Here is a 144,179-nt window from a genome sequence, read left to right as displayed (position 1 = left end):
TTACCTCACTTGTACAGCCAGACACCTGACCCTTCATCGCAAATACTCAACGACTGAATACTCTAAAGGTAACAGTGATCCCTTATAGAACAGAACAGTCAAGAAAACAATCAAAGTTCATTAAAATAGATGTGATGTAAACTTAATTAAAGGGCATCACTCCTTCTGCAATTTCAAATCTAAGTATTTCCCTGATTCTGATTCATTTAAGGGAAACGGCATAATTACCGCTCTATATTTCTACCTAAACGAAAATAACATATAATACTGGTGGTATAATAAAATGTTCATATGAATTTTAATTACAAAATTTTATTTCTAAATTCAAAATTTATAAGTGAAATTCACAATCTCAGGGAAATTGTTATTACTTGAAAACAAGTTTAATTAATTCTTGAATTATTTCTTTAAAAAACTTAAATCAAAATTTATCAAGAAAATTAATTAAATTATAAAGCAATAATTAAATTTGAAATGAAATTTTTATTAAATACAAATTAATTTACAAGTGTTAGATTCAAACAGTTACACAATAAAATAATATTCCAAACTAATAAAACACAATAAAGAAAATGCATAATATGAAAACAATTAAAGCATTGACAGTACAAACATTAAGCATATAAAATGGACATGTCCAAAGAGCAAAGCAAAAGAAAAATGCATAAAAAATGATATTTCTATCCAAACACTGTAAAATAAAACCTCGAAGTGTACTTCAAAACATTTGCAAAATACCTTTATACGCAGTTGCAACTTCTCACTTAAAAAGAAAGGCCTGTTACAATCTTCAACATCTTCAACACTTTCGTGGGCGCCTTCACAAAACTGATAATAATAACACTATGCTCAGATTCCACAAACAACACATACATTAAGACAATTACTGAGTGACCAGCTCGTATATAAATGTGAGTTACATTACGTTAATGAAACAGTCTCGCGAACGAGCGAGCGAGAGAGATTTGAAGAGAGAGAGAGAGAGAGAGAGAATTTCTTCCTGACGCACGCAGCCAGGGATCGGAATCGAATGAATGCCCTTCCTCTCACTGGGTATCTTATGGCATACATATATTTGTAAAAAAGGCATACCAGGGTGAATGGGGCCCCTTAGTTGTGCAATATGTTCAAGACGTAAACATTGTTTGATCATCTCCATGTACAGCTAACCACATACGAGTCGACAAGCCCTCCTTCGATAAATTGAAAGGGTTTAGAGGTAATTTATTAGTCGCCTTCTATAGGGACCTCGTTCTCTGTTGCGTCGCGAACATGATTGATCAAATGATTAGAAAACAAACAATCTAACTCCGTGGTTTGAAGTACTGAATGACGGAGTTGTCCTCACGGCCAGAACAAACCTCCCCTCTCTCTCTCTCTCTCTTTGCTTTGAAAGTACGCATATGTTACATTTCATCAATGAATTATACATTATTTAAACATATTATCTTTAAATATGGGAATCTGAACATAAAAACTTACATTCTACAACATCATACACAGCTTATGGGAGGAATTATCTGTACTACAAAAGCCATCATATATATATATATATATATATATATATATATATATATATATATATTATGTATATATATATATATTATATATATATATATAGATTATATATATATATAGAGCTAGATAAACAAATAAATATAATATAAGGATGTATGCATTTTTGTATGTGTAAACATCTTGATTTGTGTGATTATGTGTTACATTCACTACATTAAAAGATAAAGCGTCATTGAGATTTTAATCACAACTGAGCAATCAGATGTGAAAGTAGCAGACAATAAGATAACTTCTACAAAAAACCAACCGAGCATTTTTACGGAGCAGCTAGTAGAAAAATTTATATAATATTCATTATTTTATCCATCAATTGATGAATAATCAAATTTTCATTTATCTGAGAGAGAGAGAGAGAGAGAGAGAGAGAGAGAGAGAGAGAGAGAGAGAGAGCCCGCCTTTGTAATTATCGATTGAAACTTGTCGTTGCTATTTTTCGAAACACAAACTGTTTCAATTGAGTAGGTAATTGTCTAAGAAACGACTCAACAAATCAAGAGTAAAGAAAATCAGCTTCAGTTTTATTTCTAATGAAACCAATATCTGTTTGTAACATACGATTAAATACCAAAATAAAAGGAATATCTGTGTTTTGTCAACTTGCTCTCTCTATGTAACAGAGCAACTGGAACAAGGTATACAGAGACTACACCGAAGGTTCATTTTCAGTCTATTTCATTCAGTTGAATTATTCTGGGTGCTTTAGTTTCATGTATTGGATAACTTTATCCACTGAAGTCATAATTTTCCTATTGGTTGTATAAATAGTTTTTTGAGAAAGTTTTGCTGTGTTTATATTGTCTTGCCTCGCAGTTCCACTTTTCAAAAAATGTATTCATCCACCTTATCGTTTGTTTTGTCTGATGAAAATGTAAACTTATAAAAAACAAAGTTACTGAAGAACATAAAATATGAGCGTTCAGTGTTGTAAGTCGATTTCAGAACAAAGAGCCGTAAGGAGGAAAATGTTTTAGAGAACTTACAATAATTAAATTCATAAAGTGAGAAATATGTTTAAGAAGAAGAAAACGAAAGAAAAGGTCAAAATGATTTCGCGAAGAAAGAAAACCTGAAAGACGACTTTTCTAATCGAGGACACTGGCCTTCATACTCCTCCTTTATCGCAAGGTGTCATTGCTGCTGTTGCCTTCATGAACTGGAGGAGAATCTCCTCTCCTGCAGCCGAGACATACCGCACTGGCCACAAAATCCCAGATTCACCGAGTGGAAACTGGATATTCTCGGATCTCTCTGGTTAAATCATGTTTTTCTATCTCGAAAATGACTCTGTGTGGTTTACTTAGACTCCTCCTGCGCTCCTTCCTTTGAGAAATGAGTCTAACTGCTTCCTAACAGGGTCAGATCTCTCTTCCTCCCAACTGCAGTTTTAGACACGACAAACAGGCGCATTAAGTTGTGAGTTGGATGAGCGCTTTGGTTACCTCACCAACTCGACAACATTTTCATGCCACGGTGGCTGAAGTGAGTCTTCTAGGGGGGCGTATCACGAAAGCGCGGATTCAGAGTTATATATAACCATGTTCAAAAAGCATGACAAAATATGCCATTATAAGAGCGGCGTTTGTTTCGTCTTCACCAAATTTAATTGGGAAAATATTCTTTCAACGCTGGCTGAACAGTGGGAATACAAGGAGGCCACACATGAATTCAGACAAACTAAACTTGGTCTGATCATTTCTATCTAATATATTCCTTGAATGATGCCAAATTTCAGGTGCTTTCTAAGAAAGCATGGGATGCACTGTCTCCTTTGCCAAAAATTGGGCCCTCCATTCTTCCTGTAAGTCATCAAGCTTATGCTCAGAAGCTAAAGAAGGAACGTTCAGGGGCAAGTTTAATGATGGACATCAGCTGTCTTTCAGTGCTCGTTGGTTCCTTTTGGCTCCATGTTGTGCAATATAGCAATGACACTGTCTTCTTATCAAGGAAACTTCTCGCATGTCTGAAAAGAAAGTCGCGAAAAGAACACTAAGCAGTCTGGCCGAAACCTGCTTTCATTTTTCCGTAGATTGTCCGTCTCAGGACTTTCTGTACATAATTTTCAAGAATTCGGAGATTTTCACATCTGCATTTCAACCTTTGAGTTAATTTTTCATGGTATTGACAGATTTTTCAAGCGTTGGTAACACTGGTAGTGAGGAAGGGGCAACAGACGGTAAAGTCTGGCTAATGCGCTTATGATACAAATTTCAGCCGCTCTTTTGATGTAAAATAAAAAGTTGCTTTCGTGAAAAAGGCAACGCGCTTATGACATGGGGATCCACACGCAGTTCTAGGACAGGCCCTAAACAGAAGAAAGTCCTGATAAATCTAAATACTCAGTTTGCAGAAGAGCTCGGCATAATAAAACAGTGTAAACTTTTAGAACGAATTCATTTTCTATCTGTTGACAGATCTTCGGAATAGTTAGCTGCAATGGGACTCGATCCCGTCTTCAGGTTCAGAACTTAGGAAGTTGAATAGTATAGGAAATATTGCAAAATTTATGCTTAAATACTGTCAATAGGTATAAAGTCTTAGTATTGTACTTCCTGAAAGTTTTCATGTACCAGTGACCCCAAAAACTGTCTTAAATTTAAATTTAAAAAATAGCTTGTATTTTGTGTGTGTGTGTGTGTGTGTCACTGAAGATGAAACTATATCATTATCACTGTTACCAACATTTCAGCCATGGTGCGAACTTGCACAGTATTGCTAACAGTATCTAAACACACTCCGTAGGCGGGTAGGGCCGTCAGTAACCTCATACGGTGCACTGTAGGCTTGCTGTAAGCATTACTTAAGGTTCTTTGCAGCGTGCCTTCGGCCCCTAGCTGCAGCCACTTTCGTCCCTTTACTGTACCTCCTTTCATATTCTCTTTCTTCTTTTTACATTCCACCCTCTTCTAACACTTGATTCATAGTGCAACTGCGAAGTTTTCCTCCTGTTACACCTTTCAAACCTTTTGCTGCCAATTTCCATTTCAGTGCTAAATGACCTATAGGTTCCAATACTTTGGCCTTTGGCCTAAATTCTATATTCAACTCAACTCAAGCATCTAAACACAACAAATATTAGCGACAGTGGATGAGTGAATTATATAATTTATTATCTCTTTCACTATCTGTTATCAAGAGGTTTCAAAAGCTGCTGACAGATTTCAGTCAAATTTCCTGGCGATGGCGTAAAAGATTAGATATTTTTGATAGATCAACGAATGGACAGAGGATTTAGTTTTTCCGACGGTGGACGAGATAATTACTCAGAGGACTCAGTATTTTCGTTTTACGGACTTTCTATTTATTCCACTCTTCACAAATCTCTCCTTTCGCTACCGTCTCCTTGTTTCCCTTAAGCAAGTTCTGATGCAAAGGCTGGTACGATTGGAAACCAAATGAGTTCATTTAACACAGGCCAGAGAAAACAAGAAAGCAAATTAAACGGAAAGAAGAACGAGCTTCAACCACTAAAAATGGAAAGTCAGAGGCGGGAAGAGGCAATGGCTCCATCAAGCGGTTGCGGGCTGCACACAAAATAGCCACGTTTTATTTATTTATTTTTTCCTCTCAGAAGATTTATGTATTTATTTATTTGTGTAAAGATACTCCTTTAATATCAACAGCCAAACAAGGCTAAAACACTAGGCTAATTTATTTTTGAGCCTTCCAGCGGGCTGCATTTTTGCACAAAAATATACATCATTCTGGCCGTTGTATCATTTACAAATTTAAGCCTTAATGTATCCCATGTAACGGAAAAGATTAATGTTAAATTTGTTATGTAGTTCTTGAAACGTTTCTACTTTGGGATGAGCGTTTTTTCTTTTTAATTCGACCATAGTCCAAGAATTCTAAATGAAAGTAAACAGGCAGAAGGCCTAAGTTAGTTTCGTCTCTATAGGTTAGTTAGCGACTGCCGTGTCGATCAACATTTATTTTTCTTCTTTTATAAACAGTACTGTGATAAGGTACACTTATAAAAGACAAATTAATCAAAATATTATGAAAAAGACTTTGACTCTTTGAGTTACTGAAGTAGGAACGACAATCGACAAAATTTACCGTTTATTCGAGCTAGTCCTTAAAGATGATAGTGTCAATGGTTTCGTTTTCTTTATTTTGCAACGTAAAGTGTTCATAGAAAATGCTTTTTTCGAAGCAATTTACAGACTGTAATTTGGGAAAAACTTTTGCAATCGTAAACACGTTCGTGGTAAATATCTGTAATAGTGTGGCACAGTGTCGTTATTCCAAAAGACAATAACTTAATAATACTTAAGAAAAAGGCACGAAACGGATAATAAGGAAGAAAGGAGAAAAAGGGAATACGATAATGATTTTTCTTAGCGAAGGGATTTTGTTACTCCAAACATTAGGCTTTTAGCCATTAGACATCTGGTTTTCATCTCCCCCAAAAAGCCTCTGTCCGTACCAGCGATTAGTGACCAACAAGAGATTAGCCGATGAGGGATATCGCCCAGGCATATTCGAGAAATTGGAACTACTCTCATTAGCGCCTAATGACTAATCGGCGTTCCTTTCGTGAACAGGTCAGAGAGAGCCATCTGGCATACGTTAAAAAGGAATTTCTATGACCCGTTGTTAGAAAGAGGGAAGTACCAAATTTTCTTAAAAGCCCTTCCCCCCACCCCCAAAGGTAAAGGCTCTAGTATCGACGAATTCAAAAAAGCCATGAGTGTTGGTCATAAGACAGCCCAAAAGGGGTATCAACGAATGACCTATGAGGTTACCAAGGGATACGCCCCTAAGAAGCCAGGACATGAAGAAGGAGGCGTATACAAATTCAAAGCCTACGAATTACTGTAGAAGACCTGACAGGAAGGCGGTCTCGTATGAAGTTAATAGCCACTAAGACACAAAAAGTCTTTCAGAAAATGCCACACCCCCAGTCAGAATCCAAAAATCCAAAGGCGGGGCTAAGGAGATTTCAACTGAACAAAAAGGCGAGACAGAGAGAGAGCAGGCAGAGAAAAGGAGAGCAGAGAAAAAAGGGGAACAGAGAAGTCAAGAGAGAGAACAACCGGGGGGAGCCTGAGGGGAGAACTGCAGTGGCATGGCCGTGAAACAGAGAAAGACAGAAGAATCCCCAGAAGAAGACCAGTGAACAGTTTGCAAAAGTGTGGTGTGCGAATCAATCAAAGACAGTGAAAGTGACAATCAATACTCAGTAAATTTCCCTCGTGCCTATAGATTCGTAATTGCAACAAGTGCCAATTAAGTTTTATCAGTCCAAGAGCCCAGTAACTCAGAAGGTGGAAAAACACTTTGTAAGAACCCTAACGAATGAAACTTAATGCAAAGAAACATATCAATTAATTTCTCATCCAAAATTAGAACCCTCATAAACGAATTCCAGATTAAGAACATTGAGCAAGACAAGAATAATTTATATAAGCCTAATTCCCCAAAGTACAGCCTCCACGGCGCACGTTACCTTAGATCTGTGCAAAGAAAGTAAGTACCGTCACAGATAAATTGGTGGCAGAGCGGTGGGATACGATGAGATAAAGATTGATATAGGGACAAGATAAGATGTCCAGCGGTAAGGATAGGAAGAGACAAAAGAGACAGCAAAGAAATGGTGATTAGCGACGTGATACGAAGACACGAATGACAGTTAAAAACAGCGGCCGCGAAACGGAATCAAAAGTTTAGTGTCGGCATAAGAGATTTCAATCCATTCACGCCACTCGAAAAAGAAAGTTCTCCCCAAAGACAGTTATCAGTGCTTCCCCAAATACAAGGACAGTTAGCGAGTCGTAACAATAAAAGCGCTCCAAAAAAAAGCCACCCACACTCCACGAAGAAAAACTCCACTCCGAAGAACAAGAACAGTCGTTCCACTAGAAGAACAAGATGTCGAAAGCGTGAAGAAAAATATCAAGAGGAAAGAAAACGATCCCGAAAACGCATCCGTCAACGCAATCCTGCTCTGAGGGGAAGGAAGAGAGAGAGAGAGGTCCCCTTTCCCGAAGAGAGAGAGAGAGAGGGGGAACCAACACATCATTCAACACGCTGGTAGGCGAACGCAAGCGGTCAGACGCAAACCCAGATGTCGAAGACGACGAAAGAAGTTAAGTCTAAATAAATGTCCCACACTTACATAACATTAAACTTTATTAAGAGTAAATTACGCGATTAACATTTCAGTTAGACAATTCCTGGTATTTCAAGATTAAAAGATTTTCACACTGAACCTTTTTTTTTTGGCAACGAAACTCTATATTTCTTCATTTTACTAATTATAACTAATCAGCTACTAAGACCTTTTCCCGAACATTTGTATTTACTAACCAATAACTTTAAATTTTAATTTGAATTTTTTGATTGTGTCATTTATGTTATTTTTGTGATTTTGGTTGTTTTTGTGATTTTATGTACTTTGATTTGTGATTTCTTGTACTTTGATTTTTTTTGTGTTAGTATTTGCTTTTTACTCTTATTCGTTACGTCGAATGAATGTTTACTTGTTTTTATTTTGTTTGTTTTAGGATAACAAGGGTAATTCCACGGGAGGTCTCGTTAGCGTACACTTTACGGTCAGTTTCAGTATCGTTTTACCAGTACTGTTAAGAGGGTTTTTGTTGTTGTTTAAGAATCGCTTATCGGTAATGTAAGACTTTGAGAATATTTCTGGGGAAAATTCTTTTATTTTTTTTGGTGATCGAATACTTAAGAAAAAACAATTTATTGTCATTATCATTATTTTCTTTTTGGGATATTACTGTCATAACTTTGATACTTTCAATGATACTCAGTACTTAAGAAAATTTCCATTAACGAGTCGATGGTCAAAGGAGAGACCGACTCCTTATCAGAGCGTAAGAACGCCTGTGCTCACGAGAAGTCAAACAAGGAAATTAACCATGCCGGAAGGTACAGAGTCCGCGAATTCGAACACAGCAGTAATGGGAACACATAAGGGACATGTGATTAATCACATAGCTAAATTTTGTGGAAGAAAGGATGGTCAGTTAGCTTGTAACTTGGAGAACTGGATAGAGCAAGTGGAGACACGCCTAGATAGCATAACGGGGACAGATAGAGAAAAGCTTATTGAAGCCAAGAGTTATCTTGATTTGGAAGCCGGAGGAGACTTAGAACGCTACGTCCACTCCGAGACTTACCGAGATCTTAAGAATTGGGAAGAATTGAAACGGTTATTTTAGAAAGGTTATTCCACAGTTGGTGAAAGAGATCCAGTTACTAGCTTGGCAAGGATCGTGCGTCAATTTAAGTTAGACGAAAGACGTTATCAAGAGTTTAGCTCTCAGTTGTATAACAATATGAATGAATGGGGTAACTTCCTGGAATCCACAGGTTGGATAAGAGGTTAGAAGGAGGCAAGCAAAAATGCTAATGAGTCATGTTAAAAAAATATTTAGACTAGCAATAATGATCGGAAGCCTGCCAACGGAAGTCATTGCAAGGATGACCCGTAAGTGGGAGACATCCGATGATGTAGCAGAGATTGAAGAGGAGGAAACAAAAATCCTAGGTAGAAGACCTGAAGGGAATCCTATATACAGACCTTTAGTCGCTATAGGACAAAAGGAAAGAGGTCCAAATAGATCTAGGACACCATCTAGAAATCAGAATAAGATGCCATGTAAATCTTCTCAAGGAGGATTTTCGACAATCACGTGTTATAACTGTCAGAAGAGAGGACATTATGCCAGTGACTGCCGAGGGATAGCCTTCTGTCCTTTTCATAAGAGAACAGGACATAGTGCTCGAGAATGCAGAAATAAATTTGTTTCAGCTCCTAGAGGTAGATCTCAGTCGAGAGGCAGAAGTAGAAACAATAGTCAATCTCCCCCAGTTAGAGGAAATAGGGATTCCGTCCCAAATAGATATGCTAATCAAACAGCAAGTATAGGGTATCAACCAGCTCAGTCAATGTCGGACGACGCAATGGGAAATTTTCTGCTTACTGGTACAATGGATCTTCCTCTATAACAGAGAGAACGTCCGGAATGTCAAGGCTAAGTCAAGCTACACAGGTTAGCAAGGTTGATGTAGGAAATGAATATAATTATAGACCATTATTTCCCGCACATGTCGGTCTAGAGAAACCTATTATTACATTCTTTGATACAGGTAGTCCTAAGAATATAATGTCAGAAAAGGTGTATCGGTTGTATTTTTCTCACTTAAGTTTGAACCCAGCAGTAGATTGTAGAATCACAGACGTCCAGGGTAATGATATCCACGTAATTGGACAGTTAGATTTTCCATTTAGGCTAGGAAGAATTGCTCTAAGAGAAAATGTTCTGGTAGCCAGAGATATACAATTAGCTTTTGCCCATTTGCTGATAGGTTATCCAACTATGGCTAGACAAGGGATAAGCATTGATGCCCCTAGAGAACAACTAGTGATTAAAAAAACGGTCGTGAGATTCTAGAATACCAATATGCAAGCTAATTAAAAGAACTCAGACTCAACAGAATCCACGATATAAAAGGTATTTTAAAGAAGGATAAGACAGAGGGAAGATATCCAGAATGCATCACGAGTTCACAACAGATCATTAACCTCTTAGAATCAAATCAATGCACTTATTTAAAGTTAGAAAGGGAATTAAGACTTAAACCAGGAGAAGGTACGTGGGTAGAATGTACAGTAAACCCAATTTTTGAAGGGAAGGAAATTCTCACGCTTACTGAAAAGTCGCAAGTAAACGGAATACATTATTCTTCTAGTTTACATGAAGTTAGACAGAGCAAAATAGCTTTACAGATTACCAATAACAGAGGAGGAAAGGTTAAATTAACACCAGGTACAGAGATAGGCCTAGCAGAAGTATACTCAATACCTATCCGAGTTGTAGAAAGGGAAACGGTAGCCGCGATCCGTAAAGGAAATGAAAATTACGCTCAGGACATAAAACTGAGAAGAGCTAAGATAGGATTTCATTTAAAGGACATTAAGGAAAACCATGTTAGAGAAGAATTCATAGACTTACTGTGCGAATATAATGATATAGCGCTCTAGACGGCGACATCTTGGGAAATACACGCGAAATAACGCACAAGATAGACATTCCATCAAACACAAAAAGCCAATTTCTACCAGCCTACAGAGTAGCACATTCCCAGAAGGAGATCATTGAAAGAGAAGTACAAAGAATGAATAGGCAAGGAATAATAGAACCGTCTAAATCCCCATGGTCCTTTCCACTTTTGCTAGTTCCTAAAAGGGACAAAACTTATAGAATAGTTGTGGATTTCAGAAAATTGAACCAAATTACTGAAAATGATCCTTATCCAATGCCGTCAATGCGAGATCTTATCGCCACTATAGGGTCCAAGAGATACTTCACCACAATAGATTTATTGCAGGGATTCTTGCAAATCCCTCTAGACGAAGAAAGTAAACCTTTGACTGCTTTTCCCACTAGTAACGGCAGATACCAGTATGTAAGAATGCCCTTTGGTCTAAAGTCAAGCCCGGTAACTTTTGTAAGATTAATGGATAAAATTTTGGGCGATTTACTAGGCAAGGACGTACACTGTTACATAGATGATTTGGTAATAGCAACAGATACCATAGAGGAACATATAGACTTAGTCAGAGAAGTCCTAAAGAGATTAAGAAAAGCCAACCTGAAGCTTAAATTAAAGAAGTGTAATTTCCTTAAAAGGAAAATAGACTACCTTGGTCACACACTAAGCGAAAAGGGCGTAGAAGTAAACGACTTAAAGATTAAGTCAATCAAGGAATATCCTACACCTCAGTGCAAGAAGGACATAAAGTCATTCTTAGGTTTAGCAGGTTTTTACCGCAAGTTCATAGGGAACTTTGCAGTCATATCAGCTCCACTAACTGAACTTTTAAAGGAACACGTATCATTTACATGGACAGACGAGCAGCAAGAAGCATTCGATGAATTGAAAGAAAGATTAACACACCCGCCAGTACTTAGCTTCCCAGACTTTGGCAAAGAATTCTTTTTAGCCACGGACGCAAGCCACATTGGTATAGGAGCATGTTTAATGCAAAGACAAGATAATAAGTATAATGCGATAGCTTATTACAGTAGGAAATTAAAGCCCTCAGAAGTGAACTACTCAGTAACAGACCTCGAGTCTCTAGCTATTATAGACGCTTTAAAGCATTTCAGATATATCATTTTTGGTTACAAGATAACCGTGTTCACGGATCATTCAGCTGCAGTAGAAATGCTAAAGAACCCTAATTTTTCTGGACGAAGAGCCCGTTGGTTCATGACAGCCCAAGATTATGATATAGAGGTGAAATATGTCCCTGGGGAAGACGAATAAGGTATCAGATGCATTATCAAGATATGTGTCACAAAAGGTGATAGTATAAATATGATAAGTCAAAAGAGAGGAAAAAGAATGAAACAATGTGCAATGACGTAAATGTATTCACCATGCATTATACAGAGGAGTTTCCCCGGCAAAAATTTTTCATAAAGGAACAAGAAAGAGATGAAGATATAAGGGAAACTGTTCAAATACGTTAGAAACGAAAGAAAACACAGCCAACAAGAATTAACCGAACTAGGTAGGAAGGTTGGATGTCCCACAGATGCATTAACGGACATAGATGGCGTATTAATTTGGATGTGTCACGAATATGACCCATTTGGTCAATTTCTAGGTGTACTGCACAAAAGATTAGTACCTAAGAGTCTAAGAAACAAGGTCATTGAGCTAATGCACGACGATGAACATGAGAGCTCACCCAGGAAGGGATGAGACAATTAGATTAATCCAAAGAACTTTCCATTGGAAGGGAATTCACAAAGATGTTAGTAATTATGTGAAGAGCTGCAATACATGTAACAGCTACAAGGGAAGAACAGACAAGGAAGTACCACTAGGGAAATATCCTATCCCACAGACTCCTTTCGAAAGAGTATCTATTGATCTTATCACAAATCTTCATACCACGAGTAAAGGGAATAAGAATATACTAGTAGTATCGACGCGCTCACGAGATATACAGAGTTGGTACCACTAACTAGTAAAAGTGCCAGGATTGTGCAACCGCACTCTTCGATAAGATATTTTGCAGATATTCTGCCCCACAGCTCATTATTTCTGATAATGGGACCGAGTTCAACAACTCGTTAGTTCAGAAATTTGTAACGCCTTTAAAGTAGAAAAGGGTAGCGATACAGCCGTATCACCCAGCTAGCAATGGCTTGGTAGAAAGGAATAACAAGAAGGTTTTAGACGTATTACGTCACACAGTAGGACAGGATCCTGACTGGGACGTCAATTTACCATTAGTCCAATTATCATTAAATGCAAGGCATCATACGAGTATTCGAGCAACTCCCATAAAAGCTTTGATGGGATATGAACCCAGATTACCTTATGCATGGCTGAATCAGCCAATACAGCCTAATTACTCTGAAGATATCATGAAGATAAGAATCGGAAACTTTAAAGTAATCCACAAGCAATTGCACAAGAATCTAGAAGAAGCCCAGCAGAATATGATAGAGAAGCATCAAGAAGGATTAAGGCCTGTAGACTACAAGAAAGGGGATGAAGTCTATATTAAGAAGGAAGTAAGAAGTGGTATTAATTATAAGTTAGCCACAAATTCACAGGACCATACAAAGGTCGTAGACGTACAAGAAACTAAGATAAAGGTTTAAGAAAATGAATAACCAAATGCCTTCCACATATGCTGAACGAATCATTACTGAAGAAGAACGAATTTTGGATAAACAAGGACAAGGTCAAGAGAACCAAAGAAGTTGAAGAATCCAAAATGACAGAGACGTCAGAAGAAATTCCAGAAGAAGGAATTAGATATAACCTAAGAAATAGAAGAGTCACTTTTCAGTGAAACAGAAGAACAAACCCATTAATTCATCCCATTATTCCCATGTATTTATTTGATTTCTTTATTGCTAAGTTTACCTTCATCGGTCGACTTAGGAATAATCTTTTATTGTTACAATTCTTACTTTAATTAGTCGGTTTGTAGCAAGAATTTTTGAGTTACGTGCACTAACTTCAAATTAATTTTGACTTGAAGGGAAATATTTGGGTATGTAAGAAACGGTTCAAAGCGTAGTATAAGAATTTCAAGACGTGTATTAAGGTTAATCGTTCCATAAGAACATTCTTAGAAGTAAAAGAATAAATAAGACGGGTTAAGATAGACATTAAGCGATTTTAAGATAAGGGAATTCGTTTCAGAAATTATTAAGATTTTGAAGGGGTAATTAATACACTTACTTTGTTCAATCCATATATTTGATTGATGAAAACTTACTAATAGATATTAATCGATGAAGACTCACTAACAAGAAGTTAATTGATGAAGACTCATTAACAAGATAGTAGTTGTTGAAAACTTACTAACAAGATATTGATTGGTGAAAACTTACTAATTGTTGTCACAGTAGAAGAAACCTACAAGTATTAACCACTAACCGGTTCCTTTAACCGAGTTGCCAATTTTGTTTTAGTATCAAGCAGTAAAGTTATATAATTTAATGTACAAGGATTACTCAGAATTACAATAAGAATGCCCAATGAAATTTTCCATAAACACAATACACAATCTCAGTAGGAAGTCAAGGACACCCTTGTTATTGCATACAAATACACAAGGATATTTTCTCCCAGGACTTGTCTCCAAGCAGCAGGTCGCAGCGAACAAGAAGCCATCTAGTGTCGTCAACGAAGAACGAAATTTATTTTCCCATAAAAGAAAGACGATATCCACCTAGATAGAGTAGGACGGAGGACTGAACCAATCATGTACTGTAAACTTGGATAGTTACCATTATTTTTTGCTTCTACCATGCATTTATATAACTATTGTGACTCAAGGGCTTATGTATGTTTAACTTTCAGTTTTTCTTGTTTTTGGTGATTTATTTTGTTTGCATTCAGTTCCATGTTTCTTAATGTGGTTTACTCATATTTGAATTCAGTTTGATGATTCTTTCAATATTACTTAATCAAGTATTTGTTCATATTCATATTCAGTTTTTTATGTTTCTCTGAATGTTACTTACTCAAGAATTTACTCATGTTTACATTCAATTTTGATTGTTGCCCTATTAACGTTACTTAATCAAGGATTTGCTCATGTTTAACTTTCACCTTTTGTCATTGTTTTTGAGTTTAAAGTTTCAATATGATTTCCAAGAAGCATAAGTTAGGAGTCCTCTTGTAGGTATAATATTTGCTTCAGCTTAGTTAACGCTGTCGGAGTCAACGAGGTAGCGGGCCGAGACTGTAATAGTGTGGCACAGTGTCGTTATTCCAAAAGACAATAACTTAATAATACTTAAGAAAAAGGCACGAAACGGATAATAAGGAAGAAAGGAGAAAAAGGGAATACGATAATGATTTTTCTTAGCGAAGGGATTTTGTTACTCCAAACATTAGGCTTTTAGCCATTAGACATCTGGTTTTCATCTCCCCCAAAAAGCCTCTGTCCGTACCAGCGATTAGTGACCAACAAGAGATTATAGCCGATGAGGGATATCGCCCAGGCATATTCGAGAAATTGGAAACTACTCTCATTAGCGCCTATGACTAATCGGCGTTCCTTTCGTGAACAGGTCAGAGAGAGCCATCTGGCATACGTTAAAAGGAATTCTATGACCCGTTGTTAGAAAGAGGGAAGTACCAAATTCTTAAAAGCTCCACCCTCCCAAAGGTAGGCCTCTAGTATCGACGAATCAAAAGCCATGAGTGTTGGTCATAAGACAGCCCAAAAGGGGTATCAACGAATGACCTATGAGGTTACCAAGGGATACGCCCCTAAGAAGCCAGGACATGAAGAAGGAGGCGTATACAAATTCAAAGCCTACGAATTACTGTAGAAGACCTGACAGGAAGGCGGTCTCGTATGAAGTTAATAGCCACTAAGACACAAAAAGTCTTTCAGAAAATGCCACACCCAGTCAGAATCCAAAAATCCAAAGGCGGGGCTAAGGAGATTTCAACTGAACAAAAAGGCGAGACAGAGAGAGAGCAGGCAGAGAAAAGGAGAGCAGAGAAAAAAGGGGAACAGAGAAGTCAAGAGAGAGAACAACCGGGGAGCCTGAGGGGAGAACTGCAGTGGCATGGCCGTGAAACAGAGAAAGACAGAAGAATCCCCAGAAGAAGAACAGGTGCAAAAGTGTGGTGTGCGAATCAATCAAAGACAGTGAAAGTGACAATCAATACTCAGTAAATTTCCCTCGTGCCTATAGATTCGTAATTGCAACAAGTGCCAATTAAGTTTTATCAGTCCAAGAGCCCAGTAACTCAGAAGGTGGAAAAACACTTTGTAAGAACCCCTAACGAAGAATAAACTTAATGCAAAGAAACATATCAATTAATTTCTCATCCAAAATTAGAACCCTCATAAACGAATTCCAGATTAAGAACATTGAGCAAGACAAGAATAATTTATATAAGCCTAATTCCCCAAAGTACAGCCTCCACGGCGCACGTTACCTTAGATCTGTGCAAAGAAAGTAAGTACCGTCACATATCTATAAACTACCATCATCCTAAAATTGATGGAATATAGTTGGAGATTTTTTTTATATGCTTATTAAGAATCTCATCTTCATTAGTGTCAGAAACGCTTGGTTAGTCCATTACATCCCGACTACAATTAAAGATAATGAGGCATCATTTGGAAACATTTTAATAAAATGGAAAAACGGAGATGTATGAAAAACAAGGGTATATAGTAACCTTATATAATGTGGGATGCAGGTGCTTGCATGAATTGGGGCTGAAGAGTTGTATCCCCTATGTTTAAATATGGGGAATGGAAGATTGCACTAAGTTGACATAACTTTGGTGACTACAGTTTATATCAAATTAGTACGAAAAAATTGTGTAACAGTAGGCAGATGCAACACTAATTTTGTACTTTTATTATTACGGTACTGCACACCTATATGCAATGTATGTACTACGTAAGTAATGAAAATGAATAATTTAGCATCATACTCTTCAGACAAATGTACTTAGTATCTGAAAAATATATTGCATAATTATTCCCATTTGAAAGATATGTTTTTCTATAAGGGTTAACATTCAACTAAAACTCCAATTCTTCATCTGTTCAGCAGTTGCAAAAATTTCGTATATTCAAATTCGACAGATATAATCCATTTCCACAGAGCAGGAATGATACTAAAATCCTTTTTTACATTCCTTCCCTATCTCAATGAATATCCTGTTTCCAGGCTTTTGCAGAGATCCAGCGGATTTGTAATGTAGTTCTTAAAACGTTTCTACTTCGATTTTTTTGGTTTTACTTCCATTGCAGATGAAAATTACAACAACATATTTGTATTTAAATGAAAAGTTTTATAAAATTCGACCATAACCTAGGAATTTGAAAATGAAGTGACCTGGTAGAAGCCCTATATAATTAGGTAAATGAGGTTTCATCTTTTAGGTTAGTTAGCCCTGCCGTGTCAATCAATATTTATTTATCTAGCTTTATAATCAGTATTTTCATAATAAGGTGCAATTATATAAGTCAAATTTACCAAAGTATTATGACACATTCCTTGAGTAATTTTGGCTAACTGAAGTAGTAATGATGATCTACAATTGCTTTGTATTCGAGCTAGTCTTAAAAGATCATACGATAAGGCTTACTGATATCGTTTTCTTTATTCTATAGTATAACTATCCATAGAAAATGAATACGTATAAGTGAATAGTAAACTATGTTCATTTTAAAGCAAGAAACCTTTCCAATCGTAAACACGTTCTTGTATAAATATCTACAAAAGGACCATAATTCTAAAATTGATGAAATACTACACTTTGAAATATTTTTTAATGCTTCTTAAAATCTCATTTTCATTGCTGTCAAAAACGCTTGGTCAACCCATTATATCCCCAACTACTAGATCTACAGAAAATGAGGCCGCATGGGGGGGATGGGGGCTACCGTGAATAAATTTTAATTAAATGGAAAGACGGAAATGAGTGAAAAACAAGGATGTATAGCAACCTTGCGTTATTTAGGATGCAGGTCCATACATGAACTGGGCTGAAAAGTGTTGTGTTTCCTTATGGTTAAATATGGGGAAGAGGGAATTGTATATACTAATTTGACTTAGCTTTTAGTGACGAAAGCTTATATAATATAAAATTCGTTTGAATCACAAAAAAGTACATGGAAAACCATGTACCACCCGTTTCAGCATCAGAATTTTCATTGCAAACTACAAAACAGCCCACTTAATTCACGACAGTAGATACGTTGTTTCTTAACTTGGGCCACAAAGATGGGCATCTTTTCATACACATTACGAAGGTATGACTAGGCGACAAATTTTGAAAGAAACTGCATCGAGAGAAGTTTGATATGGAAATAAAAGTGTAAATGGTTTGCTGGTACTAAGAGAGTTTACGATTGAACTGATAAACTGGTGAAAATGTTTGTCGAAAAGTGCTTTGCTGTAAAACTGTAGATTGGAGAATAGCTGGTTTGGTTTTAATACTATAACCTTTAAACAGGTGTGTATAATGTCCAAATTTCTGATCAATATTTTTATGTACTGAAACTATAGGTAGATACAATAATTATTTTGAACTTTTATTATTACGGTAATGCATACCCATATGCAATGCACGTACGTTAGTAATGCAAGGAGAATAACTAAGCGTTGTATTGTTCAGATAAATGTACTTTTAAATTTGAATTACAAAGAGAGAGAGAGAGAGAGAGAGAGAGAGAGAGAGAGAGAGAGAGAGAGAGAGAGAGAGAGAGAGAGAGAGAGAGAGAGAGAGAGAGAGAGAGAGAGAGCATTTCTCCTATTCCTCTCTGAATTATATATTATATATATATATATTTCCAAGAGGTCTGACATACTACAATTAAAACTCCAAGTCTTCATCGGGGCAGCAGCTGATCGAATTCCTTATATTAAAATCCGTTCCTACCTCAATGAGTATCCTTTTATTTCCAGGCTTTTGCAGAGATCCTGCTGCCTTTTTCCTCTCTAACTGATTCCCTCTCCACTCATTTTACTCACATCTACAATATTTCGTCCAGAGGATTTTCATTCTTTCATTCGTACCCCTTCATTTTTCTGTGTTCCGTTCACAGTCATAAAACTAATCTCTTTAAAGTTGACCTACTCTTATCTTGTGAATGAGTTTCCTGGCTGTCATTTGTCAGAATTGTCAATCACAAACATTTTTCATGAAATTCTGTTGACAACAAAAACAACTTTGATCACTTCTCAGTTCATACAAACATCAATCGCTGATTGGAACTTTAAACACACCTGTTTGAAACCCATGTTTACACCAAAACAGTCAATCTCAGTCTAGAACTTTATAGCAAAATACTTTGTTTACAAATAAAACACCCTCAGCACTTATAGGTTTGTATCAGTTTACTAGTACTCTCGCCAGGTCCTCGCAAACCACTTAAAGGTGTTTTATTATAGTAAGCTTCTAACCAAACTGTTTAATCCCAGACACGTGATCTATATACCCACTTCCTTCTCCCATCGATCCTTCTGTCATCTGAATCAATTTGACCGTGAAATTCTCAGACACACAGTACCAAATAAACTAAACTTTGTCATATCTAATATTTCTCCCTGACTGACGAGCTTCATTTACTGACTTAAACTAAGAGATCAGTGACCAGTACTCCTCCTATCCACACCTCTGCAACTTTCCCACCCTCAAGAGAGGGCCCCTTTCACTCTGCCACCGAAACAATGTGGCCACAAAGTAGCATCTCACTTTCAGTCTAATCAAATTGTGCGTCCTTCTTCTAAACATCTTCATTTGCATCCTGATATATATATATTATATATAATATATATATATATATATATATATATATATATATAGATATATAGTATATATACATAATTACTTATATATTTATATATATATATATATATATATATATATTATATATATATAACATACATACATAGTATATATTATATAATATCATTATATATATATTATACTATATCTATATATAATATATATATTTATATAATATTCATATATATATATACAATACAGTATACTATATATATATATATATATATAATATATATATGTGTACATATGTATATACACATGTATGTGTGTGTGCATAGGATGATAACCTTCTGGCATTCATATAGTAATGTCGAGATTGCAAACCCCATCCCCGTCACTTTAGTTGTAACCATCCACTGTCGACCTTTATCAGGTGCATAATCAAATATTTGGAAGTTAAATCAATATGTTTTTTACTTAAAGGACACGACAATGTTTTTCTAGAGACTTTTGGCATACATGCCAAGCGCTGAAACCGAAATGGACAGTGACAAGATTTGAAAGGTGTAATATGAGGAAAACCTCACAGTTACACTATGCATCAATTGTTACGAGAGGGTGGACAGTAAGATGGAAGAAAGGGAATATGAATGGAGGTACAGTAAAAGGAATGAAAGAGGGTTACAGCTGGGGCCCAAGGAACACTGCAAAGAACCTTAAGCAATGCCTACATTGCACCGCATGAGGTGGATTGATGGCACTACCCTCCTACGGAGTTTCTTCTGTATACTTCCGACTTCAGTATATCCATTTCCCTCCCTCTTAATTTCTATAACATCCATAGCGATCTCTCTCATTTATATATACGTATTATACATTTCCCCCATTTTGCCACTCAGTAACGTAAATTTTGAAAAGGAACAATCGCAAGAAACCTCTCTCTCTCTCTTTGATTTGCGCTTCTCTTGCTTCGCCTGTGCTGCTGCTGCCGTCTTTCAGAACTTGGAATGCCGCCGTCAGCTTCTAAAAACCGGGAATTCATCAAGAAGCCGCTGGAGGGCATATGAAGCTAATAAAAGAGGACACCGAGAGAAACTCGCTCCACCTTTCCCTCAAACTGAAACTCGCTTCCATTTCCTACTCAGCACTCTCCAACTAGGCTGAGTCTCACTACTATAAAGCTTTCCCTCCTACTGATGGGTACCGTAAGGTTCAAAGGGGTTGCAATCCTGCCTGTCACCCTCTTTCATTTCTACATCTAACCGCCAAAAGCACTGTTTTTTGTATCATTACACATATTTCAGCTACAGGCTGCTCTAGGAGCATGAGCCCGCGCCAGCACAAAACTGGCTTAATCTTCAACAAGAACAAAACTCGGCCCAGACCTTTCCAAAGCCAGAGTTCCTCGTATTTGTGGCGCTGACCCCTTCTCCCCTGTCCTTGGGTTTCACGTGGCTGCATTCTGGACCCGACCTGACGGCATTAGGTTGGATTTCCCTTTCTCATCGGTACCCTTTTAAGAAGTGGAAGTCATTAGCTAAAGACGGTAAGGTATGGGTGTAGTTGGCAGTCACTTTTGTCTCTTTTTTTGGATTTTTTCCATCTCTGTGCTTGATATAACATTCGTAGCAACCCCATTTTATCCCCTTCCCCACCACAGCCGTGCTCCCCACTTTTATGAAACTAATATAATTTAAGTGCTGTGGTTCCCCTGTATGTGATTTACTAGTGCTCATTGCTTAAATGACCTCCCAGTATTAGCAGTCACTAAGAGAATTTACTAAGAGAGATAATGTAAGTCGATGTCTGTGTTTCACACCCTCCCATTCAATACAATAACTTTCTGTGAAGTAATTCAGTCATTTATTGCCCTATTGAGGGAATTCTGAGAAAGTAAGATTTATATTACGTGAGTTGGAAGTTTTGGCAACATCGCCGCATTTGATCAGTCCTTTCTGTGTCGCACGTGTGTTTTTGAAGAAACACCTTGTTCCAGGTATCCTATCGCCTTCATCCCTGCTGTGAGAGGTGGACTTCTTTATCCTTCAACACTCTGGGCACTCTTATTCGCGCTCCAATTCCTCAGCACATGTCAGCAACCTACCCACGTGATTTCAGTGCTACAAGCAACCGTTTTCTTGTAATAAGCTGGACCTTGAGAGTCCTAGTACGTCGAGTAATTAACGTGTAAATATATCCTCGTTAAATTTGATGCTTAAAGTTAGTCCTTCTATTTTCCCTTGAAATCTAATCTCGGCCCTAAGCCGTAAATTCTGTTCATAAACTAGACCCCATAAGGCCTTCAATTTGATTAAGTCAGACACGTTTAAGCGCTGTCAAAGCAAGAAGAGTCTAGGTCTATGAAAATATACATAAACATATATATATATATATATATATATATATATATATATATATATATATATATATATATATATATATATATATATATATATATTATATAAAGGTATATGCCACGAAGGAAAAATAAACAACGGAGTTTCTGCAAGATCTTTCGACTGAACGTCCTTTACTCAGCAGACAAACTGACTTACATGAGAAATTGAGGGTACAGGAAAGGTCGTATAACTGACAGACAGGGATTATAAGGACATTAGTACCTACAATCCGACACACCTGGAGAATGAGTAACCTCCAAACAAGCATAAATATGGGTACAATTTAAGAACAAAAATATTAAATCCAACTGCTCAGACACAGGGACAACACAATTAAAGGATTATACAGGGCGACAGCCGACCACAATCAGATCTTCGGTAAGCAAAAACTTATTCACAAAACATATCAAACATATGTATACAAAGAAAATATCTCTAATTTGTATTTAAGTCTGTAATTATATCTTTGAGGTCATTCTTAATCATGTTACAAATACAAAGGTCTAAATGAAACAGGCCACGACTAATATTAAAATTACAATGGGAAGTAAGTTGTTATGGCAGATTCTAAAAGATTTTGTGATAAGACGTCTTTTGATCTTGCAATTACTGAACTACCAATCCAATTTACCCGGTGGTTGTTTTCACTTAAATGAATGAATATTGCATCAGATGTTTGCCTAGTTTTGACAGAATATTTATGCTGTTTTAATCTTACTTCTAAGTCCTTGCTCGACTGTCCGAGATAAAAAGAGGGGCAGTCCATACATGAAATTTTATATATTATGTTGTTGCTTTCCCTGGAGCCATTTTTTATTAACATTCCTTTTAGTGTGTCATTATAAGAAAAAACAAGGTTGACCTTAAAGGCTTTTGACAATGATTTAATGGTTTCAAATCCGTTAAAATACGGCAAACTGAGAATGTTCTTAGAATTTTCTTTCTCTGTGTTACTTACACTATAAAACTTTTTATGGGCTTTATTATAACAAATATCTAGTGTATAAATCTTTCCCTATTTTTCTTAAGTATTCAATTTCTTGATCCAAATGTTGGGGACTGACAATGCGCAATGCTCGTAAAAACATAAAAGAAAAAAACTAATATTTCGATGTTAAGATGGTGGCCTGAATAGAAATGCACTTAAGTTAAGTTGTTGGTCGGTTTCCTGTGAATACTGAATTTACATTGAAATGGTTCTCTATGTATCAAAACATCTAAGAAAGGGAGGCAATTGTCTTTTTCTAATTCTAGAGTAAACTTAATCGATGGTACCTGGTTATTTAATTTAGAGAGTAAATCATTTACATCAATACCAGCAGGCAGCACAGATAAAATATCACCACTCCTCTCAAACTTGTACATGGAATTCTTTGAAAGACGCTACTTACATAATATCATTTATATTCCTGTAAAGTAGTATAGATATGTTGATGATATTTTAGCTGTGCTGCCTGCTGGTATTGATGTAAATGATTTACTCTCTAAATTAAATAACCAGGTACCATCGATTAAGTTTACTCTAGAATTGGAAAAAGACAAGTGCCTCCCTTTCTTAGATGTTTTGATACATAGAGAACCATTTCAACGTAAATTCAGTATTTATAGGAAACCAACCAACAACTTAACTTATGTGCATTTCTATTCAGGCCGAAATATCAATTTTTTCTTCTATGTTTAAACTTATGAGCATTGCGCATCGTCAGTCCCCAATATTTGGATCAAGAAATTGAATACTTAAGAAAAATAGGGAAAGATTTATAGTATCCTTCACATATACTAGATATTTGTTATAATAAAGCCCATAAAAAGTTTTATAGTGTAAGTAACATGGAGAAAGAAAATTCTAAGAACATTCTCAGTTTGCCTTATTTAACGGATTTGAAACCATTAAGTCATTGTTTAAAAGCCTTCTTTAAGGGTCAACCTTGTTTTTTCCTATAATAACACACTAAAAGGAATGTTAATAAAAAATGGCCCCAGAGAAAGCAACAACATAATATATAAAATTTCATGTATGGACTGCCCCTCTTTTTATCTCGGACAGTCGAGCAAGGTCTTAGAAGTAAGATTAAAACAGCATAAATATTCTGTCAAAACTAGGCAAACATCTAATGCAATATTCATTCATTTAAGTGAAAACAATCAGTGGATAAATTGGATTGGTAGTTCAGTAACTGCAAGATCAAAAGATGTCTTATCACGAAATCTTTTAGAATCTGCCATAATACAGCTTACTTCCCATTGTAATTTTAATATTAGTCGTGGCCTGTTTCATTTAGACCCTTGTATTTGTAACATGATTAAGAATGACCTCAAAGATATAATTACAGACTTAAATACAAATTAGTTGCCTTAGAGATATTTCTTTGTATACATATGTTTAATATGTTTTGTGAATACGTTTTTGTTTACCAAAGATCTGATTGTGGTTAGCTGTCGTCCTGTATAATCCTTTTATTGTGTTGTCCCTGTGTCTGAGCCGTTGGATTTAAACTTTTTGTTCTTAAATTGTACCCATGTTCATGCTTGTTTGAAAAGGTTATTCATCCTCCAGTTGTGTCGGATTGTAGGTACTAATGTCCTTATAATCCCTGTCTGTCAGTTATACGACCTTTCCTGTACCCTCAATTTCTCATGTAATTCAGTTTGTCTGCTGAGTAAAGGACGTTCAGTCGAAAGATTTTGCAGAAACTCCGTTGTTTATTTTTCCTTCGTGGCTTATACCTTTATTTATGGATTTATCACGTTCCAAACTTTCGTGATTCAGTTATTATATATATATATATATATATATATATATATATATATATATATATATATATATATATATATATATATATATATATATTTATTTATTTATTCATTTATTTATTTATTTATCTATATGTAAATACTCTTTTGTTGAAACAAGATACATCTCAAGTATAAAAGGCCCATTAAAACACTCTGGTTTATAGCTAGGGACTATATTTCGGTGGACTGAATCCCACTCTTATCAAGTAGTATAAGACAGAAGAAGTTACTTTGGAGAAATATAAAGTGGGAGATAATGCCCTTAGGTGATGCCTGAGGACGCCGCTACGCCGACGTTGGTTCTGTTAATTGTCTTAATCCGCTTCATCGTTGCCTTGAGGAAGATATTGTCGGTATGGTCAGAGTCTTCCTTAATGCAACAACAGAACCAACGTTGGCTTAGTGGTGACCCCAGCTATCACCTAAGAACATATCTCCCACACATATTTCGCCAATGCAACTTCTTCTGTCATTCACTACTTGTAAGGGTGGGAGTCAGTCCACTGAAATATAGTCCTTAGGTTTAAAGCAGACTGTTTTAATGGGCCATATATATATATATATATATATATTATATATATATATATCTATATATAGTATATATATATCTATATATACGGTCATCAGCAGCCATTGCCAGTCCACTGCAGGACAAAGGCCTCAGACATGTCCAATCTCGTCTGTTTATTGTCTTTCTATGCCATTCTATACCGGTAAATTTTCTTAGCTCGTCAATTCATCGTCTCCTCTTTCTTCCCCCGCTTCGTTTGCAATCCCGAGGGATACCATTCTGCTTCCATTCATTTTGGTCCAATCCCTCTAGTTATCTGAACATTCTCATTATTATGTCCTTGCCATTTCTTTTTCTTACTTGCGTTTTAGAACACACTCCCTAACTTTTAGTTTTTGCTCTCGTATCCATGTTGCTCTTTTTCTGTCTGTTAGTGTTATTTCCATCATTATTCTTTCCATAGCTCTCTGAGTTGTGACTAGCTTATGTTCTAAGGCTTTGGTAAGGCTTCAAGTTTCTGATCCATAAGTTAATACTGGTATGACAATCTGATTAAATACTTGTCTTTTTAGAGAAAGGGGCATTTTACTTTTCATAATCTCATTTTGCTCTCCATCCCATGCGTATCCTTCTTTTAATTTCGGTCTCATGTTCTGGGGAAACACTTTCTGTCTGCCCTAAATACGTATATTCAATAACAATCTCTAGAGGCCAGTCCATAACTCTTATTTGCTGTCTGTATTTTCATTGAACATTATCTTAGTTTTACTCATATTCATTTCCAGTCCAACATCTCTGCTTTGGCTATTCAAATCTTCTATCAGCTTTTGTAATTCCTCCCCTGATTCACTGAGCGCAACTAAGTCATCTACAAATCTTATACGGTATATGCGATTATATATGAAGGCGAGATGTCAAACGAAAGGCCCAACAGAGAAACACAGGTGAAAAGTACTTACTATATTACTGTCGGCAATGTGGTTCTATTTTCAGGTATTAAAATATCGGAACTTACTTTTATCGTTGTTCGATTAATCTGGATTTAGCCAGAGATTTACAAAGATGGTCGCGTATAAAATACAAATGCACACTAAAGGTAAAAGTTGTATTAGTGCCTGTTCGACATTCAGGGGAAGTATACTAACAAATTATACATACATTTTAGACCGAAAGCCAAGTGCTGGAACCTATGAGGTCATTCGGAGCTGACAGGAAAATGGAGAGTAAAAGGTTACAAAGATGTAACAGAAGGTAACCTTCGCAGCTGCAATAAGCAGCAGTTGTTAGAAGAGGGTGGGAAGTAAGAGGAAAGAAAGAATATGAAAGGAGGTAGAGTTAAAGGAATGAAAGGGGGTTGCAGTTACGGAGATAATCGATCTATAGTTTTGAAGAGCGAACTGATTGGTCGATGGGTAAATAAATCAACGTTTATGGCAGAATTTCAAACCCAGGACATTCGAATATCGGAAATCATTCGTAAAAACAAAGACCGTTGCATTGTGGGGCCAAGTCACGAACCGTCAAGATCTTCCACTTCTTGGATTCACCTATTGTTCTGTAGCTCTGAGTCTGTTGACTGTTACTTATATTTTACTGTATTCTAATTCACCTTGGCCTTTTAATTTTTTCTTTTTGTATGATCAATTCATTTGCTTGTTGATCACTGTATTTAGCTGGTTCACATCTTAGATAATACTACAAGTGCAAGCGATAATATTAATAAGAATAATCTCTTCATTAAATACCATACATTTTTTCCTGTTGAATATCGACAGCATAGGGATAATGAACCCCAGGTTTACACACCGTTATAAAGCTGTGCGGGACAGTTGGGGGAGCGGTGGGAGCGTCTATCATGCATGCAGATTGAAGGTAGTACCTCAGGCCAGACGGTACGTGGGCCAAGCTTTGGAAAGGTACGTAATGTCCTTTGCGATGGGACTTGGTGTTAGGTCTTCTCTTATATATCTGTCATTTCTTATGGTTAGGGTTCAATAACAATAAACTACAAAAGCTGCTGTCTATAGTAATACCCTACTGTAATCATTCGCACAGAATACATTTGATTGTGTATGTGCGCGCGCGCAGTGGAGTGAGCACGTCGAAGCTAGAACCCAGAAGCGTAACGAATTTAAAACTTTATACCGATCAAAGTGTCTTTGCGAAACGAAAGCTGCGGTGCCTACACCCTGGCTTAAGATTCTTATGTATTGCGTTGCGCGAGCGTGTAAACAGGTGGTATCCCTGTTGTGAAAGACGGGCACTTGAAAACTTTTACTCAGATGGAGGAAATATTCGATGATAATAATGATGAAACCTTGGCGAAATTTGTGCTGGATAAAAAGCCTGGCGTTTTTAATTGCTGTAGAGTGAATGGCACCGGATTTTCAGCACAAATGTTGGCATAAAATGTTCCTGCTTTCACTGACTTTTCAATTAACTTTTCAATACTCTTCTTATATCAAAACTACGAAAGAATACATGCCATTCGTCGAAACGAGGTGTTTTTGAGGCCCTAACATGAGAAACAGTATTCTGCTCACGATTATCATCTTACATAACAGCCACACAGTTTTAAATTGTCAAATTTTATTTAATAATATTCTATCTATAATATTGAATTTGGTATTATTAAGCAAGGTTTCTAGGGCATAAGAAAGAGGTATTATAGGTCATACCAGTGAAACAGATTAAGTGGAAAATGACAAAAGGTATCGAGTTCAATTTGCTAAATCATCGTACACAGCTCGGATGCTGTGTACGACGCACAGTAACCTCTCGCCGAGCCCTAATCTGAAGCCGCGGTTCACTGGGTGTTCATTGTCCTTATCCCTTAATTCATTAGTACTCTGCTTTCAGTTGGATTCCGACCTCTGTGCTAAACAGTACTGTGTATGAGTGAATCCTGTCTCATAATACACGCGGGGTTGACAATGGGATTGGGTGTTCTAAGTTTTAAAGTAGTAAGCTTTCCGAGTGTGTGCTAAACTAATACTGAAATGACTATTTTAGTATGAAAAGAAAATAATTCGATAGAACAGTTTCGAAGATATAACAAGGACTAAATATCAGAAAAGTTGCATCATTTTGCCGTTAAATTTTCTGTGAAATTGCAGTGCCATGTAATTATATTATATATATTAGTCGTATCGTGAAATTCCCGGCCATCTTCAAAGGATATTGTTGATATATTGTCATCAGCGATGAGTGAAAATAACAGAGGTTTCCAAGGACCATTACCTGCCCTATATAACCATCACTGAAGACTCACCAACAGCGAGGCAGATTCCTATATACACTGAGCCATTCACAACTTCACATCTTTGACTCACTGTGGGAAGTTATGTTGTTATTGTGACGTCATACTCGTCTCTTCTTCTCTGGACCCAGACGATGTCTAGTACCATACTTTGCACTGAAGCCTTTGCAAAGTTTTATTCCCACATGCATTGCTTTAATTGCTTATAGTAAACATATTAGTACCAACATGGATGAACACAAGTTCGCGGAAAAAATTGCCCTTTGTTCTAAGTAAGACCCATTGAAGGAAGTACTTTAAAATTGTATCTTCTGCACCTTAAGTTGGAGCTCTCTTAGAGTAGTGGATGGTTCTTTGGTAGTTATGTTGCAATAGTACAAAACAAAATTCAGTATTAAACATGAGCCCATCATATTCCAAAAGAGATTCATATATTGCAACATTCCCCGAGCATTTCCAAAATTATCTTTATAATAAACAAAATATATATATATATATATATATATATATATATATATATATATATAGTATATTTACTAGTTGACCAACCCAGCGCTGCCTGGGAAAACTCTGAATGACAACCAATAAACTCTCTCACCACCCTGAGACCCCCTCTACTCTCTCTCTCTCACTTCCTCTCCCTCTCACTCTCTCCCTTCCCTGTTAAGATAGTTACTTCACTTACATTGTCCAGCATTTTTGACATTCTATATTTCACCACTTCTCACCCTCCACACCTATTAGGGCTGAACTTGGATGTGATGGGCATCAGGAGTGTCTCTATTTATACCAGTGATCTCGAAAACTACGGATTAGGCACTAATATCTGTCATTTTTGACATTTTATTTTTTACCCCTTCTCAACCAGCCCAACCCCACCACCATTCCTATCGGGGCTGAACTTGGACTCAATGGGCATCGGGAGTGTCACTCTTCATCTCAGTACCCTTGAAAACTATAAATTAAGACACGCATGTTGTTTTCTGTTATTTTTACATGTCGTCCCCTTCTCCCTATTGGGGCTGAACTTGGGGTTGAAGGGCATCAGGAGTTTACCATTCATTTCAGCAACCTCAAAAACTATGGATTAGACACTAATATCTGTCATTTTTGGTTATTTTTTATATTGAGCTGAACTTGGACTTGTAGGGCACCAGGAGTGTCACTCTTCATCTTAGCAACCTCAAAAACTAGGGTTTAGACAATTATATTTGTCGTTTCCAGTTATTTTTACTTGTCACCCCCTTCCCACCCCTTTTCCCTCTCCCCCATCAGGGTTGACCTTGGACTTGAGGGGCATCAGAAGTGTCAATATCTGTTGTTTTCGGTAATTTTTACATTTCAGCCCTCCCCACACTGCCCTTCACCCAACCAATGGTCCGATTTTAATCCTGTTTTCACCATGACCCTTCCTGGTTTGATATTGACTTATATTTAAGATTCACCAAAATCAGTCAAGAAATGTGGATTTGTATAGCATCATACAAACAGACATTCTGGTCCCTATATATAATATAAATTTATATATAATATATAATATATATATATATATATATATATAAATATCTATATATATATAGATATATATATATATAGATATATATATATATATCTATATATATATATATATAGGGCAGCAGATAGGATATTTCATATTTCGATTTGATGATAACATTGTTACGGTTGGGTAGTACATTACATTATGGAAGCTTTCGAGTTAGATAATCCTCATCATCAGGCTGAACTAACTAACAAAACGTAAAAGTGATTGAAAATACAATGAAATGCATTGTTTTACAGAACTTAATATTTCATTTCCTTTATCTATTCTATAGATTTATAGTTAGATGATTAATTTTTATCGCATCTTCAACGATTTTGAGGTCTTTTCAATAATTTCAGCTTGATGATGAGGTTTCATACCTCGACATCTTGCATAATGTTCTCTTCCACCTTTGCGTACTATTATTCACGATCAAGTTAACATTCCAAGTAGCCGACCTGTTACCTGTGATATATATATGTGACGGTACTTACTTTCTTTGCACAGATCTAACGGTACTTTTGCCGTGAAGGCGTACTTTGGGGAATTAGGCTTATATAAATTCTTCTTGTCTTGCTCAATGTTTCTTAATCTGGAATTCGTTAAAAGGAAGGGTTCTACTTTTAGATGAGAAATGAAATTGATATATTCATACAAATTACGTTTTATTCTTCGTTAGGGGTTCTTACAAGGTTTTTCCACCTTCTGAGTTACTGGGCTTGGACTGATAAAACTTAATTGGCACTTGTTGCAATTACGAGTATATAGGCACGAGGGAATTTTACTGAGTATTGATTGTCACTTTCACTGTCTTTGATTGCTTCGCACACCACACTTTTGCACCTGTTCTTCTTCTGTCCTTCTCTGTTTCACGGCCATGCCACTGCAGCTCTCCCCTCAGGCTCCCCGGTTGTTCTCTCTCTTGGCTTCTCTGTTCCCTCTCTGCCCTTTTCTCCCTGCTCTCTCTCTGTCTCGCCTTTTTGTTCAGTTGAAATCTCCTTAGCCCCGCCTTTGGATTTTTGGATTCTGACTGGGTGTGGCATTTTCTGAAAGACCTTTTGTGTCTTAGTGGCTGCTAACTTCATACGAGACCGCCTTCCTGTCAGGTCTTCTACAGTAATTCGTAGGCTTTGAATTTGTATACGCCTCCTTCTTCATGTCCTGGCTTCTTAGGGCGTATGCCTTGGTAACCTCATAGGTCATTCGTTGATACTCCTTTTGGGCTGTCTTATGACCAACACTCATGGCTTTGATTCGGTCGTATACTAGAGGCCATCTTTGGAAAGGGTGGAGCTTAGATTTTCACATGATCCACCTTTGAAACAAGGAAGCCTTGAATTTCCCTTGGTTATATTAAACAGAAGGCTCTTGAAAAGGTCCACCTTACATTAATTCTCCGACGCTTGAAGTGTCACAAATGTCGGGCGTGCCAGAGAATCACTTAATCATCGGAGATGAGGCGTAATGGGTTGGATTCCAATTTCTCGAAGATGCCTGGGAGATGCAGACCAGATTGCCTGGTGGGGCTAAACGCCTAATCGTTTTGGGTCGAGTCCGAGAAAACGATACCTTCGTAAAATTGATTATTTTCATTCTCTTATCCCTCTTTCTTTTCTTATTATCCGTTTCGTGCCTTTTTCTTAAGTATTATTAAGTTATTGCCTTTGGAATAACAACACTGTGCCACACTATTACAGTCTCGGCCCGCTACCTCGCTGACTCCGACAGCGTTATCTAAGCTGAAGCAAATATTATTATACCTACAAGAGGACTCCTAACTTATGCTTCTTGGAAATCATATTGAAACTTTAACTCAAAAACATCAAAAGTGAATGTAAACATGAGCAATCTTGATTAAGTAACGTTAAGGGCAACATCAATTGAATGTAAACATGAGTAAATTCTTGAGTAAGTAACATTCAGAGAAACATTAAAACTGAATATGAATATGAACAAGTACTTGATTAAGTAATTAAAGGAATCATCAAAGTGAATTCAAATATGAGTAAATCACATTAAGAAACGTGAAACTGATGCAAACAAAAATAAATCACCAAAAAACAAGAAAAACTGAAAGTTTAACATACATAAGCCCTTAAGTCACAAAGTTATATAAATGCATGGTAGAAGCAAAAAAAATGATAACTATCCAAGTTTACAGTACATGATTGGTTCAGTCCTCAGTCCTATTCTATCTAGGTGGATATCGTCTTTCTTTTATGGAAAATAATTTCGTTCTTCGTTGACGACACTTGATGGCTTCTTGTTTGCTGCGACCTGCTACTTGGTGACAAGTCCTTGGAGAAAATATCCTTGTGTATTTGTATGCAATAACAAGTGAGTCCTTGACTTCCTACTGAGAGTGTGTATTGTGTTTATGCAAAATTTCATTGGACATTCTTACTGTAATTCCTGAGTAACCTTGTACATTAAACAATATAACTTCACTGCTTGATACTAAAACAAAATTGGCAACTCGGTTAAAGGAACCGGTTAGTGGTTAATACTTGTAGGTTTCTTCTACTGTGACAACAATTAGTAAGTTTTCACCAATCAATATCTTGTTAGTAAGTTTTCAACAACTACTATCTTGTTAATGAGTCTTCATCAATTAACATCTTGTTAGTGAGTCTTTGTTGATTAATATCTTATTAGTAAGTTTTCATCAATCAACATTTAATAGATTTGAACAAAATAAGTGTATTAATTGCCCCTTCAATATCTTAATCATTTCTGAAACGAATTCTCTTATCTTAAAATCACTTAATATCTATCTTAACCCGTCTTATTTATTCTTATACTTCTTAGAATGTTCTTGTGGAACGATTAAACTTAATATACGTCTTGAAATTCTTATACTGCGCATTGAATCGTTTCTTACATACCCAAATAATTCCCTTCAAGTCAAAATAAATTTGAAGTTAGTGCACGTAACTCAAAAAAAATTGCTACAAACCGACTAATTAAAGTAAGAATTGCAACAATAAAAGATTATTCCTAAGTCGACCGATGAAGGTAAACTTAGCAATAAAGAAATCAAATAAATACATGGGAATAATTGGATGAATTAATGGGTTTGTTCTTCTGTTTCACTGAAAAGTGACTCTTCTATTTCTTAGGTTATATCTAGTTCCTTCTTCTGGAATTTCTTCTGACGTCTCTGTCATTTCGGATTCTTCAACTTCTTTGGTTCTCTTGACCTTGTCCTTGTTTATCCAAAATTCTTCTTCTTCTAATGATTCAGCATATGTGGAAGGCATTTGGTTATTCATTTTCTTAACCTTTATCTTAGTTTCTTGTACGTCTACGACCTTGTATGGTCCTGTGAATTTTGTGGCTAACTTATAATTAATACCACTTCTTACTTCCTTCTTAATATAGACTTCATCCCCTTTCTTGTAGTCTACAGGCCTTAATCCTTATTCTGATGCTTCTCTTCAATATTCTGCTGGGCTTCTTCTAGATTCTTGTGCAATTGCTTGTGTATTACTTTAAAGTTTCCGATTCTTATCTCATGATATCTTCAGAGTAGTTTGGCTGTATTGGCTGATTCAGCCATGCATAAGGTAATCTGGGTTCATACCCATACAAAGCTTTTATGGGAGTTGCTCGAGTACTCGTATGATGCCTTGCATTTAATGAATAATTGGACTAAAGGTAAATTGACGTCCAGTCAGGATCCTGTCCTACTGTGTGACGTAATACGTCTAAAACCTTTCTGTTATTCCTTTCTACCAAGCCATTGCTAGCTGGGTGATACGGCTGTATCGCTACCTTTTCTACCTTAAAGGCGTTACAAATTTCTTGAACTAACGAGTTGTTGAACTCGGTCCCATTATCAGAAATAATGAGCTGTGGGGCAGAATATCTGCAAAATATCTTATCAAAGAGAGCGATTGCACATTCCTTGGCACTTTTACTAGTTAGTGGTACCAACTCTGTATATCTCGTGAGCGCGTCGATACATACTAGTATATTCTTATTCCCTTTACTCGTGGTATGAAGATTATGATAAGATCAATAGATACTCTTTCGAAAGGAGTCTGTGGGATAGGATATTTCCCTAGTGGTACTTCCTTGTCTGTTCTTCCCTTGTAGCTGTTGCATATATTGCAGCTTTTCACATAATTACTAACATCCTTGTGAATTCCCTTCCAATGGAAAGTTCTCTGGATTAGTCTAATTGTCTCATCCCTTCCTGGGTGAGCTCTCATGTCATCGTCGTGCATTAGCTCAATGACCTTGTTTCTTAGACTCTTAGGTACTAATCTTTTGTGCAGTACACCTAGAAATTGACCAAATGGGTCATATTCGTGACACATCCAAATTAATACGCCATCTATGTCCGTTAATGCATCTGTGGGACATCCAACCTTCCTACCTAGTTCGGTTAATTCTTGTTGGCTGTTTTCTTTCGTTTCTAACGTATTTAAACAGTTCCCTTATATCTTCATCTCTTCTTGTTCTTTTATGAAATTTTGCCGGGAAAGCTCCTCTGTATAGTGCATGGTGAGTACATTTAGTCACTGCTACATTGTTTCATTCTTTTCTTCTTCTTGACTTATCATATTTATACTATCACCTTGTGACACATATCTTGATAATGCGTCTGCTACCTTATTCGTCTTCCCAGGGGACCATATTTCACCTCTATATCATAATCTTGGGCTGTCATGAACCAACGGGCTCTTCGTCCAGAAAAATTAGGGTTCTTTAGCATTTCTACTGCAGCTGAATGATCCGTGAACACGGTTATCTTGTAACCAAAAATTATATATCTGAAATGCTTTAAAGCGTCTATTATAGCTAGAGACTCGAGGTCTGTTACTGAGTAGTTCACTTCTGAGGGCTTTAATTTCCTACTGTAATAAGCTATCGCATTATACTTATTATCTTGTTTTTGCATTAAACATGCTCCTATACCAATGTGGCTTGCGTCCGTGGCTAAAAAGAATTCTTTGCCAAAGTCTGGGAAGCTAAGTACTGGGGGATGTGTTAATCTTTCTTTCAACTCATCAAATGCTTCTTGCTGCTTGTCTGTCCATGTAAATGAGACGGGTTCCTTTAAAAGTTCAGTTAGTGGAGCTGATATGACTGCAAAGTTCCCTATGAACTTGCGGTAAAAACCTGCTAAACTAAGAATGACTTTACGTCCTTCTTGCACTGAGGTGTAGGATATTCCTTGATTGACTTAATCTTTAAGTCGTTTACTTCTACGCCCTTTTCACTTAGTGTATGACCAAGGTAGTCTATTTTCCTTTTAAGGAAGTTACACTTCTTCAGTTTAAGCTTCAGGTTGGCTTTTCTTAATCTCTTTAGGACTTCTCTGACTAAGTCTATGTGTTCCTCTATAGTGTCTGTTGCTATTACCAAATCATCTATGTAACAGTGTACGTCTTTGCCTAGTAAATCGCCCAAAATTTTATCCATTAATCTTACAAAAGTTACCGGACTTGACTTTAGACCAAAAGGCATTCTTACATACTGGTATCTGCCGTTACTAGTGGAAAAAGCAGTCAAAGGTTTACTTTCTTCGTCTAGAGGGATTTGCAAGAATCCTTGCAATAAATCTATTGTGGTGAAGTATCTCTTGGACCCTATAGTGGCGATAAGATCTCGCATTGACGGCATTGGATAAGGATCATTTTCAGTAATTTGGTTCAATTTTCTGAAATCCACAACTATTCTATAAGTTTTGTCCCTTTTAGGAACTAGCAAAAGTGGAAAGGACCATGGGGATTTAGATGGTTCTATTATTCCTTGCCTATTCATTCTTTGTACTTCTCTTTCAATGATCTCCTTCTGGGAATGTGCTACTCTATAGGCTGGTATGTAGATTGGCTTTGTGTTCGATGGAATGTCTATCTTGTGCGTTATTTCGCGTGTATTTCCCAAGGTGTCGCCGTCTAGAGCGACTATATCCTGATATTCGCACAATAAGTCTATGAATTCTTCTCTAACATGGTTTTCCTTAATGTCCTTTAAATGAGATCCTATCTTAGCTCTTCTCAGTTTTTTGTCCTGAGCGTAATTTTCATTTCCTTTACTAATTGCTGCTACCGTTTCCCTTTCTACAACTCGGATAGGTATGGAGTATACTTCTGCTAGGCCTATCTCTGTACCTGGTGTTAACTTAACCTTTCCTCCTCTGTTATTCGTAATCTGTAACGCTATTTTGCTCTGTCTGACTTCATGTAAACTAGAAGAATAATTTATTCCGTTTACTTGCGACTTTTCAGTAAGCGTGAGAATTTCCTTTCCTTCAAAAATTGGATTTACTATACATTCTACCCAAGTACTTTCTCCTGGTTTAAGTCTTAATTCCCTCTCTAACTTTAAATAAGTGCATTGATTTGATTCTAAGAGGTTAATGATCTGTTGTGAACTCGTGATGCATTCTGGATATCTTCCCTCTGTCTTATCCTTCTTTAAGATACCTTTCAGTGTGGGATTCTCTTGAGTCTGGGTTCTTTTAATTGACTTGCATATTGGTATTCTAGAAATCTCACGACCGTTGTTAATCACTAGTTGTTCCCTAGGGGCATCAATGCTTATCCCTTGTCTAGCCATAGTTGGGTAACCTATCAGCAAATGAGCAAAAGCTAATTGTATATCTCTGGCTACCAGAACCTTTTCTCTTAGAGCAATTCTTCCTAGCCTAAATGGAAAATCTAACTGTCCAATTACGTGGATATCATTACCCTGGACGTCTGTGATTCTACAATCTACTGCTGTGTTCAAACTTAAGTGAGAAAAATACAAACGATACACCTTTTCTGACATTATATTCTTAGGACTACCCGTATCAAAGAATGTAATAATAGGTTTCTCTAGACCGACATGGGCTGGAAATAATGGTCTATAATTATATTCATTCCCTACATCAACTTTGCTAACCTGTGTAGCTGGGTTTAGCCTTGACATTCCGGACGTTCTCTCTGTTATAGAGGAAGATTCATTGTACCAGTAAGCAGAAAATTTCCCATTGCGTCGTCTGACGTTGACTGAACTGATTCATAACCTATGCTTGCTGTTTGATTGGGATATCTATTTGGAGCGGAATCTCTATTTTCTTTAGCTGGGGGAGATTGACTTTGGTTTCTACCTCTGCCTCTCGACTGAGATCTACCTCTAGGAGCTGAAACAAATTTATTTCTGCATTCTCGAGCACTATGTCCTGTTCTCTTATGGAAAGGACAGAAGGCTATCCCTCGGCAGTCACTGGCATAATGTCCTCTCTTCTGACAGTTATAACACGTGACTGTCGAAAATCCTCCTTGAGAAGATTTACCTGGCATCTTATTCTGATTTCTAGATGGTGTCCTAGATCTATTTGGACCCTTTTCCTTTTGTCCTATAGCGACTAAAGGTCTGTATATAGGATTCCCTTCAGGTCTTCTACCTAGGATTTTTGTTTCCTCCTCTTCAATCTCTGCTACATCATCGGATGTCTCCCACTTACGAGTCATCCTTGCAATGACTTCCGTTGGCAGGCTTCCAATCATTATTGCTAGTCTAAATATTTTTTTTAACATGACTCATTAGCATTTTTTGCTTGCCTCCTTCTACCTCTATCCAACCTGTGGATTCCATGAAGTTACCCCATTCATTCATATTGTTATACAACTGAGAGCTAAACTCTTGGTAACGTCTTTCGTCTAACTTAAATTGACGCACTATCCTTGCCAAGCTAGTAACTGGATCTCTTTCACCAACTGTGGAATAGACCTTCCTAAAATACCGTTTCAGTTCTTCCCAATTCTTAAGATCTCGGTAAGTCTCGGAGTGGACGTATCGTTCTAAGTCTCCTCCGGCTTCCAAATCAAGATAACTCTTGGCTTCGATAAGCTTTTCTCTATCTGTCCCCGTTATGCTATCTAGGCGTGTCTCCACCTGCTCTATCCAGTTTTCTAAGTTACAAGCTAACTGACCATCCTTTCTTCCGCAAAATTTAGCTATGTGATTAATCACATGTCCCTTATGTGTTCCCATTACTGCTGCGCTCGAATTCGCGGACTGTGTACCTTCCGGCATGGTTAATTTCCTTGTTTGACTTCTCGTGAGCACAGGCGTTCTTACGTTCTGATAAGGAGTCGGTCTCCCTTTGACCATCGACTCGTTAATGGAAATTTTCTTAAGTACTGAGTATCATTAAAAGTATCAAAGTTATGACAGTATTAACCCGAAAGAAAATGATAATAACAATAAAGTATTTTTACTAAAGTATTCGATCACCAAAAAAATAAAAGAATTTTCCCCAGAAATATTCTCAAAGTCTTACGTTATCGGTAAGCGATTCTTAAACAACAACAAAACCCTCTTAATAGTTCTGGTAAAACGATACTGAACTGACCGTAAAGTGTACGCTAACGAGAGACCTCCCGTGATTTACCCTTGTTATCCTAAACAAACAAAATAAAAACAAGTAAACATTCATTCGACGTAACGAATAAAAGTAAAAGCAAATACTAAAACAAAAAAAACAAAACAAAGTACAAGAAATCGCAAAACAACCAAAATCACAAAAAATAACATAAAATGACACAATCAAAATTAGAAATTAAAATTTAAAGTTATTGGTTAGTAAATACAAATGTTCGGGAAAAGGTCTTAGTAGCTGATTAGTTATAATTAGTAAACTAAAGAAATATCGTAGTTTCGTTGCCAAAAAAAAAGGTTCAGAGGGAAAATCTTTTAATCTTGAAATACCAGAAATTGTCTAACTGAAATGTTAATCGCGTAATTTACTTTTAACAGAGTTTAATGTTATGTAAGTGTGAGGATATTATTTTGGACTTAACTTCTTTCGTCGTCTTCGACTCCCGGGTTTACGTCTGACAGCTTGCGTTCGCCTACCAGCGCGTTGAATGATGCGTTGTTACGTCTGCGGGAAGGGGACTTCTCTCTCTCTCTCTCGATTGCGTTGACTGATGCGTTTTCGGGATTATGTTTTCTTTCCTCTTGATATATTCTTTACGCTTTCGATATCTTGTTCTTCTAGTGGAAGTTCTTTTACTGTTCTTCGGAGTGGAGTTTTTCTTTCGCAAAGTGTGGGTGGCTTTTTTTTTGGAGCGCTTTTATTGTTACGACTCGATAACTGTCTTTGAATTTGGGGAAGCACTGGTACTGTCTTTTTGGGGGAGAACCTTCTATTTCGAGTGGCGTGAATGGATTGAAATCTCTTATGCCGACACTAAACTTTTGATTCCGTTTCGCGGCTCTCTCCCTGCTGTTTTTAACTGTCATTCGCGTCGCTGATCATCATTTCTTTGCTGTGTCTTTGTCTTCCTATCATACCGCTCGACATCAATTAATCTTGTCACTATATCAATCTTTATCTCATCGTATCCCGTCGCTCTGCCACCAATTTATCTGTGACGGTACTTACTTTCTTTGCACAGATCTAAGGTAACGTGTGCCGTGAAGGCTGTACTTTGGGGAATTAGGCTTATATAAATTCTTCTTGTCTTGCTCAATGTTCTTAATCTGGAATTCGTTAAAAGGAAGGGTTCTACTTTTAGATGAGAAATGAAATTGATATATTCATACAAATTACGTTTTATTCTTCGTTAGGGGTTCTTACAAGGTTTTTCCACCTTCTGAGTTACTGGGCTTGGACTGATAAAACTTAATTGGCACTTGTTGCAATTACGAGTATATAGGCACGAGGGAATTTTACTGAGTATTGATTGTCACTTTCACTGTCTTTGATTGCTTCGCACACCACACTTTTGCACCTGTTCTTCTTCTGTCCTTCTCTGTTTCACGGCCATGCCACTGCAGTTCTCCCCTCAGGCTCCCCGGTTGTTCTCTCTCTTGGCTTCTCTGTTCCCCTTTTTTCTCTGCTCCCTTTTCTCCCTGCTGCTCTCTCTCTGTCTCGCCTTTTTGTTCAGTTGAAATCTCCTTAGCCCCGCCTTTGGATTTTTGGATTCTGACTGGGTGTGGCATTTTCTGAAAGACCTTTTGTGTCTTAGTGGCTGCTAACTTCATACGAGACCGCCTTCCTGTCAGGTCTTCTACAGTAATTCGTAGGCTTTGAATTTGTATACGCCTCCTTCTTCATGTCCTGGCTTCTTAGGGGCGTATGCCTTGGTAACCTCATAGGTCATTCGTTGATACTCCTTTTGGGCTGTCTTATGACCAACACTCATGGCTTTTGATTCGTCGATACTAGAGCCTATCTTTGGAAAGGGTGGAGCTTAGATTTTCACATGATCCACCTTTGAAACAAGGAAGCCTTGAATTTCCCTTGGTTATATTAAACAGAAGGCTCTTGAAAAGGTCCACCTTACATTAATTCTCCGACGCTTGAAGTGTCACAAATGTCGGGCGTGCCAGAGAATCAACCTTAATCATCGAGATGAGGCGTAATGGGTTGGATTCCAATTTCTCGAAGATGCCTGGGAGATGCAGACCAGATGCCTGTGGGCTAACGCCTAATCGTTTTGGGTCGAGTCCGAGAAAACGATACCTTCGTAAAATTGATTATTTTCATTCTCTTATCCCTCTTTCTTTTCTTATTATCCGTTTCGTGCCTTTTTCTTAAGTATTATTAAGTTATTGCCTTTGGAATAACACACTGTGCCACACTAATTACATATATATATATATATATATATATATATATATATATACATATATATATATATATATATATATATATATATTATATATATATATATATATATATATATATATATATATATATAATATATATACATATATTGATACTTTTATGTATTGATGTACGTATGTATATGTGCATATATCTTCCAGTATGCTTGCTGAGAGTATAGTGATGATTTTTAAAGAATTGTTTTCCCTTTCCCACAGACAAATGATATAAGTCTAGATCGTAATCGCACTTAATTTAAGAGACTCTTAAGCACAGAATAAAATGATTTTGGAAATTCTGTCATACGTCTGGTCCTTCTTACGGCTGGGGATATCCCACTATACCCTGACCCTCTGCATCATATCCTTCACCCTTTATGTTATTCACTGGGTACGTGTCAGGAGGTACAAGCAGTCACTGTTCGCACGTCTAGGTATACCTTATGTGGAGCCCCACTTGATCCACGGCAGCCTACACACCCTGAGAGGGAAGACACTAGCGACAGACATGCTGACTAACTGGCTGGAGAAGTATGGGGATGTCTTCGGGTATTATATTGGCGCCAAGGCCAACGTTGTCATCAAGGACTTGGACCTCATCAGACAGGTACTTGTGAAGGATTTCAATAATTTTTCTAACAGACCCAAGCTTATTATTGAGGCCCAACCCGTCATCCACTGCATTGTTGGGTTAAGGGACCAGAGGTGGAAAGATGTACGTTCTGTTTTGGCGCCAACTTTTTCAATGGCCAAGATGAAGCTCATGATTGGCATCATGAATGAGAGGGTTGACGAACTCCTTGGGATCGTGGCAGATCACAACACCAAAGAGAAGCCTCTGGAATGGTACGGTCTCTTCCAAGGGCTCACTCTGGATGTCATCTGTGAATGCGTATTGGCCATGAAGAGAAATTGCCAGAGGGACCAAAATGATGACGCCTTCTTCTCAGCAACAAGGTATTTCCTCAAACATGCTATGAATCCGGCAATTCACCTGGCAATTTATTTCAACATCTTTGGGAAGGTTTTCACTTTCATCAGCAACCAGTTGGCCTTGTCAGGACGTATGACCAATATGATTGTATCTCACTTGAAGACTGTCCTGAAGATTAGAAGGAAGGATACGTCTAGAAAGTACATCGATGTTCTGCAGCTCATGCTGGAGGCAGCAGAATCTCAGCTGGAATCAGATGAGAAAGACCCAATCTTCCAGAATGAGACAAATGTCCCAAATGGAGCACCAGCTACCACAAAAGAACATCAGTCAGAAACTACCCGGAAGTCATCGAGAGAAGACATAAAGAAGAAAAATCTGTCAGATGAAGAGATCATAGCCAATGCATGGGTGTTCTTGCTTGCAGGCTTTGAGACATCTGCGAATTCCTTGACGTCGACGGCCTATCTCCTGGCTTGTCATCCTGACATCCAGGAGAAACTTTATCAGGAACTCTGTGAACACATTGAGGTAAGTCACTGTTCTACCTACAATTGTTATTGGAATTTTGTTGTTGATTAATTATTGCCTTAATTCATGTATGTTTCCAGGTAGTGTGGAAACAGTGAATTTGATCTTATTTTTAAACTGATTCAGAGATTGGAACCCGTTTGCTTTATTTGTCATTAAAGTATGTAAGGAACAAAGCTACCCTTTATATGGCTTCACTCTGAACACAGAGGTACTCACTGAGCACCCACAAAGATGTATATAATAGATATATACACAAGTTGATTTTGTATTAAAATAATTTTGATGGGATTGAAAGTTACTGGTATGTTTAAGACTGAATTCAAAATAGTATGCATGATAAATATTTGCTAAAAAGAATTAAATGATACCATTCCATAAACGTGAATACTCATATATGCAAAGAAACTGTATTTAGTTAAGTGTAAACAATAGGTTTCATGACCCCTTAATGGACAGATTTGCTATATTTTTTATTGGTGTCTTCTGTATTGGCTGTCTGCAGCTTGAATCCTAAAAAGAACAACAAACCTCTTCATTCATTTTCTATTTTGGACTTCATGCCTCTCAGTGGAGAGAGTATGCACAATTATCAGAAGCTATTGAAGGTAAAAGGTTGCTATGGCCACCGCCATACAAGGTACAAGTTAACATGACCAGTAGAGTCAACAGTAAATATTGCAGGCCATAAAGGAATGGCGAAAACTGGTTTCTTTTATAACCCTAGTAACAGTGTGTCTGACTTAAAGATATTGCTGTGAATGAGCTGAAGTCAGTTCTTATGCTTCTTAATAAAGTGATGATTTGGCACGGACTACATTCTCCTAGCTCGTGGAGGCCCATCCCAGAAAGGAGTTCTTTGTTTCTCTTTTGGATTTCAAATTTTTCAGTGGAGAGTCCATCGAAAACATTTGAAAATGGAGAAGAGAGGAGGTTATGAAGTTAGTATAGCAATATATATAAGATAAATCCATATGTTGTATATAATATAAATGACTCCCAAGGTTTATACTTTCAAGGAGCCCCTGAAACCATTTTTCATTTCCAAGGGAACGTTTACCTACCGTACGCTTATGGTATTTTGATAGCCTACTTCAGAACATTATTCTATCCCTTTTTAGCCTCTATTATTTCATTATATATAATATTAAATGCCAGAACTGATTAAAATAACGATTGTAGACGTTCTTATTGGCAAAACAAGAGTTTATACGTCAGCTGAAAATGATAAAGGAAACCATTTCTGGTACAGCTCAGTAACATCAATGATGAAAAACTTTTGAATCCACACTTTTTGGTATTAACTGACCTTGAGGGATACGGAGACGTAGACCCAAGGGGTGTTTTCCAGGATTAATGGAGTAGAAGGTTAGTCCACCTCTGACCAAAATAAGAAAAATCTCGGTCGAAGTTAAAATAAAGAAGTCATCAGTCAGTATCTGACCTTACCAGAGTGAAGAGCAAGGAAGCTCTCTTAACACGGATTAAGGTGCTCTTCACCTGGTCAGTCCTTTTAATCTCGACCATACTATGTCCATGGCTTCCACAAAGGTCCTCTTTCATCTTAGGTCGGGAAAGGGAGAGAGAGAGAGAGAATGTATCTCGACAAACATTTTCCACAGTGACCCTTCACGTCTTTCTTAGTTTTCATGGTTTTCCTCTATGGTAAGCTTCCAGACATCCAGCTACAACATACAGGTGCGCAGTAATGTCGGGACGGACTAACCCAGAACTCTGTTGATCCTGGGTATTTTCCTTTGTTTTTGGTGAAGAATGCCAATTTCTTAGCTCCTAAGTTGTCTGCTACTTATTGAAAGTTAGCTAGAAAGGGTTCCTTTCGCACATGTTGGAGCAGCAGCAATGGTATTCCATTGGCTAAATGTAGCAGTGGCAATGCATGCCTGCGAGTTACCTCCCAATTTCTTCAATTCCAATATGATCCAGAGTTTTTGAACGTCTAAATGTCCGAGACGAAAATATTCATCTGTAGTTTGTAAGAGGTTGCAGTTTGGCTTTCACAAGGACCTGAATGCATTCAACTCCCGATTCTGGTCGTGAAGGTCATAGCGTATTGATCATGAGCCAGGGTGCCATAGTATTCAAACATACAATGATGGAAGTTTGAAGACAATTTCCCAGTATTATCATTGAGTCTTCAACTTTGCATTCATATTATTTATATAATTATATTTATATTTTAGCGTATTAATGTAAATTTTATTTATTTACTTATTTTTGTTTTTTTTTTTTTGGTTTGAAAATGGAACCTTGTGTTTTGAAACGTTGCAAATAAATGTATTTTAAGGACCACCTGAGATATACTCCCTCCTCCAAGTTACTATAATAGATTCACATCAGCCGTGCATTTGATGTCTAGTCCAGTCCCTTACAATGCTCCTGATTGGCTGTTGATAAGCCAATCGCAGGGCTGGAAACTCTCAGTCTCTCCCGAGAGTTCACATAGGCAGGATGTATGTTTCACCTCTCCTGAAAGAAGTATACCTCAGGAGAGGTGGAACACAGATCCTACCCATGTGAACTCTCGGGAGAGACTGAGAGTTTCCAGCCCTGCGATTGGCTTATCAACAGCCAATCAGGAGCGTCGTAAGGGACTGGCATAGACATCAAATGCACAGTTGATGTGAATCTACTATAGTAACTGCCACGTCTTAGATCATATATGTGTATATATATATATGGACGTTTATTGGTTAGAACGTTTCGTCTCCTCTATAGACATCTTCGGCTACAAATGAGTTTAAAAGAATTTCTTTGTAAACTCTCATTTGTAGCCGAAGATGTCTCTCTCTAGAAGAGATGAAACGTCCTAACCAATAAACGTCCATCAGAACGAACTTTGGTGCTTTTACTCCCTCAGTTAAATGAGGAACAGAGGAAGATTATAAGGAAGTTAGAGAAGATCAGTAAGAAACTAATAAAACTGCAACTGCGCCGTCATATTTAACGACATTTACATATACATAAGGATATGCATATGCACTGGGGTTGCTCTGGATGCTAAATTTGAACGTATGAGCGTGATTCGTGAATGGATCTTTCGCCCCTGTTAAGAATCTCTGCCACAGTCACATCGAAAAGAAAAAATAAAATAAAATAAAAGTAATAAACAATAAATCACAAGTACAACACTGAATTTCCTTGGGGCTTTCCGTCGCTCTGTTTCGTACCCAATTAATCAAGTGACCTTTGCCTGGATTATCTTTATCGGCGCTGCGGGCAGACAGCCTGATATTAAAGGACAATATTTAGATCGCAAACGAAAATAGAAAATAATACAAAACAACTGTTTACTGCTTTATTTGTTTGTTTGTTTTCATCGGTATTTGAGTCCACTTACGCCAATACCGTGATAAGGACTGCTATTTTCATTATTTCTATTAAAATTCACCTGTACGTCGTCTATACGTCATAATCGTGATGTCCTATAAATAAATAAATTAAAAAAACATGCACAAATACTTCAATGAAATCAACTGTTTGCAGATAAAGTACTTCTATGGTATCCATTATCTAACGATTACATAAAGTGGTTTTATCTTTGTACCTGCTGTAAGTGACTAATTGCTATAACTAGCTCGACTGTCTCCATTCCTAAAGATATATTGGTCGATGATCTTTTATCTGTAAACTACACATACACACATTATATATATATAATATATATATATATATATATATATATATATATATATATATATAGTTAAACTTAATCACTTGCACAATATTTTGTTTGTTGTTGTGTTTTTACGTTGCATGGAACCAGTGGTTATTCAGCAACAGGACCAACGGCTGTACGTGACTTCCGAACCACGTCGAGAGTGAACTTCTAACACCAGAAATACACATCTCTAACCCCTCAGCGGAATGCCAGAGGATCGAACGCGCGGCCACCGAGGTGGCAGGCCAACACCAAGCCGACCATGCCACTGAGGTGCTTTTTGTACCTTAATGTAATCAATAAGAGGACATTATTCAAACAGGATGGTAACTCAGTGGAGTTATTTATTCGGAAAAATTATACCTTTTTCTGAATGAATATATCTGCTAGACACCATCCTATGTAAATGAGGTTCTGATACTAATATATATATATATATATATATATATAATATATATATATATATATATATATATATGATATATATATTATATATATAAGTAATATATATATATATATATATATATATATAAAATGTCCTCTTATTGATTACATTAAGGTACAAAAAGCACCTCAGTGGCATGGTCGGCTTGGTGTTGGCCTGCCACCTCGGTGGCCGCGCGTTCGATCCTCTGGCATTCCGTTGAGGGGTCAGAGATGTGTATTTCTGGTGTTAGAAGTTCACTCTCGACGTGGTTTGGAAGTCACGTACAGCCGTTGGTCCTGTTGCTGAATAACCACTGGTTCCATGTAACGTAAAAACACAACATATATATATATATATATATATATATATATATATATATATATATATATATATATATATATACACCCATATGAACAAGGGACAGGAATGCCCGAAGACAGACATCAAACAGTAGGACAGACGGCAATACTCGTGATTAGTCATTTGATTACATTTTTATCCCCAACGTTTCATAAGCCATGATTACATCATCAGGGGTTCTGGATTTAAAAAAAACACTGACAATAAAAACTGCAAAGAAAACACACAATGGCAAAGTGAGAACATAAAAAGCGAAATCGACTTAAAAAGTGAGATCTTAGACAAAGGACGCCGAGGATCAAGCAAAATACTGAGACATTAATGAAAACAAATAGAACATATGGGGGACAGGTAAAAATATTTATTATATTTCTAAACTTTATGTTTTTTAAAACACTAAAAATTAAGAAAATCAATAAATACAGTAAATAAATAATGATGACGCCATACCATTAATAATTATAATTTTTGTTTAGTTATTTATTTTCTTAATATGGTTTTTAATTTGTTGTGTTTTAAAGACAAATTTTAAAATGATAAATATTTTGTCTTGTCCTTCATATGTTCTGTTTGTTTTTATTAATGTCTCAGTATTTTGCCTGATCCGCGGCGTCCTTTGTGTAAGATCTCACTTTTTAAGTCGATTGTCGCTTTTTATGTTCTCACTTTGCCATTGTGTGTTTTCTTTGCAGTTTTTTATTGTCAATGTTATTTGCTTTTTAAATCCAGAACCCCTGATGATGTATTCATGGGTTATGAAACGTTGGGAATAAAAAATGTAATCTAATGACTAAAGAGTATTGCTTCTGTCCTGTTTGATGTGTCTTCGGGTATATCTGTCCCTTGCTCATGGGTATGTGTATAAACTTTTTACCACATTTCATAATCTGAGAAACTCATAAATCAACGCAAAAGCCTCACAGTATCCCTATGCTGATATTGGTTATTGAAAATACTGCCTACAACAAAATCGATGCGCAGTACAGATTGCTGGCTGTGACACCATCAACTGAATACAGATAGCGCTGTAGGTTGCCATCTAGAGCGCCGTCTAAAGAGCTGAATAGGCTTCTCAAAATGGATCTGATGAGAAAGAGGAAAAATGTTGTCGAATGATGTTCACACAGAACTTCGGCCTATTGCTGATGTCTTTCAGCCCTTGAATTTGCGTCCTTGCAAACGGCCAAGTTGTTATCAACTTTCGACTTTTAAAGGCGCTCTAAGGTTCTCACTGCCAACTCTTCCTCTTCCTTTTTTATATCTTCTTTCGGTCTGGACGCTGCTTTGGAACTCGGCAGAGAGAAGGCTGAAATGCTCCAATGAGACGGTGTCCCCTAACGAACTGAATGTACAAAACAGGGAAAATTCAGGGAAAATAAATATAAAAATTAAAAGCCAATCATGACATTTGATCATAGACAGATAGCTAAATCTTGAAGCATTTCACCGTTGCTATTTGTTCCCCTGCCAGGATGGATACGAGCACATCACCTACGAGACCGTCCACAAGCTGAACTATCTGGACCAGATTTTTGCCGAATCCTTGAGAATCCTCCCGCCGGTCATCACCTTCATCAGCAGGGATACGAACGCCGACTTCCAAGTGAGTGGATGTTTTTGTTAGACATTTCTGTGGCGAACAGACAATGGTTCTTGGTTGAATGCCTTATTTTCACGACGATTTTGATCTAAATTTAGTATGAATGTCTTCCATATACTTTAGAAGCTTGTATTTCAAGTAAATGTCCTTTATGGGCTTGTTCCATATGAACAATAATGATAATAATAACAGAGGACGTTATGTTCAAACTTAACGTGTTTTTTACTTTTCTTCTTCTTTCACAGCTGGGTGACTACTTTATTCCCAATGACACCAACATCCTGATTCCAGTGTGGCAGATTCACCACGACCCCAAACTGTGGCCCGATCCCGACAAATTTGACCCTGAGAGGTGAGAGTGTTCACAAAATTTCTGGAGAAATATTAATATGGCTCAAATTTCACCATAAAAGGGAAAGGGTTTAAAATTTGCCTCCCGAATAATAATAATCATTACTTCTTTTATCAAGCTATTCAGTCCCCTGTTCGTGCTGCTGATGGCGTCTTTTGCGACTAAAGAAGTCGCAGGTTGGAATTTCCAACGCCCACCGAGGCTGTGGTTCATCCTCTCTTCAGACTTCTGATGGAGCCATGGCTAGGCTCTGGGCTGCCCATGGGCGTCCGCAGAAAAAAAATGTGGGGAGGGCGGTGGCCAATGATATGGAGATCTATGTCGGGGAGGGGAGGGGGTATTCCCCTCCACTTTTTCGAAAAAAAAAAATAATAAAATAAAATAAGGTTTCCCGAAGTGCTTAGATGCAAATTGGTGATACTTTTTTTTAATCTAACAAAGTAGCTCAACTACATCATCTCCTATGGAGAATTTTGAGAACACAGAGATAATGAACAGGGTTATTGACAAGTTTGGAAGAGATTCCAGACTCTCCAATTCCCGTTCCAACAGCAGTAGTAAACCAATAATAATAGAATGTTGAATACTAGAAAACTGAATAAAAAGGTGAGAAATGTTCGTGGTATCTTATTAATTTTGCATTCTCCATGTAATTTTTTTTATTCATTTTGTATTTTCCATGCAATTTTAATTATTTCCCAGAAATTCCAGGGATGAGGGTTAATGGGTCTCCTTGTCCCCCCCCCCCCACCCCCTGCGGACGCCCATGGGGCTGCCTGATCATTATTATTCGTCATGATTATCTCATGATTATCTCACTGCTACCTTTCTAGGGAAGAAATGTCTAAGGTGGAAAGTAATACTCATCATGGTTCCGGATAATTTTCTTCTGTGCAACTTAATGGAATATATATAATTTAGGCCAAAGGCCAAGCACTGGGACCCATGAGGTCATTCAGCGCTGAAAGGAAAAATGAGAGTAGAAAGGTCTGAAAAGTGTAACAGGAGGAAAATCTCAAAAAAGTTGCACTATGAACCAATGTTAGGAGAGGGGGGGTGGAAAGGAAGAAAGAAAGAGAACATGAATGGAGGTAGTGTAAAAGGAATGAAAGTAATACTTACAGTGCACCCCTCCTACCTTTCATAAACACAGTCCGTAGGAAATAAAACCAGTACTATTACAAGTCTCAGAGATGATCACAGTCTAGCTATATTCATGTTAACGGAGACTAGGCTAAGTAATAATGTGAGCGGTTATTCTAAAATATACGAAATGACACCAAAGTCCACAACTTTTACCATGTACCGAGAGAAAAAAAACTGTGGTGGAGTGGGAATGAATCTTTGTCAAACAATTATACAGAGTATCTATAACGAACCAAAATGTGTTTAGTACATTTGAATACATCAACACCAACATACACACAAACAAGCACATACAAATCATGAGTTTACAAACCATCAAGCACAAGTAAGAGATCGTTCCTAGAAGAATTCCGTGATCTCCTCGATTCGTTAGCTGATAAAAGAAATATTCTGATTTGTGGTGTCTTCAGCTTACATCTAGACGATAACGATGACAAATATGTCAAAGAATTTATATGGTTACGTGAGAGCCACGACCTCGTAAATGTTGTGAGAAAACCGACCTCATTACAAAACCATAACACTGATCTAGTGATGCAAAACAAAAACAACGAAGATTGCGAGTGACATACAAATTGAGCCTAAATGTTTGACATCTCTAGTAAGTTTGACATCTCCAATACATAAGCTAGTTACATTTAGTATAAATATGGGAAGGTTATGCACTGAAAAAAATCTAGCTACAGAAACAAAACCAACTTGAAAAGTTGATGAATTTATTGTTGAGAGCACCAAGAATATAATAGAGAAACAAGCCAGGAGTGCAGGTGTAATTTGAAGAATACCTTGACGAGCGACCAAGTAACTGTAAGCTGTTTTAGTCTAAAGCAAAAATATATTAGCATCAAACTACAATGATAAATGTCTAGGAGTAACAAGGCAAATAATAGTAGGTAAAGAAAATGCCAAATGGTTTAACAGTGAATTACGTGAAGCTAAAAGAAAGACAAGAAAAATGGAAAATCTAAGGAAAATACCGAAAGACTCAAGAAGTAATGAAAACTGGTCACCGTATAAAACAGCCAGGAATCAGTGCAACGACTTAATTATGAAAACCAAGAAAACATATTTCAATAAAATGTTTAGTGAAGAGAAAAATCCCCCAAATCCAAGAAAATTTAGCCGGAATATTGGGAATCAAGAAAAAAAAGTTCTACCCGATGTAATTAGTGACTACAAAAACCTAGCCGATAACTTCGTGAAATACTTTGAAGAAAAAATAAAAAAAGAATGTGTCATAGTTTAGATAAGGAGGTCCATACTGATCTTCTGATGATCACAATGAGAAATAGCAAATTCAGTAGATTTGGAGAACTGAATATGAATGAATTCGAAAAAACGACGAGAAAAGCCAAAAACACCTAGTACTGAGAAAACGTCCCGTTTCCCACAAGTGATTTAAAAAGAGGCAAAAAACTTTGTTTGATCAGTTATGGGAGCTATATTTTGATGTTGTCAAAATGAGTTTGGCACAGGCTTCCTTCCCAAACAGCGGAAAGTTTGCTTGTGTAAAGCCGGCCTATAAAGGAAATGGCGATCAAGAAAATCTAAGTTGCTATGGACCAATATCGAGCCTATCGTCCTTGCCAAACTTATAGAAATGGCAGTTCACGAATAAATGTGGAAACGCTTGGAAACCACTCAGTATTATACGTGATCATCATTCAGCGTGCAGAAAAATACCACTCCGCAGAGTCCACGTTGAGTGCAATGATAGATATGGTAAAAATTATAGGAAATGGAAAATCTGGCATCCTGGTTATGCTCCACCTGTAAGTGCAGCATTCGACACAGTTGACCACTGACCAGTGCACACCTCCCAGGGAAAAGAATTCCCTCATAGTTTAAAACCACAGAAACACATGGGAATCTGCTGATGTACCGCTACCTCCCCAAAAAGAAGAGATCTCACAAAGTTTAAATAAGGTAACCACCGAAATCTGCCCATTGCAATGCACAAACCCTCTATATCACTTTTTGCAAATGGGTGTTATATACATCTTTGGGAACATATGTGTAAGTGTGAGTAGGTGTGAGCATGTATATGTATATATACTATTATACTTTCGTAATGTTTGCTTGATATATATTGCCAAATATTCAGATACTACACACATGCATATATATTGTGCCTGAGATGTTATAAGTTCCAGTTCCTACTCAGCACTCTCCAACTACGCTGAGTCTCACTACTATAAATCTTTCCCTCCTACTGATGGGTACTTAAGGTTCAAAGGGGTTGCAATCCTGCCTGTCACCCTTTTTCATTTCAACAACTAACCGCCAAAAGCCCTGTTTTGTATCCTTACAGATAATCCAGCTACGGGCTGCTCCAGGAGCAAGAGCCCGTACCAGTACAAGGGTGGCTTAATCTTGAACAACAACAGTTGACCACAATCTGCTGCAGCAGCAGATTGTGGTCAACTGTGTCGAATGCTCATAGGTCTTTAAGCAGCAGTGCTGCTTGAAGTCCTGAGAGCAGTAGGCATCGAAGAAAGCGGGAAGGTTACAGTGGTTATATCAAATGTGAAATCAGATAGGAAAGACCAAACGAAAGGAGTGCCCCAAGGCATCGTTCTGGGTCCACTGCTATTTGGCATTTACACACTTAAGCTATCTAGAATTCTACATAAGCACAAGGTTAAGTATAAACTGTATGCTGAAGATACTCAGTTTTATTTTCCTGCCCAAACGGTAGAAGATACCATTAGTAAAATTGAGGCAATAATGAAAGATATTAAAAAATGGATGTCGGCGAAGAAATTTAAACTTGATGAAGACAAAACTGAGTGTATGCTATTTGGATCTTACAGTGCACTACGAAAATATGAACGCTTCAAAAGAATAATTATTGGTTCGTCAACGATAAATATTGTAGCAACAGTGAGGAACTTGGGAGTGTTTATTGGTAATAAATTGTAAAAACCTGTAACTATCACATTGGAAACATTGCATTTATTAGAAAATACCTAAACGAAGATACTCTGAAAACAGCAATTTGCCACCAAATACTTTCGAGGCTTGAGTCCCCCAACGTTATATACTACGGTCTTCCCAACTACCTAAGAACATTTCAAGTAGTGCAAATTACGTTCTCACAATATTATAACTCTAGCACCAATTGAGCTACATTGGCTCGCAGTAAAAGCAAGAGTAGAATACAAAATACGTCCTACAGTCTTTAAAGCACAAAATACGATGAACCAACATACTTGAGAAACTGCTTAAGCTTCTTTAGACCTGAAATGAATATTGTGATCAGACATGCAAGTGAAGCATATAGGCTATTTGAGCCTAGTAGAAACTGTAAGTCAGGTGAGAGCATTTGATCATTGCGCACCGAGACTATTCAACAAAATACCGCCTGAAGTGAAGATCATACGAGAAGAAAGCAAATTTTAAAAAGAACTAAGGACTCTAATATTCTGCAGGAGATACGATACTGACGAGAAAACACTACGAGACAATTATAAAATGCAAGAACCACCTTATTTAGAAAACGCACGAGGGCCGGTTGGTTAACGAGAGAGAGAGAGAGAGAGAGAGAGAGAGAGAGAGAGAGAGAGAGAGAGAGAGAGAGAGAGAGAGAGAGAGAGTCTAACTTGTAAACTTCTATCCTCAAACTATTGCTTTTCCAGATTTTCGCCGAAAGTCAAGGCTTCTGAAACGAGACACCCGATGTCCTACATCCCCTTCGGTGCTGGTCCTAGAGGATGTCCTGGTGTCCGATTTGCCCAACTCGAGGCGAAGGTGGCAATAGCCAGACTCATTAGGACACATCGGTGAGTCCGTTTCTATCATGATTAGATTAGGTTGAGTTAAGTAAAGTTATAGGTTAGGTTAGTTTTAAGTTAACCTTTTTGCTGTGACTTTTTTTTGCCTGAATTCTCTTTTACAGCCTACCATGATGAATACTGGCTTTGTTCGAGGAAATTTAGTCCTATGGTACTAGGATAGTACTAGTTGACACTGCTGTTAATATGATTAGTATTTGTCAAATCTAAAAGCATCCTGACGGTCAGAAATTGTCAGTAATTATATGCATGCCTACTCTTGCTGGATTCAAATAACATTTTAACACATTCATATAAGTTTTGTTTGGGAATATATATATATATATATATATATATATATATATATATATATATATATATATATATGGTAGTACATACACTTGCTTCTTTTTGTTTTTCGGGAAGAGGAGGAAATGAATGCCACTGATTTTATGTTTCCTATTTGAGCAGCCTACCGCAGTATGGACCAACCTTACTGATGATAGAAATTCACACTTATCTCCCCTCCTGACATCGTTAATGAAATCTGAGTATAAAAATGACTATCCTACAAGTTAATATCTAAAGTCATTCAGCCTATTTTTATTATTTTACAGAAGGGTTACGGACGCATATTAATTTCCACTGCAGGTTCAAGATAATCGATTTGAGTAACGGCAACGAAAAAAATAACCTCCGTTTTGAGGGAATGTCCCCTAAATACTTATGCTTGACGATAGTTAGACTAAAATTGTTCGGATTAGTATTAAGATCTTCAAACGTCATTTGAACACACGTTTAACTAGCAAGCTCTGTAGGAGAGATACGGCATACATTATGGAGGAGTTATGAAGTTCCATTTGACAACGTCTGTGTGTGTGTGTGTGTGTGTGTGAGAGAGAGAGTGTGTAATTGCTGTATGGATGGTTAATGACTGAATTGGTTGTCGATAGGTTCTGGGCTGTTTGCTGTTAGAGGTCTGTGTTTTGAGTAAGAGTTTTCGGTCAGTCTTAAGTCAGTCTTTAGTCAGAACTGGTGATGTTAGTAGTGTCGGACAGTTATTTGAAGGCATTGGAAATTGGTTGAGTTTTGTGTTTTGTTTTGTTGTTGTATAGTTGCTGTTAAGTTAGTATTTTTCTTTGCTTAGAGTTGTTATGCCTGTGCTGTTGTGTTGTTTGTGCAGTGGTCTTTTGTTGTGTTAGTTGCGTGAAGTTAGTGTTTTTTTTTTTTTGCTTAGAGTGTGTGCCTGTGCTGTTGTGTTGTTTGTGCAGTGGTCATTTGTTGTGTTTTGTTGTTATATGTGATTTTTTGTGTTGTTGTTGGTATTTCTGTGACCTCAACCAGTGGGACAGCACAGGATAGCCCGGAGTATCTGGAGTGTTGGTAAGTACGTGTGTTTTGTGTTTTTTTTTTTTCTTTTGTCAATTGTCCTGCTGTATTTGTTGTGTAAAGAAGAAAGTGTGACTGAGGTTGGATTTTGGCAGGTGAATCGTTTAGGTTAATGTGGGGGGGATTTTGCACTTGTTTTTTTCTGGCTTGTGATCCCGCCACATTATTTTTTGGCGCCCGAACAGGGACTGTTGGTGCCGCAGCTGCAGGGTAATTGGGTAGTGAATTGTGTGATTGGTGGATAAGTGAGGATGGAAGGGTTGAAGGAGATAGAGAGGCTGAAGGAGGAGTTACGGTTGGCGAGGGAATCTAAGGGAAGGTTGGAAGTGGAGAATGAGAGGTTGAGGGTAGAGTGTGAGGAGCTGAAGAGCGAGTTAGAGGAAATGAGAGGAATGCTAAGGAGTGCGAAAGTGGAAATGAAAGAACAGGTGAAAGGAGCAGAAGAGAGAATGGTTGAGAAAATGGACGAAAAATTCGGGGTAATGATGAATGCAGTACAAGAGATGATGCAGGAAATGATGAAGGGATTCGTGGGAGAGGGAGCTGTAGGAGGTAGGCCTACTGGGTCTTGTGACGGGCCAGGAGTGGTAAAGAAAGTGAAAGAGCGAGTGAATGAGAGTACGAGTGATGAAGGTGATTCGGTTGTGATAGGTAAGGGAAAGAAGGAGAAGACACAGGATAACAATAAGGGCCTAAGCACACTGGCGACTTGTAGAGCCACAAGTGGCTGCGTTTTGTGGCGGGGATATTTTCTCCCATAGGTTCCCATTGTTTTCAAGCTAGTGTGCTCTGGCCAGCCACTTTGTGCGGCCACTTGTGGTGCCACAGAGTGGCTAGTGTGCTCGGGGCCTAAACCTGAGGACAAGAATAAGAAAGTGGCTGAGGAAAAGAAGACGACTATGGGAAAGAAGGTTAGTAAGGGTGATGGACAGGATGAGAATAGGTCAGAATACATTGGGGAAAGGGCTGAGAGTGATTTGGATAGCGGTGAGTGGAAACAAGTAGGTAGAAAGAAGAAGGGTAAGAAGAGCGTAGTCAGGGGTATGGACGTGAGTATGGAAGTGGATTCGCTGTATTCGGAAGAGGGAAAGATGGGTCAGAATGGAAGTAGCGAAAGTGAGAGTGAGCGGGAAGTACGAAAAGGCTGTGTATATGAGAGAGGTACCCCGATGTGCACAATACGAGGAACATGGTAGTAGGGACATAGGGGACTTTTTTAAGGAATATGAGAGGTATTGTGAGGCAAAGTATGGGGATAACAAGAGAGTCTGGGCAAGAGAGTTAATTAGCTTTTTGACGGGATTTTTGTTGAATATGTATAGGGTAATTATGAGTGTAGGGAATGTGCCGTATGAGAGTGTGAAAGCTAGGATTGTAGAACAGGCAAAGAGGATAAAGAGTAGCGTTAGATATAGGAGAAAGCAAGATTTTGAAGAGGCAAGAATAAATGTTGGCGAGTCGTTGTCGATGTATGTCTGTAGGTTAGAAACATTAGCCAGGAAAAAGTTTGGGGACGAAGGGATAAATGAGTGTAAGGAGTTAGTGCGAAAGTTGTTGGAGACGGTACCAGAGAGTGTATATAGTTTGTAAATCTGAAACGTAAGGAGAAAATGCGATGGACGAATGAAAGGTTAACATGGAATGACATTTTAGAAATAGTAGAGGATTACGAGTTAGATAGGTGTATGAAAGAGAGTAGAAGTGTTAGTGTTAGGACTGAAGTAGCTGAGGTTGTACCGGAGTTTAAAAGCTATAGGGAGGCAGTTTTGGAAGGGCCGAGGCGAATGGCAGAGCGAGTGGTAGATAGGAGCGTTAGGGCAAGTAACGTGAGTGTAGTTAGCCCAAAAAGAGATAGGAGTGCGAGTGTCGGAAGAGTAAGGTCAGTTAGTTGTGAGCGAGAGCAGCAGCTGTGTTATAGATGTGGTAAGCCTGGACACAGGAAGAATGAATGTCGGTGGGCGTTAGGAGCGTGCTTCGGGTGTGGGCAAACGGGGCATTTGGTGAGTGAGTGTAAGAAAGATAGGGATATTAAATGTTATAGGTGTGGACAGGTAGGGCACATAGCTAGTGGATGTCTGGGTACCCGTATGAACATAGTTTGCGGCAACTGCGGGAAGAACGGGCATTATGCTAGGATGTGTAAAGAACAGCGTGCGAAATGTGTTGAATGTGGAATGGAAGGTCATGTGGCGAGTGTGTGTAGGCGAAAGAGGATGAGTCAGGCTGGGAATTCGGGAAACTAAGTGAAAAGGGGATTCAGTTGAGTGGGTCCTCTAGTATGCGACAGTATGTTAGGGAGAATGTGATGAGTGAGTGGTTGAAAGTGAATAAATGTGAGCCGAGTGTCAGTGAGCAAATGGGTCTGGAAGATCGGCAGTTAGTGTTGGTTGAGCATGGAAGAAAGCGGAAGAAGGTAAGGAAAGGGAATGAAAGGGAGAAACGTGAGCTGCATGATAGAGGGGTTAGTGTTAGGGTATAAATGGTGGATAAGGTGTGTAATACAGATGACTTTGAGGGGAGGAATGATACATATAGCGTGTGTGGGTTTGAATTGTTAGGGTTTAGTGAAGTTTCACCAGGAAGGGAATCGGGTAGTAAGGATGTAGCTGGCAGTATGAATGAGTCTCTTCGGGAGTTTGGCAGGAGTGTAAATGAGGTAAGTGATTTGGTGGCAGAGTTACGAGAGATGTTCGGACAAGAGTTAGAAGGGGTAGATGAGATAGTGAATGGGATTTGGGGTGATGGTAGTGAGGGAGATAGTAATGGTTGTCTGACTGGAAGTGATCTGGGAGAAGTTGATGGCGGTGTAACTGAGAGTGTGTATGAGGGCCTTCAAACAAGATCCAGGGGACCTGCATCTGAGCATCCGTGGGTGTTGCGGAAGGTTATTTAGTGTGGGTGTTGTGAGTGAAAGGAGACGTTGTCAAATGTAACAGGGGAGGAAATATGGAGGAGTTATGAAGTTCCATTTGACAACGTCTGTGTGTGTGTGTGTGTGTGTGAGAGAGAGAGAGAGAGAGAGAGAGTGTAATTGCTGTATGGATGGTTAATGACTGAATTGGTTGTCGATAGGTTCTGGGCTGTTTGCTGTTAGAGGTCTGTGTTTTGAGTGAGAGTTTTTGGTCATCTTAAGTCAGTCTTTAGTCAGAACTGGTGATGTTAGTAGTGTCGGACAGTTATTTGAAGGCATTGGAAATTGGTTGAGTTTTGTGTTTTGTTTTGTTGTTGTATAGTTGCTGTTAAGTTAGTATTTTTCTTTGCTTAGAGTTGTTATGCCTGTGCTGTTGTGTTGTTTGTGCAGTGGTCTTTTGTTGTGTTTTGTTGTTATATGTGATTTTTTGTGTTGTTGTTGGTATTTCTGTGACCTCAACCAGTGGGACAGCACAGGATAGCCCGGAGTATCTGGAGTGTTGGTAAGTACGTGTGTTTTGTGTTTTTTTTTTTTTTTTTTTTGTCAATTGTCCTGCGTGTATTTGTTGTGTAAAGAAGAAAGTGTGACTGAGGGTGGATTTTGGCAGGTGGATCGTTTAGGTTAATGTGGGGGGGATTTTGCACTTGTTTTTTTCTGGCTTGTGATCCCGCCACAACATTATCGCTGGGCAGGAAGTCCGAAGCCAGGAACATCTATTCAGTTTTAGGTTAGAAAAATCTCTGCTTTAAGGTAATATTATAAATTGGAGGAACAAATGTTTTTGACGTTGTATGATGTTTTGAAAAACTTTTATTCGAGACATTAGTGCAATATACCAGGTGCTTTCGACGTCAGCTCGTACCATATTAGAATAGGCCCAACCCAACAGAGTAAAATAGTAAAAATGAAAACCAGAGTAACTTCATAAAACTTCCAAATAAACACACCTTATTTTCCATTCCTGGAACGTTTTCAAACCATATCATGGCCACTCTAGCTGCTTTTCTTCAACCCCTACAGATTCTCTTCACTGTCACCAAGAAATTTCGTTGTCAGCAAAGTATGCTGTCTTAGTGGTCACTAATTTTCACTTTTTCATCGTTCGTTTTTCCTTAGGTTGGAGACATGTGAACAAACGCCAATTCCCCTGACCTTCGAAATGCCGACGGTAACTCACATTCCTGCCAAAGACGTCATTCTGAAGGCGGTTAGGCGGGAATAATAAGACTTCAGTTACTGAGCGCCCGTGATCCCTTTCCCTGCTCAAGTGACTAAGGCAATGATGAATAGAAGAAGAGTGAATTCGTCTCCAAGTTGTGATTTGGCTTCAGGATCCTTGGCTAGTTTACAAAGATACTCGACAGCTCCGGCAGATGAAATTTGCGTGTTTGATCATTGTTTTCTAACTGTGAAACTTTACTGAACAAATTCATGTATTTTGTGATATTGCTCTACAGAAGAAATGGCTGTCTGCTGCTCAAATGAGGAGGGCGCAGTTGTGGTAAGATATTTGTATTGTTTCATTACGTCCTCGAAATTGCATGGAGTTTTGTTAGAAGTGGCCACATTTCACAAAAAAAAAAAAAAAAAAAAAAAAATATATATATAAATATATTATATATATACATATATATTATATATATATTATATATATAAGATATATATTATGTAAACTCACACACAAAAAAAAAAAAAAAAAAAAAAAAATATATATATATATATATATCTATGTTTATATCTTATATAATATATATTATAATATATTAATATATATTATATATTATATATCTATATATATATATATATATATATCATATAATAATAATTATGTAATATATATTATAATAATTATTATATAGAATTTAATATATATATATGTAACACTCAAAAGCCACCACATCTGTTAACGGGATATTAATCTCGTTATTTATTTGGTAAACGTGTAACTCGAGCGTCAGGCAAACCAACACAATCTCTCTCTCTCTCTCCAAGCGACCAATGGCTCGCGACTTTTCTTTCTCTCTCTCTCTCTAAGTGATACCTCATCTCTCTCTCTCTCTCTCGTTCTCTCGTTCTCGTTCTCCCATCTCCTCTCCCGTCTCGTCTCTCTCTCTCTCTCTCTCTCCACCTCTTTCTCTTCATTCTAACAGGTAATCAAATGAGAGAGATGCATTACAAAAATACATTTATTTAACAACAAAAGATAATGATCCAAGTCTTACTGACTAACTTAATTCAGTTAAAACCCCAACATTAAAATGTCTAAAAAGTAATTAGTCACACCAATTGTCTATTCTCCCATCGGGACCCTCTAGGTTCCCCCCTTGCCAGAACCCATAGGTCCTCGCCAGAATCGTCTGTTTCAAAGACACGAGAAACACTCGTAAGTACACATAAGTTTAACAACAAAGTCAAAGATTAGATATTCTTATAAATGTCAAACAGACAAGAAGCCACCCCTTTGACTAAAACAGTTCAAGACTCACCCATGCAGCCGGAATATTTCACTCACTAAATATGAATAAACTTTCGCAGAGCTCCCCCGGGATCTTGCCTTTCTCTGACAGACGTCTCTATCCAAGTCCTCCGTAGACTTGGGTTATGATACATTATAAAAGGAAGAGGCGCACACGCACATACGAACGCACACTTCGTTAACGCCTCATATTACTGGCTACAACCAGTTTCCCAAAGGCACTTTGAAAAGAGCCCATGAACTCGTGAACATTGACTCATCTAACAATGCAGTTTCATATCACGCCACCCCAGAAACCATTTGTCAGCTTTTCTCAGGTCGTTGCTTCGGCTCTGTTCTCCACATTCCAAAAAGGTCACAACGAACATATTGGCAATATATCATTAATTATAACCCTAGGCCTTATATAGCTCGGCCTTGCACAAATGCTAGCTTCCGCCTAGCAAAATGGGCAAACAAAATAGCTTACATAACATATAAAACATTGGCCGGCTTAAAATAAAATATAAATAATAACTGCACTTCTCTGGCATTATAAAATAAAGTCTGTCATGCTTTTATCTCCAAATAACACTAGAATTTTCTCTCATTTTGGATTCTTGAATATCCCTCTTTGTTTGTCTGCGACTAGCTGCTTAAACTGTAGCAGGCTGTAGGAAGACGGAATGCCTCCCTCATCGTAGAAGGCTTCTGACGGCTTCTGCAGATCCCCAAAAGCGCTGTAGAACTTGTAGACTCTCATAATCACCATGGACAAAACAACAGCAACACTCTCTTCACGGCTGGTGGACGTCTTGCTAGCGTTGGGGAACGACTTTTATGGTGTGTTAATATGTCAGTCAAGTCATCGGTCAATCCAAGAAAATTAACCCCAGACATACTACTTCTATCAAACAATGATCTCAAAAAGTCAGAAATACTAACTGAAAGTCTCCCAACTAACAACATTTAATATGACTACTAAATCATAAGTCATTATCATAACTCGCAAAGGAAAAAAAACATCAAGGTCTCTAACTCAATTCTCCAAACTCACACATCAGCACACACAATCCAAAACTCACAGCAACTCCACGGACTTCTGCACTCACATTTCAAACTCGAATGTTATCATAAGTAAAAACAAAAGAAAAAATCGTAATGAGCCTAAGGAAAAAAAAAATCACGTAACACACCCAGACCCAAAAAATGTTCTCTCAAGCTCTGATAATACAGCAACTCACAAAATCAGTAAAAATCTCCAATGTTTAACAGCAAAAACCCCTTTACTGCTCATATAATTAATTACAATGAGACTTAATGTCAAACTCCCATTTACGTAAACAACAACCCCTGAAAAATTCCATCTCCCGATAAATTACATCTCCCGTCCAAAAAGAAATGCTATTTAAAACTCAACCCCAATCACATCTCTCATAGGAAAAGGAAGAAAAAAATAAAAAAAAAGATAATGACAAGTAAATTTCCCCCAATTCAAAACACATAATATATGCATAATATACATAATCCCTGCGTTTTTCCCCAAGAAATGCCTCATGAATAGCTACAGAATTTGCCATTGCAACTTTTCATCGACTGGACATGGCCAGAAAGCAAACACTCACACATGCGCTTTTGTGAAATGCTATTGTCAACATTTCCAGACATTGCAAAAACTCTGAGCAATCACCACTAAAGGAAAAGAGTCAGCACACAGCGGACCCAACGCAGCGCTTGTCAGCAGAAAAATCCACCTGCGGACGCGTATGCTCGAGTGCAGCATAAAAAATGTCTAGTCAGACACACAAGTTTGGAAACTCATGATTCTATAGAAAAAGGTCTAACTGACACGAAGTAAGCACATTTCACAAAATCAACTCCAGGATATGACTAATGTGTTCAAAAATTTGTCTCGAAGACTTAACTCTCAACATGACACTGCCCAATTATATGCCTCCAAAAATAATACACTTGTGAACATAAAAAATGCACCCATCTCCATAGGACTCGTAATGCAGTAATGTCACTCGCCTCCAAATAGTCACGAAACCAAAAAGAAAGAACCACAGAAATCTTCTCTTTGCTCGAAAAAACAAAACTCCCATAACCACAAAAAGGGTCACCCGCCAAAGATTAATTCCATCTCCATATATTAATATGAGACACCATATTAATAATAACACCACTCCGGTTATAAAAATATTTCCTCCATTTGGTTAATAACCAACCCCCCATAGCCACATGTTAATAAAAAAAACACCACTCCAGGAATAAAGAATAGTCACCTCTATTTCGGCAAATAAAAAATACTTACCTCTATTTCCCCAATACTCCATGTGGAATAAAACAAGGCTCCAAAAAATATATCTCCAAAAAGGAATATAAAAAAAATGAAATCCTATCTCCAAAAAAATGTGCACTCAAAGCATTTAGCTCACACACTCACAAATATTGTCCCATATATCTCCAAAAATATGTCTCCATTTGCAACAAAGATGGGTGCAAAATAATTGAACCAAACATAGCTCATACCACCATTGGCAAATATCAAAATGGCCAAAAATATATCTCCAATATATTATATCTCAAATTATAACTCCAAAATAATATATCTCCAATTATATCTCCAAAATAATATATCTCAATTCTCCAGAGAATAACTCAATGTTATAGTAAAAAACTATAAACTCTCTCCTTAGCATAATTGCTGAAAAAGGGCAAAAACTCGGCAAATAAAAACTGTCTAGAAATTCTAGAAAAAATCACCAATGTGCCACAACTCATTATAATAAAACTCCAAATTCAAAGTGTCTTAGCCAAGACTTCTCCATATGCACTACGACATAGGCCACTAGAAAACTTAACCAAGTTTCCTATCTCTCACAAAGTTGTCACAAATATAACAAAGGTATTGTGCAAGAAAACTCACAATTTCTGGAACACAAATATCCAGAAAAAAATGCAGTGCCATTATGTATGCATTCAAAACCATGCAAGAATTCTCCCATATATTTCTATACAGCATCAAATAGCTGAAAACACAAACACGATCCCGAATAATGACTCTAAGTCACGAACTGAGACACTAAAAAAATATTCACACAAACTGGAGAGAAAAAATAAATTCAAATTCACCCATGATATAAAAAACTTTTGTCAGCGATGGCTAACTTCCAAAAAAGGAGAAAAGAAAAATCAACGGTATTGTTAACTATCTCCCGTGACTCACGTATGTCAAGCAATTATCTGCTGAACTCATAAAAAAAATAAAAAAAAAATAATGTGTTGTTAGTTCCTACCAAATTAAAAAAAGATCTCACCACCCTTGATAGCATTACAGCACCCACGTATTAGTAAAAAAAAAAAAAATCAGTATCAGAAATATCATTATCAGCAAAACCACCAAAAAATTGCTATCATCAAAATCACCAGTATTAGTATAAAAAAACATCACCAATGTTAATGCTTGTCCATTCACCCGGAAAATTCAGCACAAAATTCACCAAGATTCAGCAAAACTCATCACTCATGAATGACTGAAATATTCTCCAAAGTCATAAAAACTCAACAAACAATTAACACAAGATTTCTCCCAAAATTCATTGTAATAATTCTCCACGAATAATTATCTGTAATAATTATAAAAAAAATCTCCCATGAAATATCTCAAATCTCTCGTAAAACAAGTCCCAAGTAATGATAATTATACTTAAGTAACCCTCCCATAAAATATCTCATAAAATAATACTAATTATTAATAATAATAATTCTCCATAGTAATAATTCTCTTGCAAAGATCTCAAGTAAGGGTGTAATTCAAATAGCATACACCAGTATTGCCAAACCCCATGATGCACCACCAATGCCACACCCAAAATCAACAAAGATGCAACACCAATCATCGGCATTTTAAAGTAATCCCTCCAACACAATAAAAAAAATAATAATAATCTGTGTCCCCATTATATTTGTGTCTTCCAAAGAATAAGGAAAACATACACCACATCCCATGCATGTCATTTACTTTTCTCTTCATTCACGAGAAAGAAAATATCTTTTTATTTCCTTTTCTCTTCATCCAAGAGAAAGAAAATCTCTTTTCTAAAAAAAACCCTACGGGCATTTCACTTCATCAACTAATCAATCAGCTGATGTCCTGGCATTCATTGTCAAGGCCAGACTCGTCTTCCAACACCCTGACAAGGAGAGAAAAAAAAATAGTAGTTCACCCCCACTGAGAAAAAAAAGTTTCACCCTTCCGTTAGAACACCCCCCATGAACAGTGTCTGAGGATCCCCCAAGGTATACACCAGTACCCTCCCCTTGCAATACCTCCTTAGGCAGGCAATACTCCCCTTGCAATGTCCTTCTACGTTCGTTAGCAGAAATGTGCTGAGCCCGTAAAATTGAGTGGCCACTTTGTATCCAAGCGAAATATGCTATCCAAGCACAGTTTGCATGCATGAAAAACATCTTTATACACCCTTATATGTTAAATAAAGACAAATGCGTCTATTCTAAACACTCGCCAATAAAGAAAACACTTCACTTTCTGCTACTATGGGGAAAAAAGAATTTGACATCTTAAACCAGTCTCATTACACTGAATAATCTCAAAAAAGGCCCCAGGATTAAAAAAAAAATACACAGTAACACTTACATGTTCAAAATAAGAGAAAACCACCTCGGAATCTGCGTAAAACACGCGAATCTCGTCGGCACAACGCACTCGATATCTTTCACACACAAGCCAGACTGAGTCACTCACGCCTTGGAGGGTCTTGGTACGGGCAAATTTGATGACTAATACAATTTCTTGCCTCAGCACACATCCCACAGATGGACATTTTCTCTAACCCTTTCACTTAGCAACTAAAATCTAACAATTTAATAATTTTCCACAATCACCTCTATATTTAACTGGTCACCTATCTCTTCATTAGCGTACCTAGGCATTAAAAAACCTTTTACACCGCTTTTTACCCGCTGCCACCACATCTGTAACACTCAAAAGCCACCACATCTGTTAACGGGATATTAATCTCGTTATTTATTTGGTAAACGTGTAACTCGAGCGTCAGGCAAACCAACACATAATCTCTCTCTCTCTCTCCAAGCGACCAACGGCTCGCAACTTTTCTTTCTCTTTCTCTCTCTAAGCGATACCTCTCTCTCTCTCTCTCTCCACCTCTTTCTCTCCATTCTAACAGGTAATCAAATGAGAGAGATGCATTACAAAAACACATTTATTTAACAACAAAAGATAATGATCCAAGTCTTACTGACTAACTTAATTCAGTTAAAACCCCAACATTAAAATGTCTAAAAAGTAATTAGTCACACCAATTGTCTATTCTCCCATCGGGACCCTCTAGGTCCCCCCTTGCCAGAACCCATAGGTCCTCGCCAGAATCGTCTGTTTCAAAGACACGAGAAACACTCGTAAGTACACATAAGTTTAACAACAAAGTCAAAGATTAGATATTCTTATAGATGTCAAACAGACAACAAGCCACCCCTTTGGCTAAAATAGTTCAAGACTCACCCATGCAGCCGGAATATTTCACTCACTAAATATAAATAAACTTTTGCAGAGCTCCCCCCGCATCTTGCCTTTCTCTGACAAACTTCTCTATCCAAGTCCTCCGTAGACTTGGGTTATGATACATTATAAAAGGAAGAGGCGCACACGCACATACGAACGCACACTTTGTTAACGCCTCATATTACTGGCTACAACCAGTTTCCCAAAGGCACTTTGAAAAGAGCCCATGAACTCGTGAACATTGACTCGTCTAACTATGCAGTTTCATATCACGCCACCCCAGAAACCATTTGTCAGCTTTTCTCAGGTCGTTGCTTCGGCTCTGTTCTCCACATTCCAAAAAGGTCACAACGAACATATTGGCAATATATCATTAATTATAACCCTAGGCCTTAATATATATATATATATATATATATATATATATATATATATATATATATATATATATAGTATATATATATATATATATATATATATATATATATATATATATATAGATTATAGATCCACGATCAAATTCCTGTTACAAATAATAGTGTATTAAAAATATATTTACAAAGCTTCTAAGTGAAGCTAAATATAAAATTTAGGGTAAAGGCCAAGCACTGGGACCTATGAGGTAATTCAGCGCTGAAATGGAAATTGACAGTAAAAGGTTTGAAAGGTGTAACAGGAGGTAAACCTCGCAGTTGTGCTATGAATCAAGTGTTAGGAGACGGTGGAAAGTAAGATGGAAGAAAGAGAATATGAAAGGAGGTACAGTAAAAGCAACGAAAGTGGTTGCAGCTAGGGGCCGAAGGCACGCTGCCGAGAACCTTAGGTAATGCCTACAGTGCACCGCATGAGGTTCACTGACAGCACTACCCCCCTACGGAGTACAAAGCTTTTAGCTTTCGTCCAACTGCTGTGGACTTGATCACTAAAATGGAGTATAATAGAAAACTTCGAAAACAAAGTTAAGCAGGAAATCACACACCCAAAACAATCATTACAGAAAGTTAAAAACCTAGTTAAATACAACGTTGTTAGATTAGATTAGATTATAAAATTTTTGGCACATAGCCAAGCGCCGGAGTTAATAACGTTGTTGGGCCCTTGTCAATTCTAACAAGGCGTGATCCGACCTGCAGCTTACTCAGTGTGTGCTAAAATCTACAGCCAAATAGTGCGTAGTTTCACCAAAAAAACTAAATAAATATACTATATTTTAACATGCACATTTATTTTTTACATTTTCATTCTAACGAATAAATCATAACTATACTCTTCTAATTCCTGTATCTTTAGCTGTAAGAAAAACACCTTTTAAGGCTTTTCCAGAGGGGCTTCCCTAACCCCCCCCAACGAGAACAACGGCAGCAAGAACAACAACAACAACATAGTTTGTAGGCTTACTCCCCGAGTAAGCGAAACTCTATGACACCTTCTCGGTGGAAGAAACCTGGACTCTTCCGCTAAAGAGCCAACAAGGTGATTTTGAAAAGAATTTAACTAACTAGATGCATTTCTAAAATTACGAATACCCGCACATTTACAAATTTCTTCACTTATAATATTATTTTCAACAATGCACAAGTTTCCATCAAAGGTATTTTTAACGCATGCAACGTAAAAACGCAATAAAAACAAACAAACAAAGCATTTATACGTGATCTTGCTAGTTTTTTAATCTATTCTATGATCCCTCTCCCAGGCGCGTGGAACTATAGAGCTACAATTATTCCCCAATTTACGTGCTGAAATGTTCATTTAAACATTTACCAAACGAACGACCACTTTTACCTTTATAGCTTGAATAACAATTCATACGACCAACAGCATTAAGCACCAACATCATCGGATAATTTTACAGGGTAGTAGGCTACCGGTGTTTTTCTATAATAAATTTTTGTGAAATATCTTTAAACTCATTGTTGAAAAGAGGTGAAATTGATTTCTAAAATAACGGTTCCTCAGGTTTTTCCCTTGGGTGATAATGCATCCTCCTTCCTACCTCTAGAGAGGCAATTGTCTATGAAATATTTTGGGGTAACACAATTTGTGAAAACATGAAACAAGAAAATTTAACCGTAAAAAAAAAGAAAAAAAGTGTGATCACACACACGATATGCTGAGTAGTACGGGATAACACACACACACACACACACATATATATATAATATATATATAATATATAGATATAATATATATATATATATATATATATATATATATATATATATATATATATATATGCTTAAAAAATCACAGTAGATGCACGTGACTTCATAAATAAGCGAATTCCACAGGAAAATGATAGTCAGAAATCCAGGCGCTTTCGTCTTTACTCAGACATTGTCAAGGAGTTAATGAGGTACAATTGGAGAGAAAGGTCTCAGGTACAACACAAGATCAAGAATACCAGATGGTTACTTGTCAAAAGGGTAAAAATTAAGAGAGATAATCCAGGATTATCGGATATCACACGGTCACAAACCTAAACAGATTGACCCTAACCAAGAATTTTGCCCCAAAAAGTTATTTGGTTTAGATATGTGGATGATATTTTCTGTATTTGGCCAGTTCACGAAAATCTCCAGGAATTCCTTAATAATCTCAATAATTTAGTCCCTTCTATAAAATTTACCGTAGAGGAAGAAAGAAATTGTAATTTGAATTTTCTTGATGTAACTGTCCATAGAAATGATAGAAATTTCACCTTTTCAGTCTTTCGAAAATCAACTAACATTGCCTCTTTTGTTCATTACTACTCCAATCACCATCAAAATGTTAAATTCTCTGTTTTTTCTTAGATGTTTCTAAGGGCTTTACGTGTCTGTAGCCCGCAGTTTATTGACGCTGAAATTAAAACTATGATATTGCAATGAAACTTAAATAACCAAGGACTTTTGTTGAAGTGGCATGGAAAAGAGCTAGAAAAACATTTTATTCAACTAATGACAAACTTGAATTTAGTAAGAATAACATTCTAAAATTACCCTATAATGAAAAGTTTTTAGATATTCCTAGAATTTTAAAGCTTTTTAACATAAATGTTGTTTTCAGTAATATTAATGTCAAGAGTTTAATAATCAAAAATTCTCCTAAAGATCTTCCAGGCTGCATATATGAAATTCCTTGCAAAAAGTGTGATAAAGTCTATTACGGACAAACCGGTAAATCTCTTTCACAACGTCTCAAACAGCATCAGTATTCTGTGAGAACTGGGCAAATATCGAATGCATTATTCGTACATATGAGAGATTTAGACCATCCTATTAACTGGAGTCAAGCAAGAGCCTTAATCCCATGTAATGACACAGTTAAAAAGAATATCATTGAATCTTGTTTCATCAAGTCAAATAATAGAAATGTTCTAAATTTAAGTCTTGGTTTATTTAAACTTGATGCTTTCATAATGAAAAAAGTTGTAGATAAATATAAGCAACAAAATTAATATATTCAGTTTTTACATGTTTTGGACTGTAAAGACTTTGTAATTTCGGTTGGGGTCAATCTGTTTAGGTTTGTGATCATGTGATATCCGATAATCCTGGATTATCTCTTTTAATTTTTACCCTTTTGACAATTAACCATCTGGTATTCTTGATCTTGTGTTGTACCTGAGACCTTTCTCTCCAATTGTACCTCATTAATTCCTAGACAATGTCTGAGTAAAGACGAAAGCGCTTGGATTTCTGACTATCATTTTTCCTGTGGAAGTTCGCTTATGATATATATATATATATATATATATATATATATATATATATATACGTGTATAGGTATTCACATTTACACACACACACACATATATATATATATATATATATATATATATATATATATATATATAGGTATACACATTTACACACACACACACACACACACACACACATATATATATATATATATATATATATATATATATATATATATATATATATATATATATATATATATATATATATACGTATATATATATATATATATATATATATATATATATATATATGTATGTATGTATGTATATCGCTTGATAATGAATAATATTGCCAAAGCCAGACATAACATTTTAAATGGCAAAATATAAAATCGTGAAAAGTAGAATACAGTATTTAGTCTTCTTAAAACCTTAAAAACAAAAATGGTAAAAAAAAGAATAAATAAATAAATGATACAAAAGTGGGAAAGCAAATAGAAACTATGATTTAAAAAAGCTAATACAACTTCAAAGGATGTAAAGTACGGTAACTTCCCTTACCTTGATCATAGTAGGTAGTGTTATATAGTACGAAAAAAATCACAAGAAACACTTCAGCTCAGTTTGCCTCAATTTATAGATACAGATTCGATTTTGCTAACCGACTCTTTTACTGTTAGATCCCTATTGGGAGACTCGCCTCTTCCTACGACGTTCATTTGGTTAATGGTTGTGAACTTGTGGTCCACGATACGTGGGATCCAGTACTCGTTCGCTCAGGAACACAGTATTCTTTTTCAAAACCATCCTTTTCGGCCATAAGAGAACACACTTTAGCACTAGAACAACCGTTCAATACTAGCCTGTTTTTTTTAACTATCGTCCATTTGCTGTAACAGACTGGACCTTATAACACAGAGCGTAAGATGTAGAATATTAAATCGCAACTGAACAACTTTTCCAGTATACAACTAGCAATTATACATCTCAGAAGGTACGCAACAGGTCAACAGCCGTTTTACGTTGTATTTACTAGTTTTGGTTTGTATTATCCCTTCTTTCTATGTTTTATTTTTTTTCTCCTTAAGTTTTATTAGCAATTTTAATCTTAGGTTCCATTTGCATTCCCAGTTTTGTATCGTTTATTAGTTTTACCAGTTTTATTAAGGTCTTAGTAAGACTATTCATGTTATTGTGATTCCAACGATTTATGTATTTTGCTAAAGTATACTTAAGCCTTATGCGGTTCTAGTAGGTATACCTTGCAAGCTCGCAAAATCAAATGTTCTACCAGACACTGGCAATAGCATACATTATCAAGCTTAGATTTCCTAGTAGCCGCCCTATCACAGAGACACCACACACATGCGTACACAGACAAACACTCACTTATAGATCATGTATACATGTATACATGTATACATATACATGTATGAATATATATACAAGTTTGCACGCACATACATATCTTGAAGCAGATATTCTGACTGCTTGTCTTTGAAGTATTCGACTATCTCACCAACACTGTTGGGGGTAATCCCTTTGTTTCTTTTATATCTCCGTGTACCTGATAACCCCTGATAATGTTGGGAACCATAGTCGGCAACAAGATTTTTGGCTGAGGAAAATATGAGTGGTGGCCTCCAGAGAGAGAGAGAGAGAGAGAGAGAGAGAGAGAGAGAGAGAGAGAGACAGAAAACGCTAAAATTATAAAAACCCGCTTGAAATGGGTGGATCAATTTGCTAGACTCACCTTTGACAGCAAACTAGCGTTCCCACCCCCTCAGTACTCACCGCCAACCAATCTAACGGCTCTAAATATATATAGAGAGAAGATGCCTTCACTCGCGTTGTTCCTTAGACAATTCCTTCCAAAAGAGTATGATGATGCCAACTTTTTTCTTTTTTTTGTAATTACGATGTCATGATCAGAAATGAAGTGGAATCTCTTAGGAATATTTCGGTTTCCATAAAAAAACAAGTAAATAAATAAAAGATAATAACGGCCAGACTGCCTGGGTGTAGCCGGGGCATAAGAGTACACTTGTTATTGCCCAAAAACAACCTACGTCACTGCCTGGGTACTACAGAAGAATGCTTAAAAAAAAAAAAATCGATAGAGACGCAGAACTCTCTGAGGCCCAAGAAGTTTCCGGTAGTACCACACTAGCGATAGTAGATACACATCCCTTACGACGCTCATGATTGGCTGTTGATAAGCCAATGACAGGGCTGGAAACCCTGTCATTGGCTTATCAACACCCAATCAGGAGCCCTGTCATTGGCTTATCAACAGCCAATCAGGAGCGTCCTAAGGGACTGGTCTAGACGTCAAATGCACGGCTGATGTGAATCTACTATCGCTAGTATGGTACTACCGGAAACTTCTTGGGCCTCAGAGAGTTCTGCGTCTCTATCGATTTTTTTTTTAAGCATTCTTCTGTAGTACCCAGGCAGTGACGTAGGTTGTTTTTGGGCAATAACAAGTGTACTCTTATGCCCCGGCTACACCCAGGCAGTCTGGCCGTTATTATCTTTTATTTATTCACTTGTTTTTTTATGGAAACCGAAATATTCCTAAGAGATTCCACTTCATTTCTGATCATGTCATTGTAATTCCAAAAAAAAAAGTTGGCTGATGTGAATCTATTATAGCTAAATCATCTTCTGACAGCCAGAAACTAATTCCCTGAACGATTATCTGGAAGGATGTTGATCTTGAAAAAAGCAATATTATGCGGTGATATTCACCAGCACTGCAGTAAATTAAGTGTTTGCTAGTTCACGCCCTGTCTGGAAGTTAAAATCTAATGTCTTAAATTTTTATAAAATTCACCTGCACAATAAGACGAAAAGACCATTTACTAACGATGGTGAAAGTTTATTATTATTCAGATAAATTACTTTTTTTTCCTCCTGAAGGTTTAACTTTTCACTCTTGTCATCTTTTGGGAGAATGTGCTAACCTCTTCCTCTCCTCTAACTTGGCAGTAGGATCCTACCTCAGTAACGCTAACTAATAAGTAAATCATTCCTGTGTAAATTCTGCAGAGGCATGATTGATATTTGAAGGGAAAAGGGACAACGCTGGGTAGAACATTTCACGAAAGTCACGAATAAGCAATATGAAGGGGATAATCTGACTAATATACCCGAAGTTGGCAAAGAGATTTTCAACGATTAATGGATTTACGGTTACTGAAGGGGAGTCAGTATTGAAGAACCACATGGCATAGGGGGATTAGTATAGTCAGTGGACCTCATATGGTGCACTGTAGGCATTACTTACGGTTCTTTGCAGCGTGCCTTCGGCCCCTAGCTGCAACCAATTTCGTTCCTTTTACTCTACCTCCTTTCATATTCTCTTCATCTTACTTTCCACCCTCTCCTAACACTTGATTCATAGTGCAACTGCGAGGTTTCCCTCCTGTTGCGCCTTTCAAACCTTTTACTGTCCATTTCCGTTTCAGAGCTGAATGACCTTATTGGTCCCAGTGCTTGGCTTTTGGCCTAAATTCCATATTCAACTCAACTCAAGTACTGAAGAAACTTAGGAGACGGAAAGCACCAGAATATGGAGTCGAGAAACAAATCTATTTGGCGTTGTAACTCGTATCAACTTACCAAAGACAGAATGTGGAAACTATGGAGGGACTGCGTTGACATCGGTTGTGATGGAAATATGCAGTAAGCTTATTTTCAAAAGACTGGAAAAACAAATTTGCAAAATGCTTAGAGACGAACAACAAACTGTAATTAGAAAAGGCAGGAGTTGCACAAATCGTACTTTGTGTTACGATATGTTGTGTAGTATTGGAAGATTTTTTCGCTGCAGCGGTATTCCCGCTGAATATGTTAAACTAAATTATATTATCCGCGAACGAAGTAGATCCAGACGATGCTGTTTTGTTTGAATAGGCAAAACACCACAATATTTGTAAAAGTTACTGAATAGAATGCATCGTACATCTAGAGAGATGGGACTCAAGATCAACGTAAATGAAACAGAAGTAACTAGGAAAGAATATGCACAAAGGAATGAATAACATTAGACAGCGAAAGGATGAATGAGGTTCAATCTTTCAAATATCTGGCAACAATGATATCCAACACAGGTTTTCCTGAGCTGGAAGGTAGTGAGAATAAACATGGAGAATCAAACAAAGGGCAGACTGAATAAGACTTAGATATCACACAGACTGAAATTGCACGATGAAAGCGAGATTACACACACTTCTGGTCCGGGTTGCATTTCTATCAGGACACGAATCATTGCATGACCATGAAAATAAATCTAAGAAATTTAGTCGATCTGGTAACAAAGCTCTAAGAAAAAATTATAGAGATCAATTAGCAGGATGGAGTTAAAGGTGATACCACAAGAAATCGCGCAAGTTCTGCATACAGATGAGATAATAATGAAAGGGAAGTGGAGGTGGTTTGGGCATGCCCTTTGAATCACCCCAGGGAGACTGTAGTACGTGATAGGATCAGCTGCACGGTCCTGCAGGCGCAAGAATGTCCAAGCAAGAAAAATTTAAGAAACAACCAGAGTATGACGATCAGAACGCGTATGATTATCAGCTAATGATTACTAATATGGAATCATCTGCTCGAAATGAATCAGAGAAATCCAAAAAAGAGATGAAAACACAAGACAGGCGAGTGTCCCTGTGTGGATATTATGAAAATGAGACCTCAAGCCAAAACTTTGGAAGGTCAGGTAGAAGCAATGTCACCGTCTAATAGTCGAGGACGTTGATTCTAAATAGAGCGCTCTCACTTACCCATTGGTGATGTCACCGGCGGATTAGGGTGTGCGGGGCCCTAGCTGGGTGACCTTAGGGGTCCCTCTCATTTATGGCCAAGCAAAGAGGGCCCTTACAGTGGGGGGTTAAGGGGAATATTTTTCCGGTATTTATTTTCTAATTAAGCACCTCTAGATGATGATGTTGGTGATGATTAGTATTTGATTGATTTTTATATATTTTTAATTATTATTATTCATTTTTTCTTGCTGAGGTGCGGAGGCCCTAGGCTATAGCCGGCTCGGCCCCCCATAAATCCGCCACTGGGTGATGTCATGTGAAAGGAGTGGCGGGAATTTTCAAGGATGATGAATGCGCAGTTAAAGTAGATGAAGTCAAATTTTTAGGTCGAAGTATGCTGAACTGGTCTTATGGAACGCTAAGATAATGGAAGGGGATACACTCGGTCACTGGGTTTTATTATAAGCCGTGAAGGTTGGCTCCACAGCAGAAGTTTAGAAATAAAAGGATTTTGATATTAAAGAATTGAGAGGACATGCAGGAAAGAGACGAATATGCAATGGGAGCAAAGGGGAACAGATGCGTTGCAGATGATCGTTGAGGAGTTAAGTGTATGTGGCAGTGATTGTGTGTAGGAAATATGGGAGTGACAAAGTAGAAGAAGAAACATGTACGTAGAGCTAGGAATGAGGTAGCACTTGTAGTGTGCGAAAGACTCCAGTATTATTTCGAGGATCGTGGGTAAGCTTGCATTTTGCAGGAGCAAAAATGTTGATAGCGTGCGTATTTATCCCAGTAATGACGAAGAACGTGTGCGCAATAGAATGCTTCTTCTTGGCTGAATGAATATGAGAGGACATTGTGCGAGGCGACTGAAATGCAAAAGTAGGCTGGAGAGAAAGGGAGGAGGCATGGGCAAATTATATTATATATATATATCATATATATATATATAATATATATATATATATATTATATATATATATTATATGCAGTGGAACTGCGATGCCAATAGTTTAAGTGAAGCAAGATGCATTAAAGAAAATATGCAATGTTACATTGACTTCTTTTTAATAGATCCATATACTATTCAGATGAATTCAAATATTTCTGAAAGAAAAGATGCCTATATAATACATTATACATAGTGATACCTTTGATTTACTTAAAATGAAAGAATATATTGTAAAATGGAAGGAAAACAAAGTGATGCTGTTAAACACAATAAATGTGATATATATATATATATTTTTTCCAGGATTTCAGCAGGGGGGGGGGCAAGTGGCCCCTCTTGCCCCTCTGTGCGGGCGCCCATGAGTTAGTGAGAGGTACTAGAGTGGATGGAGTGAAAAGTTCATGGAGGTAAAGGTGGGAAGATGAGAGGCTGGAGGTAAATGCGATCATTACCTAGATGAGGTGAAAGTAAAGATGTATCGAAGTTCAAACTGAGAAGTGAAAATGTAGTTGAGATTGTTTGATGAAAGAGAAAGGAAAAGATCATGTTAAGAGGCATCGGGTGAAAAATGAGATACACTTAAAGATAAAGTGGTTGAAGCAGTACAATGATAAGTGTCAAAATTACATGATGGGGCCATGGGAGTTAGGAAGAGAAAATCAAAACAGTAAATGGAGGTTGAGTTGCAATGTAACTACAAAAACAAGCGAGAGTGCATAAGGTACTCAAAAAGAAAGTGAGAGAGAGAGAAAAGAATATCGGAGAATACTTTAAGAATTAGAAGCTGTTCAATGGCGACTTCAATGGACAACTTGATCTCAGAGTAAAAGATGAAAGTGGAGAGATGCTCTCTGAACTGAATTCAGTCTGGTATCGACGAGGTCAGGATTCAGAAGATATGCTGAACTCCGAAGACAGAAAAGAGGCAGAACTGAATGATGCAAGATGAGAACGATAAAGTAACTGAAGGATTTTAAAAATGCAAAACTTGATGTGATTATAACTGAAATGTTGTTTACAATGATGAAAGTATAATTGAGTGACTGACAAGTCAATCCAAACTAACTATTTGTACGAGGTTATAGGTGATGAAGGATACAGAGAATTTTCGGGGCATAATGTCACCTACTATGAGATTCAGGGCCCCTGTAACACGGTTTTTTCGCAGTAACTTTTTATCTATGCATTTCATAAATATAACCCTTATTCAGAATACACGTTATATCTACACATAAATTTTGACTGTATTCTGCATTACGTAGGTTGAATAAATTTGGTACTTAAAATGTAAAAGTGACTTTTTTTGAAGACGGGCCAACTTACTCAGAGAAAAGGTTTCGAACGCACTCGTTACGTTACTTATGACAGCATTTCTTCCCTCTTTCTCGATGGATGATTGGCTATACGTAACGAAGGCTAGACCTCTGGCAACAATGACAAAAAATTGTAAATACAAGCAAAGCAGTACACCTATATGAACTCTGAAACCTCTCCACTGATAATTGTCATAATGAGCAAACCAACAAAATATGTTAATAATATTTGTCATGGCCACGGGCTTTCTCTTGACTGTAAAAAGTTGCAACTCGTAAGACAATGCAGTTTTGCGACCACGGGGAAAATTCCAAATCCTGTTAGCCATTATTGACTGCTATGGGTTTCAGAGCCGATGGAATAAGGCGAAGGAGTTTCTGTCTGGTGGATGGGCGGGGCAACATTTCGTCAAATGTTGTTTACCTTGCTTACGTAATGAATGTTTTTCGACTCTTGGCTCGTAATCATTAGCCATGGCATTGGCTGGATAATTTTTACTCTATAAAAATTAAAACTATCAGGTTTAGGTCATTGATAATGCTGCCAAAATTTGTGTGTGGTTGTAAAATATACATATGTCAATTTTCAGCTACATCTGATGTTTTGATAAGGAGCAAAGTCCAAAAAACCGTGTTACAGAGGCCCTGAATCTCATAGTAGTTGACAGGGAAGGTGTATGATAGAATTTGACACAGTAAGACAGGCGACAGAGGATGACAGAGACGAGGAGAGTGGCAGAAAAGGGCGAAGGTGTTAATAAAGTTTTGTTACGAAGCAATTATGTTGGAACTTTGAAAAGGAAAGGAAGAAACTTTGCGTGAGATGTGAGGACCTAGATCAATTTTGATGACAGAATCGATGAAGAGGCAATTTAGAGGATGGTGAGGATGTGTGGTAGGCAAAATAGTATATCAAGAGGGGGGTTTTACGACGAAAGTGAAGCATGTACCGACATTTCTAGATGGGAGAGTGACTTGTGTTGTTTCCGTGGCTGTTTAATGTTGTTAGAAGATGCAAAGTTGGGGATAAGAAAATGAGCGGTGAATAGAGTGTGCAGTGGGTGATGTTTGTTGATGGTGCAATATTTATTGTTGACAGTGAAGAGGAAACCGCGGAACTCGTAAGAGTTTGAAAGAGTCGCAAAAACAGTAAGTTGCGAGTTAACACGAGCAAGAGTAAAATTTTGAAAGTTACCTGGAAGCGAATAACTGGATTGGTGAATGTTGGCATGAATGGGAGAAGAATGGAACCAACTGGTTCATGTAGGTATTCGGGAGGAGGGCATAACAGATGATTGTACGACGAGAGAAATGCTGTAGTCACGGAATGACTGAAGAGAGGGAGGTATCAACTGTTTGCAAAGGATTGAGGGAAAACTTTGTGTGTCTGCATCATGTAGGCGTAGTAAGAATGAATGAAATGTATTAAAGGTAAGATGATAAGTCAGTGTTTTGAGGTGGCTTAGCCATGTGGGGAGACTGGAGGTGGATATGCGGGTGAAAGGAACGTTAATTAAAAGTTTATGAAGTAAAAAGGACGGAGGAGAGTTTGGGTGGTGGGGGATGGTGAAAGAAAACCTGCTTGGTCTATATGGTGTGGAAGAAGAGTTAGAACAAAAGGGCCTCAGTATTCAGGAAATACTAAGCTGGAAGAGAGTGAGTGCAGGGACCGACGTGATGCTGAGGAGCCTTTTGTTTAGGAATGTGTAGTGACTCGTGATGTGGAAATTTTATGCACTGGGTGTTCATCCTTGTTTCAGCAGCTAAAGGATGAACATCGTATCAACTGATGTCATATTTTTACATGGAGCCGGTTTTAAATTGGTGAAAGTGAGCTGTTAGAGAGATCTACATCTACCTTTCAATCACTCTACCAATTAATCAGTCAGTCAACCTATCTATCTTTAAGTACTTTGCATTAATAATTCATAGTGATTTAAAGGAGACTAAAAACATAGATCGAGCTCGAGGTTCTTACTCAGAATCCAACAGTTTCTTTGGGAAAATTTCATTCACTTCATAAAGCAGCCTTGTTTCAGTTTGAACACTATTTTTTATAAATGTTTGGTGCTGAGCTGTGAATTGGTGATAACAAACATGCTGAATCCTCTAAACAATTTGAAGTGAACGACTATGAGGCCATTAAAACGATTCTAAAAGTATCCAGACGTGAATCTAACATAATACCTATCAAGGAGCGGGACTAGGTACTTTAAACAGTTAATAAATAAATTTTAAAATCCTGCAGGTTTGAGGTTTGTAAGTAATCCATTTTATTTTATTAGTAAAGCACTAACATACTTAATCTCACCTGCATATCCCATTGAGATCATAAATAAAGGTTCACCTCATATCCTTAAACTCACCTTTCCACCTGCAAAATATTCATATGACCTACGGGCTGCTCTTGAGCAAGAGCCCGTGCTGGCATGAAGCCAGCTTAATCTTCTACAACAGCTACAACCGAATAAAGTTCGCTCACTCTCCTCGTCTTACTCAGTCCTGACAGTATTGTCTTTTTTATGGGGATTTATGAAGCCCTTGAAAAAATGCTTACAGCATAGACACACTACTTGAAAAAGATAAAGATGCCATGACAAGCAGATTTGCTTATGTAGTACAGAATCACGGGTCCCAAATTCGTGTCACCTCCCCGTAGGAGGGTTAATGCCGTCAGTGCACCTCAAGCTGTGCTCTGTATGCATTACTTCAGGTTCTCTGCAGTGCGCCTTAGGCTCCTAGCTGCAACCCCTTTCTTTCCTTTTACTGTACCTCCTTTTATATTTTCTTTCTTCCATCTTATTTTCCCCCCTCTCCTAACACTTAATTCATAGTACAGCTGCGAGGTTTTCCTCCTGTTACACCTTTCAAACCATTTAGTGTCAATTTCCATTTCAGCTCTGAATGCTCATAGGTCCCAGTGTTTGGCCTTTGACCTAAATACTATATTCGATTCCATTCATTTCAATGCGAGTCGCCTGAGATTGATTCATATGCTTGAGAAAATTTTCATATTGCAATGCATCAATATTATCAAATTGAATTACATATGATTATTTAGATATATTATTATAATTAATATTTTTTCATTACAATATAATGTAACACTACTACTACTTACCTACTACTACTACTACTACTACTACTACTACTACTACCACTACTACTAGTGAAGTTGAAAACGTAATGATTAATAATTTGATAATCTCAGTTTATTCTTGAAATATGTGAGTTACCGTAGCTATAATTTTTTTCACAAAAATACTCAAGAAATATAGCTTGACACGCAATAATTTCACATTAAAAACCATAACAACAGAGGAAAATAATTTAACACAAGGGTTGAATTAAATCATAATTTAACGAAAATGGTAGGTATTTGTGAAATTTATAACATGACACACACACACACACACACACACACACACACACACCTACACACACATATATATATATATATATATATATATATATATATATATATATATATATATATATATATGTGTGTGTGTGTGTGTGTGTGTGTGTGTGTGTGTCATTAAAAGCGACTGTATGATACAGATAACTGTAATCCCTAAATGAAACGATGACCTCGTTCTTTCACGGAGAAACCTTTCACCTCAATGGATGTTATTGTTGACATTCCCTCCCTGCAAAACAGGTAGCCTAGTAGTGCTCTTCTTCGTCCTGTTTGGTTGCACGATCTGCGTGGCCTTCTCAGTGCTATGGTACGATTTCCTATGTTTTATAATCTGTCACTTACTTTGTCTTTCTCTTTGTTGCATTTAAAGTGTTCCTACACGTGTTCATATTTCAAAGATTACAAGAAGAGATTACAATATACAATCTTATAGTTTATCATATATAATTGTGAATACTCATTTTCTAAGAATATTTTGATTTGTATATAAAGAAAACTGAAACAAAGTCCCGCGTATCTTCAAAGGAGGACTAATCTAAAATGTCTGTTAAAAGAGGAAACGTAATTTCCGAGGTTGAGATCAGCGCGTGAATCAGTATCGGACTACAAACTGTAAGAGATTTATTAAACAATAATTTTACTTTGAAGTAATAGGACAATCACAATATATTTTGCCATCATAATTATTACTGTTGTTGTAAATTCATTGGTATTCATGGAACAAAACAAAGTTCCCATTAACTCACGATGCAAAAATTTGTTGAACATACGAAAACAAAAATGTGATTCAATTCAGAAAAATCAGGGAAAATGTAGCACTCTTTCCCAGAGAGAGAGAGAGAGAGAGAGAGAGAGAGAAAGAGAGAGAGGAGAGAGAAGGAGAGAGAGAGAAGAGAGAGAGAGAGACGAGAGAGAGAGAGAGAGAGAGGGGGAGAGGAGAGAAGGAGAATGAGGAGAGAGAGAGAGAGAGAGATCCTTCTTTCATAATGCGACCTCTCGTGATGATATCAAACAGTTCAGAAAAACGTGACAAAGTACGTGTTGGATCATATCTGTAAAAGAGGAGAGTTATCTCATGAAACGATAGCAGAGAGACTCCTAAAACGATAAAAAAAACCTTGATTAATGTGACTCGGACGTAAATTTTAAGGTCAATCAACTTAATCGGGATTCTTTTTTTTAAGGATTCCCATATCTTTGATAATACGGTACCTAGCGAGTAGTAAGTTTGTCTGTGCGATACAGATTCTCGTCTGCGTCTCAAACAAGGGAAGAACAAGAGAAATTCGCAGAAATCGCCGATTCATTTGTGAAGTCATCGTGCGCGTTCGTTTTGCATCGGACTTTCCTTGACTGAATTTGAATCTAATCTGTTCCCCATCAGCATTCAGTCAGTTGGTGCCCAACTTTGAAGGTGAGTCGTTGACAGAGGTTTTCCTGAAGTGTGGTACACGAGGTACTTGTTTTTTTTTTTCCATAAGGTGGTTAAAATGCTTACCGTTCTTTGTTGATAAAATTGAAACTAGTTCATCCTGACTGCAAACTGTTGTTTCGAGTGAATTAGAAGATATTTATATTCCCTTCCCCCCCTTTCTCTCTCTCCTCGATCTCTCTCTCCTCTCGTCTCTTCTCTCTCCTCCTCTCTCTCAACTCTCTCTCTCTCTCTCTCTCTCTCTCTCCTCTCTCTCTCTCATACACACGCACAATACACATACATACTCACAAATGTACGAATGAAATTTTTGGTTAGTAGAAAGCAGAGCTTAATGGAATTAAATTAAACAGTACACTTATAAATTTCTTTTAGAGAAAATAAAAGTTCATTATTATTATTATTATTATTATTATTATTATTATTATTATTATTATAATTTAGAATACTCCCAAACACACACATACTGACACACGCATACACATACACACATACACACACACACACACACATATATATATATATATATATATATATATATATATATATATATATATATATATATATATATATATATATATATATGTATAGTGAAAATGGACATATATACCATTATTGGCTGTGTAAGAGCGTTCCACACGGGGAAGACTGTTAAAGTTATCTTTATTAATGTATGATTTACTAAGTGGGTACCACAAACACCGAACAATTTACAGTGAAAATAGTGAAGATCTGGTTTTCTGAATAATCACAATTTCGAGTCTTCCTCCATATGCTGTAACACTGTCGATTTGGTTTGCTTGGCCAGCAAACAGCCAGTAGGTACGGCAATAAATGTGTTTTGTAATTGAATGTAGACTACTGGAAAAAAGAAAGATTAAACAGGTTACCGAGAGAATGCTATGAAAAATGAAGATGTGACTCCATTTTAGTCATACGATAGTTTGCTATATGGTGGTTTGAGGTCTGTATCGTAAATGTCATAAGGTAATTCATGTATATATAAAATTCCTTGAGATTTGAACATGAAATCCCTCTGATGATAATAGCCCAATCAAAATGTGGATGACCCTTCGATTAGGACAAGTCTAATTTTTGTATGATTTTCGAAACCTTGACTTCTCCAATTTAAGAACTTTAGTCTTTCTATAGACACAGAATAGGAATATTAAATGCAAACTTAATACCACAAGGTGTCTTAAGTGATTATGATTAAGACTGCTGGTTTAAAGATTTCTTCCGTTCCCCCATATTACTTCATCCAGTGCTTCTGCGCTTCCCCCTGTGCTTTTTTTTATTTTTCTCGCTTCTGAAGCAGTGTTACCAGACAGTCAAGTCGTTCTGGCTCCATACTCGGTCGGTCAGTCTAGTGGATCGGGTTATGGGAACAGTGTTTACCTGTCGGGCATGACCCATGAGTGTGGACAGGGCTTTAGGATAGCTCGGGTTGCCATTGGTGCAACAGAAAATCGGGTCATAGCTACCGATATGGCCAAATGAAATCTGTCGTTTTCTAGTACCTACTTATTGAAATGTTTTTATTTTATTTATACTTAAACTTATGGTATTGGTCTATTTTGTTTCCCCTCCCATTTTTGTGTGCGCAAATTTAGATTTACGGATGTAAAGGTTCTTTTTTTCTCTCCACAGGAAGGTGATTATCTTCTAGCTCACTTGAACCGAGAATAGTCAAACTCATCAGCATAACACAAAATGATTTTGGAAATGCTGTCATATTTATGGTCCCTCTTACGTGTGGGGATGACCCGCTACACTGTGATATTTAGTATCCTACTCGTCGTACTGTATGTGACCCACTGGGTGCGTGTGAGGAGGTACCGGCATTCACTCTTCCAGCGTCTGGGTATACCTTATGTCAAGCCACACCTCATCCACGGCAGCCTCTTCACCTTGCAAGGGAACAATGCCTTAGCTACCGACGTCCTGAGCGAGTGGCTAGAAAAGCATGGGGACGTCTTCGGCTATTTTATGGGCTCAAAGCCCAACCTCGTTGTCAAGGACTTGGACCTCATCAGGCAAGTACTGATGAAGGATTTCCACAACTTCTCCAACAGGCCGAAGCTCATCATCGAAATCCAGCCCGTCACGCACACCCTCATTGGCCTGAGAGACCAAAGGTGGAAGGACGTGCGCTCGGTTTTGGCGCCAACTTTCTCTATGTCCAAAATGAAACTGATCATCGGCATCATGAACGGCAGAGTTGACGAACTACTGGCGATCGTTTCGAGCCGCAGTGCCAAAGGGGAGACTCTGGAGTGGTACAGCCTTTTCCAGGGCCTCACTCTAGATGTGATCTGCGAATGTGTCATGGCAATGAAGAGGAACTGCCAGAGGGACCAAAACGACGACGAATTTTTTGCGCTGGTGCGCACCTTCCTCAAACATGCAATGAGTCCCGCACTTCATTTGGCACATTGTTTCAATGTCTTAGGACAGGTCTTCGCCTTCATCAACAACCAGCTGGCATTCTCAGGTCGCATGACTAACATGATTGTATCCCATCTCCAGGCTGTCCTAAAGATGAGACGGAAAGCAGCCTCCAAAAATTACATCGACGTTCTGCAGCTCATGCTGGAGGCATCGGAATCCCAGCCAGAACCGGATGCCAATCATTCGAACTTGCAGAACGGAACGAGCACTCTCAATGGGACGACACACCCGGTAAAATATCAACTCCCAGATTCATACCTCAAGTCAGCCAAAGACGGCTTCAAGAAGAAGAACCTGTCGGACGAAGAGATCATCGCCAATGCTTGGGTATACATGCTGGCAGGTTTTGAGACTTCCGCCAACGCCATCACGTCGACGGCCTATCTCCTGGCCTGCCATCCTGACATCCAGGAAAAACTCTATCAGGAACTCTGCGAACACATTGAGGTGAGGCACAACTATAGTTATCGGTCGTGATTGAGGTTTACAATTTTCATCTTGATTGACCTTTCTATCATCGTTTCTTCCCTCATCTTTTCTCATTACTTTTACCTCTACAGTCCTCTGCCCCTTCCTCTACGCCCTCTAAATGATACTCACCCCTCACACTTCATCTGAAAAACCTTTTCATATGAAGCAATTCCTGCAATTTTTGAATAACTTGGACACACTGGTTTTTTAACCATTAAGAATGGCGCAGTTCTCCGCTAATTATTATTCTAAGCAGCTCCTGCGTCAATTTCCACTTCTGAGTTAAATCCTGTCACCTTAAGATATGTTTTAGCCCGGCCTGTAAGTTGAGCATTATATAAAAAGGATCAGTTGATACTTGAGATCTGAAGTTTTCCGACTCAAACAATATTAACATCGTCAAATATACATTTTGCATTTATTGCAATATTAAGTCTACTTTTATCACCAAAACTATATATGTATATATGTATATATATATATATATATATATATATATATATATATATATATATATATATGCATACTATTATACATGAATGTGTGTGAGTCTATTTATATCTCCTATCATTTTACCGACTAGTTCCGGCCATTTGTAGATTAATAGCTATGTATACAACAGGAGTAGAAAAAAATTATCCTGAATTTCCTGCTTCCAAAATAATTTAATGTACTTCTCCTTTGTCTCGTTTCACGAGAATGTTGGAATAAGACCGGTAATGACATTTGATTCATTGTATTCTCCAAATCTTAGCGATGAAACTCTAAAGAAAGTAAGAGACATCCGGGCAAAAACAAACATTGAAATCTTTTTTTTTCTAAAGAGTTGAGGTCGAAGCCTTCGCTCATGATATGTATCTCAGTCGCGTTGGCCTTTCATTATTTCTTTAGATATTTAAGAAATGGAGAGAAACACGTAAAACCGACGAGAAATCATTTGGAGTGATATGGGAAGTCGTAAACAAAACGAAGAAGGAAAGAAGAAGTAGGAGGAAGAAGAAGAAGAGATATGGATCGTCCGTGAGCGTGAAACGTGACGAAAACAATCGTGGCCCTGATTGCCAGCCAGGGCCTCTACATTATGGTTGATTGACCACTTGACCTTTTCTCCTTCATGGCCGTTTGACTGCATGTTGCCAAGACATCTGTCTCTGAAGGTTATGGCCGAGTTCTACGACAGCCCGAGGATAATAAATAATGATTAGGGTACACAGTGTACCGGATCTTTAAAAGCTATATCTGCTCACTATAGTGAGGCAATTATGCGAAATGCGTGCGAGCACAAAAGTACTTATACTTACACACACACACACACACACACACACACATAACACATACATACATACATGAATAACTTGATCACGAAGTATATATATATATCTATATATATATATATATATATATATATATATAAACATACATATATACATATATATATATATATACATACATATATATATCTATATATATATATATATATATATATATATATATATATATATAATGAGCGTGTAGTAAATTGAGCCATTTCTCTGACAAATGGCTCACGAGAAAAGAAAACATTGAGTTCTGCCACATTCATACTTTAACTGTCGAACCGTGGATGAACTCCCACAACATTAGCCACTTCATACACCTACACGGAAGCTTCTCCAACAGGACATCGATCCTTTGCACACACAATGCGCCATTCCCCTGCACCTTACACGCATTCTCTCGCTCTCTCTCCGTTTGGAGGGGCTGATCCTTTCCTAGGCTATACCTCTCAATCACCGTTGCTGCCTCGTCGCACGCTTTGCTCTGAAACTCTTTTTGCTCCTTTTGACCTAATCTATGAATTATGTATTTGGGTATTCGCCATTGCGGCGGTTACCAACCACAGTCAGAAAATCTACTACAAAAAAAATCCTTTGGCATGTCTTCCATTCTCCCAACATCGTATCATGGCGACATCTTGCCCTTAACTGGGGGTGAACTAAGGTAGAAATGGTTCGGACTTCCACGGTCCTGAACGCAAGGCAAATCTAGACGAAAGAAGAAAATTGAACCAAAGTATGATGAACTCTGAGGAGAAAAGATCAATAAAAGAAATGATGGTGGATCAACTATGGGCTTATATAATGGAAAGTGCCGCACACGCACACAAAAAAAAAATCTTTATTGCAATAAGTAGTAAGTACTACAACGTGAGGAAGAAGGAACGAGAAAAAAAGTATAGAAAAAGGATATGAAAAATATAATTAATGAGGAAATTCAAAAGACCTTGCAAGAGTAGAGTACAGAAATGAAAGATCTTTTCTAGAAATACTAGTCCTATAAAATCAGAAAACACTAACATTGATTCTCCCGTAAAGAATTAAAGAAAGGTGAAGGAGAAGTCTCTTGGATTCCCTAAAATCTCCTTATAAGAAATTGACGACTCAACCGACTCAACACATCAGATTAGCATTGAGAGTTGGGAATTATGATAATTTAGAAAGCGCTGGTTTCCATGCTAGATCTGCTTCAGTAAAAGTAAAAAGCGTGGAAGTTGAAAATAAGGAAACAATAGTGACTTGTTTGTTAATAAACAGTTATTCTGAGTATGCTTACGATCAAGGATAACGGTCTTTGAATATCAACATGCGTTCAAATGAGTGAAGTCATGAAGACGGACTAATAGAGGAGACTTAAAATCAAAATTTCATAAGTGAAGAAAAAACAACGTATAACGAGAGAAATTAGTGTCAGATAAAAGAGGAGATGATAAACTGGAAGTAAAAAAACTATATTATAGTACTTTATGTGTTATAGCGACCTGCACCAACTCTCTCAGTCGCACTGCTGTGTCCCCGTAACTGTGTTTGTGGAGTGAGCACTGAGGAACCAGGGGCCATTGTCACCTGAAACCCATTAACTGAAATAACGAATAGAATGAGGAGATATTATTCAAATGAGACGTCTCGGAGAGACCAAAATAAAGGAATCTTAGAGTAAATCGCGCTAAAAATGACAGATATGGAAACTATGAGGTAAGAAGTACTGACGCACCGGGAAAAGATCCTGTTCGAACAACGCTCGTTCATTTATTTATCTTTTGCGTTCGCTTCTGCCTTTTTTCTTCTTTTCTTTAGCAATTTTCTATATTTTTCATCTCTTGCTTCTTTTTTCCAGCATTCTCTTAATTGAAAGCTTGCTTAATATACGACTGAATTTTTGTCATATTTCACATATAGTGCAAATTTCGAATGATGATCGTAAGTTAGAGCGCAATTATGTACCCGCCAACTTTTTCCATTTTTCATCTGTTACAGACATTTTTATCAATGTTTACCGGTTACCATGAAAAATTTGCAAGTATCGTTATCATGAAACCTGTCATAAATAAAGAGTATCAAATAGATAAGAAAAAATAACCCTATAACAAAGGTCACGATGATTAAATGGCTATATTAATCTCGTCTGTGATTACGACGCAAAAAAGAAGGAAGAGAACACCTTAGAAAATTGGCCTAGATGTTTACATTATCAAGTATGAGATAAAAGAAAGGGGGTTCGTCAGCGTGGACTTCCAAAAGGCTTCGTGGGGATTCCTCAAGACTAATCTTTATCTGCCCCAAAAGGTCATGTGCACTACCCGCAGCCAATCGAACCAGTTCGAAAATATGGCAGTGACCCCTGACTCGTCTTGTTTCTCTGTTACGAGGAAATGGCTTGATGCAGAATTCATATATATATATATATATATATATATATATATATATATATATATATAATAAAAGGAGCCCATAAAAACGCCAAAATATGAGAGAAACTACTATATTTCAGAGACTGCTGTCTCCCTCTCCAGGGATTCATCTACCTGAAGAGGGAAACAGCAGTCTCTGAAATATACTATTTTCTCTCTATATTTTGACGTTTTTATAAGCTCCTTTTATTAGATGCAATTCTTTTGTAACAGAATATTTTTACCAGTCATATATATATACATATATATATATATATATATATATATATATATATATATATATATATATATATATATATATATCTGACTCACATCAGGGTCGAACTCAGGTTTTTAAATTGTTAGGCATGGGCGCTACCATCCGGATCACTTAGATCATTAAACAATAATTGGAACCAGAGTACCCCTGCACCTATATAGTAAGGCCTTTACACGGTCTAGTAGGCCTTTACCAGGGCAAATCTTTTGCCTCGCATATCAACGAGTTTTACCCGACTTAGCAGTGAGCCAGTTATTAGCATTTCATTCGAATTATCCCCTCTGAGTGAATATGATAGAATACTGTTATGCTAGGCAGTAGGCCTGCCTGGGTAGAAGCCCTAGGTACAGAGGGGTACTTACTACTTGAGTAATAACTTCTTTTATGACCTAAGTGATCCGGATGGTGGCACCCCTGAGTGGCCTGGATTCGATCCTGATTTGAGTCAAAAATGCATTTCTGTTCCACATGTGACTGTGCGTTGATCACACACACACACACACACGTATGTATATATATATATATATAGATATATATATATATATATATATATATATATACATATATATGAGAGAGAGAGAGAGAGATACTAATAACTTCGTAACTTTTACAAGATGCCCTGAGTAATAGTTGTAATAAAAATAACAAAACGCAGATTATGCAAAATAGACTACACTGCATATGACTGATCGCCAATGAAAACCAATAAAAGGCTATAAAGTAACTACTAAAGCAGGTCAACTAGTTAAAGACGGATGTTTAATCTTATACTCGGTCTAGGTTATTTTCTATCACGAATTAGCTGACTTCGATTTTTCTCTTTACCTTACGTTCCCCGTTCCAGGATGGACACGAACACCTCCCCTACGAAACCGTGCACAAACTGAATTATCTGGACCAAGTCTTCTCCGAAGCATTGAGGATCTTCCCGCCTGTGGTCAACTTCATCACCAGGGATACGAACGCAGATTTCCAAGTGAGCAGAAACTTCCATCTGACATTTCTTTGGCGAACGGGAGAATATTTTGCTTACTTTCGATTTGCTTGGTATCATTGAGAGAGAGAGAGAGAGAGAATATCGTTTGAGTTAACCTTGTCTTATTATTTTTTCTCTTTCTTTTTCAGCTGGGTGACTATTTCATTCCCCATGACACAGACATTATGATTCCAGTGTGGCAGATACACCACGACCCCAAACTGTGGCCCGAACCTTTTAAATTTGACCCCGAAAGGTGAGTAGTTAAACGCCTCTAAAGTATTTGCCTCGTAGAGTTATGGTGTAGGTACTTTACGCGGTGCACTCCAAGGCCAATAGAAATTCTATTGGCCTTGGTGCGCTCTAGTAGTTACTCAAGGATCTTTGCTGCGTCCCTTCGTAGCGGCAACCCCTTTCTTGTGCAACTGTGAGGGATTCTCGTTACGCCTTTCAACTCTCAATTTCCCCCTCATTGCTGAGTGACCTTTGGCCTAAATTCAATATTCTGTTCTGTTCAGTTCAAACGTATTTGACAAAGGCTGCGTTGTAAAAGAGAGAGAGAGAGAGAGAGAGAGAGAGAGAGAGAGAGAGAGAGAGAGAGAGAGAGAATTTGTTTGACGGCCCAAATTTGTCCTTTCCAGGTTCTCGTCTGCTGTCAAAGCCTCCGAAGCGAGGCACCCGATGTCCTACATCCCCTTCGGCGCAGGACCCAGGAGTTGTCCGGGCATCCGCTTCGCCCAACTCGAGGCGAAGGTGGCAATAGCCAGACTAATTAGGACACATCGGTGAGTTTTGCTTATCTATTTATTTTTCATACCCAAATTCTATCGTCATCACTCAAGTTTTTCTTTTCTTATCAGCTGAGGAAGTTAATGTCATTCACTTCATATGTCTGGGCTTATATTGTGAAAAGGGTAGTAGTTCCTTACGAGTAATTAATTCTGCAGGAATTGTTAGTTGGTTTCTAAGTCTTTGAATTGTCTATTTTTTTCTTCAGTTTTTCTTCGGAACAGTTGCTAGTTTCCAGTTTTTATCCATATATGTATTTTGAGTGAGTAACACAAATAGGCTAAGTGTAGTGACCTTTAAGTTTCGGGACTTGGAATTTTCATGCCGACCTCGTGATTCCTAACTGTCTTACGTTGTGAAATTATGATGCTAATTCTTGCCCCTTTGAGTCTTACGAAGTAAACATCATGTACGGGGAATCGTTATTGTGTTAATAAATTTAAATTTTGTAATAAAACTCCAAATCTGGTCTTGTCTCTTCAACCCCTCAACCGAGTAGTAGCAGTATTGTCCTTATGACCTAGTCATCGACCCATAACAACAGGGTCTAGAATTCAGTTCAACAAGCGTAAAAAACGCAACATTTGGGCCTTCGAGTAACCGGATGACACGGGACACCTACTCTGTTGCTCGGAAGGCATTGAGTTGGCAACGGAATTTGGTGCCTGATGAATGAGACTGACCAGAGGAGAGCGCAATCGCAAACAACAAGGCAATGCGACCTAAGCGTCGTTCAATAGTACCACTGTCAGTGTGCGAAGCCACCGCTCTTCTTAACGTAATTAATCCCTGTGTATTTGGCCCCTTGTTTTGAAAAGTAGAGTCGTAATCATGGCAGTTGCCACTATTATTCAGAATGAAGGGACGATGGGTCTCCTTTCCGACCTGATAATCGAAGCTCAGCGCGAGCTTGTAGAATCTGGTACGTAGTATTCGTAACGATGAGAAGCAGCTTCGTTCGTTGTATGTGACGAACGCAGTCAAATGTACTAGTTAGGCTGCGCCAACTGTTAAGTGACGCTACTAGAGCCGTCTCGTTATTGCAACACAGAATTGACATGTTAAACGTACAGAATAGGCAAGTACACTTGCCGAAATTGAAACAGTTCCCTCTCCCTGTGTTCGAGGGAGAAGTAAGCGAGTATGCCTCTTTTAAAGAATTATTTGAAGTCCATGTGAATCGTCGACGTGACCTAGACGAAGTGATCAAGTTCACTTATCTACTGGGTGCCTTAGGAAAGGATCTGCGCAATAATTTTCAATGTTAGATAAGACTTTTTAACGGTTTATTTTGTCGGCAGTCTACTAAATAAGATAAAACATAGACCCGACTTATTTTTACGCTATGCTAATCTGGGACACCCGAATGTAAAATTTACAATTGATTAAGAGAAAGATAACAAACTTGCTTTTTTGGACATAAAAGTGTCTTGTTATTAATAACAAGACACTTTTATGTCCAAAAAAGCAAGTTTGTTATCTTTCAGGAGTTTACACGCTGCCTATTATCAGAAAGAAGACGTTCACAGGTTTGGGCACAAATTTCTATAGCGTCTATAATTTCAATTTCAAGATAAACTCTCTTTTTACTCTTTTACACAGGGCTCTATCCCTTTCTTCTGGATGGTCTGAATTCCACAATGTCATCTTTTTAAAGAAATATCTTACTGATAACAGTTATCCCAGTAGTTTATTTTGTAAATGCCCTCACAAATTTAGGAATACGTAGCTTTTACCTGGCGATGCTACTCAGACTGTACCTAGGATGCCGTTCTATGCTAGTCTTCCATTTTCAATAAATTCGAAATTCTATGCCAAAATGCAACAGATTATTAGAACTTACTGTCCGGCCATAAAATGTCAGCTAATCCCAACAAACCCATTGACAATTGGAGTTATTTCTAAATATAAAGACAAGTTAAACTCTCTTATGGCATCTAATATTGTCTATTTATGTACTTGTCCTAGATGTGATCTAGGAAATTAAATCGGAGCCTCAAGAAGACTTCTTAAGGTCCGAATAGATTGCCAAAGCGGGGTGTTTCCGTACTAGAGTCAAATTGTCATCTGAATTTTCCAGCATCCGTGACCACACAAAGAAATGCAAGTGCAATATTAAATATAAAAACTTTAAGATCCTAACAAATGCATCTTCTCCGCAGCAGCTAGCGGTCCTCGAATCGCTCTTTATAAAAATGATTGTTCCGAAACTGAACATCCAAACTGCCTCCCTCCCCCTCTCCCTACCTGGCGTAAACAACAGAGATGCCTTTTTTTTTTTTTTTTGTCACTCGTCTTCCTTCCTCCACTGGAAATGGTACTGGAGTTTCGTTGGTGCTCCTTTTAATTTGCTTTATATATTGTAAATGTGTGGTATTTTTATGATTTTCTTTTATTATTGTAATTTTCAGCTTGAAAATGGGGCTGGTCCCAGAAACGTTGCTTTTAATAAACACTAATGTGAAACAAACGTCTCCATTTAAATCCTTCCCGCTATATACATAGGTTCTAGGTATATTCCACTAGGGAAAATTCCACTACGGCAAGTTCCACTAGGTAAATTCTACTATAGATAAATTCCACTAGGGTAAATTCCACTACAGTTAATTTCCACTACAGGTAATTTCCACTGGCGTATTAGGTATATTCCACTGGAGAAAATTCCACTATAGGTAAATTCTCCTACTAGTAAGGATAATGAGAAGAATGAATAATTTTTAAAAGACTATTTAATCAGATAATGTGTCAGTTTCATATAAAGATAAAAATAACTGAGCGTACATAGGTTTAAAAAAAAAGTTGTAAAAAATCTTTTGGGTCTTTTTAAAAGGCTATTTAATCACATAATGTGTCATTTTCATATAAAGATAAAAATAATTGAGAGAACATAAGTTTTGAAAAAAAAAATTAATATTTTATGCTAAATTGTGTGCAATACTTTTTAAAAACTCCAGCATGTTTTCGGAGTTATAATTCTCAACTAATCTCTTAAGTCTTGCATCGATAATTTGATAGGATTTTTTTTTGGTTGTAGAGTGTAGAGTCCCCCCGTCGTACATGAGCAATTTTATCCTGGCTTAGGACCTCTTCAGTCTTCAGGGCTTTGCAAAGCCTCCACAAATTAGGATGTGTTGAAGAAATTGATGACCGCAAGGCATTGTGGAATCCTTCTATCGAATTATTTGCTCTTGGCAAGTCATTTAAAACTCGTTGACGCACATTCCACATATGGATAGGAAACTTAGGAGTTTCTCTTCGTTGACGAAGTACACATATTTTGCGCCAAACAGACTGTCCCAGATGAAATACACACCCAACTTTTTCTACATCCGGGAATACTGATGCAAATGCATTATGGAGGGCTTGTTCAAAGTCCAATAGGCAGGTAACCGGTCGACAATTTGGCCTTAAATTCAGCAGAGTAGACAAAACATGATGATAAGAGGCTTCTTTTTTGTCTGGAAGTAGGGCAAAGAGTCTTGGCACACTTGACCCTCCAATGATGATATGTATTGTTAAAAGCTGACACCACAAATGTGGACACACCTTAAACGTCCCATCACAGGCCCAATTCTCCGAGTTTTCTAGATCATCTAAACCATTTTCGGAGGAAAACACTAATATTCTGTCTGGGTCTTCTATGCCACTGTCAAAAATAAAAAACAAAGTTCCATTTTCCAAGTACTTAAATTCTTGTGGAATTTCAAAGCCCGACCTACATACTGGGAGCGCTGGGATTCCTAAAGTTTTCTGTCTCCAGTTACGGATGTTGCGTGAAAGTCCAGGAAGCGTTGGCAAGAATGATTGTGCTTCCTCATCGAGATTTTGTAGAGTCGTAGAAATTACTTCCCGTGAAGATACTGTGCACATCTCATTACATCCGATTTCATAGAATTAACTGCATTTTTTCGGGCTTTAACGTGGGCGCTGTTTGCTGGATGATTATGGGAGCCGTTAGAATGAATAACTTCTGGTATACTGTAGTTGAAAGTTGTATGCAGTCTAGCTTTGCAACCACCATAAAAACGCTCACATCGCCAATATATTTTGGTTTTACTGTTGTTAACTCCATTCTTTTCATATATGTAATTTTCTTCGTCGTTTGTTCTCTGAAGTTATGAAAGTTGCCGTGACTGAGGACTTCGAAGTTCAAAGATATACTGATTAGGAAATTTTTCTGTAGCTAAAATTATTTAGTGGAGTAACAAAGCATAAAATAACAATTAAATATTTTACGCAACTCTAACAAGTTGTTTACGTATCTTGAAATAACTACTTTTTAGTTTAATTATATACGTGCGAGGTTGAAACAAGTTTTTTAGTTGTTTGTATATATCAAAGGGAGAAGAGAGATTTTCAAGTTTTAAGCGGAGAGAGAGGGAGGAGAGGAGAGAGAAGAGACGAAGGAGAGAGAGAGAGGAGAGAGGGAAGCGAGAGAAGAGAGAGATAGAGAGAGAGAGAGAGAGAGAGAGAGAGAGAGAGAGAGAGAGAGTGGATTTTACCGCAGTGAAATTTGTTGCAGTTGAATTTACTTATAGTAGAATTTACCTAGTGGAACTTACCGTAGTGGAATTTTCCCCAGTGGAATATACCGGTCACCATATATATATATATATATATATATATATATATATATATATATATATATATATATATATATAATCTAAGATTTGACAGTAATGCTTCTGTGAAACTAAACCTGAAAGGCGTATGGAAAAGTGTTCACATTTTTATTATTCTTAGGCTGGAGAGTTGTGAAGAAACACCAATACCCCTGAAGTTCCAGTTGCCGACTGTGACCCACATTCCCGCCCAGGATGTCATTTTTAAAGCGTTTCCAAGGGAGTAAAGAGCAACGTTTTCGAAGAGAATCGTCTCGGTCCGACTCAGTGACCAGTCAGCAACATCAAGGAGGTGACCGAACTCGTCTGCCTCACAAGGACTTCAAAGTTCTGCGCCATTCAGGGTGCTTGGAGTTGTTTGTTGCCATTATCAGCTGTCGGTGTTTTGACGGTCGTCTGACGCTCTCAAGTATAGTTCAGTTTCCGTATATGTTTAGTGATTTGTTATATGTATTTACTAATAAAATTTCCATGGACAACCAAGCCTGTTTGTTATCCAAAAGATGAGGTCGCCGTCAGAGGTAAAAACTGTTCACTCGTTTCATCATTGCCTTTGAATTTGAAGTTAGTTTTCCAGCAACATTGCAACATTAGGTAGCTATGAGAGAATAATGAGCCGATAAAAATCAACAGTGCAGACAGTGGGCTGATAGGGAGCACTACATTAAAAGTATATGTACTTACATGTTAAGTAGTTGGTTCCAATGGACTGATAAGGACCACTACATTAAAAGTATATGTACTTACATGTCAAGTAGTTGGTTTCAATGGACTGATAAGGACCACTACACTAAAAATATATATGTACTTACATGTCAAGTATAGCTGGTTCACTTAAAATAGATTCTTGGATGAACCGTATGTTTACGAGGCTTTTGTTTGGCGGCAGCTGATTGGCTGGTACCGGGAGGTAGGCAGCTCCCAGCCCATCAGCGCCGGCCATACAAACATCTCGTAGGCATAGGGCTCACTCAAGAATCTACCTTAAGTGAATCAGCTGTAGTTGGTTCCATGAGTTGTTCAAATCGACCACGAAACCCCGGATGTAGCTATAATAAGCGTCACTTTGGCTACGAACTTCCTTTCAAACTATACTTCCTAACCAAAACCAGTTGGCCTACCAAGGATGTATTGCCCTGTATAGGAATTAGGTCTGAACACCCTCTAACCTTTCTTAAACTTTCTCCCCATGTTGAGCTTTAAAACCGAACTAAAAAAACAAAGACGACGCGAAATACCTACAAAATCACCATTTGCCGTTTCCCAGTTAGCCTAGCCTACTGAAATATGTAAGTTAACCTCTATATTAATAAATCAAATAGCTTGGCTTCCGAGACACAAGTACGTGATTTTACCCCCAAGATGAACAAGAGATACTCGTCAATATTGAATAATTATTTTTATTTCATTCCTTTTCTCCGTGATCCCTGCTGCATATTCCTGAACTGTAACGAGTACCGGGACCTTCCTAAAAAAAAAAAAAAAAAAAACGGGACGCCATATCATGAAAACTAACCATAGAATTGTCTTGGAAATAATCCCACACCCAAATTACCTGCACGCTACTTATTTGAACTAATCTAACCTAGGGGCATGGCAACAAGGCGGTGGAGGCGTGTGGGGTGGCTGGTGCCTCCCGGCAGTCTTTGAACTGTCTTTCTTGTATAGTTGCGGCACTTAGCAATAGCATTCCCTTACTTCGTCACACTTTGCCCAGTGAACTGAAGTGCCCTGCGGCAAGCAGGTGCCTAGGGATTGTCACAGGAGCGTTGTTGATTTCCTATCCCCGGTTGGTGACCTCCAGCCCGTGCTCTTGATTGAAATTGCTGGCTTTGCTTGAGCAGCTGAGCCATAACTTCTGTAAACAACGGTTTGAGTGCCCTCGCCTGTGGGTGCACTCGGGCACATTTTACTTATAGGCGTAATTTCTTTTGCTTTGTTTTATGTAAGTACTTGTGTATGTATTATAATTTTTTATATGTGCTACACCTACTTGTATTTAGTTTTATTGCTACTGATAATTAGTTGTATTTACATTGTCTATACCAATAATGTAAAGTATATTTTCTACTTTCGCCTTTATTTTCCCGTAAGAATGAAGGGTCAATATGAATCCTACCTCATACAAAAATGAATCTTATTGTATCCATATATGTATTTTGAGTGAGTAGCATAGATAGGCTATGGGTAATGAACTTTAATTTAGAAAATGATTAACAACCTAACCTACACTTAAAACACGAGACAACTGTAACATTACTTAAACGTTGCCTCATTTTTGACGAGACAGGGGCACCAGTAGTCATAGTATCAAATGACTGAAATCGCCACTTGTGATAATGGGGTGAACTGCAGAAGCTCAATGGCTCATGATACGTAAAAAAGACTAGATATTCACACGCTGCATGTCATGGAAAGGCATACACAAAGAGGCTGACCAAAGTCTCTACTAATTAACGAATAATATAATATATGCAGACCACATCATCAAATTGCAGTCACAAAGGATATTGATGTATCTGAAAAACCTTGGACGACGATGGAGGAGGTGAGTCTGGGTGTCTGTCATTGCCTGTCTTTTGGGTCTGCATACAAGATCTCAGTCGAGGCATAACCACAACCTCTCCTTGGCAAAAGATAACCCTCGGGATCTACAATCCGTAGAGGGGTAGTGCCGTCAGTGCACATCATGCTGTGCACTGTAGGCATTACTTAAGGTTCTTTGCAGCGTGCCTTCGGCCCTAGCTGCAACCCCTTTCGTTCCTTATACTTTACCTCCTTTTATATTCTCTTTCTTCCATCTTACTTTCCATCCTCTCCTAACAATTGCTTCATAGTACAACTGCGAAGATTTCCTCCTGTTACATCTATCAGCCCTTTTACCGTCAGTTTCCGTTTCAGCGCTGAATGGCCTTCATAGGCCCCAGTGCTTGCCCTATGGCCTAAATTCCATATTCAACTTCATCTCCGGATCTATCTACCCGTTAGCAGCCATAGTAACGACTAACGCTACTCCTGGAGCTCTGAAAGAGATGTACTCAAATGTAGTATATGAATCTACATGTCCAGAGGAAGATCGGACAACCCACCCTTCAAGGGACCTAAAAGCCCGACTAACATTCCTCTCGGCCATCTCCAACGCAATTCATGCTTGGCAACCACTGGCTGCTGACAAATGAATAATGAGATGATTACATATGATATTCATACATCCACACGGAAAAACTATATAATATATATGTATATATATATATATATATATATATATATATATATATATATATATATATATATATATATATATATATATATATGAATGTTAATCGCATTCAGTGTGGCAGTCAGTTTTTGATATTTGTAAATATTAAGCCCCAAATATAGTTTAATATCCAATGACCATACCTTGGAAATAATACACTCACACCTTCTTGAACCACTATTTCTAGGGTAGAAAAAAGGCATGTAGTATTTTACACTGTGTAGGAGGTGAGTGTGTATTTGACAATGGAGACAGTTGATTACGGATAAAGATATTAATCCCCTTCAGCTTCTTTCCTCCGTCCCTTCAGCCCCTAGCTCTACCACCCCTTTTATTCATTTTACTATAATTCCGTCCATAATCTCTTTCTTCCTTCACTACACTCTCTCCTAACAGTTGTTACATAATGTAACTGCGAGGTTTTCCTCCTGCTACACCTTTCAAATCTTTTTACTGAAAAATTCTGTTTCAGGGCTGAATGACCTTATAGGTCCCAGCACTTGGCATTAGGCCTAAATTCTCTCTCTCTCTCTCTCTCTCTCTCTCTCTCTCTCCTCTATCTCTCTCTCTCTCTCTCTCTCTCTCTCTCTCTCTCTCTCTCTCTCACACACAAAGATGCATATTGCGTGTGTCTGAATAAGCAGCGTTATACTTTATTTTAGTTTCAGTTGCTCTGTGTCCAGATTATCTCTTTTTCTTTCCCACCGTTTTCCCTACATCAAGGGGTCGGTTGCCTGATGCGCCTTCTCCACTGCCTGCTATCAAAGGCATCATCCTGCACCAAACCTCTTCTCTCCATATCTTCCTTCACTTTATCTCGCCATCTAATTCTCTTTCTCCCTCTTGATCTCTCAAGCAGCGATAGTCCCATAATCCATTTCAGCATTCTCATCTCTGTCCTCTCAAGCTTTACTTCCTCTTTTCTTCTGAGACCCATGTTTCTGATGCATACATTAACACTGGTCTTATCATTGTGTTAGATATCTGTTTCCAGATTATCTCTTTTTGAGCTAGTGCATTTCTTTCGCATTGTTTTATAGTTTGGAGGGATAGTTTTATAATTAATTATATTTATTTATTAGTTCTAATTGTATTTTGATATATTTAGAAAAGTTGCTCAATAATGTATATAAAAGTACTCTTTCATGGTAACAAGTTAGAAACATTCTCAGTTATTTTAGTTTACTTGGGAAATTAGAGAAATTTAGTTTTCTATGAATATTTCTCTGCCGAATATAGAAAACGACGGTGTTAACTCATCCTTGCAAGGGGTAATTGAGGAAGATATGACTACCGTAGTTCGTAATGAACTGAAATAGGTAATCTTCACAGTTGTTTATATATACGCTGCTATCGTGGATTTTTCTAGGGCCCTAATATTTATTGTAAACAAGTCATTCTGACAGACTGAGGAGAATAAGAAACATGTAGACCTTTTATGATTTATGATAATTCTAGAGAGAATCCATTTTTTAAAAAGGAAATAGCTTAAGTATTGCAACAGTGTTATACAACGGAGACAGAGACTCAACTTTGTAACGCCAACAGTTGAGTCAAAATTAAAAAAAATAACAGTACAACAGTTCTAAAAGATGAATGAAAAGGCTAGGAACCAAAGTCACTTAAATAGAATACAGCATGTGATGTATCTGCTAGTTACTAGTTATACCGTGACACTTATATCGGCAATTTTAACATTAAATCCATCGGAGAAACAAATCCAAAGTTATGTAAATGTACATATATTTAAAACTTTAAGGATAGCTTTCGGGAGTCTGTTCGATTCCCCTTATCAGATTGATAAGGGGAACCGAACAGATTCCCGAAAGCTGTCCTTAAAGTTTTAAATTTAATTATTTGTACATTTACATAACTGTGGATTTGTTTCTCCATTTGGAGACTCGTTCTACTATGAGGATTTTTTTAAATTAATTAATTAAAACCATTGGAAAATAGCTTACATATGTCTTAATGGCTGACGCTCCTTAGATTAAGAGTTGCATGAATCACTGCACCTAACAAAGGTATTTCAAGTATTAATTTTTTGTAATCTTATCAATCATAAGGTACCTTATGTTAAACTGACATTTCTTATCTGAAATGATGTTTCTGTTAGGTGATATATGTATCCATTTTCAACTGTCGCACCAAAATTATTTCATCTGCAATCATTTTTACTTGTTTATTTAATAATAAAAAAGTAATTAATCTATATTGTTATTTGATGATTACTAATGTAAATTCCAGCCGTATTTTAAAACTGATTTAAAGTTTTCTGCCTAGTCACTAACGCCACATAAAAAAAAAAAAAAAAAAAAAAAAAAAAAAAAAAAAACAAAAAAAAGAGACAAAAAAAAAAAAAAAAAAAACTGCATTCCCGATCACAAAAGGTCGGTAATATTTTACTGATCCTCGTGAAGTGTAGAGGAAATGAACCACCGTTTCACTCCCTCGGTATTGCTTTCAGAATGACGTCTTTGGCGGGAGTGTGGGTTACCGTCGGCAGCTCGAAGACCATGGGGATGGGAGTCTGTTCGCACGTCTCCAATCTAGAGAAAACGAGAAGAAGAAATTTGAAACGCGGGGGATGCAATCGTAAGTAACACAGCTCTCTGCCTCAGTTATAAAGAAGAAGAAATGAAAGGGAGTTGGGGTAAAAGTAAAGTAGAAATATTGGATTGTATCTAATTTAGAAATGTTTGTATTTTTTCGGGGTTAATTTGGTTGCAAAAAAGGGATAATAGACATGAATTAAAATAAACATTTTGAAGTAACGTAAAGTTAAGCTAAATAATGAATAAAGTAAACAATTGAGGGAATAAAGCTTTGCGCCTCATAAACTGTAGTGTGCCCGCAACTGTGTTTGAACCAGGAACCAGTTATTATTGTGGAAAAGGGTGTAATGGTCAAGGATTAAAGTAAAGAGTTTGATGTACTATTAGATAAAGTAAAGATAAAGACGTAAATAGAAAGGGAGGGGGAAAGATAATTCTGTTAAAAATATGTAATAAACAGTATGACAGAGAAAGGGTATAAAGTAAAACTCTATCAAGTTAAATAAGCTCTACCTCACGCGAATAGTGTAGCTAGTGCGGCCGTAACTCATGTTTGTGGAGTGAGCGCTTAGGAACCAGAAATTATAGTTAAAAGCTCTGTCAATATTTCGAAAGACACATATATGTATATGTAAGAAATGAACAAGATTAAGAGTTTCTTCTTAATAGTAAGATGCAACTAAAGTACTAAGAGAGCAAGTTTCAGTAAATATTCAAAGATGAAACATCCGGAGCAAGTAAAATGAAACGAAGAAGAAAGGAAGGTAGGACAATAATTCTGATTGTGACAACATAGTGGGAACAGAGAAAATGTAATCTAGTAAAGCCGTGATAAATAACCACTTTAGTCATAGTATAATACTGAATTCATGCGTTGTATTGCTATTCTGAATCCTTGTTAGTGAGCAAAGATCATAATTACGTAAGTAATAATTCAGAAAATCCAATGAAAATGGGTGGGCTTCGCTTCCGAAACACAAGAAAAAAAATGAACCTCACTTGTGCGTCCTAACAATTCTGGCTAATGCCACCTTGGCCTCGAGTTGAGCGAATCGAAGACCAGGACAACTTCTTGGTCCTGCGCCGAATGGAATGTAGGACATCGGGTGCCTGTTTTCAGAGGCCTTGGCTTCAGCAGAAAACCTGGAAGGGTAGGATATTGCATCACTAGAAAGAGGCTCGCTCTCTCTCTCTCTCTCGCTCGCTCTCTCTCTCTCTCTCTCTCGTCTCTCTCTCTCTCTCTCTCTCTCTCTCTAGATTTTCATCATTTAATGGTATGCACATTCACAAGTTCTATATTCAATCTTTCACTGATTTAGGTTTTTCACAGGATTAGCTGCTTCATAAACACACATCTCTCTCTCTCTCTCTCTCTCTCTCTCACACACACACATACATATATATATATTTATCTATTTATTTATTTATAAATACATCTCCCTTAGCAGTGGTAGCTCCAGAGTTTGAAGTCGACGAAGTAGCTAGCCTTATGACCTTACTGTACCCAAATGGTCTCGGATGAATACCACGTATCCAAATTACTCATTTGTACCCTCAATAGCGAGGCGTATACTGTTATCAATAGAATATAAATATCTTACGTATAAGGGTGGAAATCAGTCCACCGGAATATAGTCCTTAGCTTTCAACCAAAGTGTTTTAATGGGCCTTTTATACTTGAGACGTATCCTGTTTTAACAGAAGAATTTATATGAATTTTTATCACATTACTGCAACATTTTACTTAAAAACATTAAGCTACAAATGTCGCATATTCTCCAATTCGCGCTACTCGGTTTCTTAAGTTACTCGAACACTCGGCAGTCCGAACCAGCGACTTCCAGTCGACTTTCAAAACCATCCGGCTATCAGGAATGGTTTTTGCGCCTCAGTGGCGTGATTGGTATGGTCTTGACCTGCCACGCAAGTTCGGTTCTCGGGCACTCCATTGAGGTGTGAGAGATGTGTATTTCTGGTAATTAAGGTTCACTCTCGACGTGGTTCGGAAGTCACGTCAAGCCGTTGGTCCCGTTGCTGAATAACCACTGGTTGCATGCAACGTAAAAACACCATACAAACAAATGATCAGGAATGTTTTTATCGTCGACTGCAAGTCGATGGTTTGGACTGTAGTGTTCGAGTCAGATACCAAACCATTTAACACTTAAATAATTCCCGTCGATGATATTCCCGAATGGGCGCGAATTGAATATTAAACAACAATATACGAGTATATATACATACATACATATATATATGTATATATTTATACATACATACATATTAATATATATATATATATATATATATATATATATATATATATATATATATATATATATAGAGAGATAGAGAGAAGAGAGAGAGACGAGACGCGAGGAGATAGAGAGAGAGATGCAGAATTGTACCCACTCACCTTTCAGGATCAAATGTGTAAGGTTCAGGCCAGAGTTTAGGGTCGTGGTGAATCTGCCAGACTGGAATCAGAATGTTGGTGTCGGTGGGAATGGAGTAATCGCCTAGCTGTTGAAGTGGAACACGAAGAATCCATAAGATCAAGGGTGAGTAGCAAAACAGAGCATTCCCTCTCTTTCTATGAACGCGAAATAATGAACAGGTTTCTAAATGCGAATTCTGATCCTCATGCGAATGATATTGACAACCTAAAGACAAACCCAGATAAAGAGAACTAAATTTCGTTTGGTCATCACAGAAATGTCTGAGGAAATTATCAGCTCACTTGGTAATCTGCGTTCGTGTCCCTGGTGACGAAGGTGACCACAGGCGGGAAGAGCCTCAGCGTTTCGGAGAAAACCTGGTCCAGGTAGGTTAGTTTGTGCACCGTTTCGTAGGAGATGTGTTCGTATCCGTCCTGAAGAGAGGAACAAATAGCCGAGATAAAAAAGGAGAATAACAATGAGTTCAAACAATCTCTTCATGACTGGATGCCATAAACCCTTTGCTGGAGAGCTCAACAATAAGAAACTTTCATATTCATCCACCTCCGTAGAGATAGTGCCATCAGTGCACCTCATGCAGTGCCCTGTAAGCATTACTAAGGTTCTTTGCAACGTGCCCTCAGCCCCCTATCTGCAACCCCCTTTTGTTCCTTGTACTGTATCTCCTCTCATATTCTCTTTCTCTCATCTTACTTTCCACCTATCAACTCTTTCTTCCATCTTACTTTCCACCTATCTAACAATTGATTCATAGTGCAACCGCTAGCATTTCCTCCTGTTACACTTTTCAAACCTTTTTAACTCTCAATTTCCATTTCACCTCATAGGTCCCAGCGCTTGGCCTTGGGCCTAAATCCTATTCTATTCTATTCTCTAAGATAAAAAGAAAAAGAGCACTGAGGTCGAACAATCTGTTCATGAATCCTCAGCCTAAGTGTTCAGCAAGAAGCAACTTTCCTGTCTCCTCGCGGACTCTTCATACTTTTTCATCGGGAATGGTAAAGGGAGATTTTTGAGCGTTTGAGCAAGATTCAAGTGTTTCTCATCGAACAATCACGAGGCAAGTTAGAGAATAAAGGGAAATGGTACTTTGACGCACACACACACACACACACACACATGGCTCTAGAAAAGCATCGTGTAGAATTAGTAGCGATGTAGTGTGGAGCATTTTAAATATGAAGTCACAAATGGTAACTTGTCGAGGAACTGTTGAAAATCTTCAAGATGAAACAAAGCATTTGCTAAGGTATGTAAGTGGGAGCATGGGCGCCCACACATAGGGGCACCGCACATAGGGGCAAGAGGGGGCACTTCCCCCCGACCCCGAAATCCTGCAGAAAATTTATAGGTATATTACATTTCTTACATTTAACTACTTCACTTTGCTTTCCTTCCACTTTACAATATATTCGTTCGGTTTAAGTAAATTAAAGGTATAATATGTATTGTATAATATTTGTATGCAGTATATAACTGCCGTTGTTCTTTCTAGAAATATTTGAATTCAGCTGACCAGTATATGGAACTATTGAAAAAAGGTAATGTAACGTTGTATTTCTTATTGCATCTTGCTTCAATTAAATTATTGGCATCGCAGTTCCACTACATAAGATATATATATATATATATATATATATATATATATATATATATATATATATACATATATATATATTAATATATATATATATATATATATATCTATATATATGTCTATATATGTATATGTATATATATATATAATATATATATATATATATATATTATATATATATAATTTGCCCCCTCTTGGAGAATATTCTGCGGGAGCCCATGGATGAGAGAGTGACTATACTCTATTTTTTTCCATCTGTCCACCCGCCTGTGGTGTTTGCGTATGGTAACACTGCATCCCGGGCTTTAGATAGCTACATTCAGCTTACATTCGACAATATCCTATTTCGAATATTAACGGTGTAATTCGCATTCAGTAAATTATCAAAACACTTTTCAGTTGCAAATGTACATCCAGATATCCTTTTATTTACCTAAAACTTACACATAGCGTAACTATCTAAAGCCCGGGATGCAATGTTACCATACGCAAACACCACCGGCGGGTGAACAGATGGAAAAAAACCAAGTATAGTTTGCTGTTAAAGTGGGCCTAGGGTTGTGCGCACATGAATGTTTAGCATTTGCATTGACTAAATGATTCAAGCAGTCAGAAAAAAATGGAATGCAATAATGAAGTTTTTATTTTTTAGACCAGAAAAGCCCTTTATGAATGAAATGAAGAGTCGCTGATTGTGCAAAGGATTTGGTGTTTTTGATGTAAAACGAAGAGAAACTGGAGAGAGCTGTGAAAGGGTTTGGAAGTTTGCACAAAAGGAAGAAGTGAAAGTCAGGAGTTCAAAAATAATATTGGTGTGGATAATGGAAGACTGGAGGCACCCGATTTGTGAAGGTATTTGGAAGTTCATTAAATGAACGGTGTAGCAAATGGGAGAGGAAAGACACCAAATTCACGAGGCATAGGGTTTGCAAGTTTTCTGCTGAAGGTCTGGGAAAGAGGAGGAGTGATGTGGATGCAAACTTTGAAGCGTTTAGCGTTTGAGGTGACTGCTGAGCCAACTCTCCTTTACGGAAATGAAGTATGAGTACTGAATGCAAATGAAAGACAAAGGGTAGAATCTAACGTTTGTGGGTCTCGTGGTGATGAAAGGCTTCAATTGAAAGGGGAGAGGTTTAAAGATATGAAGGAAGTGGTCAACAAGGTTATCATGGTCATAAAAGACGAATCTCAACGTGTCCAATGATTTTGTCAGATGTAGGAAAATGAGAAATGACTTACTAATGAAAAAATGTGTTTCACTGGGAGGATGCTGGTTGCAGGGGACCAGTGGGACGGGTGTTGAAGGGAAGAAACCTAGTACTACATACTAGAAGATAGGAAAGAGTGCTCACAGGTAGAGGTTAGTGGCGCAGTGCAAGTGACGGGGTTAAAAGTGCAGCTGAAAAGCGCCTCAGTGGCGTGATCGGCATGGTCTTGGCCTGCCACCTTGGTGGCCGCGAGTTCGATTTTCGGGCATTCCACTGAGTGGTTAGTGATGTGTATTTCTGGTGATAGAAGTTCACTCTCGACGTGGTTCGGAAGTTATGTAAAGCCGTTGGTCCCGTTGCTGAATAACTACTGGTTCCATGCAACGTTAAAACACCATACAAGCAAACCAAACGTGCGGCTGAAACACCTTAGTGTGCGCATAGAAAACGTCACGTCATCCAGTTTGTTGGCGAAATCAGAGGAGCAGTCATCAATTTTCGAATTAAATTTTTCCGTTGGTGTCCCGAGGTCCAGTCATCCACACTGACCAATATATAAATTTTCTACATGACCAGTCACGGTTTCAACCTGGAAATCCCGCCTACGCAGAAACCCACAGATAACAAAAGGCCACTAAAGGGTTTTTTGTTTCCTTAAACAGTAGCCACAGATAAAGATCCTTATAGAAGTAACTACAGATAAAGAGCCCCCATACCTCTTGACCTCTTATTGAGGCTGCCTATCTACCTGACAGCCCAGATGTCCTTGTAAGGTAGACGATAAAGCGGGAGTCCGAGGGCAGATAAGGGGGATCGCTTTTCAAAACGTGGAAAGAAACGGTCTCTTTCACTCACAACGAATGACGCATATGATTATTGGGTGCCATAATCGTGAGCGTTCGCTTCGAGGTCAGGCTATATCTGTCTTATCAAGACGACGGTGTTTATAGGGGGCTGACCTGCCGATAAAGGCCCTTTTCAGAAACCTTACAACAACCAGTAAACAGTGATAAAAGAAATATCTAAAAACGCTGAATCATATAACACAATCATTACATTCCAAAGTCCGTAGGGTGGTTGTACGTGGCTTTTCCTAATCGAGAACCCACGTAGGGTTGGGGGCGGGCGGGACGGGGCGTGGCCGCCAATGTGTAACAGGACGTCAAGTAAAGCCATAGATGAGCAAGTTGCCACAGATGGAATGTCTTCATATGAACGTGAAAAAAGAAAAAAAGATGGCGTTCGTTTGAACTTGGTGACCTGTATTTTACTTGGCTTCCCTTCAACTTTCTTCGATTTTTCCGAGAGAGCATAATATAATTGTAATAAGAAGTATCATCAATATTATTATTGAGGAATACAAAAGTTTGGTAATATTATTAAGTTAGTTAAAGTACACGTATCGAAAAAATGACGATCGTATAAAAAAAATGACGATCAACTGGATAGAGTTGACGGTAACTCCCGCAGATGGGGCATTCTCGTACAATACCGTTGTCACAAGCAAAAAAACAAAGAATTTAATAAAAAAATAAATACATATGGATACGTTAAGTTTTATTACTATCAACGATTACGTCGGCCTCTCATGCGAAGTTCGTTCTCAGGTTTCTTGAAAATGAATGGCTGTGGATGCTTCCAAGTCACACTGCAACCTCTCCCGTTGAAGGAGGATTCCTACTTCCTCAGTTTGGCCAAATATTGTGTAAATAAATTAGATATTTGTCTGACACTATGACGCTACAAACAATCGCCATTATGACAACATATTTGTTGAAATATCGCTCGCCTCTTGTCGGGTTTTGTAAAGATAGGAAAAAACGACACGTCACCACTGTTTACATGAACAAATTTTCAATGAAAATAAGTAACGTGTGTGTACTATATATCTATATATATAGATATATATATATATATATATATATATATATATATATAATGTAAATTGTTACCACCTTGCATCAGTCGTCTGTGATTTATATACCTATGGTTCATCTGCAGATACAGATACACATTACGTTTCTTACTAATTCCATGAATGATATATATATATATATATATATATATATATATATATATATATATATATATATATATATAGAATTAGACAGAAACATGATGTGCCTGTGCAGATGTACTACCATAGGTAAAAGTTAAACAAAGATGACACATACAAAGTGGTAGATACGTACATTATATATGCTAAAGCAACGACGCAAATGAACGTACAGTTGGCCTAAAAGACATCAGCACCTGACTGAGGTCAGTGCTTCCTCACCACATGTCATCTGTGCATAGAGTACTGACTTCGGTCACAAATGAGGTTAGAGCTCCTCCTCCCCCTCCTCTCAGCCGCTAATATTTTTTAACCATCTGTATGTATGTTTGTATATCACTTAGTATGTAAATGTCTGTCAGTCCTCTGGAAGATTTCTTAAACTTGAGTCGAAACAAATAGGGTTCGTACCCTGTGTTTCATTCTTCCCTGTGGTACATCTGCATCTGTTCTATGACAGGTAAATTTAAGGTTTTCAATTTTGTCTCTTACTTGGGACAAATATACTTGACATTGTAAAGGTCGTACAGTCACACTTGGTTAATGGACCCCTTCACTAATGGACAGTTCGGCTAAAGAGTGATTTGTCCAAGGAAAAATCCACCCTGTTAATAGACTTTTGCCCAGTTTAAAGTCGGCCAAAAATTGACTGGCTAAAACAGACATAGGATTAGATACATCAAGTGTGTGTGTGGTTCGCACCTGAAACAAAGGGAAGGGTCCAGTCTACAGGTGGGTATGGCTTAGCGCACATCTCTGCCAAGCTGTGATGCACTATGTACCTACCCCAGGAACCAAGAAAAGAATGGTAATGAAGCATATAAGGAAAATTTACATGAAATTGAAGATTACAAAAACGGTGACTTACCTCAATGTGTTCACAAAGTTCTTGATAAAGCTTTTCTTGGATGTCAGGATTGCAAGCCAGGAGGTAGGCTGTATTCGTCAAGGAATTTGCTGTCGTGTCAAAACCTGCAATCAAGAACATCCACGCATTGGCGATGATCTCTTTGTCTGACATGGTCTTCTTTGCAACTTCATTAGCCAACATCGAGTTAGTTGCAGAATGTTGTTGTCCTGCTTCATTTATCTTTCCATTTGGAACAGTTGTCCCATTCTGAATGTTCAAAACTTTCGTGTCGTTTGGGATCTGCCGAGATTCTGCTGCATCTAGCATGAGCTGCAGAACGTCAATGTTCTTCTTGGACAAATCTTCCCTTCTCGCATCCAGAACTGTCTTCAGGTGAGTCACAACCATATTGGTCATGCGACCCGACAGGGCAAACGTGTTATAAACGAAGGCTAAGACACTGAGAAAAATGTTGAAATAATTCAACAAATGGACTACCGGATTTATGGCATTTCTAAGGAACTTCCGGGTTGATGAGAGAACCAAATCATTATCCTGGTCCCTCTGGCAGTGCCTCTTCATGGCCAAGACAGCTTCACATATGACATCTAAAGTGAGACCTTGAAATATGGTGTACCATTCCAGGGGCTTCTCTGTGGCATTATGGTCTGACACAATTTCCAGCAGTTCGGTGACCCTTTCATTAATGATGCCAATCATCAGCTTCATCTTTGACATTGAAAAAGTTGGCGTCAAAATAGAGCGAACGTCCTTCCACCTCTGGTCTCTTAGACCCACAAGTGTGTTGATGATGGGCTCCACTTCGACGAGGAACCTAGGTCTATTGGAAAAGTTGTGGAAGTCCTTCACCAGCACTTGCTTGATGAGATCCAAGTCCTTGACGACAACGATGGGCTTGGCACCAATATAATACCCAAAGATGTTACCATACTTCTCCAGCCACTTCCCAATGACCTCTGTGGCTATAGTCTTCCCTGTCAGAGTGCGCATGCTGCCATGGATCAAGTGTGGCTTTACATGAGGAATACCCAGACGTTGGAAAAGGGAATGCTTGTATCTCCTGACACGCACCCAGTGGATCACATAAAGTACAATCGTTGCAAAAAAAAATGTCTTGGTGTACTGGGTCATTCCTACACATAGGAGAGACCATAAATATGAGAGCATGTCCAAAATCATTTTACCCAGTGTTTATTAGTTTGTCTAATCTTGGTTTCAGTGAGTTACAAGGTTTTGCTCCCTTACCTGTGGAGAGAGATAAAAGGTTAATTTCATAAATCTATAAACAAACTCATTGTGTTGTCTTCCCTTGAAGCCACCTCCTATTGGAGGAAATGGTTTAATATATATATTAAACCATTTCCTCGAATAGGAGGTGGCTTCAAGGAAAGACAACATAGCAATGACTGCTACATCCTTACTGTAACCACTGGACTGTGAGTGGACCATCTGTGCAATAAAACTTCCACAACATTAGCCACGTCTTACATCTACACAGGTTCTTCTGCAGTGTGTTGAACCATCATGGACATTACACAATTTACCCCTGTCTTGTAAGCATTCTCGCACTTTCTGGAGATTAAGGCTGTTTCATTTACCAAAACTCGTTTCAGCCAATCTAGCCAACCCAGGTCTTTCTCTCCTCCTCCCAACACATCAGAATTTTACTCTTTTTGTCAATCATTCTCTCCACTTGACTGCACCATCTAAAATTTCTCTGATCCTTTTATCACTTCTACATATTTGAATATTTCTCTTTGTATCATTTCCTCTTGTTCTGCACATGCTACACATACTACACATATAGTCCATCTTAACAGCTTCCACTTTGTTCTTTCATTCGTATCCAGTTTCCACACTTCACTTCCCACTTCCACCGAGGAGACAGTTGGTTCAAGAATCCCTTAATATGTTCTCACCCGGGATTCCATTGACAATTCAAGTCTCTTCCCAGACTTCTGTACATACCTAGCTTGCTTCACTTATTCTGTGACTTACCTTTGGTCTCGTCCTACCATCATCCATCATGTTTACTTCCAAATGTTTTAAACATCAACAGTCTCCATTCCTCCATTATCCATATTAACATTCACCTTCCTGATTTACATTGACTATCATAGCCTTCTTCGTGCCCACATGTACTCTTAGCTTTCCCCTTTAACAAACACTGTCAAGCTCTTCTACTAGTTTCTGTGGTGGCTCTTCATTATTCCTCACTAGGACAAGATCATCTGCAAGTATCAACCATCCCATACTCCATTCACAACTCATTTTCCTTCCCCACTTCTTTGCAAGCACATCCTCACTCTGCCCCACCTTTGCCTTCTCACACCACTCCATCCATAAAGACACTGGACAGCCCCAGACATAACTCACCCGTCTCTCTAGCCCTCCCCTCCCCCACCCGCCATTTTTTATAACCAAATAATTATTTTTTCTATCTATTTATCAACACGTTTCACTTCCACCATAAAAGATTTTTCTGCTGTACCTTACATTCTCAACGTCTGCCACAATGCATATGACATTTCTGTCATAAGCTTTCTCCACTTACAACTTTTTCCATTGGCCGTCAAATTTTCTACATAGCTGTTTTATAATAATTACGAGATCCAAACACTTTTCTTTGTCTAAGTTCACATTGTTCTTCACAAGTCAGTCCTTCTGCCGTCTGTTTGATTTTTGAGCATAAATTCTTCCAGACACCTTCCTTAGTCATATTTACAGTTACCTCTGCCCATTGTGCAGTTGTAAAGAAGAACAATCACTCTTCTCACCCATTAGTCCAGAACCTTTCCTTCGCCCAGACATACCTTGCCATCCTTCTGATTGGAGGGGGCGCCAAAGAAAAATGAAGCAACGCTATTTGCAGCGTTCATCTTTTTCATCAGTCGTGTTTTGACTACCCAATCTCAATGCATTATTTTCACGGTTTCCTGAGCTCTGCCCCCCAATGCTTTCACACTCTGACCCACCTCCTGCCTCCTAACTTCCAAATCTTGTTCACTTTCCACCTCTGAGCATCGTTCTACCTAAATGCATGGGCCTAGAAAACGCCTTTAAATAAATGAGAGAGAGAGAGAGAGGAATGTAGAGGATAAATTGGAAGATTTTGCCAGCAATCAGAACTTTCTAATGATAAAACGTAAGTACGTGTTTAGAATCCAGAGACGGGAGAGTAACTGGTGTGATGTAGCCTATAAGCGTTATTCTGAGAACAGATGCATCGTGTTAAGTTGTGGGATAAATAGAAGGATCGTGAAATGTGGAAGACTCGTGTCTGCAGATGGTAGTATATCACAGGTTGGGGAAATGGTAAAGAACCTATAGAATATTAAACTATAAATGTGAGTGCAGCACTGTGCCTAGTACGAATTTGATTGTAATAAACGAATAATTAAATTTGTCATTCTCGCGTAAGGACCGTGAGTTAACGAGAAACAGAAAGAGAGAGAGAGAGAGAGAGAGAGGGGGGGGGGGGCGCTCATTTATTCACCTTCTATTGCTTTTTTCTACACGAGTCCTTTCAAATCGTAATCTAGATAACTTATTTAGTATTTTACCATTCACTCTAGTGTTCTAACTTAGAAAGACTCGTCTTCAAAGTACCAACACCGGTCCCTCGTGTACGCGGCAAAGTTCCACTACCAAAGTTAGATACCAACTGGCCGAAGTCCGCCAAATTAAGCTAAGAGTTTCGTGGTTAATAATTTATCTTGACCGTGGGGAATCTAGTTAACCTGGGTATCTATAGATGACACCCAAAGCGTGTACGATGATTTCAGAAACTGAAAATTAAGTTCAGAATCATCTCACTCTTCTCTGACCTTTGCTACGTAATTACACCCAGAAGATTTTACACAACTTGCTTTTTGAAACTAACCTGATCGTACAAATTCAAGTCTGCGCTGAAGTAGGAGGTAGGAAGGATAAGCCCATCTACCTGGTGTTACGGCCGCCGTATCACTGCCGAAATTTACACCCTAATCTCATCTTACCTTGTCACTTTTTAAGATGTGTTATCTTTGTCTTTTTTTCGTAATACCGGTAACACTAAGGGCCTTTTATATGAAGTATCACAGGAATACAAAATGGCAGGCCTATGCTGGCTTTGTAGGAAATGGTTACAAGAAACTGTATCGTAGAGAACATGGGGATATGCTGGATGTAGTTATCATATAATATCCTCGTTATTTTAATAGTTTTCATCATTTTCCTCCATTCGTTGTTCTACTTCTTGAGCCTCATTGCTGCTTGCATTAGTACAGTGATAATTTTGCGGTATTTTATTTTTTAGCCGAAATTCTAAATTAGTGGCTGGAGAAGAGTCTTTTTTTATGCATTTTTTAAAACGAAAGAACAGGGAAATTTGAATTGTGTAAATAGAAGCTGTATATATATATATATATATATATATATATATATATATATATATATATATATATATATATATATATCATCGATCCACAACTTTCTCTTACATAGTGTTTTGCCCGTGTTCGTAATTGCAAAGAAATAAGGTATGACAACTGATCGTAACTATTTTTTTCCTTTTACTTGCCATTCCTTATCCAACGTAGAGACAGAGAAATGGCATACGATCAAAAGACGGAACAGTGTTTTGGGATTTTCTGGTCATGTTGGCGGAATGAAGAAAGAGCGGGTTTGGTGCGAGTGTATAACCCAGGGGTGTTACAAGGAAGGAGGCGGAGAAGTGGGTGAAAAAAATTCCATGCTTGGAAGCATACGTCATTCTTAAGACCTTGATGTATCCAGGAAATTTGATCATGCAGTAATGACGCACATGCGCAGATCGAGCTACAGTAAGCTGCCTGGTAATATATAGTTATTTCATCTAATTATGTGTCTTTAACGAATGTAAAACTTACTGTAAGGAACCAATGTGAACAGCGCCTCTTTACCATAATTTGCTTCATTATGTGTAAAACGCGCAAAGTGGTAGGTACTATTCTTTACGCTTTGTTTATTTTGGAATATATATATAATATATATATATATATATATATATATATATATATATATATATGCGCTTCAGATGGATTGAGCCTCATCGCCATCGAAAATCTGTAACATGTTTAGAAATGTTCATAAATTTAATCAAGCTAATTTACGTCCTAATGGCTATATAGGTATCGAAGTTCCTGCTGTACGTTCAAAATAAGAATGCCATCAAAACAATCGTTTGGCCATTGTTTGGGTCTCTGTGTGATGCAAAACTTCGTGGTCCTCCATGATTATATAAATGAAAAATAAAAACATAAAAAGTATCATTTAGGTTTCCACCATATCATTAAAATTTTCCACCATATCATTAAAAAAAATCATACTGTTTAAGGCAGCTTACGCGTGCTTCTTGTTCGTTTTTTCCCCCCTTTTATTGCCTCACACCTGATAAATGGAATGGGAAAGGTACCGACTCATAGAACCTGTAATATCAAGGAATCGAGACGAGCATAAATTATCAAGGCTTTTTGTGATTAAGCGCGTATATACACTATATATATATATATATATATATATATATATATATATATATATATATATATATATATATATATATATATATATATATTACACACACACACACACACACACACACACACACACACACACACACACACACACACACACATATATATATATATATATATATATATATATATATATATATATATATATATATATATATATATATATATATGCATGCATTGCTTTCCCCCAGAAACCCAAAGCTAACACTGATCATACGAATTCTTCGAGTTTGTAGGAAGAGAGATAACGTACAACTAAGAAAAGGTTGTAAGATTTCACATTAGATCATAAACTCAAGGTTAGCAGTGATGTATTTTTAACTCGCGTACGTGCGATAGTGCAACAAGATCGTTGTGTATAAGAACACAAAAGATGTTTAAGACATTAGTTTACAAATATGTCTTTCTGTTTGATAACAATTCCTTTTTGGCAGGATCGCGGAATTCCCATCCTTAAAAAAAATTCTTCGATTAAGTGACAATGAATCACTGTAATCACATATGACAGTTAACGTAAATAATAGTTTGAGAATATTTCTCTTTAAACGAAACATTTTTCTATTAAAAGTTTAACAGTTAAATGCAACTGCAATTTCATTGCTGCATTGATAAATGATATAACTGAAAATCGAAATCGTAACCCTGACTTATCCTCTACCTCTACAGAACACACCCAAGTTCCGAGGGAGATTCTACGCTACACAATTCAAAAGTTTAAGAGGAGATGTTTCTCATTGCTCTCGTAAGTAGGTTATATTGTTCTGGGGACTAGTGCTGACCTGATAAGTTCATTTATATTTTAAGCCATTACTCCTGGTGGACCATTATAGATGGTAAAAGAAAGATGATAATCTACATGATTTGGCTTCAATATTTCAAGGCCAATAGAATCCTTCGAGCCGTCCAAATTACTTGATGTCATTTACAGCGTGTAACGTCAAGTGCGTCTATTTCTTATTCTTTTTGCAGTGCAATTGCAGTGACGTATCAGTAATAAACTCCAGGTTTAGACTCCCTTCGTTCTGCCCTGAACAACGCCTTTCATCAGTAGTTCCTATAGGTAGTATCTATAGAATGAAGATACCCCATGGCAGATCTTTTGACCCTCTCTTGATTAAATTGCTATAACTTTTTACGCGTTATGAATTTACTACAACAACAGCAACAAACAACAACAACAACAACAACTACTACTACTACTAATAATAATAATAATAATTATAATAATAGTAATATAAAACAAGAAGAAAGATATCTACAACACAAGGCAGGTCAAAATTAGGTCAAGGTCATCTACAAAAGCCTTGAGAAAATAAAAATAATCTATGATTTGTTTATTATTTCTTTATTATGAAATAAACACATCCACTTCCTTCATAAAAATTACTTTTTGGTCCACTGTTTGAAAGCATTCTTAATTCAGAATGCAAACTGGTATAGTTCTCCTAATTTACAAACTTTCTGAAAATGAAAGACATTTTCCCTCTCTCTCTTACACACATAATATATATATATATATATATATAATTATATATATATATATATATATATATATATATATATATATATATGATTTTTGGTTATCAGAATTCATTGTTTTCGTTAATTCCCCAAACCTGTTTGGAAAATGAAAGTTGAAAGAATTTGCGCGCGCTCGCACGCGCGCACACACACACACACACCACACACACACACACACACACATATATATATATATATATATATATGTGTGTGTGTGTGTGTGTGTGTGTGTGTGTGTGTGTGTGTGGGGAAAGATACTTGCATGGGACAAGTATTCCCCTGTAAGGACAACGCCTTATCGTAATTTTCTCTGTATATAATTCTACAATCGCGTTGTTCTTACTTCCCTCCTCGAGACTAATTATATCAGAGCCTTCGCAATTAAGGGATCTAGTGTTCTTTCATGGATTTCGTCTCTGATATATACTCGTGACTGGCTTATTGTTGTCTCTGACACGCCAAAAAGCAAACTGTTATTTTCTTTGCAAAAAACAAAAGGATATGTCGATCATTGTTACATTGTTACAAGAAGTTCTGCGTCGCTGTGCAGAACTATTGATTGATTTATAAACGGTCTATTTATTATTTGTCATAACTTTCAGATATTGGTACATTTATCTCCATGAGTTGCTTCATTATGCTAAGTTCTATTGAACTATTCCCGTCCTCTTTACTCTTGTCATTTGTCATAAGTGGGCATTCTATTCAGCGGAGAACAATTGTTTACTTGCTGCAGTAAGTATGCAATTCAGACGAATAGTAACAAATTAGGTAAAAGATTTTTCTATAATTTGAAATGCATATGCAAATGGGTTTATTTTATTATAATCATATTGTTGATAAGATGAAAGTGAACAAGACTGACTAAAAATAAAAATATGAACAGATTTTAATCAGTTGTGGTCGTCACGAGACGCACTATTCTCTCAGGCTTTATTCTACCCCGTAGAAGAATGTCTTGGAAAAAGCTTGTCAAATATGTCTTCTTGTTGTAAGTGATTCATCTTAGGCCTCTTTTCCGATATTGGCCCTAAGGAATTAACGCCAATGGTGTATTGAGGCCTCCGAGGAGGACTGAAAGAATAGACCAAACCGGCCAGGTGGAGAAAATGAGGTTTAAATTTCCGGAGAAACGGGAAAACGAGGGAGTAAAAGCGCTGAAGCTAACTCAAAGCAGAAGGTGAAATAGGAAAAAAGATCTATTTTTCGTTTGTTGTTTTCTTAGTTGCCTTCTTTTATTTTAAGTTCCTTTCATTCGTGTGTCCACTCCCTCTCTTATTTGAGCCTGTTCCGTGATTTCAGTGAGAAATTCCTCGAAAGGAAAAGGCTTGGTTGAAATAACTAGCTAGCCTAGTAAAGTGTCGAGTCCTGGTTTTGAGTTTTTGAGGTTACCTACCTACCTACCTAGGTAACCTCTATTGGTTTTGAGTGGCCAGTTTTGATTTCCTGCACATGACGGACTTAAGTTGCTTTGATGCTTATTAATTACTGATTACAACTGAATATGCTTTACTGTTTGTTTTAGACAATTCACGCAAGGTCGAAATGGCAGTGACAGAATCGAGAATACTCCTATCATTCAAGTTGACGAAAGCAACGGGCACCTTTTGCCTTTTCTCTTGTCCTAATACCCTCCTCGTCCTCCTACTGTAGCTAGCTAGTATAGGCCTCCTGCCTGCGAGGTCCACCCCAGACGGGGCTTACCCCAGTCAGAGGTCTGACTCAGACCAGCCTACGTCAGCCTATACCTAGTATCAGATCATGTTTCATAGTAATAGACTGAGACTGAGAGAACGAACAAGAAGTAAGAAAGTGGTTGACCACGATGATGTGTTCTGTGGATAAAACTGGTCTAAATGCTGAGGCTAGTAATATGTCTTAGGCCCCGGTTTTGGATAAAGGGCTCGGAGGCTTGGTTGAGTAGCCGGCTCTCTTTATTTAGTATTTTAAATTGTTGGTTTTTGAATCGAACGAGTGTTGCACTAGTGGGACGTCTCCTTGATGGTGGAGGAGGGTGTGTATCAACGCGTGGCCTTAGAGTCGCCCTCTCAGTCGCCAACGCAGTCTAGCGACAGGCTGCTGGATAACAAGTGCGTCCAGTCGAGTGCCAGCTCCTCCTCAGACAATCTAGATGCGACTCAGTCGACTCAGACGCACACCAACACCAAGGTACCATTACTGTTAGACGTAAGTTTTTGGCCGACGTTTGAATGAGCACTGTGCTGTCTTAGGTTAGCCTAGTTAAGCATTCATGTGTTGCTATCAACTAGTTATATTGTGCTTCTTCATTAGACAATGTTGACATGTGAATCGTTGGGCAAGTCTAGACTAGGCTTGATCAAATCGATATAATTAGGACTTCATAGACTAGGCTGTCATGATAGGCTTTAGGCTATTCATTGCTTGGCCAAGTAAGAATTTTGGTAAAAGAGCAGAAGAGTTACGCACGCTACTATTTCTGTGGGTTGCGGTAGCTTTAAAGCAGACCAAAGACCTGTTTCAAGAGGATACACACTAACCTAACATTCTCATAGCCTAAAATGTCATATCTGACCTGGCCAGGGGGTCTTTGACTCCCAGGGTCCCCAGCATGATATTATCACCAAAGAACTTACGCGTGTGCAACTATTCCGCAATGTTACCAGAATTTGAATGTCTAATAGTGATATACTTATATTTAAATGCATTAGATGTAAATGTCTTACTACTTGAGATTAGAAATTTTCTTGAAATGATTGTTGTAAATCTACTGTGAATTGTGCTTTGTTTTAAGGTATAAGATGACAAGATGTGATCTTTGGGGAAAGAGCCTCCTCCTCCTCCTCCTGAATGATTGTTATAAAAGTACAGGAGTCTGCACACTCAAACTTCATCTAACTCAAGACCAGAGGAGCTTTGTCCCCTCCTTGTCACCCCACCTCTTACACATTCGTCACCTCTTACAGTCACTGAGATCTCTTGGAAAGCTTCATGGGCTTCAGGCAGGACTTGCTGCCACCATTTGTTTTATTCACATTGAATGGCAAGCTATATATTGTTTTGTTTACATTGAATGACAAGCTTTATATTGTTTTATTTACATTGAATGACACGCTTTATAGGTAGTAGTACATAGTTTCTGTTGGGTGGGCATACCTACTGTGGGGAAAGATCTGCCAGCATTTGTTGAGATAGTGCCAAGTTGTATGATTTGAACATTTTATCTGCAAGGATAATTGGTGCATTTTTGGAGTGACCACAACAGCTGGGCCTGCAATTTCAGCTGGAATGAGCAAAATCATTGGCAATGTGGAAACCTCGTAGCATACCCACCAAAGTCAGAGGTGGGGTCGTAATCACTTCCTGTGTTCGCTGGATAATATTTTTACCCTATACATATTTCATTATGCCTGCCATGTTGATATGAGCAAATTAACTCAATGAATCTCACTTTGAAATGTTTTTAATCCGGTGATCTCTAAAGGTATTATAATTAGATGTGTGATCACATTTTTATGCAGAAAGAGGATAAGTTTGACAAATATGCATTGTTGCTGAACCCTAATTGCTGACTGGGGCTGTGTAGTTTTCTTTTATATAAGGTACAGTGTCATATTAGAATACAGTGTTTAAACAATACCCATCCATCTTACATGTAACATATAAGTAAGACTGACCATTAAATAAACTTTATTGAGAGTGGTTGATAACCCTTACATTTTATTTAAACAGGTCACATTCTACTGCAACCATTTTTTTGTATTTACACAGGTCATGTTTTATTGCAACCAATTTTGTGTCCTTGGGAAGATGAATCACTATAACTACTATGAAATTCAGAGCCCTTGTTCCAGTGTTTTTCAGAATAACGTTTTTTCTGTGCATTTGACAAAGATATTACTACTTAGCCATAGTATACTTTACATCCCTACCTAATTTTCAGCAGCATTCTTTATTACTTATATTTGGAAAAAGTATATTCATAAGAGTAAAATAAAGCAGCCGAAGCCAGTGCGGAAAACACTAATGAATGAGTTCAAAGTTAAGTGTGACGTAAACGTGAAGTACCGACATCTCCCACAACGAGATGACGACATACATCTGTCTCTGAAATTCTGTATGAATATTCGCACCTTGTCAAGGCTTCAAGAATAGCGGCTATGATAAGTCATTGTTCTTGAGGTTGCAGGACAGTTTTTGTGATTTGACTTCCACAATTGTTTAGAAGTGAGGAGACCCGTGGCAAACACTATGTAAGCTTGAACATTTAAATGAATAATAGGGCCCTTTTTTGGGTAAGGATAAGGAGTACACTCGGACATCCAAGGCTACTACTACTACCACTAATAAAACATGTAAATAAGGAGTATTGTTTGTACAGTGGTCCCCTGTATTCGCGTTCTCCGGATACGCATTCGTGGATTTCTCTCTGGAACATTTCCCCGCATTTTTCGTGGACAATTTGTCTATTTGCAGAATTTTTTATGAGAAATATCCATAAATTCCAGTTTTTTTTATCAATTTCATCATAAAATGCACTTTTTGTGATTTAAACTGTTGGAAAAACCAGGTTTAAACATTATTAGTGGGTTTTTCTTGAGTTTTAACTAACAAAATAGGGGATTTAAAGCATTTTTATATGGGTTCCAACTATTCACGGATTCTAACTATCCCCCCTGCAAATACAGGGGGACCACTGTAGTATTTCATTGTTTCCAGAGGTGAAGACTTTTCACGAATAGCCAATTATTCTTCGAGGAGTAGGCAAGTTAATGATGTCATAAGTCATGTCATTAATTATTAAAAAAACATTAATCTTGAGTTTTCCTGGTGATGTCTACAAGAAGTCAGTGTTACTCTTATAATTATCAGAATAATGCAACTTTCGTAATATACAGTAAAAAGTTAGGTAGGGATGTAAGATACCCTGTGACAATGTGTCAACTTTTTCAGGTATGTTGATAAAATTTTATTCCGGAAAAACACCGGGACACCGGCTGTGAATCTATAGTAATTTTGTAAACATTTAACTTTCATTGGTAACATCATTTGATTAATTTTGGTAATTTTAATGTATTTGTAGTTAATGTACCAAGAACCAAAGCTATTAGAAAAGACTTATCTAATCTTATTTGTTACTACAGAAATGCAGACCATTTCCTTTGATGTAGAAGTATTCTTCTGCTAAAGCTGGATATAGATGTTAAAAAGTGGTAGTCAAGTTGGTTGATTTAGTAGGTAAATGAGTCAGATGAAACTTCCACTCCCTACCATAAGCAGGCACTTTTTCTTTGGAGATGGTCAAGTTAATGTTTCTTGTTACAATCTGACAGACTATTGAGTTAGAACTCTTTCATCTTTTATGGTGTGTACGTTTTTTTTTTTTTTTTTTTTTTTTTTTTTGTACAGTCCAGGTTTGAACAAGAACAGTTAAAAATAGCAGGGATGAATGTTGTAAGCAGATTTTTGGCTTTCATGTCCTTGGTGCTAGTGTAACCAGTTTTGGTATTCTGCAGAGGAATTTGCTGGTTAGTTTGCTTTGCAGTGGAGAGGTTCAGCACCAGTTGAGGAGGCCAAAAAATTCTTGTTTGATTTTATGAAAGGGTTCCCATCAGTTCCTCCAGATCTCTGGTTCCTTCCCAAACTGCCTTATTTTTACCCCTACCTTCTGCTCATTCTCTTGCTTGCCAAGACAGTGTATGGACATGAGGGTAGGCGACCAGCTACAGTCAAGCCCTCCATGTTCATGGACTTTTGTACTCACAGATTTCTTCCTGGAACATATATCCCCATTATTTGCGGGAAATTTACCTAGCGCTGACCACGTACCATCTAACCTATGCGCTTGCGTAGCAGGAGCCTGGAACAAAGATGGCGGATCTCCCCCCTCTACTTGCTGGGAACAAAGGAGAGTGCAAATTATTCATAAAAATTACCCAAGGCCCCTCCTGACGTTTCCGATACAGAACCGCTAGGAGAAACCGAAGGGGTATGAGACAATTCAAAAGCAGGTGGAGAAAACATATGGAGCAGCCTGGTTTATTACCGATACACCCCAAGAAGCCGGTAAGGTTTGGTCATCCAAAGATGGCGTACCCCTTTCTTTTGTATTGGCTTTTCCCATAGAACTTCTTCCACTGTTCCACCGACCAACCGCGACAAACAGAACACGGATTAGTAACCGTACATACGTTTTTGTACATGAACTTCCCTGCCAATATATACTTAGCTTAGGTCTCTGACGCACGACAGAAAAATCAAAAACTCGCGGCACACGCTACAGGTAGGTCAGGTGATCTACCTTACCCGCCGCTGGGGAGGCGGGTTTTGTAAGAACCAGTCCCCCTTTCCTGTCAGATTTATTTTTTTCTGTCGCCGGCTGGACAACACCTGTTGTTCAGTCCTTACGATAGTTGAAATTCGTTCTCGTTGCCGACGATTTGGATTTTGGTGAAGTACACTTTGGTTGTTGGCTTGGCATACGCTTTTTGGACTGTTTTTGGATTTTTCTTTTGGATTTTCTCTTTCATATCTATAATCATGGATGATTCTGAAGTTAAGAAACCTAGTTTATTTGTTTAGGGTTTGTTCAGAGAAGGAATGTAAAGTTAGGCTTCCTAAAGCTGCATTAGATCCTCACTCGGTATGTGAGTCGTGTAGAGGGAATGAATGCTCTTTTATTAACCTTGCAAAGAGTGTGAGAATTTGGATGAGGATGGTTGGAAGGCTCTCTCTTCTTATGTGAGAAAGTTAGAGAGATAGGGTGCGCAAGGCTTCTTCAAAGAGTTCTAGATCGAGGGTGAGTGAAGTTGACGCTGAGAATCCTGTAGTAGAAGTAGTTCCTTCTCCAGTTTGGCAGGCCTGCGCCCAGCTTTGAACCCGAAGATTCGTTTTCGGAAGTTGCTTCCTGGGAGAGCCTCGATCAGGAGTAAGGAGAGCCTCGCGCGCTCCGACAAGGTAAGAGTGATGATAGTGCAAGTGATCAGTGCAGTGCCCCTAGTGCAGTGGAGGGTGCGTCTGACCGGCTCACTAACGCTTCCAGGCCTAGACCTCTTCCAGACTCCCAGACCCAGTGGAGGAGGAAAGTCGAAAGCCGCAGGAAGGTTAGGGAGAACCCCCACCGGTCAGGCGTCCCCTCGGCAGTTCCTGTTGCTCGTTCCCAGGCTGCCTTGGAACGAACCAAGAAGGAGTTATTGCGCCAGTGCTTCTCGTCATCTTCGTCGCCTTCTCCTCAGCGTAGATGGAGCGCATCGGAGTCGTCTCGCCCTCTCAAGAGGCCCTGGAAGGATCCTTGCGCCCTTCCTTCCAGCCCCGAATCCTTCGCGGAAGAACCTGAAGTGGAACGCAAGAGAACCAAGATTTCGTCCTGTACGCTTCTCCTGTTCGCTCTCGGACTTCGTCCCCTGTAGAGGAGTTTAAGAGATCTCCTGCGCGTATCCTGGCGGGGGTCTGCAGGCGCAGATTGCGGCTTTAGCAGAGTCTATTGCCGGGACTTCTCATCGTCGGAAGGACGCCTCACTTCCGGTGAAGAAGTCCAGAACGTTCCTTCGGCTAAATCTCCTTTGGCTAGAAGAGCTTTTGAGCCTGTTAGTAGGAGTTCAGAAGGGCAGGCGGGAGCTCGGGATCTTTCTCCGAGTAGGCTCTCCTCTCTTCCCAGCAAGAGTTGTGAGCATGTAAGGTGTAAGGAGCCAGGCAGGCTCTCTCCTCAGGATTTCCGCCTCCTCTTCCAGTTAGGCGGTCAAGAGCTTGACAGACGTCAAGAGCCTAGTTTTCGTCAGGAGCGAAGGAAGAGTTCTTCGCCTGGTGGCCACTCTCCTTTTGACGGACGCTCGGAGCCTAGTAGGCAACAAGAGCCTAGTAGGCGCCAAGAGCCTAGTAGGCGCCAAGAACCTGGTAGGCAGCAACGGAAGTTTTCTCCTCCGTTAGAGCACTCCCGATTGGATAGGCGCATCAGAGCCTTGTGTAAGCGCCGCGCTTCTGACAGGGATTCATCTGTGGATGTTTTCTCTCCCCGTGGCAGGCGTCAAGAGCCTGGCAGGCGTATTGAGGATGGCAGGCGCCAAGAGCCTAGCAGGCGCAGAGAGCCTGATAGGCGCTCTCCCGTATCCAGACGCTCTTCTGGTGGAGTTAGAATCTGTTTCCGGACAGACGGGCCTCCACTTGTAGGCGCTCTCCTAGTAGGCGCTCCCCAAGTAGGCGCTCTCCTAACAGGCGCTCACCAAGTAGGCTCTCTCCTGGGAGGCGCTCTCAAAGTATGGCGCTCTCCATAGTAGGCGCCTCTCCCAACTAGAGGGCGCTCTCCTAGTAGGCTCTCGCATGGGAGGCCGGTCTTCAAAGTACGGACGCTCTCCTGGGTAGGCGCTCTACCTGGTAGGCGGCTCCCCGTGTAAGCGCTCTCCCGGTGGTTTTTCTTCCAGTAGGCGCTCTCCGAAACAGGCCGCTCTCCAAGGATTAGCTCTCCTCCGGGCAGTAGAGCTTCTAGACGTCATTCTTCGGAAGAATTTGTTGCTGAATCGGAGGAAGATTTGCCCAAGGATGCTTCGGTTTCTTCGTATAAGAGACTTACAGACCTCCTCTTGCAAGATTTTGGGGAGTCATCTTCGGCCGTTGCTCCTCCGTCTCCTCCGTCCTTATTTTCAACGACCAATACGGCCTAAGAAGTCTTCGGTCGTTAAGATGAAGCCTACAGTGTCTATGAAGAAGGCTATGAAGAACTTTGACGACTGGTTGCTTTCAAAAGAAGAGAAGGGCAAGACAGTTTTTTCTTTTCCCCCGTCCAAGCTGACGGGTAAGATGGGGTTCTGGTACGAGTCAGGAGAGCCTTGGGTCTAACTCTTCCCTCCTTCTTCTGCAGACTCGGACTTCTCTTCGTTGGTCGATTCCGCACGTCGCTCGGCGCTGAATTCTGCGAAGACGACGTGGGGTATGAGCGAGTTGGATCACCTTCTGAAGGGAATGTTCCGAGTCTTAGAAGTTTTTAACTTTCTTGACTGGACCCTGGGAGTGTTGGCTAAGAGGACTCAAGAGCAAGACACTCTTTTGCCTGAAGACCTCCACGCAGTTCTGTCTTGCATGGACAAGGCAGTGAGAGACGGTTCCGGGGAAATGGCTTCTCTTTTTGGTGCAGGAGTGGTAAAGAAGAGGGCCGTTTTCTGCTCTTTTCTTACCAAGGCGGTTTCGCACGCACAGAGAGCTTCCTTGCTGTATTCGCAACTTTCCCCGCAACTCTTCCCCAAGAAGACGATTAACGATATCTCCAGCTCCTTATCAGCAAAAGCGACGCAGGATATGCTAGCTCGCTCGGCTAGAATTCCGAAACCTTCGTTTCAGCAGAAGACGAAGAAGAGGCTCAAAGTAGGCAAGAACCCTTTCGAGGAGGACCTTCGTCTCGCTCTTCTTACCTCCAGAGGTTCGAGACACCTAGAAGAGGAAGGACCTTCTCCCGGTCTATTAGGGCCAAGAAATAGTTCGGGTGTCCTCCAGACAACTGTGGGTGCCAGACTTCTGAACTTTCGCAGATGTCTGGGCACGGAAGGGGGCGGACAATGTCCCTCGCGATCATCAAGAGGGGATACCTCATTCCCTTTATTCGAGACCACCTTGACCACCACTCCAAGGGCACTGGTGGCCAAATACAAAGACCCACTGATGAATCAAGCCCTCGCTCTAGCGGTAGAGCTGATGTTAGAGAAAGAGGCAATAGAGATGGTTCAGGACCCACTTTCAGCGGGGTTCTACAACCGTTTGTTCCTAGTTCCCAAGAACTCAGGAGGATGGAGACGGTTCTGGACGTAAGCGCCTGAATGTCTTTGTGAAGAAGAGGAAGTTCGCTATGGAGACGACGTCATCAGTCTTAGCAGCTCTTCGTCCCGGGGACTGGATGGTGTCACTGGACCTTCAGGACGCTTACTTCCATGTGCCGATCCATCCTTCTTCTCGCAAATATCTCAGATTCCATGTGGGGACAGGGAACGTTTTTCAGTTCAGGGCCCTATGCTTCGGCCTTTCCACGGCCCCCAAGTATTCACAGGACTGATGAAGAACGTTGCCCAGTGGCTTCATCTCGAGGGAGTGAGGATTTCCCTCTACTTGGACGATTGGCTTATCAGGGCCAAATCCAAGGAGGAAATGTCTGGAGGACTTACGAGTGACGTTGGATCTAGCAGCTTCTCTGGGTTTGCTAGTGAATTTCGAGAAGTCACAGCTAATCCCCAGTCAAGAGCGTATCTATCTGGGGATTCTGATGGCTTCTCTGGTTTTCGGGCGTATCCGTCCCCAGAGAGGATAACCCGAGGTTTGGAGAAGGTAGCAATCTTTCTGAGAAAGATGTATGCACAGCGAGGGAGTGGATGAGTCTGTTGGGGACACTCTCCTCTCTGGAGCAATTCGTTTCTCTAGGAAGGTTGCACCTCAGACCCCTACAGTTCTTCCTGACGAGGAACTGGGATCGGAAATATCAAGGTCTGGACTTTGCGTTCAAGATTTCGCAAGAGATAAAGGAGGATCTACGTTGGTGGCTAGACCCTCTATTGTTCAAGGAAGGCCTTTCCTTGCAAGTCCGGAACCCCAACCTAGTATTGTATGCAGACGCTTCGGACAAAGGTTGGGGAGCTACTCTCGGGTCGAGAGAAGTGTCAGGCACCTGGAGGGGAGATCAGGTGTCCTGGCACATCAACAAGAAGGAGCTAACAGCGATTTGGTTAGCTCTCAAGACCTTCGAACCCCTCGTAAAAGGGAAATATGTTCAGATCAACTCCGACAACACTACAGCCCTGGCTTACATTCGAAAACAGGGGGGGACTCACTCTTTCTCCCTGTACGAGACAGCGAGATCGCTCCTCTTGTGGTCAGAGGAAAGGAACATAAGGCTTCTCACCAGGTTCGTACAGGAGCAAAGAAATGTCAGAGCGGATCTGCTAAGCAGAAGGAATCAAGTCCTTCACCCTCAGAGTGGACATCTGCACGCGGACGTATGCCAGGAGCTGTGGAGGACGTGGGGCAGGCCCCATCTGGATCTATTTGCGACCTCCAGGAATGCGCGGATAGATCTATACTGCTCCCCTATTGCAGACCCAAGAGCAGTGGGCAATAGATGCATTCCTCATGGATTGGAGGAATCTGGATCTGTACGCGTTTCCCGCCTTTCAAGATTATAGTTGGGAAACGTTAAGGAAATTCGCAGCGTCAGAGGGAACAAGGATGACGTTGATAGCTCCGTTCTGGACCCGCCCACGACTGGTTCACCAGAGGGTACTGGAATGGCTGGTGGATGTCCCAACGGATCCCTACCCTCTAAGAGTCGATCTGCTCAAACCAGCCCCACTCTTCGACAGGTTTCACAAAAACCTCCCCGCTCTCAGTCTGACTGGATTCAGACTATCAAGAGTCTCGTCAGAGCTAAGGGCTTTTCGGCAAAGTCTGCAAGGGCTATTGCCAATGCACGTAGACCTTCCACATCTAGAGTCTACCAGTCGAAGTGGGATGTTTTTCGACGCTGGTGCAGGACTCATCTCAAAGTTTCCTCCTCCAGTACCTCTGTGACGCAGATTGCAGATTTCCTTATCTTTCCTGAGGGAAAAATGCGGGTTGGTTGTCTCCACCATCAAGGGGTACAGGAGCATGCTTTCCTCAGTTTTTCGTCATAGAGGATTAAACATATCTGAGGACAAGGACCCTCCATGAGTTTATCAGATCGTTTTGAAACGGTTAAAAGAACCTCCTCCTTAGTGCCCAGCTGGAATCTTGATGTCGTGCTGCTCTTCCTGAGGTCCTCAAGGTTCGAACCTCCCCATGCTGCTTCGTTCAGAGACCTTTCGATGAAGACTCTTTTCCTCTGTGCGTTAGCGTCCGCAAGCAAAAGAGTTCAGCGAGCTGCAGGCTCTAGAAGGTGAGGTAGGTTTCCAAGGAGGCTCCGCGGTTTGCTCTCTCTTTTCTTCCGGCTTTCCTAGCCAAGAATGAAAACCCTTCTTCGCCGTGGGCCCAGGAGCTTCGAAATCAAAAGCAAAATTATCCTCCTTAGTCGGGACAGAAGAGGAGAGATCTCTTTGCCCGGTGAGAAGCCTGAAATATTATCTTCAGAGAAGAAAGACTTGCCAGCTAATGAGAGCAATCTCTGGTGCTCTGTAAGGGACCCCCCCAGTAGGCCCTTATCTAAAAATGCACTCTCATTCTTTATCAGGAATATTATTAGAGAAGCACACTCTTCTTCAATCAGCAACAGTTTAACCTTCTGAAAGTCAAGGCGCACGAAGTACGGGCCATCGCTACGTCTTTGGCTTTCAGAAGAATTTGTCATTACAAAACCTTATGAAGGCCACTTTTTGGAGGTGTGAATCAGTCTTCTCTAATCACTACCTAAGGGACGTATCGATTACGTATGATAAGAATGTTTTGGGCTATGGCCCGTTACGTATCGGCGGATTCAGTGCTGGGGCAGGGAGCTGAAAAACACATCCTTTTTAAATCCTTTTTCCCTGTTAGTTTTAAGTTTGAGTTTTTGGTTGTAACGAAGGAAGTTGCAGGAGGCAGCTCCTTCTTTCGTATACTAATGTTAGTAATTGGTTAGGTGATCGGTTGTGCTTAAGGCTCCTTTGCAATTGGTAGTGATAGGCTCTGGCATGTAAGCGGGTTGATCCCCATTGACCAGATCCTGCTTGGATTCTGCCAAGTAAGTGGACTCAGTTCCCATTGGTAGACCCAAAGAGTTCTTCAGCCATAGGTCACGCCCTCGCTGAGACTCTTTAGGCAACGCAGACTAATAGACAGTAACTATCAAGTCTTCTGCCTAAATCAGGTAAGAACCAGAGGTTTATATTATGTATTCCTTTAACATGTGTTGTCCCCACTTTCTAAGTAAGTATGTGTTCTCTTTCCCTCCACCAAGGGTGTCAATCAGCTAAGTATATATCTGGCAGGGAAGTTCATGTACAAAAATGATATTGTTAGTATACATAAAAGTTTTGTACATACTTACCTGGCAGATATATACGATTGATGGCCCGCCCAGCCTCCCCTCAGGAGACAGGTGGAAGAAAATAACCTGACAGGAAAGGGGGGACTGGTTCTTACACCCGCCTCCCAGCGGCGGGAAGGGTACAAGGTAGATCACCTGACCTACCTGTAGCGTGTGCGAGTTTTGAATTTTCTGTCGTGACGTCAGAGACCTAAGCTAAGTATATATCTGCCAGGTAAGTATGTACAAAACTTTATTGTATACTAACAATATCAGTTTTTCCCTGCACCTACTACACGTTGGATGAGGATCCGTCGCACCGAGGTTAGGAACCTAGAACAAGGGAAGCCACTGACTCCTGGGCATTTCCTTTGTCTCCTCTTCGAAGCGGTAGACGATCCCGATGTTGAGGCAAATTCTCCATCATACCACGTATACACTCTTACCACACACTGATCACACTTGGAGAAGAAAAGGAATGAAAATAAAAAATGAAATGGATAAAGAACGGGCAAACTGAAAAACCGGCTTTAAATGAGATAGACAGTAACAGTCTTATCTTAAAGGCAGTAGGAAAATAAACTGATGGGTCACAGGTAGCCGTGGGCATTCTGGGTATACATGCCCCGTGACCTGGTATAGATGCCATTAGTCCCTGGATCTCACAAGTGTAATTTTAATTCTACCGGTTTCCAGCTTGGCGCTAGTAAATCCTAATGTTAAGACGAAGGTTTTGTTAGTTATGAAAAATACAAATTAGTTACAAATTTGGTATTTTTCTGTAGAAAGTATCCACAAAGTTCTGTTTTTTTTTTTTTTTTTTTTTTTTTTAAATCAATTTCATATAAAATGCACTTTTTGTGATAACACTTTAAAAACCAGGACCAGGCAATATATATATATATATATTATATATATATATTATATATATATATATATATATATATATATATTATATATAATATATATATATATATATATATATATACTATATATATATATATATATATATATATATATATAGATATATATATAACTATCTATATATATATAATATATATATATATATATATATATATATATATATCGATATATATATATATATCTATATATGTGTGTGTGTATATATATATATGTGTGTATGTGTATATATATATATATATATATATATATATATATATATAATAGTATATATATATATATATATATATATATAGATATATATATATATATATATATATATATATATTTTAGTTTAAACTAACAAAATAGGCAGTTTTAAGCATTTTTCATGGGTTTCAACTGTTTGTGGATTCCAGCTATTCACAGGCATCTGGTACCCATCCCCTGTGAATGCGGGGGTAAAACTGTAGTATTTCTTTGCAAGACTAGGACTGCCCCAACTGTTCCCTTTGCACATATCAGCTGAGGTATGCAGAAAAGCGTTGGCTTTACTCTCTTTCAGGGAATCATGCATGTGCAGACAGATGGTTCATATACTGCATTTGGCTGCTGTATGATTGTTGAGTTTTGTGTGCGTTGATCAGTATACGTGTGATCATGCATATTCAAACAGAGTGATACTTCTGAGTGATTTGGTGGTCTGTATGAATGTGATCATGTAAAACTCAGGTCATCAAGGGTACTCTAGCCAAGTTTTTAGGGGTAGCCACCATTTCTTTGTCTGGTACTGGAAGGGCTCAGACCTTTTTAAAACTGTGACAAGGAGGTCAGGTTTCCTCTTCCTCATGAAAGAGTCAGGGAAGGCAAGGGAAAGAAGAGGTGAGGGGAATGCTAAGATAGATTATTCTCTTCACTTGCTCCTATAATTAGTGATAGTTTGTGTGCTTATGGATGCTTCCAAACTACTTTTCAATGATTACTTATCTACCCTTTCTCAGACACTTGATTCTGTATTCAGCTCAACTCTTCAGGATCCCTTATTAAGCTCTGTCCCTCATAGCAGAGGCAACAGCAGTGCTGGAAAAGAATGTGCTTGAGGTAACAGACAACTTGTCCTTGATGAATAATCAGTTAAGACTGCTAAAAGGGTTATGTGCTACAGATTTGATTTAGATGGAAACTCTGGTACTCATTCCATGTTGAATTCCTATAGCAAGGTGACATTGCTTTTCGTGGATCTGAAGGGTGCCTGTGTACTGTCCATCAGTGCTTCAGGAAACACCTGTTTTGATTTAAGTAGCTTACTGGGTAACCATACATAGCTGAGTTTTACTCAACTGGCAGTCAAAATTCCGAAATTCACAGGTTCACACTAATTTTTCTGTTTTGTTTTGGGTAGGTAACAATGTCCCACCCACTTTTGGGAAATGAGAGAAACAACTTGGCAAAGAGATCAGTTTGGTTCTGCCCGATGATGGCTACACACCGGTTGTCACCTGTAGTTAATTTTGAAATTCTTGACTTTTCTGGTGGTAGGTTTATCACAGTTTGTGTAGTATTTTCATTTGTTGGCTGATTCGGCATTGTTCAAATAGTGTTAAGTTGTTTTTAGAGAACATAATAGATTTTGACTATGTTACCAATTTTGACCAACTTTTGACAAGGTCCACGTCGAGTTCATCTAACTTTAGATTTTGTGCTAAAGAATGCAATAGACTTTTGACCAAGGAATTGTATGATTCTCACACGTTGTGCACGGATTGCTGTAGACAATTATGTTCTTTAGACTTGAAATGTTCTGAATGCATTGACTGGGATGAAAGGACGTGGAAAACATTAGAATTCATTTAAAAATGCTAGCTAGAGAGAGAAAAAGATAGGCAGTGTCTAAGGCAGAATCCTCTAACCTGCCAAAATTGATCCTTTCGTCGTCGGCTAAGAAGGCACTCAACAAGTGGAAGCATGGCTTACGTACAATAAAGAACAAGGCAGGACCTCCTTTAGTTTTCCTCCTTATAGATTGTCGAGGATGAGATACTTGTCCCACGCAACTGGAGAAGCCCCTTCCCTGGGATTTTGTGCCTCCTCCCAGGCCAACTTTTCTAGGTAAGTGGTTTCAGCTAGACGTTCAGCTGTTTCGTACACAAAAGTCTTGTTTTCGGCTTCAGAACTTGAAGAATATCTTTGAAGTTTTCAAGGACATGGCTGTTGGCGCCTTGGCTCGGAAGATTATTACCTGAGAGCTTCTCCTTGGACTGACCAGGAGTTCTCTCTTGCATTGACATAGGTATTAGGGATGGTTCCCAGGAGTTGGCCTCTTTACGCACTGAGAACTCTGAAGAAGAGGGAACTCTGGGGCTCATATACATCCAAGGGAGTAACTATGTTGCAGAGATCGGTGCTTCTGTTTTCTCCTTTAGATAAGAAGCATCTTTATCCACAGATGACAATTCTGAGTATTGCATTAGAATGCTAAAGAAGAGTACAGTGGACCCCCTGTGTTTGTGGGGGATGAGCTCCATATCCCTCCGCAAATAGGAAAAATCCATGAATACTTAGAACCCCCTATCAAAATGCTAAGAACTGCCTATTTTGTTAGTTAAAACTCAAGAAACCCCACTAAAAATTCTTATACCTGGATTTTTAATCGTTTTATCAACAAAAAGTGCATTTAATCATGAAATTGGTATGAAAATACAGTAATTTGTGGATATTTCTCATAGAAAAATACTGTGAATACACAAATTTCCCATGAATAATGGGTAGATATAGTCCATTGAGAAATACGCAAATCTTGAGAGTGGGATTAAGGGGATCCACTGTACTCAGGATCTGATGCAGTCACAGCTCTTTTGGGGCAAAGAGAGGCCTTTCACACATTCCAGAGGAAATACGTTTCTCTTCCCGATCCATTAAGAAGTCGCAGTCAAAATCCTCCTCTCGCAATTGTGGAGAATGTTCTCCGTTTACAAGTCGGAGCTAGGCTCCAGCTGTTTTGGGAGATTTGGAAGGAGAAAGGAGAAGAGGCCTTAGAGGAAATGAAGGACATTTATTCTCCAGGCTTCTACAATTTTTGTTCGTTGTCCCCAAGTCAGTGGGGGCTGGAGGCCTGTTTTGGATGTCAGCCCCCTCAATTACTTTGTGAAGACAAAATTTAAGATGGAGACCAACCAAACAGTCCTGTCATCCATTCGTCCAGGAGATTGGAGGACATCCATAGATCTACAGAACACTTATTTCATGTCCCTATCCCCCCCAAAGTCAAGAAAGTACCTCAGGTTTGTATTTGAAGGGTCTTTCAGTTTTGTTCCCTTTGCTTCAGCCTTACAATGACTCCTCAAGTTTTCACCAGAGTAATAGCTCCCTCTTCAAAGTGGTTTCATTTGAGGGGAATAAGTATTTCCTTATATCTAGATGACTGGCTTCTGAGGGCTCAGTCAGAGAGTCAGTGTACTGAGGACCTCAGGAAGACTTCTTTGTACGGAAAAATTAGGAATGCTTATCAGTGCACAGAAATCACTGTAGATTCCCTGTCAGAAGATTCTGTATTTAGGATTGATAATAGCCTCTCAGTATTTTTGGGTTTATCCTGCCCGGAAAAGGATAGAGTTGTGTCTGAAAAAAGCACGAGATTTTCTTGACGAGTTGGCTGAGACTTCAGTCTTCTGGGTTCTTTATCATCGATGGAACAATTTGTCTCCCTCAGCAGATTTTGGTCAGGAACCAGTTTAGAAGCTCTGGTTTCTGGTGCAAGTAAATCTAAGAGTACTATGTATATGTGGATGGACTTTGGAAATGGTCATGATGAACCCAACAATTTTTCAATGTGATTAGTCATCATCAAATAAGAATTTAAACATATTTGTGACATTGTTTACAGTACTATAAATTATTCTCACACTCATTCATTGGTTGTATTCAACCCTTCTTACACTCGTTCCAATAATCCTAATAAAAAACGTACTATTGAAATACAATAGCTATTTGCAACACTTTATTTCTCTCCTGGCTAAACTTCCTACAGTTGCTTTACAATTGTCCAGTGCAACATGCTGTGGCACTTATCAGTTCATGGAATGGCAATCACAAATGTGGCACTTATCAGTTCAGGGAAACACAATCACAAATATTAAATCACTGGAAAGTTACTGGTAATTTTCAAACATATAGTACTTTTTCTCTTGAGCATGACCTTGTGTTTATGGTTCTTTATGCCTTCCATTTAGCTGGATCCCCACCATTTTTGTAGCAGTAGGATTTGCAGTTGGTAAAGTAGGAAGACGAGTAACATAGTCTTAATACTCTGTCTTCCCACCCTCAGTCTCTCTTCCTTTCTTCTGCTGAGAGGTGCTAGTATGGGAAGGTGATTGATATATTACTTACCTTTACCATGTCATCTGCTACTATCTGCGGCTGCATCTGCAAGGCGCTCATCAATATTGAACTCCCAGTAGCAGTTGTCCTTTCCTTGGGAGGTGCTCCAGTGATATTGACTGCAGGTATTGTTCCTGTGATGGGGGGAGATAGATGCTCCAGTGGCATTGACTGCAGGTATTGTTCCTGTGATAGGGGGAGATGAATCTCATGTTCTTTTCTTATTCTTCCTTCTCATTTTTGAGCTCTTTATTGGCATCATCTCCATCATCTACCTCCTATAATAAGACGAGAGGAGGTACTAACCTCTGCCCCTTTGCTGAACCCTTTTTATTACTGTGAATTTCTGTTAAGTTTCACTCAGGAGGTGAAGTAGTTTGTGATTGGTGGGGTGGTTAAGGTTTACTCAGGAGGTGAAGTAGTTGTTGTTATTGGTGGGGTGGTTTCTTGCTTGTTGTGCTGTTGATCAGGTAAAGAGTCTGTTCTGCTTACTGGCATTCTAGCAAGAAACTTTCCCTTCTGACCTGCTCCTTAGAGAAAACAAGACTCGAGTCAGAAGCAGGGAAGAGTTTGCAGATAATATGTTCCTGGCTTCTCCTCCTTGTTGTTGAGCTCGTCCTGGTGTTCTGGTTCATTTTCCTCCTGTAGGAAGAAGTCCAGGAGGACCTTCAGAGGAATCCCTTAGGACTTTGTACGAGTGCTCATCCCAGGCTCTGGGAGGCAGCATCATTCAGATACCTTCGGGTGTTCTGTCCACCATAGATATGGCTGACATGGGTCTCGCTGAGCATGCTCAGTAACCCATGCTGACCCTTGCAGTTTGCACCAGTGCTACCTTCTTGCTCACTGCATTCACAGTCCTTCCCAGCCAGCCTTCTCTGTGACCTGTTTTAGTTAGGTTTCCATGAAACATGGCTTGGAATTTTTGGCCCACAGTATGTCACCTAGTGTCTGAAAGTATTCCAGGATTGTTTGATGGGTTACTGTAATTTTGATGGTCGTCTTCCCATGGACTGTCTTCAGTAACAACTGAAGCAGCAATGACCATCTCCAATATATCATCCTCCCAGCCTTGCACCATGAGCTAGGAGATCAGAGAGGAACTTGCGTGTTTGCTGGACAACAGGAGTTCCACTTTCCATGCAACTCCCTCCCCCTGAAATATGGAGAGAATAAGCCTAATCTGCACACCAGCATTTTGTAAGGCAAGTGACTCCAGTAGCCCAGAAAGTACAGGCAGTCCCCGGTTATCGGCGGGGGTTCCTTTCCCAGGGGTATGCCGATAACTGAAACTGGGCGATTTATGGCGCCAATAACCGGTTATCGCCGCCATAAGCACCTTATGGCGCCATAACTCTATTATTGTTGCCTTATGACACTGATAAGCGGAACTCGGCCTGTTACGGCGCCATAAATCGCCAATTTTATGGCGATAGACAAGCCCCATAAAACCGGATTGCCGATAACCGAGGACTGCCTGTATTTCATGATTGTGCTAGGTCACTCCATAGTTTTGAACTAACATCAACAAAAGGTGGAGGGCAACCAGTTTCCTGCCACCTTTGACAGTTGGCTAAGTAGAGAAAAACTGGATGGTTTGCCACACCATTCACCTCTCAACTAGGTACATTCTGTGAATGAGGAATGTTTTAGCAGACCAGCTTAGCTTCTTGGGCAAGTAGTATGGACAAGTAGTCATTACTTCATGGGGAGAAGACTATTAAGTACTCAGAATCACCAGTGATTGACACACTTGCCACACACGTTGACAGTGAATTTCCAGTGTTCTGTTTTCTGGTGCCGAATCCTCGCTGTTCTGGAGTATGCCTCCCAGCACCCTGGGACTTTCTGGATGCCCATGCCATTCTGCCACTCATTCTGTCCCACTGAGTGATCAACTGTGTTTACCACTACAGAGCTCATATACCCAAGTAACTCTTCATTGATCCTGTGGAGTGGTTTCCCTTTCTGTTGGCACTTTGCAGGCTCCCAGAGAACCTTTTATCATGTTACCCACTGCAATTACCCTACTTAGTCTCTAATGTCAAAGAAAAAAATGTTTGGGGAAAGTTGGTGAGTGAGGGGTATTCCTCCACTCACCCTTCTTACCCGCTAGTAACTTATCTTACCTAGTTTCAATGAGCAATTCCAGCTAATGCTAAGGAATACTCCTACACAAAATGCTTTGGTTTGTATGCCCATGATAAATACAAATTACAGTACTAAAAAAAATTTATATCTGTAACTCTACATAATCTGTCTGGCACTGGAAATGGAAATGACTGGTACAGAAGGATACCCAGGAAGCTGTGTTATCATTTACTTTTTTTTTATTATTATTATGGTATTTTTATCTTAAATACTACGTGTACTCATGTTGCTAAAAATTACATTATTATAAATGATCAAGATGGCAGTGTAAGAGTTGACTAATAGATCCCAGTGTTAGAGATGTTAAGTACCATCCTAAAGCTGAGACCAAGGTATCTTCATTCCACAAACTACTTAGCTTTATAGGGGCCCTGGTGGAAAGGCTACACCCCAGGATAGACAGTGGGTAGGCTGAGCATGGAGTTCATTATCTACAGGTTTTTTTTATGCTAAACACTAAAAACATGAATTATATGGTGACCCAATGCATCATATATGCAGTACAAGTATGTGTGCATCTGTACAAGACTGTGTAAGTACTAGTTGGTCATATTTTGACTAGTGTCACCACCACGAAGAGACATCTCTGGCGTGGCGTTTAAAGATCTACCCTGTTGCCAATTTTACAAAACTTTATATATGTGTGACAGACCTTTGAATGTCTGAGACAACTCCTGAAATTATAATGATAAGATTTTAGGGGTTGTTTTTCATTTACAGGTATTCTAATCTCCTTCCTATTCTGCTTGCCTCCCCCTCTCACTCTCTTCTAAATCTTACAGCTTTTTCACTCTTTAACATATGTCCATCTTAACTATTTTGTCGGTAGTACTGGTTTACATATATACATTTGTTATTATTACAAAATAGATTATTTATACTCTATGTTATGCTTTATTTCATATTTCCTTGCTTACCAATTTATTCTATACCTATGAAATTAAGAAATCAAGGTATTTGCAGAAAGGGGAAATGTCTCCCAACATACTGTGACCAGTGAAAGGGCTCCTTGGAGACATTCTCAAGCTGGTTATCCATGGATTGAAATGCACATGGAGCTGTTTGTAATATTGGCAACAGCACCAAAATGAGATGCCATGATAGAAAATCTGATTCAGTTTTTTGCTATTGTGTAAAAAAACTGTATCAATCGTGAACCTATGTAATTGACTCAGAATTCTGCATAACAAAAAAGATATTTGATATCTTCTGTAGTGGGAGAAATGGTTTTATCTCTCTGTTGTTGTTATAGATTTGGCAGATGTGCAGAGATTAAACACAAGTCGAGAGGACCCAAACAGCCACACTGGAGAGCTCATTTCATTCTAGTTTGAATATAGTCTTCAGAAACAGGATCCAGTTGTAAACTGGGCAACTGTTTATACTTTAGGCACAATTATATGGTACAGTACTCTATTCCTGGAATTCTTTTTCTCCATTTGTTTTTCCAGGATCATACAAGTAGCCAACTTTTAAGAAGGTGGTTTGTCACTTCCTTTGTTGTTCAACTCTGTTGTATATTTTCTCTTTTGTTTTCTTACTGCACTTAAACATTGGTAACTTAATTTACTCCTTTCAGGTGAAAATGGCGAGTGTCAAGAGGAAATGGCAGATATTTCCGGGCCGCAATAAATTTTACTGTGATGGACGCATCATGATGGCCCAACAGACCGGCATCTTCTACCTCACTGTCGGTCTCATTGTTGTTACCAATGTTCTTTTTTTTGTCTTTGAGTGAGTATTAGATTTTTCCATGTGCATTTATTTATTGCTGTGCCCTTACCAAAACACATCGTAGTATTTTACGATCTACTTTACAGTAATGCATGTTTTAGTGAATGTTGAAATTTCAGTCGGTAGAAAACGACCAGTTTTATATAAGTAACTTACCAAGTAATTTTTATATGATTAAAATAGATAAGATATGAATAGGTTTTTGTTCCTATTGAAATACAATCTGTCATCATGAGCTGGAAACCGGTTGAAAACTTGAGAAACAATGTAGTTAACCAAGTGGATATCAGGTGGAGAGGGGGCCCAAGTTGGGGAGTATCCCCCACTCACTGACCCTCTTGCTCACTTTCAGCTGCATGGTGTACAGATGTGGTGCACTTTTCTGTCCTCACTGCAAGTTGAAAGCTTGGAGTGTGGATAAGTATTTTACTCATTGCCATTTCTTTTTTTGCCATTATGAATAAAAAACAAGGATGTCGTCGTTAGGGCTGAGGCTACCCTGTTCTAGGCTATTTCTTGCAAGGAATGTATAGGTTTGGATTTGCTGCAGTGGATAACATTTGAAGAAGGATGAGAGGTGCCTGCTGCTTTTCAGGGGTGTGTGGGGGCGGGCGGACACTCCTCTAGAAATGCTTCTGAAACCTAATTTCTTCCTACCCCATCTTCCATTCCTCTTCCCACTATAAGTGCTGTTCCTTCCAGGAGGAGTAGCACTTGGCCTAAAAAATCTGACCATGACCTTTCAACTGAGGGTGTAGCAGTTTCTGAATGAGATACTCATCCAGCAGCTATGTTGCCTGTGCCTCTGAGGACTGTGATCATGATTCTGAAGTTCCAGGTGTCCATAGGAAGACATCTTTGCAGAAGATACAGCCTACCTTTTTTTATACTATTCTGGGTAGTCCACCTTTGGCAACTTTGCCCTGATAAGCTAGGAGAGGAAAAGAGGACCTTAATACCTGATGCCTCTGCAGAGGTATAAAATGAGGCCTACAGCTTTTTGTTGTTTTCAGTGATCACCTGATCCTCCAATGGATAAAACTTAAGTTACAGTTCCTGCCTCGACCAGTCCCGTGCAATCAGCTTGGGGAAAGGGAATTGAGTAGTGCTGGTTGTACTCTCCCTCCTTAGCTTCTTTCTCTTTGTCTTTGTTGGACTCTTTTTTTTCTCTTTATTGTTGTTGGACACTTATTCTTCCTCCTCAACCCTGGACTTTTCTCTGTGTAGGAGTTTAGAAGTCAAGTTCAGGTTGTCTGTGAGAGCTAAGAGAGATTAAAATGAGGGTGTGGAAAAGGTCTTGGCTCACCAGTGGTGATGACCATAAGAGGTGGTCTTCCCTAAAGTCATCGCTCAATGGAATTGGTGCAAACACTTTTTACCATGTAGGAGCTGTTTTAACTGCTGTATATTGCCCTAAACAGAAGGCAGACTCAAGTGTTTTTGAACAAACAGTATGGTGAATCCAAAGTGTTTCCTCAGTCTTGCTTTCCAGAACCTAATTAGTGTTCAATGGCCTCCAGGTCTGGGGAAGTCAATAGTGCTTCTAGAGCTTCACAGTTATAGCAGCATAGACTCTAATGGGATCATTCCCGTCTTTTTAAAAAGACGTTGATTTCACTGCTCCTAAGATTAGTACTAGTTTTAGAAGATTAGTTAGACTTGCAAATTATCCTTCTGTTTGGATGAAGGGAAACATTGCTGTATTACCTAAGGGACTAAGTTTGTCCTTATGCTATGCTGAATATAGGCCTATTTCAATTAAAGGCAGTCCCTGTTTATGAGCGATCTGGTTTTATGGTCATCGGAATGCAACACCTGCCAATACCCGGGGACTACCTTGACTCATGCTTATCTAAGGTTTGTGAGAAGCTGCTCTCTGAGTTTCTTGGTAGGTTTGTTTAAGATAATACATAACTGCTACTAGCATTTCAGTTTGGTTTTTGTAGAGACCTTGGTGTTTGGGATGCACTTTTGTTAGTAGCCACCATCTTACAGAGTACTCTTGATGAGGGTACAGAGGCATGCATGATTGGTCTAGATTTTAGTTCAGCCCAGGTGTTCCTCATGGTAGTGTTCATGGCCATTGGCTGTTTATTATATGTTCTAGTGTCATGTGGCAAGGTCTGAAGAAGTCTTATTGTATAGGTGATGATACTACTATTCTAGCTGTTGTTCCCTGTCCACACCTTAGGTCTGTGGTTGCAGAATCCTTGTACATAAATTTTGCATGTATTCATGAGTGTAGTAGGCTTTGGGGCACGAAGCTTAACCTTCTAAACCTCAAGGGATGAATCAGTCCAGAATACTTTTGCCCTTGCATCCCAATTTACATTTAAATGATATGGTTTTAAATGCCAGTGACTAATAGATTTGTGTGTAATTTGTGGTAAGAAATTGACTTTTGAGAAGCATATACATATATTGTTTCCTCTGTTTTTCTTAAAGCTAGTATATTAAGATATGTTTTAGAATGAGCCGGGATGAAGCTATTATATCTAACCGTTTTAACTCTTCTTCCTCATTTGGAGTTTCTTCCTCATTTGGAGTATACTGTTCTCCAGTGTTGACTCTCATCTCAACCTCTTCGAGAGTTATGTCATCAGCCGCTTATTTTCCAAACTTTTAATGTTGACTAGTGACATAGACATAAAGTGAGTTCATTGTGTTTGTTGTATGAAATATACTACAGTGGCAGACATCCTCTGCTCTCTTCTTTACCTGCCCTAACTGTTTTTGCTTGCAACACTAGGCAGGTTGCTGCTAAAAACATTGTGCTGTTTTATAGCATCAGGTTTAATAATAGTACTGTGTTTGCTAGGAGTTTCACTGTACCTACAACTAAAATGTGGAATAGTTTGCCTTGTACAATTGTGAAATCTTCAGATTTCCAAAAATTTAAGTGAAAAACAAATTTATTCTTGCTCATTGCTGGCATCTTCTAAATTTCCAGTGTATGTATCAGTTTTAGTTTCTGTTCCTTAACATTTATTTATTTATCACTGCGACCTTTAACTTCTCACTGATGGCTGATTTTCCTTTGGAGGTCTCTTGGGTTTATAGTCTGTTGGCTGTGTCCAAAATGGTTTTGAGCTGAAAATTAACAGAAAGAAAGGTGGAAAAAGAAGGGAAGTCTAAGACAGCATACAAATTTCAATAGGGTTTCTTTGTTCTCTCTCTCTGCATTGGCGGTAGTGGTGGTACACACCATCAGACGTTGATTGGTCTACCTTAGGTAAAGCTGGTGTTGTGGTACCAGCTCACTTAAATTCAAGGTCTGCTCTTGCACCTGAATGAGGCTGCGTGGCTCACTCACTTTGCCCAACCATGATCGAATGGTTGCTAGGCAGCAGGTGTACTGGACAGCCTTTGTTACCATGACTTGTGAAAGTCACACAGGCGTTTGTGGAACCTGCTCACTTGTCATGGGCCTGATCTGTGGATTGGGTTTTTACTAGTGCCGGGAAAGTGGTTTCCAAGATGCTGAAGGAGGAAACCTGCACTGTTTCCATGCTTGAGATATTTCTGTTGTCTGAAGTGTGTGTAGTCCGAGCTCTTTTTCTCCAGTGAACAAGGGTCAGCCACTAAGCTTTGTCTTGTACCTTTTATCCAGCAAGAGGTTGGTTGGGTTCAGTATGGGACTGGGAACCCCCCAAGGGAGCTGAGCTCTGGCTTATGGCTGAAGAAGGAGCAGCTCATGTCCCCAAGGATCTGATGGGACCTAGCTCGAGCAGCAGTTTTCAGAAATTATTTCTCTCATTCGTTTGCAGAGTAGCCTGGGTTAGGCAACTGTATCTTTATAATGGTTGACAGTTTCATTTACAGAAATAATCTTTGGGAATACTCCAGAGTCCTAACCCTTGATCCAGTTGCTGTGCTCACAGTTAGCACTCCAGTTAATAGCATATTCTCCAGAAAAGCTACAAGAACACTTGAAGGAAAAGGCATTGTGAGATTGGAATGGATGAGGAAAAAAAAATTGATGGTATCTGTATATTATTACTCTGTATCCAGGACTCTTAACAACATTTGGTTCAACCAGAGTTCCTGAAATTGTCAGAGCTGCAGGGTATGTTTTCATATTCAAGCAGTATATACTTATATCCAAGAGATGTTTTAACTGCCAAGAATTTGACCAACATTAGATATCTAACAGGTGCAAAGAACAAGGGAAGGAACTTGCATAAATTGTGGTGCTATTGAATATGGTCTTTTCCAAAATAATCCTAAAATGTATTTATTGTAGAGGTAAACAGCTGTTCGCTTCCAATAAAGTTAGAAGTTTGCAATGTTGCATGCAGTTCAAGCTGTATAGATTGTAGAATGAATAAGCTTCAGTGAAACCAGGTCAAAAGTAAATACATAGTAACTTTGTGAGGCCTGGTGTATCATATTGAAGCACAAACCTTTTAATCATAACCTGTGCAAGAACTCTCTTGATAGGAGTTGAGTCTCTTTTGCCTCAATGGTTAGTAGTATCTAACCAATTACATCATCTTGCCTTTCAAGCCTTGACTAGGTAAGTGTAAGGGAAGGAGGGATTTAGGGAGGGGTCAGTAGAGAGAAGAAACAGGTTCAGTGATTTAGTAGGGTGAAGCCCTTATCCAAGTCCACTCTTTCCAATACAGGTTCCAGTTTTCATTAGGCTTTTATCCCTCCCTTCAAGAAGTTATTGTAGCTTTCTAATAAACTTGTCACTTTTCTCAACTAATTTTTCTCAGGAAAGACTTGGTTTCTGCTATTTTTACAGTGCACAGGGTTTGGGGTTACTCCTAACCCTGTTTTGGCAAACTTTGGTTTTAGGTATAGAGGTAGGATAATGACTTAATAAGCTTTCTTTCCCTTTCTACAAGAGAACACTCATAGATCCAAGGATTCCTTCTTCCTGTCATACAGTTTTTGATCAACTGTTGTGTAGTTTTTGCTATTCCAGACAAAAAAATTTGCATCTGCCCTACATTGCATAGTTTGGCTTTGGTTGGTGAACAGATGCCATTGATCCTGGTCTGTTTCCCTCCTTGTCTCCTGCCCAGCTTCTGGATAGCCCAATATACATGACTGGGCATTTGTCCATTCCTGGTTGGTGGGTGACTGCGCCTTCAACCTTTTGCTGTTAAGTGGAGAGTTACAGGATGTGTTTAAGGCTCACAATCTTGCTTGTTCCTCAGCTTTCAGTAGTAAGTTTCTTGTAAAAAAGACGATAGTTCATGTTCATGTAGGAAAAAAATGACAAATTTTCTAAGACAACTTGTATTTTCATAGCTACAAACCTGAGGTCTTAACAATAGAATAATTTCTAGTGCCTAGCTGGATCCGGTTAAAAAGCAGATGAAAGCAAGGAATCTTGTGATATCTGGCAACACATGCGTGGCTCGGGTGAGGATTGGTCAAGGACGATGCCGCTACGCCAGTCTTTCTTTTGACTGCCTGGGCGAGAGTCGTGTTAACCTTTCTTGGCCTTTTTCCGGTTCATTGCCCGTTTCGCTTGTGTTTAGTGTGTGTGTGTGTGTGTGTGTGTGTTTGGCTGATATTATGGCTTCTGCTCTTTCTCGGCGTCAGCATATGTGCCCCAGAGTTCCGGGTTTTCCGTGTTCTCATTTTCTGGCTTCGGCAGCGACAGACCCTCACATAATGTGCAGTAGGTGTCGTTCTAATTTTTGTACTATCACAAATCCTTGCACGGAATGCCGGGCATGGCCTAAGGAGCAGTGGAGGTTGTTTTATGGCCCAAGAGAGAACATCAGAGGGTTTCGACTCTTCCTACTTGGGAAGGTTTTTCGCTTCTTCCTGATGTTTCGTCTCCCGTAGTAGTCAACACCCATGGTACCGTTGTCCCTTCGTCTCCTTCCTTTTCTTCCATTGATTTGTCAATGAAAGTATCAGGAGGCTACCAGGCTAATGTTTGTAATGTAGCCCCTTCTTCCTCGGGAGTTTGATTCCCGAGAAGGGTGAGGCTTTTTCATCAATCTCTTCTCTTCCAGTCGGAGGCATCCAAAATGGTGACGATTTGGAAGACGCTCGGGCTAGGGGGTCCCCCGTCCTTGTAGGGGTTGCTAGCGCATTTTGTGGAGGCTCGCACCCCCCCTCCCCGGTCTGGCCAGGCCACCTTGTATTGCTCCGCCAGTGTCTGCTGCCACTTCTTCGAGTCGGAGTGACGCTGTGGCGTCAGCCCCATTGATGACGTCACGGGATCCTTCTTTGTGTATTCCTCTGCCAGTGGCGTCTGATTTCTCCTCGCACCGAGGGGAAGCCGTGACATCACCACCACTTGTGATGTCACTCCGATCAATGGCGTGTCTCCCAGTCGTCTCCTCCGATCCGCCTTTCTCAGCCATGGCGTCATCACTGCGGCCCAGTTCGCTGCATCTCCCTTCCTTGTCATCGGAGCTTTCTCTGTCACATCAGTCTGAGGTCATATGCCAGGCAGTGCTTCAGAGGTAGGGCTCTGTATTGGATGTGAAGTTGACTGCCTTATTGGTTGGGAGGACTGGTAGGAAACGTGTTGCTTCGTCCCCACCTCCTGGGAAGAGTGCGCATAAGAAACCAGTGCTGTCTTTCTCT

General features: G+C 38.6%; 3 protein-coding genes across 7 annotated transcripts in view; 2 read left to right on the top strand and 1 right to left on the bottom strand.

The window, feature by feature from the left end:
- Positions 1-27,843: 27,843 nt before the first annotated feature.
- On the top strand, positions 27,844-94,710 carry LOC135199619 (uncharacterized). The gene is made up of 11 exons (XM_064227776.1): positions 27,844-27,954; positions 40,698-41,943; positions 47,881-48,012; positions 48,255-48,361; positions 53,146-53,289; positions 58,697-58,787; positions 82,863-84,053; positions 88,908-89,039; positions 89,189-89,295; positions 89,681-89,824; positions 94,572-94,710. Exons 2-11 carry the CDS (start codon positions 40,762-40,764, stop codon positions 94,675-94,677), a joined length of 3,336 nt encoding a protein of 1,111 aa, XP_064083846.1. The 5' UTR covers positions 27,844-27,954; positions 40,698-40,761; the 3' UTR covers positions 94,678-94,710.
- Positions 94,711-100,064: 5,354 nt separating this feature from the next.
- Positions 100,065-112,422, bottom strand: LOC135199800 (cytochrome P450 3A29-like). Its single transcript, XM_064227941.1, has 6 exons — positions 112,339-112,422; positions 108,453-109,700; positions 103,005-103,136; positions 102,681-102,787; positions 101,264-101,407; positions 100,065-100,258 (listed from the first exon to the last, which is right to left on the bottom strand). The coding sequence occupies exons 2-6, from the start codon at positions 109,632-109,634 to the stop codon at positions 100,153-100,155; spliced, it is 1,671 nt and encodes a 556-aa protein (XP_064084011.1). The 5' UTR covers positions 109,635-109,700; positions 112,339-112,422; the 3' UTR covers positions 100,065-100,152.
- A 4,044-nt stretch (positions 112,423-116,466) lies between these two features.
- LOC135200158 (palmitoyltransferase ZDHHC18-like) overlaps positions 116,467-144,179 on the top strand; it is a 98,491-nt gene continuing 70,778 nt past the window's right edge. For 2 of the 5 annotated variants that reach the window (XR_010311219.1, XM_064228514.1), the window contains exons 1-2: positions 116,715-117,697; positions 137,467-137,621. Coding sequence is in view for 4 of the 5 variants with exons in the window: in XM_064228514.1 (XP_064084584.1) it covers positions 117,530-117,697; positions 137,467-137,621 (323 nt within the window). In the remaining variant the exon portion in view is untranslated. The other 3 variants (XM_064228513.1, XM_064228511.1, XM_064228512.1) reach the window with 3 other exon arrangements.

This window comes from Macrobrachium nipponense, chromosome 26 (assembly GCF_015104395.2).
Source record: "Macrobrachium nipponense isolate FS-2020 chromosome 26, ASM1510439v2, whole genome shotgun sequence".
NCBI lineage: Eukaryota > Metazoa > Arthropoda > Malacostraca > Decapoda > Palaemonidae > Macrobrachium > Macrobrachium nipponense.
The sequence above is the reverse complement of the archived record's forward strand: the minus strand, read 5'-3'. Positions and strand labels throughout refer to the sequence as shown.

Bases quoted from the DNA above. Each gene is read 5' to 3' on its own strand.
- LOC135199800 (XM_064227941.1), bottom strand. From the start codon at position 109,634: ATGATTTTGGACATGCTCTCATATTTATGGTCTCTCCTATGTGTAGGA. The intron at 103,137-108,452 runs GTAAGTCACCGT...TCCTCTCTTCAG, and splicing joins AACTTTGTGAACACATTGAG to GACGGATACGAACACATCTC. The intron at 100,259-101,263 runs GTGAGGTTCATT...CGTTTTCTCTAG, and splicing joins AGAATTGTTAGGACGCACAA to ATTGGAGACGTGCGAACAGA.
- LOC135199619 (XM_064227776.1), top strand. From the start codon at position 40,762: ATGATTTTGGAAATTCTGTCATACGTCTGGTCCTTCTTACGGCTGGGG. The intron at 53,290-58,696 runs GTGAGTCCGTTT...GTTTTTCCTTAG, and splicing joins AGACTCATTAGGACACATCG to GTTGGAGACATGTGAACAAA. The intron at 89,296-89,680 runs GTGAGTAGTTAA...TGTCCTTTCCAG, and splicing joins TTTAAATTTGACCCCGAAAG to GTTCTCGTCTGCTGTCAAAG.